The 144,179-nt window shown below is 46.5% G+C and overlaps 2 long non-coding RNA genes and 4 pseudogenes across 2 annotated transcripts; 3 read left to right on the top strand and 3 right to left on the bottom strand.

Moving 5' to 3' along the window:
- Nucleotides 1-41,755: 41,755 nt before the first annotated feature.
- Nucleotides 41,756-53,178, bottom strand: LOC139273384 (uncharacterized). The gene is made up of 4 exons (XR_011595095.1): nt 52,912-53,178; nt 49,784-49,903; nt 49,571-49,659; nt 41,756-42,404 (listed from the first exon to the last, which is right to left on the bottom strand). It is a non-coding gene; the product is annotated as an uncharacterized lncRNA (long non-coding RNA).
- A 5,695-nt stretch (nt 53,179-58,873) lies between these two features.
- Nucleotides 58,874-61,527, top strand: LOC139274016 (histone H2A type 1-H-like; annotated as a pseudogene).
- A 3,462-nt stretch (nt 61,528-64,989) lies between these two features.
- On the bottom strand, nt 64,990-66,930 carry LOC139274017 (histone H2B type 1-B-like; annotated as a pseudogene).
- A 150-nt stretch (nt 66,931-67,080) lies between these two features.
- On the bottom strand, nt 67,081-97,360 carry LOC139272792 (uncharacterized). Its single transcript, XR_011594966.1, has 3 exons — nt 96,665-97,360; nt 89,606-89,734; nt 67,081-67,551 (listed from the first exon to the last, which is right to left on the bottom strand). It is a non-coding gene; the product is annotated as an uncharacterized lncRNA (long non-coding RNA).
- LOC139272791 (zinc finger protein 239-like) lies at nt 87,676-88,183 on the top strand (annotated as a pseudogene).
- Nucleotides 97,361-97,750: 390 nt separating the features above from the next.
- Nucleotides 97,751-112,913, top strand: LOC139272790 (zinc finger protein 79-like; annotated as a pseudogene).
- Nucleotides 112,914-144,179: the final 31,266 nt, after the last annotated feature.

The raw sequence follows: 144,179 nt of genomic DNA on the forward strand, positions 1-144,179 counted from the left end.
CTGGTTGTCAGACAGGAAGCAAAGAGTAGGAGTAAACGGGTACTTTTCAGAATGGCAGGCAGTGACTAGTGGGGTGCCGCAAGGTTCTGTGCTGGGGCCCCAGCTGTTTACATTGTACATTAATGATTTAGACGAGGGGATTAAATGCAGTATCTCCAAATTTGCGGATGATACTAAGTTGGGTGGCAGTGTGAGCTGCGAGGAGGATGCTATTAGGCTGCAGAGTGACTTGGATAGGTTAGGTGAGTGGGCAAATGCATGGCAGATGAAGTATAATGTGGATAAATGTGAGGTTATCCACTTTGGTGGTAAAAACAGAGAGACAGACTATTATCTGAATGGTGACAGATTAGGAAAAGGGAAGGTGCAACGAGACCTGGGTGTCATGGTACATCAGTCATTGAAGGTTGGCATGCAGGTACAGCAGGCGGTTAAGAAAGCAAATGGCATGTTGGCCTTCATAGCGAGGGGATTTGAATACAGGGGCAGGGAGTTGTTGCTACAGTTGTACAGGGCCTTGGTGAGGCCACACCTGGAGTATTGTGTACAGTTTTGGTCTCCTAACTTGAGGAAGGACATTCTTGCTATTGAGGGAGTGCAGCGAAGGTTCACTAGACTGATTCCCGGGATGGCGGGACTGACCTATCAAGAAAGATTGGATCAATTGGGCTTGTATTCACTGGAGTTCAGAAGAATGAGAGGGGACCTCATAGAAACGTTTAAAATTCTGACGGGTTTAGACAGGTTAGATGCAGAAAGAATGTTCCCAATGTTGGGGAAGTCCAGAACCAGGGGTCACAGTCTGAGGATAAGGGGTAAGCCATTTAGGACCGAGATGAGGAGAAACTTCTTCACGCAGAGAGTGGTGAACCTGTGGAATTCTCTACCACAGAAAGTAGTTGAGGCCAATTCACTAAATATATTCAAAAGGGAGTTAGATGAAGTCCTTACTACTCGGGGGATCAAGGGTTATGGCGAGAAAGCAGGAAGGGGGTACTGAAGTTTCATGTTCAGCCATGAACTCATTGAATGGCGGTGCAGGCTAGAAGGGCTGAATGGCCTGCTCCTGCACCTATTTTCTATGTTTCTATGTTTCTATAGCGTGTCTCTCCCAGTAGGATTCAGACTCTGTAACAAGTGTCCCCGTGTATAGTGTATGTCTCCCAGTGAAGTGTCAGACTCCTTAACAGTTGTCCCTGAGTACAGTGTGTATCTCCCAATGAGGGGTCAGACTCTGTAAGAAGTGTCCCTGGGTGCACTGTATGTCTCCCACTGAGGAGTCAGACTGTGTAACATGTGTCCCGGAGTGTCTCCCACTGAGGAGTTAGACTGTGTAACAAGTGTCCCTGTGTATCGCGTGTCTCTCCCAGTGAGGAGTCAGACTCTGTAACAAGTGTCCCTGTGTATAGTGTGTCTCTCCCAGTGAGGAGTTAGACTCTGTAATAAGTGTCCCTGTGTACAGTGTATGTCTCCCAGTGAGGAGTCAGACTCTGTAACAAGTGTCCCTGAGTACAGTGTATGTCTCCCACTGAGGTGTCAGACTATGTAACAAGTGTCCCTGTGCACAGTGTCACTCCCTGTGAGGAGTCAGACTGTGTAACAAGTGTCCCTGTGTATAGCGTGTCTCTCCCAGTGAGGATTCAGACTCTCTAACTAGTGTCCCTGTGTACAGTGTATGTCTCCCAGTGAGGATTCAGATTCTGCAAGAACTGTCCCTGTGTACAGTGTGTCTCTCCCAGTGAGGAGTCAGACTCTGTAAGAAGAGCCCTGTGTAAAATGTATGTCTCTCCCACTGAGGAGTCAGACTCCGCAACAAGTGTTCATGAGTACAGTGTGTGTCTCCCAGTGAGGTGTCAGACTCTGTAACAGGAGTCCCTGAGTACAGTGTGTATCTCCCACTGAGGAGTCAGAGTGTGTAACAAGCGTCCCTGTGTACAGTGTATGTCTCCCACTGAGGAGTCAGACTGTGTAACAATGTCCCTGTGCAGAGAATGTCTCTGCCAGTGAGGGGTCAGACTATGTAACAAGTGTCCCTGTGGACAGTGTGTCTCTTCCAGTGAGGGTTCAGACTATGTAACAAGTGTCCCTGTGTACAGTGTGTCTCTCTCAGTGAGGTGTCAGACTCTGTAAAAAGTGTCCCTGTGTACAGTGTATGTCTCCCAGTGAGGTGCCCGACTCTGTAACAGGTGTCCCTGAGTACACTGTGTATCTCCCAGTGAGGAGTCAGTCTCTGTTCACAAGTTTCCCTGTGTACCGTGTATGTCTCCCACTGAGGAGTCAGACTGTGTAACAAGTGTCCCTGTGTATAGCGTGTCTCTCCCAGTCAGGATTCAGACAATGTAACAAGTGTCCCTGTGTACAGTGTATGTCTCCCAGTGAGGATTCAGATTCTGTAAGAACTGTCCCTGTGTACAGTGTGTCTCTCCCAGTGAGGAGTCAGACTCTGTAACAAGTGTCCCTGTGCATAGTGTGTCTCTCCCAGTGAGGATTCAGACTATGTAACAAGTGTCCCTGTGTACAGTGTGTCTCTCTCAATGAGGTGTCAAACTCTGTAACAAGTGTCCCTGTGCACAGTGTATGTCTCCCAGTGAAGTGTCAGACACCGTAACAGTTGTCCCTGAGTACAGTGTGTATCTCCCAATGAGGAGTCAGACTCTGTAAGAAATGTCCCTGTGTACAGTGTGTCTCTCCCAGTGAGTAGTCAGACTCTGTAACAAGTGTCCCTGTGTACAGTGCATGTCTCTCCCAATGAGGAGTCAGACTCTGTAACAAGTGTCTCTGGGTGCAGAGTATGTCTTCCACTGAGGAGTCAGACTGTGTAACAAGTTTCCCTGTGTATCGCGTGTTTCTCCCAGTGAGGAGTCAGACTCTGTAACAATGTCCCTGAGTACAGTGTATGTCTCCCGCTGAGGTGTCAGACTATGTAACAAGTGTTCCTGTGCACAGTGTCACTCCCACTGAGGAGTTAGACTGTGTAACAAGTGTCCCTGTGTATCGCGTGTCTCTCCCAGTGAGGAGTCAGACTCTGTAACAATGTCCCTGAGTACAGTGTATGTCTCCCACTGAGGTGTCAGACTATGTAACAAGTGTTCCTGTGCACAGTGTCACTCCCTGTGAGGAGTCAGACTGTGTAACAAGTGTCCCTGTGTATAGCGTGTCTCTCCCAGTGAGGATTCAGACTCTCTAACTAGTGTCCCTGTGTACAGTGTATGTCTCCCAGTGAGGATTCAGATTCTGCAAGAACTGTCCCTGTGTACAGTGTGTCTCTCCCAGTGAGGAGTCAGACTCTGTAAGAAGAGCCCCTGTGTAAAATGTATGTCTCTCCCACTGAGGAGTCAGACTCCGCAACAAGTGTTCATGAGTACAGTGTGTGTCTCCCAGTGAGGTGACAGACTCTGTAACAGGAGTCCCTGAGTACAGTGTGTATCTCCCACTGAGGAGTCAGAGTGTGTAACAAGCGTCCCTGTGTACAGTGCATGTCTCTCCCAGTGAGGAGTCAGACTCTGTAACAAGTGTCTCTGGGTGCAGAGTATGTCTTCCACTGAGAGTCAGACTGTGTAACAAGTGTCCCTGTGTACAGTGGCACTCCCAGTGAGGAGTCAGACTCTGTACCAAGTGTCCCTTTGTATAACGTGTCTCTTCCAGTGAGGATTCAGACTCTGCAACAACTGTCCCTATGTACAGTGTATGTCTCCCAGTGAAGATTCAGATTCTATAAGAACTGTCCCTGTGTACAATGTGTCTCTCCCAGTGAGGATGCAGACTATGTAACAAGTGTCCCTGTGTACAGTGCATGTCTCCCAGTGAAGTGTCAGACTCCGTAACAGTTGTCCCTGAGTACAGTGTGTATCTCCCAATGAGGAGTCAGACTCTGTAAGAAGTGTCTCTGGGTGCAGAGTATATCTTCCACCGAGGAGTCAGACTGTGTAACAAGTGTCCCTGTGTACAGTGGCACTCCCACTGAGGAGTCAGACTGTGTAACAAGTGTCCCTGTGTACAGTGTGTGTCTCCCACTGAGGATTCAGACTGTGTAACAAGTGTCCCTGTGTAGAGCGTGTCTTTCCCAGTGAGGGGTCAGACTCTGTAACAAGTGTCCCTGTGGACAGTGTGTCTCTCCCAGTGAGGATTCAGACTATGTAACAAGTGTCCCTCTGTACAGTGTGTCTCTCTCAGTGAGGTGTCAGACTCTGTAACAAGTGTCCCTGTGTACAGTGTATGTCTCCCAGTGAGGATTCAGATTCTGTAAGAACTGTCCCTGTGTACAGTGTGTCTCTGCCAGTGAGGAGTCAGACTCTGTAACAATTTTCCCTGTGCATAGTGTGTCTCTCCCAGTGAGGAGTCAGACTGTGTAACAAGTGTCCCTGTGTATAGCGTGTCTCCCCCAGTGAGGATGCAGACTATGTAACAAGTGTCCCTGTGTACAGTGCATGTCTCCCAGTGAAGTGTCAGACTCCGTAACAGTTGTCCCTGAGTACAGTGTGTATCTCCCAATGAGGAGACAGACTCTGTAAGAAGTGTCCCTGGGTGCAGTGTATGTCTCCCACTGAGGAGTCAGACTGTGTAACAAGTGTCCCTGTGTACAGTGTGTGTCTCCCACTGAGGAGTCAGACTGTGTAACAAGTGTCCCTGTGTCTCACGTGTCTTTCGCAGTGAGGATTCAGACTCTGTAACAAGTGTCCCTGTGCACAGTGTGTGTCTCCCACTGAGGAGTCAGACTGTGTAACAGGTGTCCCTGAGAACAGTGTGTATCTCCCAGTGAGGAGTCAGACTCTGTCACAAGTGTCCCTCGGAACAGTGTATATCTCCCAGTGAGGATTCAGACTCTGTAACAAGTGTCCCTGAGTACAGTGTGTATCTCCCAGTGAGGAGTCAGACTCTGTCACAAGTGTCCCTCGGTACAGTGTATGTCTCCCAGTGAGGAGTCAGAATCTGTAATAAGTGTCCCTGTGTACAGTGCCTCAACCAGTGAGGAGTCAGCCTGTGTAACAAATGTCCCTGTGTACAGTGTCTCTCCCAGTTAGGAGTCAGACTCGGTAACAAGTGTCCCTGTGTATAGCGTGTCTCTCCCATAGAGGAGTGAGACTGTGTAACAAGTGTCCCTGTGTACAGTGTCTCTCCCAGTGAGGAGTCAGACTCTCTAACAAGTGTCACTGTGTATAGCGTGTCTCTGCCAGTGAGGATTCGGACTCCGTAACAAGTGTCCCTGTGTACAGTGTATGTCTCCCAGTGAGGATTCAGATTCTGTAAGAACTGTCACTGTGTGCAGTGTGTCTCTCCCAGTGAGGAGTCAGACTCTGTAACAAGTGTCCCTGTGTATAACGTGTCTCTCCCAGTGAGGGGTCAGACTCTGTAACAAGTGTCCCTGTGGACAGTGTGTGTCTCCCAGTGAGAAGCCAGACTCTGTAACAAGTGTCCCTGTGTACCGTGTCTCTCCCAGTGAGGAGTCAGACTGTATAACAAGTGTCCCTGTGTATAGCGTGTCTCTCCCAGTGAGGATTCAGACTCTGTAACAAGTGTCCCCGTGTACAGTGTATGTCTCCCAGTGAAGTGTCAGACTCCGTAATAGTTGTCCCTGAGTACAGTGTGTATCTCCCAATGAGGAGTCAGATTCTGTAAGAAGTGTCCCTGTGGACAGTGTGTCTCTCCCAGTGAGGATTCAGACTATGTAACAAGTGTCCCTCTGTACAGTGTGTCTCTCTCAGTGAGGTGTCAGACTCTGTAACAAGTGTCCCTGTGTACAGTGTATGTCACCCAGTGAGGATTCAGATTCTGTAAGAACTGTCCCTGTGTACAGTGTGTCTCTGCCAGTGAGGAGTCAGACTCTGTAACAAGTGTCCCTGTGTATAGCGTGTCCCCCCTAGTGAGGATGCAGACTATGTAACAAGTGTCCCTGTGTACAGTGCATGTCTCCCAGTGAAGTGTCAGACTCCGTAACAGTTGTCCCTGAGTACAGTGTGTATCTCCCAATGAGAAGTCAGACTCTGTAAGAAGTGTCCCTGGGTGCTGTGTATGTCTCCCACTGAGGAGTCAGACTGTGTAACAAGTGTCCCTGTGTCTCACGTGTCTCTCGCAGTGAGGATTCAGACTCTGTAACAAGTGTCCCTGTGTACAGTGTATGTCTCCCAGTGAGGATTCAGATTCTGCAAGAACTGTCCCTGTGTACAGTGTGTCTCTCTCAGTGAGGGGTCAGACTCTGTAAGAAGTGTCCCTGTGGACAGTGTGTCTCTCCCAGTGAGGATTCAGACTATGTAACAAGTGTCCCTGTGTACAGTGTGTCTCTCTCAGTGAGGTGTCAGACTCTGTAACAAGTGTCCCTGTGTACAGTGTATGTCTCCCAGTGAGGATTCAGATTCTGTAAGAACTGTCCCTGTGTACAGTGTGTCTCTCCCAGTGAGGAGTCAGACTCTGTAACAAGTGTCCCTGTGCATAGTGTGTCTCTCCCAGTGAGGAGTCAGACTGTGTAACAAGTGTCCCTGTGTATAGCGTGTCTCCCCCAGTGAGGATGCAGACTATGTAACAAGTGTCCCTGTGTACAGTGCATGTCTCCCAGTGAAGTGTCAGACTCCGTAACAGTTGTCCCTGAGTACAGTGTGTATCTCCCAATGAGGAGTCAGACTCTGTAAGAAGTGTCCCTGGGTGCAGTGTATGTCTCCCACTGAGGAGTCAGACTGTGTAACAAGTGTCCCTGTGTACAGTGTGTGTCTCCCACTGAGGAGTCAGACTGTGTAACAAGTGTCCCTGTGTCTCACGTGTCTCTCGCAGTGAGGATTCAGACTCTGTAACAAGTGTCCCTGTGTACAGTGTATGTCTCCCAGTGAGGATTCAGATTCTGCAAGAACTGTCCCTGTGTACAGTGTGTCTCTCCCAGTGAGGAGTCAGACTCTGTAAGAAGAGGCCCTGTGTAAAGTGTATGTCTCTCCCACTGAGGAGTCAGACACTGCAACAAGTGTCCATGTGTACAGTGTATGTCTCCCAGTGAGGTGTCAGACTCTTTAACAGGTGTCCCTGAGTACAGTGTGTATCTCCCAGTGAGGAGTCAGACTCTGTCACAAGTGTCCCTGGGTACAGTGTATATCTACCACTGAGGTGTCAGACTGTGTAACAAGTCTCCCTGTGTACAGTGTGTGTCTCCCACTGTGGAGTCACACTGTGTAACAAGTGTCCCTGTGTACAGTGTATGTCTCCCAGTGAGGATTCAGATTCTGTTACAAATGTCCCTGTGTACCGTGTGTCTCTCCCAGTGAGGAATCAGACTCTGTTACAAGTGTCCCTGTGCAGAGTGCATGTCTCTCCCACTGAGGAGTCAGACTCTGTAACAGGTGTCCCTGTGTACAGTGTATGTCTCCCAGTGAGGTGTCAGAATCTGTAACAGGTGTCCCTGAGTGTTGTGTGCATCTCCCAGTGAGGAGTCAGACTCTGTCACAAGTGTCCCTTTGTATAACTTGTCTCTCCCAGTGAGGATTCAGACTCTGCAACAAGTGTCCCTGTGTACAGTGTCTGTCTCCCAGTGAGGATTCAGATTCTATAAGAACTGTCCCTGTGTACAGTGTGTCTCTCCCAGTGAGGAGGCAGACAGTGTAACAAGTGTCCCTGTGTACAGTGCATGTCACCCAGTGAGGTGTCAGACTCCGTAACAGGTGTCCCTGAGTACAGTGTGTATCTCCCAATGAGGAGTCAGACTCTGTAAGAAGTGTCTCTGGGTGCCGTGTGTGTCTCCAACTGAGAAGTCGGACTGTGTAACAGGTGTCCCTGAGAACAGTGTGTATCTCCCAGTGAGGAGTCAGGCTCTGTCACAAGTGTCCCTCGGTACAGTGTATATCTCCCAGTGAGGATTCAGACTCTGTAACAAGTGCCCCTAGGTACAGTGTGTATCTCCCAGTGAGGAGTCAGACTCTGTCACAAGTGTCCCTCGGTACAGTGTATGTCTCCCAGTGAGGAGTCAGAATCTGTAACAAGTGTCCCTGTGTACATTGTCTCAACCAGTGAGGAGTCAGACTGTGTAACAAATGTCCCTGTGTACAGTGTCTCTCCCAGTTAGGAGTCAGACTCGGTAACAAGTGTCCCTGTGTATAGCGTGTCTCTCCCATAGAGGAGTGAGACTGTGTAACAAGTGTCCCTGTGTACAGTGTCTCTCCCAGTGAGGAGTCAGAGTCTCCAACAAGTGTCACTGTGTATAGCGTTTCTCTGCCAGTGAGGATTCGGACTCTGTAACAAGTGTCCCTGTGTACAGTGTATGTCTCCCAGTGAGGATTCAGATTCTGTAAGAACTGTCACTGTGTGCAGTGTGTCTCTCCCAGTGTGGAGTCAGACTCTGTAACAAGTGTCCCTGTGTATAGCGTGTCTCTCCCAGTGAGGAGTCAGACTCTGTAACAAGTGTCCCTGTGTATAGTGTGTCTCTCCCAGTGAGGAGTTAGACTCTGTAATAAGTGTCCCTGTGTACAGTGTATGTCTCCCAGTGAGGAGTCAGAATCTGTAACAAGTGTCCCTGTGGACAGTGTGTGTCTCCCAGTGAGAAGCCAGACTCTGTAACAAGTGTCCCTGTGTACCGTGTCTCTCCCAGTGAGGAGTCAGACTGTGTAACAAGTGTCCCTGTGTATAGCGTGTCTCTCCCAGTGAGGATTCAGACTCTGTAACAAGTGTCCCCGTGTACAGTGTATGTCTCCCAGTGAAGTGTCAGACTCCTTAACAGTTGTCCCTGAGTACAGTGTGTATCTCCCAATGAGGAGTCAGACTCTGTAAGAAGTGTCCCTGGGTGCACTGTATGTCTCCCACTGAGGAGTCAGACTGTGTAACAAGTGTCCCGGAGTGTCTCCCACTGAGGTGTCAGACTATGTAACAAGTGTCCCTGTGCACAGTGTCACTCCCTGTGAGGAGTCAGACTGTGTAACAAGTGTCCCTGTGTATAGCGTGTCTCTCCCAGTGAGGATTCAGACTCTCTAACTAGTGTCCCTGTGTACAGTGTATTTCTCCCAGTGAGGATTCAGATTCTGCAAGAACTGTCCCTGTGTACAGTGTGTCTCTCCCAGTGAGGAGTCAGACTCTGTAAGAAGAGGCCCTGTGTAAAATGTATGTCTCTCCCACTGAGGAGTCAGACTCCGCAACAAGTGTTCATGAGTACAGTGTGTGTCTCCCAGTGAGGTGTCAGACTCTGTAACAGGAGTCCCTGAGTACAGTGTGTATCTCCCACTGAGGAGTCAGAGTGTGTAACAAGCGTCCCTGTGTACAGTGTATGTCTCCCACTGAGGAGTCAGACTGTGTAACAATGTCCCTGTGCAGAGAATGTCTCTGCCAGTGAGGGGTCAGACTCTGTAACAAGTGTCCCTGTGGACAGTGTGTCTCTCCCAGTGAGGGTTCAGACTATGTAACAAGTGTCCCTGTGTACAGTGTGTCTCTCTCAGTGAGGTGTCAGACTCTGTAAAAAGTGTCCCTGTGTACAGTGTATGTCTCCCAGTGAGGTGCCCGACTCTGTAACAGGTGTCCCTGAGTACACTGTGTATCTCCCAGTGAGGAGTCAGACTCTGTTCACAAGTTTCCCTGTGTACCGTGTATGTCTCCCACTGAGGAGTCAGACTGTGTAACAAGTGTCCCTGTGTATAGCGTGTCTCTCCCAGTCAGGATTCAGACTATGTAACAAGTGTCCCTGTGTACAGTGTATGTCTCCCAGTGAGGATTCAGATTCTGTAAGAACTGTCCCTGTGTACAGTGTGTCTCTCCCAGTGAGGAGTCAGAATCTGTAACAAGTGTCCCTGTGCATCGTGTGTCTCTCCCAGTGAGGATTCAGACTATGTAACAAGTGTCCCTGTGTACAGTGCATGTCTCCCAGTGAAGTGTCAGACTCCGTAACAGTTGTCCCTGAGTACAGTGTGTATCTCCCAATGAGGAGTCAGACTCTGTAAGAAGTATCCCTGGATGCAGTGTATGTCTCCCACTGAGGAGTCAGACTGTGTAACAAGTGTCCCTGTGTTTAGTGTGTCTCTCCCAGTGAGGGGTCAGACTCTGTAACAAGTGTCCCTGAGTACAGTGTATGTCTCCCACTGAGGTGTCAGGCTGTGTAACAAGTGTCCCTGTGTACAGTGTATGTCTCCCAGTGAGGATTCAGATTCTGTAAGAACTGTCCCTGTGTACAGTGTGTCTCTCCCAGTGAGGATTCAGACTCTGTAACAAGTGTCCCTGAGTACAGTGTGTATCTCCCAGTGAGGAGTCAGACTCTGTCACAAGTGTCCCTCGGTACAGTGTATGTCTCCCAGTGAGGAGTCAGAATCTGTAATAAGTGTCCCTGTGTACAGTGCCTCAACCAGTGAGGAGTCAGCCTGTGTAACAAATGTCCCTGTGTACAGTGTCTCTCCCAGTTAGGAGTCAGACTCGGTAACAAGTGTCCCTGTGTATAGCGTGTCTCTCCCATAGAGGAGTGAGACTGTGTAACAAGTGTCCCTGTGTACAGTGTCTCTCCCAGTGAGGAGTCAGACTCTCTAACAAGTGTCACTGTGTATAGCGTGTCTCTGCCAGTGAGGATTCGGACTCCGTAACAAGTGTCCCTGTGTACAGTGTATGTCTCCCAGTGAGGATTCAGATTCTGTAAGAACTGTCACTGTGTGCAGTGTGTCTCTCCCAGTGAGGAGTCAGACTCTGTAACAAGTGTCCCTGTGTATAACGTGTCTCTCCCAGTGAGGGGTCAGACTCTGTAACAAGTGTCCCTGTGGACAGTGTGTGTCTCCCAGTGAGAAGCCAGACTCTGTAACAAGTGTCCCTGTGTACCGTGTCTCTCCCAGTGAGGAGTCAGACTGTATAACAAGTGTCCCTGTGTATAGCGTGTCTCTCCCAGTGAGGATTCAGACTCTGTAACAAGTGTCCCCGTGTACAGTGTATGTCTCCCAGTGAAGTGTCAGACTCCGTAATAGTTGTCCCTGAGTACAGTGTGTATCTCCCAATGAGGAGTCAGATTCTGTAAGAAGTGTCCCTGTGGACAGTGTGTCTCTCCCAGTGAGGATTCAGACTATGTAACAAGTGTCCCTCTGTACAGTGTGTCTCTCTCAGTGAGGTGTCAGACTCTGTAACAAGTGTCCCTGTGTACAGTGTATGTCACCCAGTGAGGATTCAGATTCTGTAAGAACTGTCCCTGTGTACAGTGTGTCTCTGCCAGTGAGGAGTCAGACTCTGTAACAAGTGTCCCTGTGTATAGCGTGTCCCCCCTAGTGAGGATGCAGACTATGTAACAAGTGTCCCTGTGTACAGTGCATGTCTCCCAGTGAAGTGTCAGACTCCGTAACAGTTGTCCCTGAGTACAGTGTGTATCTCCCAATGAGAAGTCAGACTCTGTAAGAAGTGTCCCTGGGTGCTGTGTATGTCTCCCACTGAGGAGTCAGACTGTGTAACAAGTGTCCCTGTGTCTCACGTGTCTCTCGCAGTGAGGATTCAGACTCTGTAACAAGTGTCCCTGTGTACAGTGTATGTCTCCCAGTGAGGATTCAGATTCTGCAAGAACTGTCCCTGTGTACAGTGTGTCTCTCTCAGTGAGGGGTCAGACTCTGTAAGAAGTGTCCCTGTGGACAGTGTGTCTCTCCCAGTGAGGATTCAGACTATGTAACAAGTGTCCCTGTGTACAGTGTGTCTCTCTCAGTGAGGTGTCAGACTCTGTAACAAGTGTCCCTGTGTACAGTGTATGTCTCCCAGTGAGGATTCAGATTCTGTAAGAACTGTCCCTGTGTACAGTGTGTCTCTCCCAGTGAGGAGTCAGACTCTGTAACAAGTGTCCCTGTGCATAGTGTGTCTCTCCCAGTGAGGAGTCAGACTGTGTAACAAGTGTCCCTGTGTATAGCGTGTCTCCCCCAGTGAGGATGCAGACTATGTAACAAGTGTCCCTGTGTACAGTGCATGTCTCCCAGTGAAGTGTCAGACTCCGTAACAGTTGTCCCTGAGTACAGTGTGTATCTCCCAATGAGGAGTCAGACTCTGTAAGAAGTGTCCCTGGGTGCAGTGTATGTCTCCCACTGAGGAGTCAGACTGTGTAACAAGTGTCCCTGTGTACAGTGTGTGTCTCCCACTGAGGAGTCAGACTGTGTAACAAGTGTCCCTGTGTCTCACGTGTCTCTCGCAGTGAGGATTCAGACTCTGTAACAAGTGTCCCTGTGTACAGTGTATGTCTCCCAGTGAGGATTCAGATTCTGCAAGAACTGTCCCTGTGTACAGTGTGTCTCTCCCAGTGAGGAGTCAGACTCTGTAAGAAGAGGCCCTGTGTAAAGTGTATGTCTCTCCCACTGAGGAGTCAGACACTGCAACAAGTGTCCATGTGTACAGTGTATGTCTCCCAGTGAGGTGTCAGACTCTTTAACAGGTGTCCCTGAGTACAGTGTGTATCTCCCAGTGAGGAGTCAGACTCTGTCACAAGTGTCCCTGGGTACAGTGTATATCTACCACTGAGGTGTCAGACTGTGTAACAAGTCTCCCTGTGTACAGTGTGTGTCTCCCACTGTGGAGTCACACTGTGTAACAAGTGTCCCTGTGTACAGTGTATGTCTCCCAGTGAGGATTCAGATTCTGTTACAAATGTCCCTGTGTACCGTGTGTCTCTCCCAGTGAGGAATCAGACTCTGTTACAAGTGTCCCTGTGCAGAGTGCATGTCTCTCCCACTGAGGAGTCAGACTCTGTAACAGGTGTCCCTGTGTACAGTGTATGTCTCCCAGTGAGGTGTCAGAATCTGTAACAGGTGTCCCTGAGTGTTGTGTGCATCTCCCAGTGAGGAGTCAGACTCTGTCACAAGTGTCCCTTTGTATAACTTGTCTCTCCCAGTGAGGATTCAGACTCTGCAACAAGTGTCCCTGTGTACAGTGTCTGTCTCCCAGTGAGGATTCAGATTCTATAAGAACTGTCCCTGTGTACAGTGTGTCTCTCCCAGTGAGGAGGCAGACAGTGTAACAAGTGTCCCTGTGTACAGTGCATGTCACCCAGTGAGGTGTCAGACTCCGTAACAGGTGTCCCTGAGTACAGTGTGTATCTCCCAATGAGGAGTCAGACTCTGTAAGAAGTGTCTCTGGGTGCCGTGTGTGTCTCCAACTGAGAAGTCGGACTGTGTAACAGGTGTCCCTGAGAACAGTGTGTATCTCCCAGTGAGGAGTCAGGCTCTGTCACAAGTGTCCCTCGGTACAGTGTATATCTCCCAGTGAGGATTCAGACTCTGTAACAAGTGCCCCTAGGTACAGTGTGTATCTCCCAGTGAGGAGTCAGACTCTGTCACAAGTGTCCCTCGGTACAGTGTATGTCTCCCAGTGAGGAGTCAGAATCTGTAACAAGTGTCCCTGTGTACATTGTCTCAACCAGTGAGGAGTCAGACTGTGTAACAAATGTCCCTGTGTACAGTGTCTCTCCCAGTTAGGAGTCAGACTCGGTAACAAGTGTCCCTGTGTATAGCGTGTCTCTCCCATAGAGGAGTGAGACTGTGTAACAAGTGTCCCTGTGTACAGTGTCTCTCCCAGTGAGGAGTCAGAGTCTCCAACAAGTGTCACTGTGTATAGCGTTTCTCTGCCAGTGAGGATTCGGACTCTGTAACAAGTGTCCCTGTGTACAGTGTATGTCTCCCAGTGAGGATTCAGATTCTGTAAGAACTGTCACTGTGTGCAGTGTGTCTCTCCCAGTGTGGAGTCAGACTCTGTAACAAGTGTCCCTGTGTATAGCGTGTCTCTCCCAGTGAGGAGTCAGACTCTGTAACAAGTGTCCCTGTGTATAGTGTGTCTCTCCCAGTGAGGAGTTAGACTCTGTAATAAGTGTCCCTGTGTACAGTGTATGTCTCCCAGTGAGGAGTCAGAATCTGTAACAAGTGTCCCTGTGGACAGTGTGTGTCTCCCAGTGAGAAGCCAGACTCTGTAACAAGTGTCCCTGTGTACCGTGTCTCTCCCAGTGAGGAGTCAGACTGTGTAACAAGTGTCCCTGTGTATAGCGTGTCTCTCCCAGTGAGGATTCAGACTCTGTAACAAGTGTCCCCGTGTACAGTGTATGTCTCCCAGTGAAGTGTCAGACTCCTTAACAGTTGTCCCTGAGTACAGTGTGTATCTCCCAATGAGGAGTCAGACTCTGTAAGAAGTGTCCCTGGGTGCACTGTATGTCTCCCACTGAGGAGTCAGACTGTGTAACAAGTGTCCCGGAGTGTCTCCCACTGAGGTGTCAGACTATGTAACAAGTGTCCCTGTGCACAGTGTCACTCCCTGTGAGGAGTCAGACTGTGTAACAAGTGTCCCTGTGTATAGCGTGTCTCTCCCAGTGAGGATTCAGACTCTCTAACTAGTGTCCCTGTGTACAGTGTATTTCTCCCAGTGAGGATTCAGATTCTGCAAGAACTGTCCCTGTGTACAGTGTGTCTCTCCCAGTGAGGAGTCAGACTCTGTAAGAAGAGGCCCTGTGTAAAATGTATGTCTCTCCCACTGAGGAGTCAGACTCCGCAACAAGTGTTCATGAGTACAGTGTGTGTCTCCCAGTGAGGTGTCAGACTCTGTAACAGGAGTCCCTGAGTACAGTGTGTATCTCCCACTGAGGAGTCAGAGTGTGTAACAAGCGTCCCTGTGTACAGTGTATGTCTCCCACTGAGGAGTCAGACTGTGTAACAATGTCCCTGTGCAGAGAATGTCTCTGCCAGTGAGGGGTCAGACTCTGTAACAAGTGTCCCTGTGGACAGTGTGTCTCTCCCAGTGAGGGTTCAGACTATGTAACAAGTGTCCCTGTGTACAGTGTGTCTCTCTCAGTGAGGTGTCAGACTCTGTAAAAAGTGTCCCTGTGTACAGTGTATGTCTCCCAGTGAGGTGCCCGACTCTGTAACAGGTGTCCCTGAGTACACTGTGTATCTCCCAGTGAGGAGTCAGACTCTGTTCACAAGTTTCCCTGTGTACCGTGTATGTCTCCCACTGAGGAGTCAGACTGTGTAACAAGTGTCCCTGTGTATAGCGTGTCTCTCCCAGTCAGGATTCAGACTATGTAACAAGTGTCCCTGTGTACAGTGTATGTCTCCCAGTGAGGATTCAGATTCTGTAAGAACTGTCCCTGTGTACAGTGTGTCTCTCCCAGTGAGGAGTCAGAATCTGTAACAAGTGTCCCTGTGCATCGTGTGTCTCTCCCAGTGAGGATTCAGACTATGTAACAAGTGTCCCTGTGTACAGTGCATGTCTCCCAGTGAAGTGTCAGACTCCGTAACAGTTGTCCCTGAGTACAGTGTGTATCTCCCAATGAGGAGTCAGACTCTGTAAGAAGTATCCCTGGATGCAGTGTATGTCTCCCACTGAGGAGTCAGACTGTGTAACAAGTGTCCCTGTGTTTAGTGTGTCTCTCCCAGTGAGGGGTCAGACTCTGTAACAAGTGTCCCTGAGTACAGTGTATGTCTCCCACTGAGGTGTCAGGCTGTGTAACAAGTGTCCCTGTGTACAGTGTATGTCTCCCAGTGAGGATTCAGATTCTGTAAGAACTGTCCCTGTGTACAGTGTGTCTCTCCCAGTGAGGAGTCAGACACTGTAACAAGTGTCCCTGTGCATAGTGTGTCTCTCCCAGTGAGGAGTCAGGCTGTGTAACAAGTGTCCCTGTGTATTGCGTGTCTCAACCAGTGAGGATTCAGACTATGTAACAAGTGTCCCTGTGTGCAGTGCATGTCTCCCAGTGAAGTGTCAGACACTGTAACAGTTGTCCCTGAGTACAGTGTGTATCTCCCAATGAGGAGTCAGACTCTGTAAGAAGTGTCCCTGGGTGCAGTGTATGTCTCCCACTGAGATGTCAGACTGTGTAACAAGTGTCCCTGTGTACAGTGTGTATCTCCCGGTGAGAAGTCATACTCTGTAACAAGTGTCCCTGTGCACAGTGTCACTCCCTGTGAGGAGTCAGACTCTGTAACAGTTGTCCCTGAGTAAAGTGTGTCTCTCCCAGTGAGGATTCAGACTCTGCAACAAGTGTCCCTGTGTACATTGTATGTCTCCCAGTGAGGATTCAGATTCTGTAAGAACTGTCCCTGTGTACAGTGTATGTCTCTCCCACTGAGGAGTCAGACACTGTAACAAGTGTCCCTGTGTTCAGTCTATGTCTCCCAGTGAGGAGTCAGAATCTGTCACAAGTGTCCCTGTGTATAGTGTATCTCTCACAGTGAGGAGTCAGACTGTGTGACAAGTGTCCCTGTGTACAGTGTATGTCTCCCAGTGAGGAGTCAGATTCTGTAACAAGTGTCTCTGGGTGCAGTGTATGTCTCCCACTGAGGACTCAGACTGCGTAACACGTGTCCCTGTGTACATTGTATGTCTCCCAGTGAGGAGTCAGACTGTGTAACAAATGTCCCTGTTGACAGTGTGTGTCTCCCACTGAGGAGTCAGACTCTGTAACAAGTGTCCCTGTGTACAGTGTATGTCTCGCAGTGAGGGGTCAGACTCTGTAACAAGTGTTCCTGTGTACTGTGTCTCTACCAGTGAGGAATCAGACTCCGTAACAAGTGTCCCTGTGTATAGCATGTCTCTCCCAGTGAGGAGTCAGGCTGTGTAACAAATGTCCCTGTGTATAGCGTGTCTCTCGCAGTGAGGAGTCAGACTGTGTAACAAGTGTCCCTGTGTATAGTGTGTCTCTCCCAGTGAGGAATCAGACTCTGTAACAAGTGTCCCTGTGTATAGCGTGTCTCTCCCAGTGAGGAGTCAGACTGTGTAACAAGTGCCCTTGTGTACTGTGACTCTCAGTGAGGAATCAGACTCTATAAAAAGTGTCCCTGTGTATAGTGTGTCTCTCCCAGTGAGGAGTCAGACTCTGTAACAAGTGTCCCTACATCTCTCCGGGATCTGTCTACTCCTCTGACCTGTTGCGCATCCTACATTTTCATCGCTCCACTGTTTTGCCCATTTCTTCAGCAGCCAAGTTCCTAAACTCTGGAATTCCCTTCCTAAACCTCTTCCTAGATCTCCCTCCTCTCCTCCTTCTTCAAAAGCTTCTTAAAACCTACTTTTCATTGAGCTTTTGATCATCCGTCTTACCATCGCTTTATGTGGCTCAGTCTCAATTATTTCTGATAAATGCCTTGTGACATTTCATTACAGTAAAGCAGCTATATAAATGCAATTTATTGTTGTTGTGCCAGTGTTGTGTTAATAAAACCCCACCGCTTACTTCAGCTCACACCTGATCTCCTCGTTATTTTCATCAAAACTGGCTTCATTGTTTTAATATATTAAATAAAGTTTCATCAAAAGTACAGCCCACCATCTCCAAAAGGCACTGCAGACACGACCTGTCGTTCTATTTACTCAAGAGGGTGGATATATAATTTACACAAGACGCTGAGACTGAGTGCGAGCAAAAGAGCGCAGCTGGGACTCCAAAAATGCCGCCCTACAGGCAACGGAAATGCCCACAGGCACAGGCATGAATCTGTCGCAAAATGGTCAAGGTAACCCTGCAGCAAAATGTCCCCCATGTACCTGCAACAATCATAGAATCATACAGCCCGTTCGGTCCATCCTGCCTGTGCCGGCGTTGTGAAAGAGCGATCCAATTATTCTCTCTCTCTCCCTGTAGCCCTGCAAACTGTTTCTTTACAAGTGTCCAAGTACAATCTGCTTTCAGCCCCGCTTTCAAGCAGCGTTTTACAGATCATAACTGCTCTCTGCATAAAGAAACTCCTCATCTCTGCTCTGGTTCTTTTGCAAATAAATTTAAAATTGTCATTTGTTTACGCACCTTTCTTGTCACTGGAAATAGAGTAAATCGGGAGAAACTATCCAAACCCATCAAATGACTTCCATGCACCGCAAGATTGTTGCCTCGACCCGAAACACAAACATTTTTGCAAATGGCCATCCACGGGTTTCTGAATTTAATTCCCTCTCAGCACCTGTTCATCATCCACTGAGTTAACCTGTGTTTGTAACATTGCCAGCTGGGATTGGTGTATATTTTTGAAACATAAGGGAGTCGAGGGTTCTGGGGAGCGGAGTCTATGATCAGATCAACCATGATCTTGTTGAATTGCAAAGCAAACTCAAGGGGCCAAATGACCTATTTCTGCTATTATTTCTTATGTGCTTGTGTTTTGTTCCAATGTAACCCCAGGCTTTAACCTCTTTAAAATACAAGGGCCGCAGATGAACACGAACTTGTTAACCCAAAACAATAAACCAGGACCCAGAGTCGAAATTAAACGCGAGGTAATAGACAGAACTCGAGCGGGACCCATTGGATACAACTTCTGGAGGGAGCCTCGTCAGTCCCTTCTGGAGAAGGTCTCGGTCAGTCCCTTCTAGAGGGGGTCTCGGTTAGTCCCTTCTAGAGGGGGTCTTGGTCAGTCCCCTCTGGAGGGGGTCTCGGTCAGTCCCCTCTGGAGGGGGCCTTATCAAACATGGCTATCAAAATGGACACAGCCATGCCTCACCCCGATCAAACTGAATATGTGTGTGTAAATATCTGCGTGTGTGTGCAAATTGGAGTGTTTGTGAGTTTATGTGCCTGTGTGTCATTGATGTGGAATATGACAAAGACACTCAACAAAGTTCTGTTGTGGAGAAAATAATTGATCAAGGGAGACACGGTCTACACCAGTTCCTTAACTGGGTGCATTCCCAACCGTTCTCGTTAGAACACATTCAGAGCTGCTTCTTTATACAGAATTTTTGCAAAGCCATCATTTACGGTCTTTCTACCATGTGACATTTTTTTTCGCTTTGTTACAGATTGTTTAATTTTAACTTTGTTAATTGTTCCAATATCCCACTTGGGTATGAACAGATGCATCCTGCATCCTGCCACAAACAGGAACTTATTTCTTAAACCGAAGACCCAAGATCTGAATAACAGGAACTCATTCCATTGTTGTACAATTGCACCTGATAATTTTGCTACATCATCTTATTTTTTGATATTGACAGTACAAATCCGATTATATTCTGATGACCAGTTACACATTTAGTTTTAGGAACCCTGCATGGCTGTTCGCCTGATTTCACAGGCGCCTTTTTTCCCTTTTTCTCAAGGTCCATTCCCTGAATACATCATTGGTTATCCAATCTGGGACTTCCCCATTTTGTAGCCGTTCTAAGTTATGTTCTACTGTAAATATCATCCATGTTCCATACCTGCTGCATACCGCAGCGTTTCATCTGCTTTCGCTATTGTACTTTTCGTTCATGTTTATTAAGTTAATTGTCTTCGTCTGATCCCTTAGTGTGTGTGCGCCACTTGTAACAATTCTCATTCAGCCCCATCTCCTATTTGGGCCTGCATCTTCTCATTATCATTTCCCCTTTCCAGCAATCCTCTTACGGTACGGTGTCAACCCATTTTTATATATTCTGGAGATCTGTAGTATTTACCATGGCTGCGCCCATCATTGCTAATATCCCCTTTTTTCATCCAAAGTTCCCTTTTATTGTGATAAACCTCAGGGTCTTAGACTTGGATACATCTAAGGCCTGCAGTGCTGGATGTGTGATTATATGAATCCAAAGTGTACGTGTAGGCACACATGCACAAACGCACATTATGAGAGGGCACCCTGGAGTTCTCCTCTTACACAGGAACATAATTCCCCTTCCTGTATGATTGTCACAACTTGTACTGCCCCCTCTGGGGCACGTAATGGGTTACTAGTTTCTTCCTTGTCCTTGTAGAATCATAAGGGTGGTGGTAATCACGTTTATATACAGTCTGTTGATAAAACACATCTTGAATATTTCAGGTTTTTAGTTAGATTCTTGCCATTTCTAATCCTACCGGATTGTTTGCACTGTTTCTCTGGGCAAGTGACCTTTCCCAGTTCCATTTTATTATATCAGGTACCCCTAGTATTGCAAATATTAATCCAAGTCCCCAGAAAAATCCATCTATCAATGCATCCCTCCACTCGTTATATTCTTTGAGCTGGGGCCAATGTTTCCATCGGACCCCACTTTTCATATTTACACATGGACACGTGCCTCCGTTAATCAGTACCTCATAGGGTCCGTTTCATCAAAGGGTGAATGCAGGTTTTTCTGGTAATACCCTAACCATTATCCTTGCCCCCACCTCGGGTACTGCCGCCAGGAGTTTGGTTCCTTTATCCTCGGCTTCCTCTTCCTGCTTATCTCGCACTTCCTTTCAACTGCCTATTCAGTTCCATCACATACTTCCTAATTCCATCACATAAACGTCCAAATTTTACTCCTCCCTCATGGAGTTTCATTGCTCGTTCAGTCATTTGTTGGTAAGGAGTGAGTCCTGTTGTACGGTTCAGTATAGCATGCAGTCTCATCAATATGGTGGTAGGAGTTCCGGCCATGCCTGTCCAATTCCCTGGATTGCTTTACTCAGGGAGGTTTTAAGTGTTCTATTCATTCTTTCGACCATTCGCGAACTCTGGGGATGGTAGCGGATGTGGAATTTCTGCTTAATGTTCAGCATTTTACAAGTTTCTTTCAATACCTTTCCAGTGAAATGAGTCCCTTGGTCCGAATCTATCTGAATGGGAATCCATCTAAGAATTACCTCTTCCGCTAATATACAGGCTACTGTGGTTGAGGTGCAATTGCTGGTGACGAATGCTTCCACCCACCTTGTAAACTGGTCAATAATCACCAAGCAGTACTTCCTTCCTGTTGTAGGCATTAGACACCCTAGGGCAACGGCACCTGTAGGATAAGGTTAGAACTACACCTGTAGTATAAGGTTAGAACTATATATGTAACTTGTTCCATAAAATGGCTACCAGTGAAGCCTCAATGGATTTCTGTTAGCTGAAATACTTGTTGTTTCCCACACACCGGACTAACAGCAAACTATGCAGGTGTCTCTAATCAGCCAGGCCTCAGGACTAAATGCTCTGATAGAAGTAAGGACAATATGACTCTGTAACAGGATTAAGATAAGGAGGCTACCCAAAGACAGCACCCAAAGACAGTAAGATAAGGGGGGGCCTGGGCCATGTTACAAGATACATGAGTCATTCCTAGCAACACATCTCTTAGCAACACATGAGCCAGTTTATGTTTAGAAACTAACTCTATCTATAGGTCGAATTGAATTTATAATCTATATGATTTGATAGTATCCAGCCGAAATGATGCTGATGTAACTGTAGTAAACTGTTGTAAAACATATAAAAATCCATGAAACCCTTTGTTCAGTGGAGAGTGGAATGCCTGGAGTTAACCAGAGGCGCTTTCCCCACCGGTGTAATAAAGGCCGCATTGGCATTGGAACCGACTCCGAGTGTTGAGTGATTCTTCTGATAAAACACTAACACTTCCCTTGGAGTTTATTAGGGGCCCAGTAAAATCAATCTGTATGTTTTCCCATGGTCCCCGTGGGCGGGGTTGGTTTGCCAGCCTTATTTTTATCGCTTTTCCCTGAGTATATTGGGCGCACGTTACACAGTGCTAACAATGCTTGGCAACGTCGCGCCCAATTCCCGCCCACCACCAATCCTGTGAGATATTGGCTATCACGGCGTTACGCCCGGCATGGTTAATGACACGGTGCAACTCCATGAACATTTGCCAAATGCAGGAGCGGGCCAACACCTTTCCGTCCTTTCTACACACAGAGTCTATACCAGGTGATCCTCCCTTTCTCTCCTATTCTGTTCTTTCTTCCTCGTTCGTACCTGCGTGCAGTTTAACTATGTTTATGTCCTCCTCTGTGGTAATGCTACAGCCCCACCATTTTTCTATCTGCGGATGTGGTCGCTTCTCGACCAGCATTGTCCGCAGCCTCATTTCCACGTTGTACTTCGTCCACTATTCATTGATGGGCCTTTACCTTTATCATTGCTGCTTTAGCTGGTTTGCTGGCTGCTTCGAATAGTAATTATATACGTAGATCGTGTTTAAACTGTACATTAATGATTTAGATGAGGGGATTAAATGTAGTATCTCCAAATTTGCGGATGACACTAAGTTGGGTGGCAGTGTGAGCTGCGAGGAAGATGCTGTGAGGCTGCAGAGTGACTTGGATAGGTTAGATGAGTGGGCAAATGCATGGCAGATGAAGTATAATGTGGATAAATGTGAGGTTATCCACTTTGGTGGTAAAAACAGAGAGACAGAATATTATCTGAATGGTGACAGATTAGGAAAAGGGGAGGTGCAAAGAGACCTGGGTGTCATGGTACATCAGTCATTGAAGGTTGGCATGCAGGTGCAGCAGGCGGTTAAGAAAGCAAATGGCATGTTGGCCTTCATAGCAAGGGGATTTGAGTACAGGGGCAGGGAGGTGTTGCTACAGTTGTACAGGGCATTGGTGAGGCCACACCTGGAGTATTGTATACAGTTTTGGTCTCATAACCTGAGGAAGGGCATTCTTGCTATTGAGGGAGTGCAGCGAAGGTTCACCAGACTAATTCCCGGGATGGCGGGACTGACCTATCAGAAAGACTGGATCAACTGGGCTTGTATTCACTGGAGTTCAGAAGAATGAGAGGGGACCTCATAGAAACATTTAAAATTCTGACGGGGTTAGACAGGTTAGATGCAGGAAGAATGTTCCCAATGTTGGGGAAGTCCAGAACCAGAGGTCACAGTCTAAGGATAAGGGGTAAGCCATTTAGGACCGAGATGCGGAGGAACTTCTTCACCCAGAGAGTGGTGAACCTGTGGAATTCTCTACCACAGAAAGTTGTTGAGGCCAATTCACTAAATATATTCAAAAAGGAGTTAGATGAGGTCCTTACTACTAGGGGGATCAAGGGGTATGGCGAGAAAGCAGGAATGGGGTACTGAAGTTGAATGTTTAGCCATGAACTCATTGAATGGTGGTGCAGGCTAGAAGGGCCGAATGGCCTACTCCTGCACCTATTTTCTATGTTTCTATGTTAATGGCTCGCCACCAGAGGTAACAAACCCTCTCCTTTCTCATGCTACCATGTAGTCATGTACTACCCCACAGGCATACCTACTATCTGTATATATATTCACAGACTTTCCCTCTGCCAGTAATAAGGCTTCCGTTAGTGTGGTTAATTCTGCTACTTGGGCCTAAAGGCCTCCATCCAGCGCTCCCTGCCTCACTACCTCAAGATGCTGATTTAATACCTCCCACCCTGTACGTGGGTAGCTGTCGACATACCGCCAGGATCCGTCCACATAAAACGTGACATCTGGGTGTTCGAGTGCTACCTCACTTACATTCCCTGGGGAATCTTCACATTCTAATGCCTTACACTCGTGGGGCTCCCCCCTAGTGAGTATTCCTTCTGCCGGGTTTTCCCCGGTGACTCTGACTATCTTTACTGATTCATCGAGGGGCAGTAAAATGGCTTCCCACTTCACTTGTCGGACAGTGGAGGCCGCCCGGAGCTTTCCAGTATTCAAAATTTTGCCTGTCATCATGATAGGTGCGCTGACCTTGACTTCCCATGTGGTGCAATCTAGTGCAGCCACACATCTGAACAAGCCCGCGGCTGCTGGTGATTGTTGGATTGAATAGTAAGCTATGAGTCTCATTCTGTCCCCGTGCATTTCTGTCTCTCATCAGAGAAAATGGCATTTTTAGATTATTTCCAAACTTACTATTTTTATTTTCCTAACTGTTTAGAATTATTTCTTTTAAAAAGGTTTCCAAATGCAATATTTTCCAATACAACCAAAATGTTTATCAATGAAAATATCTCAAAATACCAATTCAAATACTGTACTGCCAATCTTTTTACTTATATCTCTTTTACTGAGCTAGAAGCTTTCGCGTCATTTAAAATAAGATTCTGCACAAAGGAAACGAGGGCGGAGCTTCCCCTAGCCTCGAGAAACCCTCGCAGAATTTTTTTGAAAAGACCTTACACTCTCCCTTCTCCTTTCTTTATCTCACTCATAGACTAAATTTATTACCTTTTAACCCAATGTAACCAATGATTACATGTTTTTTTAAACAAGTAATTGGGCGCCTCAGCTTGCAATAAACACATTGAAAAGACAATACTTTGTTTACAATTCTAATTGATTGAAAGTGAGACCACACATTTTTAATTGAAGTTTTATCTTTTGTTAAACACACCCATCCTTTGTGCATTTTCGAGATCCGTAACTTATCAAAATAAATTCACATCTGTGTTTCTAACTTAAAGTGAAATTCAATTCGAGGTACACAATTCAACTTCTTCACATTTCTTAAACTTCCCTCATCTAGGACAACACTACAAAGAGCTAAACACTTTCAGCTCTCTGCCTGAAAAAGTGGGTGGAGTTAGAACAAACACACAGATGCACCAGTTTTCTTTTAAAAGACCGGCTTCCAGACAAATGGAAAATTCATTAACTCCCACCTCAAATATTCTACAATCAGGAAAACTTCCACGCAACCCACTTTCATTCAACAAAGCTTATCTTTCTCTTCTTCGGCACAAAAGCTGAAGCTTCTGTGTCGGTGTTATATTCTTCTTCGATCTACCTACTCTATCTCCTACTCTATCTCCTATTCTTAATTTGCTCAATTCCTCTAATTGAGACCTGGCCATGGCCTTATATTGCAAACATTGACTGACCACCATCAAACCTGCTTTGGCCTTCATTTTATTTGCCTTTCTCCCACGATAATGTTTGTTTTGCGGGGTCTTCTTTGGGATTCCATCCGTCACTTAATATAGTAACTATCAATTTTTTATGGTCGTCGGCAAAATACCTACTCAGCAAACCTCCCAGCCCCTAATCTAGCATATCTTTGCATGTCATCTATGTTTGGTACGTCTACCCCTGCATCGGTTCATTGTCACCTTTAACCTGGTTTCCTCGAACCTAGGGTCTGCAATTACAAACCTACGGAGCTGATCCGACTTTGATAATTACTATTGTGACCTCTTAACTACCCTCATTCTTTTACACCATTACAGACCTTTCTCACAACTTCGGACACCCCAGGCGACTGACAAGTTTCGCGCCAGATTACATCGGATTTATGAGAGGTATTTAAAATATACTTACCCGTGATGGTCTGCAAACAGCTGTCTGTCTTTTGACCGGGTGCATCCTGCCCACTACACCATTTGATGTGGAGTATGACAAATACACTCAACACAGGTCTGTTGTGAAGAAAATAATAATTGTTTAATCACTTGATCAAGGGAGACACGGTGTACATCAGTTCCTTAACTGGGTGCCTTCCAAACTATTCTCGTTTGAACACATTCGGAGCTGCTTCTTTATACAGAATTTTTGCAAAGTCATCATTTACATTATCGTTGGTCAACCTTTCTACCGCATGACAATATTTTTTGCTTTGTTACAGATTGTTTCATTTTAAACTATGTTAATTGTTCCAATATCCCACTTGGGTATGAACAGATGCATCCTGTATCCTGCCACTAACAGGAACTTATTTCTTAGGCCTAAAACCTTAGTTCTGAACAACAGGAAATCATATCATTGTTCTACAGTTGCACCTGATAATTATGCTACATCATCTTAATTTTTTTGGCTGGCTAGCCTAATATGTGTTTAACTCTTTAATCGCCCCTTCAGTCATTTTACAGCAGACACCTCAAATCGCTGGAGAAACACCACCAGCGTTGTCTCCGCAATATCCTGCAAATCCCCTGGGAGCACAGATACACCAACGTTAGTGTCCTCGAACAAGCAAACATCCCCAGCATCGAAGCACTGACCACACTTGACCAGCTCCGTTGGGCGGGCCACATTGTTCGCATGCCTGACACAAGACTCCAAAAAGCAAGCGCTCTACTCGGAACCTACACAGCAAGCGAGCCCCAGGTGTGCAGAGGAAACGTTATAATGACACCCTAAAACCCTCCTTGATAAAATGCAGCATCCCCACCGACACCTGGGAGTCCCTGGCCAAAGACCACCATAATTGGAGGAAGAGCATCCTGGAGGGCACTGAGCACCTCGAGTCTCATCGTCGAGAGCATGCAGAAAACAAGCACAGGCAGCGGAAGGAGTATGCGGCAAAACCAGACTTCTCACCCGCCTTTCCTTCAACGATTGTCTGTCCCACCTATGACAGAGACTATAATTTCCATATTGGACTATTCAGTCACCTAAGAACTCACTTTGAGAGGAAGCAAGTCTTCCTCAATTTCGAGGGACTGCCTATGATCATGATGATGTAAATTTTAGTTCAATGTTGGTGGGAGGGAGTGTAAGTGAGAGAGAGAGAGAGAGAGAGAGAGTCAGTGAGAGAGACAGACAGTGAGAGAGTGGGAGACAGTGAGCAAGAGAGATAGTGAGAGAGATAGTGAGAGAGAGAGATATAGTGAGAGACAGTGAAAGAGAGACAGTGAGAAAGTCATGAAATCAAAAGTCAAGATGCAGAATAGAAAGCCTGTTTCTGTAGGCCACAAAGTGAAATGATAAGGTACTGAAATATGTCTATTTGGTTTTGAACTTCCAACATGGCAGTCATCCCTCTGCAGGCTATCCTGTGTGTGTGTGTGTGTGTGTGTGTGTGTGTGTGTGAGAGAGAGAGTGAGAGAGTGAAAAAGCTGAAGTTTGTGTGAGAAGTGGTCAGGTGTCTTATCACCTGCTGTTGTATTAAACCCGATTGATTTCATTCTGGTCTCGTCCACATGTAATGCTGCTGTGTATCACTTTATTTCACATCAAGATAGGGAGTCAGTGAGATACTGAAAAATGTACTTTGTGGATGACTTTGTCCACCCCATCCAAATCCAGACAAGACAAACAGCCAGTGAGAGAGAGAGAGATGAAATCATAGGGCAAGATGCAGAATGGAAAGCCTCTTTCTGTAGGCCGCAAACTGTAATGATAAGGTACTGAAACATGATTGTTTTTGATTTAAATTTTTGTTTTTCCTTCAGGTACTTATCGAACTCCCTTTGGAAAGCCACAATGGAATCTTCGTACACCACACTTTCATGTAGTACATTCCAGATCAAACCCACTCGCAGCATAAAATAGCTTTCTCATTTCACCTTTGGTTCTTCTGCCAATCACCTTAACTCTGTGCCCTCTGGTTCTCGTCCCTTCTGCCAATGGGAACAGTTTCTAGCTACTTTGTTGTGACCCCTCATTATTTTGAACATCTGCAAGGAATCTCCTCTCAATTTTCTCTACTCTTTGGAGAATAAGCCCAGCTTCTCCAGTCTATCCATGTAACTGACATCCCTCATCCCTGGAACCATTCTTATAAATCTTTTCTGCACTAAGGCCTTCACATCCTTCCAAGAGTGTGCTCCCATGAGTTGGATACAATATTCCAGTTGAAACCGAACCAGTGTTTTTTAAAGGTTCATCATAACTTTCTTGCTTTGTACTCTATGCCTCGAATTATGAAGCCCAAGGTTCCATCTACTTTTTTAACCACATTCTCAATCTATCCTGCCACCTTCAACAATATGAGCAATTATACCCCAGGTCTCTATGTGCATGCACTCCTTTAGAACTGTACACTTTAGTTCATATTGCCTCTTCTTGTTCTTCCGACTAAAATGCATCACTTTGCAATGTTCAGCATCAAATTTCATTTGCCACGTGTCTGCCCATTCTAACAGCCTGTCTATGTCCTCTTGAAATATTTAACTATACTCCTCACTGTTCATTATACCTCCAAGTTTTGTGTCATCTAAACGTGTTTTTATTGTCACTCTGCACACAGCGGGTGAAGATCTGAACCAAACCAGAGCAGAGGGAGGGGGAAAACTGGGGATGGAGCAAAGAAATGATGGAGGTGGTGCGATGGATTTGGATTTCAGCACAGGGAGGAGATGGGGGGAATGTGTGGGTCGGAGATTTCCCACTTTGGGGAAAACAAGAGAGGAAGGAATGTTCCATAGAAACTAGAATTATCTGCCCTCAATTTCTATCCTGATTGTGGAAAAAGCTTTAATCAGTGACACAGCCTGACAAAACATCGCACCATTCACAGCAGGGAGAACCCGTACACATGTTGTGTGTGTGGACCAGGCTTCACATGATCGTCTAACCTGGAGAGATACAAGGACACGCACACCATGGAGAAATCATGGGAATGTGGAGGCTGTGGGAAGGGATTCAAATACCCATCTCAACTGGAAATTCATCGACGCAGGCCGTTCACCTGCTGAGTGTGGGAAGGGATTCACTCATACGACCTGCTGCAACACCAGCAAGTTCACTAATTCACCCGAGCTTCTAGCTCACCAGTAAGTTAATGCCAGGGAGAGACCTTTTACCTGTTCTGTGTGTGGAACGGGATGCACTCGTAAATCCCAGCTCACTGCACATCAGCTTGTTAACGCCAATAAGACTCTGTTTAAATGTTCTGACTGTGAGAAGAGCCTTTAAAAGGAGAAATGATCTGATGGAACATCAGCGAGTTCACACCGGGGAGAGGCCACTCACCTGCTCCGAGTGTGGGAATGGATTCACTCGGTCAGAGAGTTGTTGATGCCAGTTCATTGGATCTATTCAACAGGGAGTTAGAGAGAAAGCAGGAAAGGGGTACTGAGGTGACTGATCAGCCATTATCTTATTGAATGGTGGTGCCGGCTCGAAGGGCCAAATGACCTACTCCTGCACCTATTTTTTATGTTTCTATGTTTCATCCAACCTGCTGACACACCAGCGAGTTCACAAGTGACTGCAGGGGTTGGATTCTGCTGTTATTGTTGCTGTTAATCACATCCTGGACTGGACCATGTTCACTCTGACAGTTGGGCTTTGTTGCTGCTGATGTGAATAACCCCTATAACTGGTCTGGCTGGAAACATAGAGTGGTTACGGCACAGAAGGAGACCTTTCGGCCCATCGAGCTTGTGCCAGCTCTCTGCAAGAGCACGTCAGTTAGTCCCACTTCCCCGCCCTTTCCCCATAGCACTGCAAATGTTTTCCTTCGGATACTTATCTAATTCTTTTTGAACGCCCGATTGAATCTGCCTCCACCACCATTTCAGGCAGTGCATTCCAGATCCTAACCACTCGCTATGTAAAAACAATTTTCCTCATGTCGTCTTTGGTTCCTTAGCCAATCACCTTGAATCTGTGTCCTCTGGTTCTTGACCCTTCCACCAATGGGAACAGTTTCTCTCTATCTACTCTGACTTGAACCCTCATGATTTTGAACACCTCTATCACATCTCACATCCTTCTCTGCACTAAGGAGAACAACCCCAGCTTCTCCATTCTATCCACGTAACTGAAGTCCCTCATCTCTGGAAACATTCTTGTAAATCGTTCCTGCACTCTCTGTCAAACAACTGTCAAATAAGTCAGCTTTGTTTCCCACATACAGTAAGTCGATTGCTTGATGTCACCAAGAGGAGAATAATTGATGTCCTGTTACCGACTGTTCCATTTTTAAGCCTTTTCTCCATTGTTAAAGGAAGACTTGTATTTATATAGTGCCTTTCACGTTCTCGGGACGTCCCAAAGCCCTTTACAACCAATGAAGCACCTTTTACTCGCAGTTGCTGCTGTAATAGATGAAATGCCGCAAATCATGTGCACACAGCAAGCTCCGACACACGTGATGATGACCAGATAATCTGTTCGAGTGATGTTGGTTAAGGGGTAAATGTTCGCCAGAGCACCGGGGAGAACTCCCTCCTTCTTCGAATAGCGTCAGGGGATTTTTACTCCCACTTTGCAGGTCAGCTGGGGCCTCGGTTCAACGTCTCACGTGAAAGACGGCACCTGACAGTGCAGCGCTCCCTCTGTACTGCATTGGAATGTCGGCCTAGATTTTATGCTCAAAGGACGTGGACTTGAACCCACAACCGACTGACTCAAAGACCAGATTGCTACCACTGTGCCACGACCAACACCTCATTACTCCAGATTATTTCAGTTCGCTTACCATTGGTTACAAGTCCGAGCTCCCTGTACCTTCCAGAGCTCCTCTCCTAGCCTTGGGATCCAGGGAAGGTATTAGTTACACACCCGTGTACCTGCTCTGGGAGTGTTTGATGGGACAGTGTAAAGGGAGCTTTATTCTGTATCTAACCCGTGCTGTACCTGCCCTGGGAGTGTTTGATGGGACAGTGTCGAGGGAGCTTTACTCTGTATCTAACCCAGTGCTGTACTTGCCCTGCGAGTGTTTGATGGGACAGTGTAGAGGGAGCTTTACTCTGTATCTAACCCCGTGCTGTACCTGCCCTGGGAGTGTTTGATGGGACAGTGTAGAGGGAGCTTTACTCTGTATCTAACCCAGTGCTGTACCTGCCCTGGGAGTGTTTGATGGGACAATGTAGCGGGAGCTTTACTCTGTATCTAACCCCGTGCTGTACCTGCCCTGGGAGTGTTTGATGGGACAATGTAGAGGGAGCTTTACTCTGTATCTAACCAGTACTGTACCTGCCCTGGGAATGTTTGATGTGACAGTGTAGAGGGAGCTTTACTCTGTATCTAACCCAGTGCTGTACCTGTTCTGAGTATTTGATGATACAGTGTAAAAGAGCTTTACTCTGTATCTAACCTAACCCATGCTGTACCTGTCCTGGGAGTGTTTGATGGGACAGTGTTGAGGGAACTTTACTCTGTATCTAACCCAGTGCTGTACCTGCCCTGGGAGTGTTTGATGGGACAATGTAGCGGGAGCTTTAATCTGTATCTAAACTGTGCCGTGCCCGCCCTGGGAATGTTTAATGGGACAGTGTAGAGGAAGCATTACTTTGTAACTAACCCGTGCTTTACCTGCCCTGGGGGGTTTTGATGGAACAGTGTAGCGGGAGCTTTACTCTATATCTAAACTGCTGCACCTGCCCTGGGAGCGGTTGAGTGGACCGTGTAGAGGGAGCTTAACTCTGTATTTAACTCGTGCTGTACCCGACTGGAGACTGTTTGATGGGACAGTGTAGGGGGAGCTTTACTCTGTGTCTAACTCATGCTGTACCTGTCCTGGGGGTGTTTGAGTGGACAGTGTAGAGGTAGCTTTGCTCTGCGTCTAACCCGAGCTGTTCCTGTCCTGAGAATGTTTGATGGGCCAGCGTAGAGGGATCTTTACTCTGTATCTAATCTGTGCTCTACCTGCCATGGGAGTGATTGATGGGAAAGTGTTGAGGGAGCTTTCCTCTGTATATAATCCATGTTGTAGCTTTCCTGGGTGTGTTTGATGGGGCAGTGTAGAGGATCTTTACTCTGTATCTAACCCGAGGTGAACCGGCTGTAGGAGAGATTGATGGGACAGTGTTGAGGGAGCTTTACTCTGTATCTAACCAGTGCCGTACCTGCCTGGGAATGTTTGATGGGACAGTGTACATAAGAGCATAAGAAATAGGAACAGGAGTAGGCCATACATCCCCTCGAGCCTGCTCCGTCATTCAACAAGATCATGGCTGATCTGATCATGGACTCAGGTCCACTACCCTTATCCCCTTATCGTTCAAGAAACTGTCTATTTCTGTTTTAAATTTATTCAATTTCACAATTTCCACAGCAGCAAATTCCATAGATTTACTATGATCTGGGAGAAAAAATTCCTCCTCATCTCAGCTTTAAATGGGCGGCCCCTTATTCTAAGATTATGCCTTCTAGTTCTAGTCTCCCCCATTAGTGGAAACATCCTCTCTGTATCCACTTTGTCAAGCCGCCTCATAATCTTATATGTTTCGAGAAGATCACCTCTCATTCTTCTGAACTCCAATGAGTAGAAGCCCAACCTACACAACCTTTCCTCATAAGTCAATCCTCTCATCCCCGGAATCAACCTAGTGAACCTTTTCTTAACTGCCTCCAAAGCAAGTATATCCTTTCGTAAATATGGAAACTAAAACTGCACGCAGTATTCCAGGTGTGGCCTCACCAATACCTTATATAGCTGTAGCAAGACTTCCCTGCTATTGCACTCCATCCCCTTTGCAATAAAGGCCAAGATACCATTGGCCTTCCTGATCACTTGCTGTAACTTTTGTGTTTCATGCACAAGTAACCCCAGGTCCTGCTGTACTGAGTCACTTTGCAATCTTTTTCCAATTAAAAAATAAATCTTGCTCTTTGATTTTTTTCTGCCAAAGTGGATGACCTCACACTTTCCAACATTATACTCCATCTGCCAAATTTTTGCCCACTCCCTTAGCCTGTCTATGTCCTTTTGCAGATTTTTTGTGTTCTCACACATTGCTTTTCCTCCTATCCTTTTATCATCAGTAAACTTGGATACGTTACACTCAGTCCCTTCTTCCAAGTCACTAATATCGATTGTAAACAGTTGGTCTATAATTTCTTGCTTTTTGTCTGCCTCCTTTTTTTAAATAGGGGCGTTACATTTGCAGTTTTCCAATCTGCTGGGACCTCCCTAGAATCCAGGGAATTTTGGTAAATTACAACCAATGCATCCACAATCCCTGACGCTACTTCTCTTAAGAGCCTAGGATGCAAGCCATCAGGTCCAGGGGATTTATCTGCCTTTGGTCCCATTATCTTAGTGAGTACCACCTCCTTAGTGATTGTGATTGTGTTAAGTTCCTCCCCCACCCCCATAGCCCCTTGACTACCCACTGTTGGAATATTGTTAGTGTCCTCTACCGTAAAGACTGATACAAAATATTTGTTCAGAGTTTCTGCCATCTCCATGTTCCCCATTACTAACTCCCCGGTCTCGTCCTCTGAGGGACCAACATTTACTTTAGCCACTCTTTTCCTTTTTATATACCTACAGAAATTCTTGCTATATGTTTATATATTTTGTGCTAGTTTATTTTCATAGTCTATCTTCCCTTTCTTAATCATTTTTTTAATCATTCTTTGCTGGCTTTTAAAAGCTTCTCAGTCTTCTGTCCTCCCAGTAGTTTTGGCCACTTTGTAAGCCCTTGTTTTTAATTGGATACCATCCTTTATTTCTTTAGTTAAGCCACGGATGACTATCTTTTCTCTTACACCCTTTCTTCCTCACTGGAATGTATTTGTCTTGAGATTTGTGAAATAGCTCCTTAGAGGGAACTTGACTCTGTATCTAATCCGTGCTGTACCTGCCCTTGGAATGTTTCATGGGACAGTGTAGAGGGAACTTGACTCTCTATCTAACACATGCTGTATCTGCCATGGGAATGTTTGATAGGACAGTGTAGAGGAGCTTAACTCTGTATCGAACACGTGCTCAACCATACTGGAGAGTTTTTCATGGGACAGTGTAGGGGGAACTTTACTCTGCATCTAACCCGTGCTGTACCTGCCCTGGGAGTGTTTGATGGGGACAGTGTAGGGGGAGCTTTACTCTGTAACTGCGCTGGGAGTCATTGATGGGAACCTACCCGTGTCCATTCTCATTCTTGTTGAAGATGTTGGATCTTCTCCCCTGTTTAGACCTTCAGCCATGGTGTTTTCAGGCGTTCTCAGATTCTGATGCTCTGTAATAAATATATTAATAGGAGGGTTAGATGGAAATATTAAAATGGGAAGGAGGACATTGTCTTGTTAAACATGATATCAAGTCCCTCCTCCCCCATCAGTACAACAGCGGTTAGCTCTGGGACCGAGCATTTCCCGGGTATTACGATCAACTCTCCACATCAGATGTGACACAGACCAGTGAAATCCAATGAGTTCCGCTGATCTCCACAACCCAGTTCCAGACGGGCTCCCGTCGGCCGAGACTGCGCGCTGGGAGCGCCATTTGGCGAGATTTAATCACAGTGCAGGCCCAAACCAGCCTTATTCCTGAGGTAGTGAATATTCAGCAGGGAAATGTGGAATAGGTAATTATTGATGAATTAAATGATCCTTCTCTCGGTTTTACACAGTCTGATGGTATTGTATTATTTTTATTCGCAGATTTTGTTTAATATTTTTGATTTGCTGAGTTGTGATATTAAATTATGGCATTTTATGAATATTATATTTATCCACATACACAATATATAGCTGCATGTGGCAGGCAATATAGCAGGCAAATCGCCTGGGAAGACAGGTGCACCAACATCACTGTCCTCGCCCAGGCTAACATCCCCAGCATTGAAGCGCTGACCACACTCGATCTGCTTCGCTGGGCAGGTCACACAGTTTGCATGCCAGACCACAAGGATCCCTAAGCAATTGCTCTATGCGGAGCTCCTACATGGCAAACGAGCCAAAGGTGGGCAGCGGAAACGTTACAAGGACAACCCCAAAGCCTCCCTGGTAAAGTGCGACATCACCACTGACACCTGGGAGTCCCTGGCCGAAGACTTCTCAAGGTGGAGAAAGTGCATCCGGGAGGGCGTTGAGCTCTTCGAATCTCAATGCCGTGATCGTGAAGAGGTCAGGCACAGACAGCGGAAGGAGCGTGCAGCAAATCAGTCCCAGCCCCCCTTCCCCCGATGAATGTCTGTCCCATCTGTGAGAAGGTCTGTGGCTCTCGCATTGGACTGTTCAGCCACAAAAGGATTCACTTTAGGAGTGGAAGCAAGTCTTCCTCGATTCTGAGGGACTGCCAATGATGATGATGATAATGATATAGCTGGAAGTAATTCCTCTGGTCTCTATGGGCCGAGACATTGTCCGTGTGTTCATGGAGATGTGACCTGTTTGCTGCTTCTATTTGAATATATTGACCATATCTCTCATGGTGTCAGCACCTGACTAATGAGCACTGTAGGAGGTGAGGACATTTCCCACTGTTCCACTGATATCAACAGTAGAATGAATTGTGTACCTTCAGTCAAGGGCACATAACATTTATTTGTTTCATTAACATTAGATGTCTTACAATCTCAAAACACCATAAATAAATAATTGGTAGATTTAGCTGCTGTTTTACAATCACAATTCTCCACACATTCACCTACGTTAACTGTCAGTCCTTTCCTTTCCCCACTGTGGAAATGCAAGCGATTCAATCTTGGATCAGTACTTTCTCCAAACAGTAGTTGAAGTTATTCTTCGGCATTAATTTGTAAGGAGTTAGGAAACAGCAGCAGGGTTTTGGATGAGTGCAAGTTTACAGAGGGTGCAAGAAGGGAAACTGGCCAGGAGAATGTTGGAATAGTCAAGTCTAGAGATAACAAAGGCAGAGATAAGGGTTTCAGCAACAGATGGTTCCCCTGTTGTTGTTCCTCAGTCTGCAACCCCTGTTGACGTCCAGCTGTAGACCTTTCTCTATCGCTCCATAATTTATCTAATTATGTGAGACAGAAAATAAGATAAATATTGATGAAGTGATGTAGATTCGGACCCTCTCTGAAATGTCTCTTCAGTCTCCCAGGACCAGTGTGCCAATGGGACTCTCTCTCTGATCTTTTACCCCAGACCAGTGTATATCTGAATCAATGGGACACTCTCTGACCTTTCTTCTCAATCCATCCCCAGGACCATTGTGTACCTTTCGACCCTGTCGATCTATGGAAGCACTGTGAATCGGAAGAGCTCTCTCTATTTGGTGCTCTCACAATTCTGGATTGGTCCACCTGTTGTTGTTCCTCAGTCTACAATCCCTGTTTACTTCATTCACCAGGATATCGAATTATGACAGGGCAGAAAATGAGAACAACACTGTGAAGTAGAATGTGACGTTAACTTACCCTGTAGTTATTGGTAGAAACAAAACATTGAAATAAAAATAATTCCATAGTCCGCAGTTGGAGACTCCTCATATACCGACCGCACATGTTCCAGGAGCAGCTCACATATTGGGGACTTTCTCCGCTATCTGTAATCACTGCCCATTCCATTATATTCTTGGCTGAAGCCCATCCAGGACACACCCGCCCAGTTTCCACCTGCCTTTCTTTCCCTCGTGTTTTGCTTTCTCTCAGTGACACCTCTCAGGCAGAGAGAGAGCTGACAAACAATATATTCAGCTCAGACAACTCAGCAACTTTCCTGGAGCGTTGGCCAGCTTTAATGACACTGATTAACAACTGGGTTCTACCTCCCACTGTCTGGGGCTCTCTCTGTGTCCGGAGAGACAACAATGAAGATCCAACTCGCTCTCAATTCCTGTCTGAGTTTCCGCCACATCTGGAGAGGGACCGCCCAACTTCTGTGAGCTCAGAGCCCCGCCCACCGTGTGTGAGCTCAGAGCCCCGCCCACCGTGTGTGAGGTCACGGCCCCGCCCACACAGCCCCTGAGCCCAGCAGCGGGAATGCTGCAATGTGAGAGAATAAAGAGAGAAGGTGCTGGGAACAGTCAGCCTGAGAGCTCAGGCAGTGTGTGTGGGGGGAGAGAGAGAGAATGGACCTGAGGGAAGATCATTGTCATTGGCCTGACATTCAGGGGCACGGAGCTTTACCTGCTGCTGGGGGAAGTGCAGCTGAAAGATTGACTGACAATATACAGCACTGTTTCCTGACACAACATGCAGTAACTGGGGAAAACCAGAGATTGGATCTGGCGTTTAGTAGTGAGCCTGACCTCGGATCAGGCCTCCGTGTGGGGAACATCTGGGCAACACCGATCACATTATACCGTCCCAATTGGCCAGGAGAACCAAAGGGACTGAAACCCTGCCACTCGGACCGCATTTCAGGGCAAACTTCTCCAAAATGGCACAGGACTTGTAACAGGTTAATTGGCCAACCCTGCTTGGTGCTGATGTAACCGGCGTTGAATATAAATGGAAAGTTTTTAAGAATACGATTAAAAATGTGGTAAACAAACATAGCCAAAATCAAAAGAAGGAAACGTGGTAAGAAAAAGCCAAGATGGCCGACTGGCTCGGTACAAAGATGTAAACAGAAATGTTTCCATAACTTACGAAATTTAACACTCAAATAAATAGGTTGAATACAAAGAACAACTAAAGAAAACGAAGGCTAATATTCGATCAGCAAAAAGGCTCTCGGAAAAAAGGATTGTAGATGACTGGCAGTCATGAGAAAAGCATTTTCAGCTAAGTGTAGAGTCAGAGAACTATCAAAGACTGTATTGGGCCACTGAAGGGTGTTCAAAGACAGGTTACAAAGGACTCACTGAGTATGGCGGAAATATTAACGCTAACATATTAGAAGTTAATAATATTAGTTTTATCAGTAACATTAACATAGATAAGCACGTTGTTTTAGAAAAAATTGAGAACTTATAAATAGAAAAAGCAGCCGAGCCGAATGATATCCACCCGGGTGTCCTCCAGGAGATGGGACATGTGCTGTGTGAGCCCCTCCAGGAGATGGGACATGTGCTGTGCGAGGGTCCTCCGGGATATGGGACATGTGCTGTGTGAGGTTCCTCCGGGAGATGGGACATGTGCTGTGCGAGCCCCTCCGGGAGATGGGACAAGTGCTGTGCTAGCCCCTCCGGGAGATTGGACATGTGCTGTGCAAGTCCCTGGCCTGTATGTTGAACAGCTCATTGCAATCTGGAATGGTTCCTAGAGATAGGAAGGAGGCGAAAGTTAAATAAGGTGACAAGGCAGACCCAGGTAATGAGAGGCCCGTCAGTTTAATATCAGTAATAGGTAAGATGCTTGAAAGAATCATAAGGGATGCAATATATGAATACTTGGATTGGGAGGGACATATTAGGGACACCCAACATGGCTTCATTAAAAAAAAGTTCATGTCTCACAACTCTAATTGTATTTTTTGAAGAAGTTATGAAGTTAGTTGATGAGGGAAGCCCAGCAGACATTATCTACTTAGATTGCCAAAAACCTTTTGACAAGTTACCGCACAAGAGGCTTATCTATAAGATCAGAGCCTATGGTATTAATGGAAATATATTGAGTTGGATACAGAACTGGCTGGCAGGATGCAGGTAGAGCAGTTATGGATGGATTTGGATCTGTTTGGTTTCTGGTCACCAGTGGTGTCCCGCAGGGATCAGTGTTGGGATCGTTGCTTTTCACTATTTTTATTAATGATCTGGATTTTGAGGTTGGGGGCACAATTTGGAAATTATAGCAAGATCTGTGCAAGTGCTAGAACTGTAGATGAGGCTCGTCTGATTCAGGCAGATCTTAAAGTGTTGGAAGACTGGACTCATGACTGGAAAATTACGTATAACTTAGATAAGTTCAGTGTTATGCATGTGGGCAGGGCAAATGCTCAACATTCGTACACCCTCCAGGGAAAGGCATTAAAGTTGGTAGAGATAAAAAGAGATTTAGGCTTCCTAGTGTATACACCGTTAAAGGTACACGAGCAATGCCATGCAACGATAGCTAGAGCAAGTAAGGTGTTGAAGTTTATCCATAGGACAATTGAATATAGGATGAGGCGTACTGTTTTGTCCGAGTAGAAGACCTTAGTCAGGCCGCACTTGGAATACTGTGTCCAGTTTTGGTCTCCTCACATGGTGGGTGATATTGAGGCTCTGGAAAGGGTGCAGAAGAGGGCCACTAGACTAATTCCAAGTCTAAAGCATCTTAGTTATCAAGATAGGTTAAAAGAGTTGTGACTCTTTACCTTAGAGAAGCGTAGACTTAGGGGGATATGATTGATGTTTATAAGATAATGAAGGGAATAGACAGTGTTCCAGCTGACCGTTTATTTCAATTAAATAGGTTAGGCAGGAGCAGGGGGCACAAATTTAAGTTGCACAAGGCTCAATCTAGGTTAGACATCAGGAGGTGGTTCTTTTCCCAGAGAACAGTATACTTCTGGAACAAGCTGCCCTCTCATGTGGTGGATGCAGACTCACTGAATTCCTTCAAGCAAAAGCTGGATTTGTTTCTGGCTGCGGCGAAGATTAACACTTACAGAAGGTAGGTACTGCAGGGAATTTAATGACCAGGGTGATCTCCTGGACTAGTTTAGATTGCTTAGATGACGCAGAGAGGAATTTCCCAGATTTTATTTACCCAAATTGGCGTCAGTTGTTTTTTTAAATCTATTTTTTTGCCTCTCCCAGGAGATCACATGGATTCGGGTGGAGTGGAGTGTATACGCTGTGATATATCGCAATTGTGTGGGACAGGCTTGATGGACCAGATGGTCTTTACCTGTCCATCTTTTTTCATATGTAATAAAACACTTCCTCTACACTGTCCCATCGAACACTACCAGGGCAGGTACAGCACTGATTAGATTCAAAGTAAAGCTCCCTCTACACTATCTCATCAAACAATCCCACGGCAGGTACAGCATGGCTTAAATACAGAATAAATCTCAGGCCCCGAATTCGAGCCCACATGCCTCGTGGTGATAGGCCCGGGTGAGCTGGATCACTGGCCACCATCTTGCACAAGGCGGGATCAGGGCACATGTGCAGCCATCTTGATTCAGGTACAGAGAGTGGGCGGGGCTTCAGGGTCTCTGTTCCCAACTGCATCCCAGTGCCCGGGAGATGGAGCATCTTGGGCAATGGGTTTTTCATCATCTTAGAATCAGAGTGTGGTTACAGCACGGAAGGAGGCCATTTTGCCCGTCGAGCCCATGCCGGCTATCTGCAAGAGCTTCTGCCAATCCCACTCTATCTGCTCTGTCCAGGCCCCTCATGACTTTGAACACCTCTGTCAAATCTCCTCTCAATCTTCTCTGTTCTGAGGAGAACAACCCCAGATTTTCAAGACTATCCACGTAACTTAAGTCCCTCATCCCTGGAATCATTCTCGTCAATCTTTTCTGCACCCTCTCGAAGGCCTTCAATACTCCACAATACTCCAATTGAGACCGAACTAGTATCTTACGCGGGTTCATCATAATATCCACATTTCTGTACTCGATACCTCTAATCATGAAGCCCAGGATCCCGTAAGCCTTTGTAACTGCTTTCTCAACCTGCGCTGCCACTGTCAGCGATTGATGCACATATACTCCTGGGTCTCTCTGTTCACTCACCCCTTTAAAATTGTGCCATTTAGTTCATATTGCCTCTCCTCTTTCTTCTTACCAAAATGTCTCACCTTTGAACTTTCCCACATTAAATTTCATCTGCCACATGTCCGCTCATTCCACTAGCCTGTCTATGTCTTTCTAACATCTATCACTATCCTCCTCACTGTTCACTATACTTCCAAGTTTTGTGTCATCTGCAAATTTGGAAATTGTGCCCTGTACACCCAAGTCCAAGTCATTAATATAGGTCAAGAAAAGCAGTGGCCCCAATACCGACCCCTGGGGAACACCACTTCCTCCAGTCTGAAAAACAACCGTTCACCACTACTCTGTGTCACTTAGCCACTTTCATATCCATGCTGCCACTGTCCCAGTTATTCTGTGGGCTTCGATTTTGCTGGTATTGGTAACACGCCCGGGATGACTAAACACAAAACCCAGTCTGTTAATCACTTTCAGCTACCGGATTTAGCATGTACCCCACAGCATCTCTTCTACCTTCAATATGTGAATAAAGCATCATGCATGCAAATCTGGTTTAAGTTTATCCACTCAGCAAATCGATTTTAAGAAAAGCCTCTAGGCCGATGAGACAGTGTTAAGGTGCCAGTGTGCTGCTGGTTTGCTCGGCATTTGGCCTGTAATGGACACCGTATTTTGGTCTTCGTATTTAAGGAAGGACATAATTGCATTGGAGGCTGTTCAGAGAAGGTTCACTACGTTGATTCCGGAGATGAGGGGGTTGACTTATGAAGATAAGTTGAGTACATTGGGCTTTACACATTGGAGCTCAGAAGAATGAGAGGTGATCTTATCGAAACATATAAGATAATGAGGGGGCTCGACAAGGTGGATGCAGAAAGGATATTTCAACTCAGGGGAAACTAAAACTAAACATAGTCTTAGAATAAGGGGCCACCCATTTGAAACTGAGATGAGGAATTTCTTCTCTCAGAGGGTTGTAAATCTATGGAATCCTGTGCCCCAGAGAGCTGTGGAGGCTAGGTCTTTGAATATAATTAAGGCAGAGATCGACAGATTTTTGAGTGATAAGGGAGTAAAGGGTCATGGGGATCGGGCAGGGAAGTGGAACTGAGTCCATGATCAGAGCAGCGATTATCTTATTAAATGGCAGAGCAGGATCAAGGGTCCAAATGTTCTACTCCTGCTCCTATTTCTTATGTTCCAACTGAACATTTCTCCCAGTGTAACCTTTGCTGTATTAAAATATGTGTCTTTTAATAAGCCTCAGGTCCTTGCTCATGTCTGCTGCAATTGTATAGAAAGGGTATGTGTAAAGAGATGGTCTTTGTATGGAAATGTGAAACAAGGAAACACTATCCGTGTGTGACAGTGACACAGCCTTGTGGACACAGGCAGAACAATACACCGACATCCTTGTGTTCATGGTTTGAGCAGGGTCAGTTCACCAATGCTCAAGCTAAGAGCTGGCATGATCGGGAGCAGCGGCAGTAAATAAAATCTAAATGTAAATTCCAATATAGTTTATCTTCATTTATTCCTATTTTAATAGCTTTTGCTGAATGTGGCCCATGCCAAGTGCCAGGATATTGAAGCAGGCCCACCATAGAAAATGAGGTTCACACCCTGGAGTTAGGCAATGTTAACTAGATTCCCCCCATCCACCAACCTAACAACTTCTTCACTAACTCAAGCTAGTTTGTAAGACGTGACCTTGTTTTGCGGAAGCCGTGTTCAGTACCTGTAATGGCCCCTTCCCTTTCCCCATGATCGAAAACAGTATCTCTCAGGATCCCTTCAAGCATTTTCCCTGTGATCGAGGTCACATTAATGGGCCTTTAGTTCCCTGCCTAGATTTGTCCCCAATTTGGAAAATGGGAACTACGTGGGCTGACTTCCAATCTCAGGGAACAATCCATGACCATTGAGCTGTTGGAGATATGGGCAAGGGGCTGACAGAGCACCCGTCCCATCTCGTTAATCACCCATGGGTGGGTATCATCTGGACCTTCACGTATCAGGATTAACCCGCACAGCGACTTTGCTGTTGGTGAAGAGAGATGAGAAAGACCAAAGTGCTGTTTGCCCCTCTCAGTGTGGCCCTGAAGGACTGTGTCCAGGCTGAAGTTCTGTTCCCCCATACGATCCTCCCCCCAGATTGTCCTTTCTCGGCTCCAGCCAGGTGATGCTAAACACGCAGGTGGCAAAGACAAAAATCCACAGCAATATGTTGAAAGCAACACTAATTTATGTGCCTATATCCCAAATATTAAACTCCAATTCTGTTACAGGAGTTATTAACATCAGCGTTACAGGAGTTATAAACCCCAACTGTTAGAATGAACACGATTCGGTCCGGGATCTGATTAACAGCAGCAATAACACCAGAATCCAACCCCTGCAGTCACTTGTGAACTCGCTGGTGTGCCAGCAGGTTGGATGACTGAGTGAATCCCTTCCCACACGCAGAGCAGGTGAACGACTTCTCCGCAGTGTGAACTCGCTGGTGTGTCCGCAGGTTGGATGACCGAGTGAATCCCTTCCCATAGGCGGAGCGGGTGAATGGCCTCTCCCCAGTGTGAAATCGTCGATGTGTTTACAGCTGGGACGGTTGGTTGAATCGTTTCCCACAGTCCCCACATTTAAATGGTTTCTCCCCAGTGTGACTGTGCTTGTGTCTCTCCAGGTTGGATGATTGGCTGAAGCCTTGTCCACACTCGGAGCACATGTACTGTTTCTCCCTGCTGTGAACGGTGCCTTCTGCTTCCATGGTCAAAAGCTGATGATATTCCAGTCCGGATGTATCGAGTGACTCTGTCAGATCTTGAGGTGATGTTTGGTTTGAGACTCCAGTCTACAAATCCTCCCCTTTTAACACCCTGTAAAGTGAATTTCAAACAGGAAAAAGTGAGGGGTGAGAGAGAAATCAAAGGCAAAAATCAAAAAGGGTTACATTACCACAAAAAACAAGCCTGAAGGCTCTGTGTCTCAATGCGAGGAGCATTCGTAATAAGGTGGATGAATTAACTGCGCAGATAGATATATGTTAAAGGTAATTGGGATTACAGAGACATGGCTCCAGGGTGACCAAGGCTGGGAACTCAACTTCCAGGGGTATTCAATATTCAGAAAGGATAGACTGAAAAGGAGGTGGGGTAGGGTTGCTGGTTAAAGAGGAGATTAACGCAATAGTAAGGAAGGACATTAGCTTGAATGTTGTGGAAGCTGCATGGGTAGAGCTTCGGAACACCAAAGGGCAGAAAACGCGAGTGGGAGTTGTGTACAGACCACCAAACAGTAGTAGTGAGGCTGGGGATGGCATCAAACAGTAAATTAGGGATGCGTGCAATAAAGATACAGCAGTTATCATGGGTGACTTTAATCTACATATAGATTGGGCTAACCAAACTGGTAGCAATACGGCGGAGGAGGATTTCCTGGCGTGTATAAGGGATGGTTTTCTGGACCAATATGTCGAGGAACCAACTAGAGAGCTAGCCATCCTAGACTGGGTGTTGTGTAATGAGAGAGGATTAATTAGCAATCTTGTTGTGCGAGGCCCCATGGGGAATAGTGACCATAATATGGTAGAATTCTTCATTAAGGTGGAGAGTGACAGTTAATTCAGAGACTAGGGTCCTGAACTTAAAGAAAGGTAACTTCGATGGTATGAGATTTGAATTGGCTAGTATAGACTGGCGAATTATACTTAAAGGGTTGACGGTGGATAGGCAATGGCAGATATTTAAAGATCACATGGATGAACTTCAACAATTGTACATCCCTGTCTGGGGTAAAAATAAAATGGGGAAAGTGGCTCAACCGTGGCTAACAAGGGAAATTAGGAATAGTGTTAAATCCAAGGAAGAGGCATATAAATTGGCCAGAAAAAGCAGTAAACCTGAAGACTGGTAGAGATTTAGAATTCAGCAGAGGAGGACAAAGGGTTTAATTAGGAGGGGGAAATTAGCGTATGAGAGTAAGCTTGCAGGGAATATAAAAACTAACTGCAAAAGCTTCTATAAATATGTGAACAGAAAAAGATTAGTGAAGACAAATATAAGTCCCTTGCAGTCAGAATCAGGTGAATTTATAATGGGGAACAAAGAAATGGCAGACCAATTGAACAAATAGTTTGGTTCTGCCTTCACTAAGGAAGACACAAATAACTTTCTGGAAATACTAGGGGACCGAGGGTCCAGCGAGAAGGAGGAACTGAAGGAAATCCTTATTCGTCAGGAAATTATGTTAGGGAAATTGATGGGATTGAAGGCCGATCAATCCCCGGGGCCTGATAGTCTGCATCCCAGAGTACTTAAGGAAGTGGCCCTAGAAATAGTGGATGCATTGGTGATCATTTTGCAACAGTCTATCGACCTTGGATCAGTTCCTATGGACTGGAGGGTAGCTAGTGTAAAAAGGGAGGGAGAGAGAAAACAGGTAATTATAGATTGGTTAGCCTGACATCAGTAGTGGGGAAAATTTTGGAATCAATTATTAAGGATGAAATAGCAGTGCATTTGGAAAGCAGTGACAGGATCAGTCCAAGTCGGCATAGATTTATGAAATGGAAATCATGCTTGACAAATCTTCTGGAATTTTTTGAGGATGTAACTAGTAGAGTGGACAAGGGAGAACCAGTGGACGTGGTGTATTTGGACTTTCAAAAGGCTTTTGACAAGGTCCCACACAAGAGATTGGTGTGCAAAATTAAAGCACATGGTATTGGGGGTAATGTACTGACGTGGATAAAGAACTGGTTGGCAGACAGGAAGCAGAGAATCGGGATAAATGTGTCCTTTTCAGAATGACAGGCAGTGACTAGTGGAGTGCTGCAGGGCTCAGTGCTGGGACCCCAGCTCTTTACAATATACATTAATGATTTAGATGAAGGAATTGAGTCTAATATCTCCAAGTTTGCAGATTACACTAAACTGGGTGGCAGTGTGAGCTGTGAGGAGGACGCTAAGAGGCTGCAGGGTGACTTGGACAGGTTAGGTGAGTGGACAAATTCATGGCAGATGCAGTATAATGTGGATAACTGTAAGGTTATCCACTTTGGGGGCAAAAACATGAAGGCAGAATATTATCTGAATGGCAGCAGATTAGGAAAAGGGGAGGTGCAACGAGCCCTGGGTGTCATGGTTAATCAGTCATTGAAAGTTGGCATGCAGGTACAGCAGGCAGTGAAGAATGCAAATGGTATGTTGGTATTTCGAGCTAGGGGATTTGAATATAGGAGCAGGGAGGTCTTACTGCAGTTGTACAGGGCCTTGGTGAGGCCTCACCTGGAATATTGTATTCAGTTTCGGTCTCCTAATCTGAGGTAGGACGTTCTTGCTATTGAGGGAGTACAGAGAAGGTTTACCAGACTGATTCCCGGGATGGCTGGACTGACATATGAGGAGAGACTGGATCAACTGGGCCTTTATACACTGGAGTTTAGAAGGATGAGAGGATCTCATAGAAATATATAAGATTCTGACGGGACTGGACAGGTTAGAAGCAGGAAGAATGTTCCCGATGTTGGGGAAGTCCAGAACCAGGGGACACAGTTTTAGGATAACGGGTAGGCCATTTAGGATTGAGATGAGGAGAAACTTCTTCACTCAGAGCGTTGTTAACCTGTGGAATTCCCTACCGCAGAGAGTTGTTGATGTCAGTTCATCGGAAAGATTCAAGAGGGAGTTAGATATGACCCTTACGGCTAAAGGGATCAAGGGGTTTTTAGAGAAAGCAGGAAAGGGGTACTGAGGGAATGATCAGCCATGATCTTATACTCCTGCATCTATATTCTAGGTTTCTATATTTGACTTATGAGAAAAGGTTAAGCAGGTTGGGCCTCTACTCATTGTAATTCAGAAGAATGAGAGGTGATTTATCAAAACGTATATTATTATAAGGGGGCTTGACAAGGTGGATGCAAAGATGATGTTTCCAATGATGGGGGAGACTAGAACTAGGGGGAATAATCTTTGAATAAGGGGCCGCCCACTTAAAACTGAGATGAGGAGGAATTTCTTCTCTAACAAGGTTTGTAAATCTGTGGAATTCGCTTCGTCAGAGAGCTGTGGAAGCTGGGACATTGAATAAATTTAAGACACAGATAGGCAGTTTCTTAACTGATAAGGGAATAAGGGGCTATGGGGAGCCTGCAGGGAAGTGGACCAGAGTCCATGATCGGATCCACCATGATCGTATTAAATGGTGAAGATGTCTCCGCAAGATCCTGCAAATCCCCGGGGAAGACAGGCATAACAACATCAGTGTCCTCGTCCAGGCTAACATCTCCAACATTGAAGCACTGACCACACTCGATCAGCTTCACTGGGTAGGCCACATAGTTCGCATGCCAGACACGAGACTCCCCAAGCAAATGCTCTACATGGAGCTCCTTCACGGCAAACGAGCCAAAGGTTGGCAGCGGAAACAGTACAACGACCCCTCAAAGCCTCTCTGGTATAGTGCGACATCGCCACTGAGACCTGGGAGTGCCTGGCCGAAGACCGCCCTAGGTGGAGAAAATGCATCCCGGAGGGCGTTGAGCTCTTTGAATCTCAACGGCGAGAGAACATGCGGCAAACCAGTCCCATCCACCCCTTCCCTCGACTAATGTCTGTCCCACCTGTGATAGAGGCTGTGGCTCTCGTATTGGACTATTCAACAACCAAAGAACTCACTTCAGGAGTGGAAGCAAGTCTTCCTCGATTCCGAGAGACTGCGCATGACAAAATGGTGAACCAGGCTCGAGGGGCCGTATGGCCTACTCCTGCTCCTATTTTTTATGTTCTTGCATTGTGGTTGTCTGGTATGGGAGTGTGGATTTGATTCTGTATCTGTCCATCTCTTTTATGTGAATGAGGGTTTTACACTATGTCAGTTTCTGATACGAGAGCGTGGGTTTTATCCTGTACCTGTCAATTTCTGGTAATTGCCTATGGGTTTCATTCTGTCTCTTTCCATTCCTGCTGTGTGTCTTGTGCTGTATCTGTCCATTTCTTATGTGAATGTGAGCTCTACTCCATACCCATCATTCTCCAGTATAGAAACATTTAAATTTACAGCGCAGAAGGAGCCCATTTCGGCCCATCGTGTCCACACCGGCCAATAAAGAGATGCATGGCCCTTGATCAGCAGCCCAAAAGGTTACATATAAACCTATGAACAATGACGGAAAGGCAAAGAGCACCCAACCCAACCAGTCCGCCTCACAGAACTGCGACACCCCTTATACTGAAACATTCTACACTCCACACCAAGCGAAACCGTGTGATCTCCTGGGACAGGCAAAAACCAGATTAAAACCCAGGCCAATTTAGGGAGAAAAAAATCTAGGAAAATTCCTCTCCGACCAATAAGGGAATTAAGGGTTACGGGGAGCGGGCGGGTAAGTGGAGCTGAGTCCACGGCCAGATCAGCCATGATCTTATTGAATGGCGGAGCAGGCTCGAGGGGCTAGATGGCCCACTCCTGTTCCTAATTCTTATGTTCTTATGACCCATCCAGGTAATCGAAACAAGTCCAGGAGATCACCCTGGCCGTATCCGATTCCCTGCAGTACTTACCATTATATCTGCGCCATCCAACAAAAGGTCATCCAGTCTAATTCCAATGACCAGCTCCAGGTCTGTAACCATGCAGGTTATGGCACTTTAAGTGCCCATCCATCCATCTATTAAAAGTGGTGAGGGTTTCTGCATCCACCACTCTTTCAGGCAGCGAGTTCCAGATCCCCACAACGCTCTGCGTAAAGAAGCTCCCCTCCACCCCCCTTAAATCCCCTCTAAACCTTCCACTAACCACTTTAAAGCTATGCCCCCTCATAATACCTTCATAATAGACCCCTCCACCAATGGAAACAGGCCCTTACTATCCACTATATCCAGGCCCCTCAATATTTTGTACACCTCAATGAGGTCTTCTTTCAACCTGATCTGTTCCAATGAGAACAAATCCAGCCTATCCAATCTGTCCTCATAACTAAGATTCTCCATTTCAGGCAGCATCCGAGTAAATCTCCTCTGCACCCTCTCTTGTGCAATCATGTCATTCCTATAATGTGGCAACCAGAACTGCATGCAGTACTCCAGTTGTGGCCTAACCAAAGTATTATACAATTTAAATATAAACTCCCTGCTCTTATATTCTAACCTCGGCCAATAAAGGCAAGTATTCCGTATGCCTTCTTAACCACCTTATCCACCTGGCCTGCTACTTTCAGGGATCTGTGGACAAGCACTCCAAGGTCCCTTTGTTTATCTACACTATTAAGCGGCCTAACGCTTAATGCGTATACCCTTTCCTTATTTGCCCTCCCAAAGTGCATCACCTCACACTTCTCTGAATTAAATTCCATTTGCAACTGCTCTGCCCACCTGACCAGTAGATTGATATCCTCCTGCAGCACATGACTTTCCTCTTCATTATCAACCACACAGCCAATTTTAGTGTCATCTACAAACTTCTTAAATCATACTCCCTATATTCAAATCTAAATCATTGCACAAAAAGCAAGGGACCCAGTACTGAGCCTTGCGGAAACCCCATCCTTCCAGTCACAAAAACATCCATCAATCATTACCCTTTGCTTCCTACCTCCAACCCAATTTTGGATCCAACTTACCACTTGGCCCTGGATCCCATGGGCTTTAACCTTCATGATCAGTCTACCATGTGGGACCTTATCAAAAGCTTTGCTAAAGTCCATATATACTACATCGTATGTATGTTAGTATTGTTTTGTCAATTTTTGTTATGGAGGTGAGTGTTTACCCTGTATCTGTCGGTCTCTGGTAAATGAGTCTGAGTTTCACTCTGTATCTATCTGTCTCTGGTATGTGAGTGTGGGCCTTTCTCTGTATCTCCATTTGTGTTATGGGAGCCTGGGTTTTATTTTGTACCTGTCAAGTTCTGATGTGTGATTGTGGGTCTTACTCTATACCTGCCAGTTCCTGCTTAATTGAGAGTGGGCTTTCCATTGTACCTGTCAGTTTCTGGTATGGAAGAGGGGTCTTTACCCTGTACCTGTCAATTACTGGTAAGTGAGTATCTGTCAATTTATGTTATGCGAATATGGATTTTAATATTTCAGCCTCTGATATGTGAGTGTGGGTTTTATACTGTATCTCTCAGTCTCTGATATGCAAGTGTGTGTATTTTTCTGTACCTGTCAGGTATTGGTATGTGTGTGGGGGTTTAATCTGTGCTTCTCAGTTTCTGGTATGTTAGTCTGGGTTTAAACTGTAACTATTTGTTCCTGCTATGTGATTGTATGTTTTAGACAGTATCTGTCAGTTCCTGCTATGCAAGTGTGGAATTTACTCTCTATCTGCCAGTCTCTGCTATGTGAATGTGAGAATCAATTTTACTTTTTACCTGTATTTCTCGGATATGTGAGTGAAGATTTTGCCTTCTCCCTGTCATTTTTCTGATGTGTGCGTGTGGGTTTTACCCTGCCCCTATCAGTTTCTGCGATGCAAGTAACAATTTTACTTACTGCCTTTCAGTTTTCCGATATGGGATTTACACTTTACCTGTCACTCTCTGGTATGCAACTGCGAATTTTATTCTGTTACTTTCACTTTCATATATGTGGGTGTGTGTTGTACACTGTATGTGTCAGTCTATGGTACGGGAATGTGGGTTTTGTTCTGCACCTGTCATCTTCTGGTATGTTCGGGGGGTTAAATACTGAATCTGTCAGATTCTGAAACCTGAATATGGCTTTTTCTCTGTACCCATCAGCTTCTGATATGCACGTGTGATTTATACTATCTGTTTGACATTTTTTCTGATAGATGATTGTGTGTTTTATTCTCTACCTGCCAGTTTCTGGCAAGTGAGTGTGGGTGTTTAATGTACCTGTCAGTGTGATCTGTTTCAATGGTGAAACAGCATCTGATTCTACTGCTCCATGTGGCTGTAAGATTCACAATATAACTCTGCCACTTCGGATCACTGTGGGACTGACAGCTCCTGCTGCCTGTGACAATAGGATTGAGGCCAGTTCTGTGTCTCTGCGCTCTGTGAGTGATAATATACTTACTGTGTGTGAGAAGGAGCTGCCTACACTGTTCCTTGTGTTCCAAGTGGAGGAAAGATCACATTTGTTCTGGCTGGTTGAAGAATTTTGCTCTGAAAATAATAATACGAGAACAATATTAGTTATAAGATATGGATGCGGGGGAGAATATGATTTATCTGAGGGAGCGTGTATCTCTCGATCACCAGCAATATGGTTCTGGAGAACTCAACTCACCGCAACAATATAATCCGTCTTTAAAATATCTTCTCCCACACTCCTCTCCAGGTGCCTGCAATAGATGCACTTTGTGAAACTCCCCACATCCTCACTGTCAGGCTCTGTTTCCACTGCTCACTGTCCAAGAACAACAGACACGGTGAGATTGGAACTGAATCAGGAACATTCACTGCTGATTTGTGGAAAGAAAGCAGCAATGATTTGAAATAGTGAGGTGATTTACTTTCTCTGTTACCTTACACTGTCCACACACAGCCCAAGAATGGTCTCTCCCTTCCCCCACTCACACCATAGAAACATAGAAAATAGGTGCAGGAGTAGGCCATTCGGCCCTTCTAGCCTGCACCGCCATTCAATGAGTTCATGGCTGAACATTCAACTTCAGTTCCGCAACTCGTTCCTGCTCCACTCTGCCTCTTACACACAGCCCCTGACAGAACTAAACCAGGAACGTTCACGGCTGGTTGGGATAAAGAAAGCAGCAATGATTCTAAATAGCAGATTCTGCCCATTCTGTCTCCCTTATTCTGGACACATGCTGTCCACACGCAGCCCGAGTATAGCCTCTCCCTTTCCCCACTCACACCATGCACTGACACTGGTTCTTGGTCCACTCTGCCTCCTACACACAGCCCCTGACTCCCCCTGAACTTCCCCCGGACTCAATGCCCATGTGCGGACACGCTCCCAAAGCGCTGCGCTGCTGTAAGGAGGCTGCTGCTCGCTGCCTTACCCCAGGGCTGCGGTGTCTCCATTCTTGGCTGTTTAAACCATCTTCTTCCGTTCACTAAGTGAATAGCGATCACAGGCAGGGCTGGGGGAGGGGCGGGCACATGTGCTCTTCTGCTCACTGGGAATCGACACAGGGGGCAGGGCCGAACCGCGCATGCGCAGCTCTCTGCATTAATTCAGGCTGTAAAAATCAAAGTGCATTTTCCCAGTTTACTTTTATCAGAATCTGAGCAATGGAACTGGGCCTGGGGGGGAAAAGACAGAGAATGATTAAAGCTGAGAGCCTTGTCCCTTGGAGATGCTCAATTTGGGATCATTCCGTGCAGGGATTTCTCTCCATGAGCTCGTCTTCACAAAGCAATCCTGCAGAAACATCGGAGGGACGAAGGAGTGGGATTGTTTGCTGGGACCGTGCAGGAGTTAATATCTGACAGAAACAGTCCGAGTTTAGTTTAATTACAGTAAAACACTCGGTCACTGAGAGTAATACCAAAGTGGATAATCAAGCGGATAAAGGGAGGGAGGAAGGAACTTAATACAATCACTATCACTAATGAAGTAGTACTCGGTGAAATAATGGGATGAAAGGTAGGCAAGTCCCCTGGACCTGAGGGTCTTAAGAAAAGTAGCTGTAGAGATAGTGGATGCATTGGTTGTAACCTACCAAAATTCACTGGATTCTGGGGTGGTCCCAGCAGATTGGAAAAAAGCAAATGTAATGCCTCTATTTAAAAAAGGAGGCAGACAAAAAGCAGGAAACTATAGACTAGTTAGCCTAACATCTGCCGTTGGGAAAATGCTGGAGTCCAATATTAAGGAAGTAGCAGCGGGACATTTAGCAAAGCATGATTCAATCAAGCAGAGTCAGCATGGCTTTATGAAAGGGAAATCATGTTTGACAAATTTGCTAGAGTTCTTTGAGGATGTAATGAGCAGGGTGGATAAAGGGGAACCAGTGGATGTGGTGTATTTGGATTTCCAGAAGGCATTTGATAAGGTGCCACATGAGAGGTTACTGCACAAGATAAAAAGCTCATGGGGTTGAGGGCAGTATATTAGCAAAGATAGAGGATTGGTTAACTAACAGAAAACAGAAAGTCGGGACAAATGGGTCTTTTTCCGATTGGCAAATGGTGACTCGTGGGGTGCCACAGGGATCGGTGCTGGGTCCTCAACTATTACAACCTATATTAATGACTTGGATGAAAGGACTGAGTTTAATGTAGCCAAGTTTGCTGATGATATAAAGATGGGTGGGAAAGCAAATTCAGGACACAAAAAATCTGCAAAGGGATATAGACAGGCTAAATGAGTGGGCAAAAATTTGTCAGATGTAGTATAATGTGGGAAAATGTGAGGTTATCCACTCTGGTAGAAATAATAGAAAAGCAAATTATAATTTAAATAGAGAAAAATTGCAAAGTGCTGCAGTACAGAGAGACCGGAAGGTGTTTGTGCATAAAACACAAAAAGTTAGTATGCAGGTACAGCAAGTGATAAGGAAAGCAAATGGAATGTTGGCCTTTATTGCAACGGAGATGGAGTATAAAAACAGAGAAGTCCTGCTACAGTTGTACAGGGTATTGGTGAGGCCACACCTGGAATACTGTGTGCAGTTTTGTTCTGCGTATTTAAGAAAGGATATACTTGCATTGGAGCTATTCAAAGGTTGATTCCAGTGATGAGGGGGTTGTCTGATGAGGATAGGTGGAGTAGGTTGGGCCGATATACATTGGAATTCAGAACAATGAGCTGTAAATTTATTGAAACATATGATAACAAGGAGGCGCGACAAGGTGGATCCAGAGAGGATATTTCCACTCATCGGGTAAACTAAAACTTGGGTGCATAGTCTCAGAATAAGGGGTCGGCCATTTAAAACTGAGATGAAGAGAAATTTCTTCTCAGAGGGTTGTAAATCTGTGGAATTCTCTGCCCCAGAGAGCTGTGGAGACTGGGTCATTGAATATATTTAAGGCGGAGCTAGATAGATTTTTGAGTGATAAGAGAGTAAAGGGTTATGGGGAGCGGGCAGGGAGGTGGAGCAGAGTCCATGATCAGATCAGCCATGATCTTATTGAATGGCGGAGCAGGCTCCAGGGGCCAAATGACCTACTCCTGCTCCTATTTCTGATGTTATTATGTTCTCATGAGATAATAACCCTGGGACTGTACATGGGGATTCTAACACTGGGTTTGAACAGCTCTGGGGTTTTCCTGTTACAATTGTCTGGGACGTAAACCGGAAGCTTAGCACTGAGCAGCGCCTTTAGGAGAGATAGTGAGAAATCCGAGGTGTCGAGAGCAATAATAACCATGTTGTTACTTTACCAAGATGGTTACGCATGCGCTTCGCTGCTCACTGAATCAAGATGGTGGAGCACTGAACTTACCTTCCTACACCAAGATGTCCGCCGTTATCCTGGGCCTGTGACCGGGAGAAAGTCTCGAGGCTGCAGTTGCCCATATTCCGGTTATTATTCCGGGATTCCGTCGGGCACCAGTTGTTTATGAAGCCTCCCCGGCTACCCGCTGGTCCATTACCCCACTTCGGTACGTATTCACCCTGTCTGCTCCGCCATTACACGCACCGCGCAAGACCCAAACACAGCCTAGTCCTACGCCTGCGCACTGGGTCCCTGTAATCTGGGCTCGGCATAGTCTCCCCCGCGGGGAATGCTGGGTAAATGCGAAAGGTCACGTCATTGAATGGAAGAGGATTTACTGGGATTGTATTGGGCACTGAACCATGTTCATTCTGGCAGTTCGACTTTGTTTCTGCTGCTCTTCATAACTCCAATACCTGAGCTGCAGATTGATGTTCTGTATAAATATTGAATAAATCAGCTTGTTTCAAACACCATGTAGAATATTTGATTTCTCCATAATAAGAGAAGACTAATTAATGTTCCCTTCCCTTCCATTGTGGGTATTTTCTTACTCTAGATTATTTCACTTCTCACACAGTAAATCCCAAGCGTGTTTCATTTGAGTATACAGCTTTTGGGTGTCATAGACTGAACCGGCGTGTCTCACTTTACAATCATTTGATGTTCCTTTCAACCGACCCTTGAAAGAACTATCCTGCTTAAGACTGGAAATCTGTTATTTTCTGTATTGTTTAACGATTTTTGAATGCGGTTATTAGAACTCCACACATACTGCATGTGATCGCCTTTGAAATGTTCTGATCTTTGTAATTGTCTTTGCTAATTTTGATGGGTTAGTTGATTACAAATACTTGTTATTAACATACCTTGCAGTATTTTTTGCGTCAAAATAATTGTTTAAATACTTCCTTTATCAGGTCTTTAGCTTCTCCACTGATCTGTTTCCTCTCGTGGGGGGATCTAGAACGAGGTAGCATAGTCTGTACATAAGGGGTCGCCCATTTAAAACGGAAATGAGGAAGAATTTCTTCTCTCAGAGGGTCGTGAATCCTTCCAATTCTCTACCCCAGAGACCAATGGAGGCTTGGTCATTGAATATGTTTAAGTTGCAGAAAGACTAATTTTTGAAAGCTAGGGGAGTCAAGGATACTGGGGAGAGGGCAGGGAAGTGGAATTGAGGCCAAGATCAAATCAGCCATGATCTTATTGAATGCTGGAGTGGGCTCAAGGGGCCAGATAGCCCACTTCTGCTCCTATTTCCTATTTCTTATGTTCTTAGCCTTGGTTAGGGGTTGGGTTTAGATGTAGGTTTAGGGTTTAGTGGTTGTGGTTTGTGGTTATTTGTTAGGATTAGAATTAGTCGTTGAATAGTCAAGAGGACATTTGGCTTAGGATAGAGTGATTAACTTAGAAAGCACTATTGGCAATATAAGTGTCACTGGACGTGCCCTTTTCTATTTCATGTTTTTAACATCACACAGACGAGTCACAAAACAGACTCACTGTGTTCATTCAAGGAACTTTCTTTCCTGCGCAAGCCTCATTTCCTCCCTTCTTTACATTTCTCACAGAAAAATAAATTAGTGACAATAGATTTGGGGATTTTGGGACAAGAACAGATGGATACAATTGTTGCAATGATTACATCTAATCATCAGCCTGTCTGAAAAGAGCTTCTGACAATAACCTGTCATCGTGCCCGACCAGTTTCCATCTGATTTCACCATCATATCTTCATTCATTACCCACCCTTCGCCCTAACTAGAGCTGCTTTCACCAGCATAACTATTCCCCATACTGAGGCTCTCTAATTCCCGAGCACAGCATAAACACCGGCATGGACTGGTTCATCCAAGTGGTTCATTTCTGTGCCGTATATCCTATGTAATTTTGTAGTTTCAGTGTAAGTGGTCCCTGGATTTAATACCTCGGTGTTACTGCTCCCTGGATTTGTTGTCACGGTATTTGTAATCCCTCAATTTGGTGTCAGGATGTAATTCATCCTGGATTTGATGCCTCAATGTAAGTCGTCCCTGGATTTGGTGTCACAATGTGTGTGGACCCTGGATTTGGTGTCAACAGCGCCTCGTCACTGAGACTGAGTGCAAACCCACAGCCCAGCAATGCATTCAGCACAGAATGATCCCATACAAATCTATTCCCAATTAATACTGTCCACATTAATTCACCAGAAACAGGCCAGTGCCTGCAATGAACTGCAGCCACGCATCTAACTTCAGTGAAACACACAATACAAAACATTTTAAAGGAAAAATAAACCCCATCATAGTTCAACAGAGGCAATTAATGGGCGGTAAATCTCACTCACTCATACACCTCCTTCACCCCTACTCTCCATCTCCCCCTCCCCAACTACTCTTTCACTGCTCCTCTCCAACCCCTCAATCCAACTCCTCTATCACCCCATTTCTCTCACACCCTGACCTCAACTCCTCCTTCAACCCCACTCTCCAAAACCCCCTCACAAAACTCTTTTACCCCTACAATTTAATTTTTAACATCATTAACAAGCCATCCACACTGGAGGTAAATCTGAGGAGCTTCTGTGTGACGATGAGGTGATCACTGGACAATAAAGTGCAGAGACTGGTGGCTGGCTGCTCATTATCCTCGGTGAGATTTAATCCCCTTTCCCACTGAATACTGCGGACAGGCATGGTCACCTTGGTAATGGAATGGTTAGTGTGACATCACTTTCTAACCAAGAGCACACAAGACAATAGGTTATCAATAAATGATAAAAGTATGAAACACTCTGCAATTACATTGTAAACAAAATGGAAATAAAATGCTGGAAAATAACTGGGGAAGATAATAACTTATTTCTGTGGAATTCACTAGCAAACATTAGGAATTATGTGTTTTGTTCACACACATACACACACCCATATATAGCAAAGACTTTGTGTGTGGACTATTTAGTTGTTGTGCTTAACCTGATGCGATAATTTTTTAGGTCTTTAGGACCCTGCGGGAGCCCATCCGGTGGTGCGTGCTGGGTCAGGATATAAAGAGACCGCGCGCTGTTCCACCTCCCACTGCCTGGGGGAATGGGGCAGATATTTAAAGGGACAGGGATTCACTTTTCTCTACCTATTTATAGTTAAAGGGACAGTCCAGTATATCTTGGGGTGTCCGAGGACTTCACGAACAGAGCTCCCATTAACAGTCACTTCTTCTGTACTGTGCAGTGATTGTAAAGCTGTCTATTTCAGTGACTTGCACCTTTCTAAACTGTCTCCCTCTTTGATAATCCATTTGACTTGAATTTGGAAATACTTCACAATTGGGCTATGTGATGAAGGTTTTGTTTAAAGGTGGAGTAAAATGTGTTTTAAAATATTATTTGTAACCCTCCCCCAACCCCCCAAGTGTTAGAACACTCTGCAATACTGACTGGGAAGTTCCCAAGTTCGATCCTTGATCTGGGCTGTTAGTTGATCTCAGCCAAGGCAGCAGTTCAGGGGTTCTAATTGTCCTCAGTACCACTGGGCTAAATATGATTAAAAATTACTCAGTGCCCCTGCTCTTGATACCGATCCAATGACATCAACTGGGAAATAACCTCAACTGGGAAGTGTGTGGATCTCATTTCAGGGCAGGATGGGACTCGGCTCTGATGCCTACCACAGTGGAAATTTATATCCTATACTTAAAGTAACAACTTTTGTAACCTCCATTTGCAGGGTATTAGAAGGGGAGGATCTGCAGCTGCGAAACTCAAACCAAACATCACGTCAAGATTTGAGAGATTCACCGGATTCATCAGGATCACCTCATCATCAGCCTTTGGAAAAACACCAATCACAGCGGGGAGAAACGGGACACATGTTCTGTGTGTGGATGCACCTTCAACCAATCATATAGCCTGTGAGACTCATGTGCCCAGCTGACTCAACACTGTAAATGCGAGGACAGTGGGAATGGATGCAGATGCGCATCGGGTGAAAACACATCAGGGAGAGGCCGTTTACCAGCTGAGTGTGGAAAGAGATTCAGTCTCTCACCTCACCGACTGACATTCAAGGACTTAGGTAACAGATTTCCTCCTGTGAGTATAGAGCTGTGTTATTGAGCAGTGATGTTTTCACTTGTTCGTCTTGTTGACTGTAAACCTTTGCCAATTATTGGACGTGATCGGTTTACTTGAACATTTTTTTAATACATTTACTGAGAGGATTGACATTTAAATGGAAATTAGCTTTGCAAGCGCGATGCTCTATTCACACATCGAAGGTGACAAAGATGCAGTGGGCACACGCTAAGTCCTGTAGCTGAAAGGGATTAACAGACTGGGTTTTGTGTTTAGTGATCCTGGGCGTGTTAGCTATCCCTACCCTGGACAACAAGGCAAAGTGAGGCACTCTGGAAGGTATGGAGACCTGGGATTTGTCCGCGAGTAACAAAAGGCATGAGAACTGAAACACTCTCGAGTTAGAAAGGAGAAAAGGTCCAAAATGTAACAGGACATCAATTAGTCTCCTCTTGTAATGGAGATAACACATATCGACAAATTGTATTATTTGAAATATCAAAATACTAAACTCCAGCCCAGTTTTCAGGGTTATTAACATCAGCAGAAATAAATCCCAACTGAGAGAATGAACATGATTCAGTCAGGATGAGATTAACAGCAGTAATAACAGTAGAACCCAACTTCTGCAGTCACTTGTGAACTCGCAATTCAGATAACTGAGTGAATCCCTTCCCAAAGTTCCCCAGTGTGAACTCACTGGAGTTTCAGCAGATCGGATGACTGAGCGAAACCCTGCCCACACATGGAGCAGGTGAACGGCCTCTCTCTGGTGTGACTGCGCCGATGATTTTCTCGATCAAACGAGTAACTGAATCCCTTCCCACAGTCCATACATTCCCACAGCTTCTCCATGGTGCGGGTCTCCTTGTGCCTCTCCAGGCTGGACGATCAGTTGAAGTTTTGTCCACACACAGAACACATGCAGTTTCTCCCTGCTGTGAATGGTGCAATGTTTATCAGGCTGTGTAACTGATTGAAGTTCTTTCCACAGGCGTGCACTGGAACACTCTCATTCAAATGTGTGTGTGTCTCGGTGCTTTTCCAGTCACACTGATGTTTGAAATATTTTCCCACAGACAGAATAGACAAACATTGCTCCTTCCACATTCAAAGGCCGATGATGTTCATCATTTCCAGCTTACATGGTTGGGTTCAGTTCTGCATCGTCTGTGTGCAGAGTGAGGATAAAATCAATCAGCTGCTGATTTTCTCTGCTGGTCACTGGGCCTTTTGTGCTGGCCCAACAGGGTGAGCCTGGGCTGGCCCAATAGCGTGAGTCTGTGCTGGCCCAATAGGGAGAGCCTGTGCTAGCCAATAGGGTGGGCCCGGGCTGGCCCAATAGGGTGAGCCCGTGCTGGCCCAATAAGCTGAGCCTGGGCTGGCCCAATTGGGTGAGCCTGGGCTGGCCCAATAGGGTGCGCCTGGGCTGGCCCAATAGGGTGAGCCTGGGCTGGCCCAATAGGGTGAGCCTGGGATGGCCCAATATAGTGAGCCCGGACTGGTCAACTCGGGTGAGCCTGGGATGGCCCAATACGATGAGCCTGGTTTGTCCCAGCATCACCAGACAACAATCAACGCAACAAGGCTCCCTTTCAGGGGCCACTGACCTGGGCACAAACATGTGACCTATCAAACTGACAGACAGACTGAAGTCTCGCCCACTCTTTGTCCCTGCACAAAGGGCCAGGCATGTGCCGTGAGACCTGCCCTGACCAAGATGGCAGCCGCTGAGCCCACTTCCCCAGGCAAGGAAACAGTTACCGCCAAGAAAGGCACAAAGAAAATGGTCACCAAAGCATCACCGAAGGGTGGCAAGAAGCGCAGAAAGTCGAGGAAGGAGAGTTACTCCATCTTCATCTAAAAAGTGATTAAGCAGGTTCACCCGACAACGGCATCTCCTCCAAGGCCATGGGCATCATGAACTCGGCTGTGAATGATATTTTGGAGCGCATCGCGGGTGAGGCTTCCCACCTGGCCCATTACAACAAGTGCCGCACCATCAGCTCCCGGGAGATCCAGACCGCCGTGCGCCTGCTGCTGCCCGGGGAGCTGGCCAAGCACACCATGTCAGAAGAGACAAAGCCGTTGACCAATTACACCAGCTCCAAGTAAAACTATGCGCTGTCCTGAGAGATCAAACCCAAACACAACGGCTCTTTTAAGAGCCACCCACAACCTCTCTGAAAGAGCTGCACAAACCCACTATCCTTTAAGAAATGGGGGTAGGAGTCGGCCATTTGGCTTCATGAGCCTGCTCCGCCATTCAATAAGATCATGGCTGATCTGCTCATGGACACAGCTCCACTTCCCTGCCCACTCGCCATAAACCCTTATTACCTTATCGTTTAACTGTAATTATTTCCTTAACAAGTGTGTGAGCACCTTTGCAGTTCCAGCTGTAGATTTAGTTTTGAATTCTCAGATAAGCATTTTTACTGTCCACTTTGACCTCAGTGTCACTGTTTAATTTCCCGCCCTAAACAGCAAAACAGTCCCTGGTCGCTCTTTCCCTCTGCTCCCAGACCCGTTCATTTACAGCACTTTCCGATGAATTAGAAACCTTTTTAGGGGTGAGACTCAGACTTTAGCCACCTCGTTCTCCCTTGCACACTTTTCAATTTAAAAGAAAATTCTACTTAGTGGTCAAACAGTTATTAACCCTGGAGTCCGAGTGTAACAATCCAGAATGGAAGTTGTTCCAGAGACCAGAACGGGGACAGTTTGAACACTCTGTCCCTCTTCTCGTTTCACAGAAGGACTCCCAGTTCTGGGCTCACTCCTGCCTGTGCAGGGGATCGATCGATAATGTATGAATCCCCAGTTTTACAAAGATTGAGCTGGAATGTGTCCCATTACAGAATCAGTGGGGATTGATTCCCGTCCATTACAGACAGTTTAAAACTGAACCGGAATTTACTCCTGATTGTAACAGTCTGGAATTTGCAAGTGAAATATCGATTAAGATAAAAGAAAACAAAATGTGTTTGGAAATATTTGGCTAATGTTGAAATTACTAACATAATCCGTAATTTTAACAATTACTGGCGGGATTTTTGAATTTCTAAATCGTTAGAGGATTGACTATTCAGAACATTAATTTCTGCCTTGGTTTCATTGGTGGGGTAAACAGGCTGCGATTGGACATTGGAAAAGACCAATGAAATATGCCACAGGGCGAGCAATCACAAGTTCGCTCCCTGCATTTCTCCAGAAGGTATAAGAAGGGCAGATGTGGGAGCAGTTTCTCATTCTTTCTCTGAATGTATGGATTGTGGAAATGTCTGGAAGAGGAAAGACGTAGCTTGGTTGGCGGTGAGAAGGGCCCTACCCGTCAGATCCTTCATGCACAGCCGGGGTTTTAGAGACACGGCACTCTGCCCCCGAGTTGGCTGTGGTGTGGACGAGACTGTCATCCATCCCCTTTGGAACTGCCCCTTTGCAAGGCAGGTCTGGAAGGAGATGCAGTGGTTGCTGTCGCGGTTCATCCCAAGCAGTCCCGTAATACAGGACTCTGTGCTCTACGGACTGTTCCCAGGGACACACGCCGAGACAGACATCATCTGCTGCTGGAGGGCCATCAACTCGGTGAAAGACGCACTTTGGTCTTGCCGAAATTTGCTGGTCTTCCAGAGCAAAGAGATGTCCACATCTGCGTGTTACAGACTGGTGCAATCCAAGATCCAGGAGTACGTGCTGAGGGACGCACTAAAAATTGATGCAGTCGCCGCAAAGGCACAGTGGGGAAGAGCCACAGTTTAAAGCCCTTCCACCACGGTAAACCCAGGGGCTGGAATCAGTATAAAACTCCCCTCGGGCTGTACTTGTAAACTTTTGTATACATAGAGCACCATGATCTGAAAACACCTATGCAGTGCCATGTATAATGCAAGTTCAGCAACTGTTTTGTAATGTATGTTGTAAAGAAATGCAACTGTACCCTCACCCGCTCCGTGTACTGTATAGTGCCACATGTAACGTAATTTGATGACTGTATTACAATGTATCCTGGATTGTACTGAATTGTACCCTGAAATGTAAAGCAAGCAAATGTATTGAACGGAACTGCATCAGCATCCAAATGTATTGTATGGAATTGCTGACCGCATCCAAATGTACTGAACTGCCTTCCAATGTATCGTGCAATGTTTTATATGAACAAATTATATATTTTGAAATTTTAAAAAAAGGAAGAGGAAAAAGCGACGGTAAAGCTCGGGCCAAGGCCAAGTCTCGCTCCTCCCGGGCCGGACTGCAGTTCCCTGTGGGCCGTGTTCACACGCTCCTGCGAAAGGGGAACTACGCGTGTGGGTGCCGGAGCCCCGGTCTACATGGCTGCTGTGCTCGAGTATCTGACCGCTGAAATCCTAGAGCTGGCCGGCAACGCGGCCCGCGACAACAAGAAGACCCGCATCATCCCCAGACACCTGCAGCTGGCCATCCGCAACGACCAGGAGCTCAACAAGCTGCTGGGAAAGGTGACCTTCGCTCAGGGCGGGGCGCTGCCCAATATCCAGGCTGTGCTGCTGCCCAAGAAAACCACCAGTGCGTCCAAGAGCAAGTAAAGCGGAGAGGATTTAATCTAATAAGCCAAAAGCTCTTTGCAGAGCCACCCACAGTATCTGAAAGGGGTCCTTAATGTTCGATGGTTCTCATTTGTCCGTGGATCTATGGATCATAATTATCCCAGATCTAGTTTAACATATTGAATTTCGGCAATGAAGCTGGGCGTTTCCTGATCTCGGTTATAAACCGGTCACTCTCTGTCGAACATGTAGCAATCTAGATCACCAAACACTGCCACAGGTTTGCTGTCAGCGGATATTCCCATCAATGGTTCAATATAGACCTACTTCAGAGAAATGCAAAACAGACGGAACCTGAACGTGAGACCGGCCTTCAATGAACACGTTGTGTGAGCCGAATATAAACGGATGTTAAGAACCGAGTATAAAGGGAATGAGTGGTTGATGGGCCCAACGTTTCTGACTGAGAATTAATTTGTTGGTTCAAGTCCGTTTTAATTCCATGGGGGACTCACATGAATGATTTTCGTCAACATTCATTTCATTGTCAAAAACAAGTGCAGTACAAATAATTGTCAGACAGGCATCTGTGAAGCCCCGCCCCCCGCACTTATTTGACAGACATGCGACAAACCTCCACCCCTGTGAAGCCCCGCCCCCTGCCGGAATCATTGCATGGACGTGGTGCCGGGAAGCACTTCGACACCTCCTCCTGGGGCCGCTCGGTCCTGAGACAAAGCTCACATAAGTCCTTACTGACCTGACAGGGATATTAAAATGACATTGGTTGCGATGGCCAGAAATCGAACCCGGGTCAATTGCTTGGAAGGCAGCTATGCTCACCACTATACCACCATCGCCTACACAACATACGTTGTATTTACGACTAACTAGGTCTTGTGGCTCTTAAGTGGGACAAATACTATGTTCAGTAATCAGAACCTAAGCACGATGCTGGGACACTTTCCCTTCAATTAAAAATGGATACTGTGAATAGTTAACTTGCTTAGGATGAGCCCACACCCCATTTATTAGTTTAAAGCCCTTTTAGCTTAAAAAATAATCAACAGATATGAGGAATATTTTTTGTAAATTTTTAAAGTTGCACTGTCTTTTGATTAATTTGAGCGACATAATCCTGCTGGAAGGCACTAAGTTTGGTTCAAAATTACCATCGTGTGACCATTATATTAAAACCAGCCTGGTTGCAATGGCAGGTATCGAGCCTGGGAGAAGTGTTTGCAAGATAGCTCTGTTCACCACTATACCACCATCGTGCTCTGCATAAACTGTGAGCTTCTCTATGTACAGAGCACTGGTCATGGGTCATTGGAGCATTACTGGACCTTTACTCCTGCTCCTATTTCTCATGTTCTTTTGTCAATGTGGATTTTATTTTGTACCTGTCATTTCTCTGTTGTGTGCATATAATTTTGCTAATATGTGAATGTGGATTTAATCTATATTTCCAGCTTCTGTTATGTGATTGTGGGTTTTACTCTTACCCTATCAGCCCTGGGTCGGTAAGTGTGGATTTTACTCAGTGCCTGTCAGTTTCTGGTATGTGAGTATGTGATTGATTCTGTACCTGTTGGCTTCCGTTGTGTGAGTTCAGGTTTTATTCTGCACATGTCAGTGTCGGATATGACAGTGTGGGTTTTATTCTGCAACTGTCAGTTTCTGGAATGTGAGATTGGGACTCCTGTCACTTTCTAAAATGTGAAGATATGTGAGCGATGGTGTATAGTGAGTGGTGAGCTGCCTTCCAAGCAGTTGGCCCGGCTTCGATTCCCCGCCACCGCAATCGAGCTAAGTTTACCGCCTCGCGGGCCAGAAATGATTTATGGTACCTTGCAGCAGGATCTTATAACAGCAAACCTGTTGCACTGTTCGTCGACAGTGACCAGTTTATAACCGAGAATGTCTGAGGATCATTTCTGATCAGGAAACTAACAGCTTAATTGCAGAGATTCAATGTTAATTGTGATCCATAGAACAGTAACCAACCCTTTCACAGAAACTGTGGGTGGCTCTGAAAAGAGCCTTTGGGTTATTAGATTAAATCCTGTCCGCTTCACTTGCTCTTGGACGCATTGGTGGTTTTCTTGGGCAGCAGCACAGCCTGGATATTGGGTAGCGCCCCGATCTGAGCGATGGTCACCTTTCCCAGCAGCTTGTTGAGCTCCTGGTCGTTGCAGATGGCCAGCTGCAGGTGTCTGGGGATGATGCGAGTCTTCTTGTTGTCGTGGGCCGCGTTGCCACCCAGCTCCAGGATTTCAGCGGTCAGATACTCGAGCACAGCAGCCATGTCGACCGGGGCTCCAGCACCCACACGCTCAGCGTAGTTCCCCTTCCGCAGGAGCGTGTGAACACGGCCCACAGGGAACTGAAGTCCGGCCCAGAAGGAGGAGACTTGGTCTTGGCCCGAGATTTACCGCCACTTTTTCCTCTTCTAGACATTTTCACAATCTATGGGTTCAGAGAAAGAATGAGAAACTCCTCCCACATCTGCCTTTCTGTGTGTGTGTGTCTGGAGAATGCAGGGAGCGAAGTTGTAATTGGTCGCTCTGTGGTGCATTTCCTTGGTGTTTTCCGATAACCAATCACAGTCTGTTTAGCCCACCAATGAAAGTAAGGCCGAAATTACTGTCTCCAACAGTCAGAATAATGACTTTTTAATTCAAAACCCACGCCAATAATTTTAAAACTAGCGGATTATGTTCATAAATTCACCGTTAGTCAAAGATTTGCCAACACGTTTTAATTTATTTTGTCTTATTCCACATATCCCTTGCAAGTTCCAGGCTGTTACAGTCAAGATTAAATTCGGGTGCTATTTCAAACTGTCTGCAATGGGCGGGAATCAATCGCCACTGATGCTGTAACGGGATACATTCCAACTCAATCTTTGTAAAAGTTGGGTTCCATAGATTATCGATCGATCCCCCACAAAGGCGGCAGTGAGACCAGAACTGGGAGTCCTTCTGTGAAAAGAGAAGAGGGACAGAGTGTTCAAACTGTCCCGGTTCTGGTCTCTGCAAGAACTCCCATTCTCGGTTGTTACACTGCGGGGACTGTCGGGTTAATAAACGGACTGACCCGCAACAGGAATTGAAAAATAAACTTGAAAAGAGCTTGCGAGAGAGAATGTGTGATTGAAACCTGAGTCTCAGCCCCTAAACAAGCTCTTAATTCGGCAGGCGGTGTAAATGAACCGGTCTGAGAGCAAAGGGAAACAGCGAGCAGGGACCGTGTTTGTAGTTTGTGGGCGGGAAATTCCAGCGACACTGAGGTTGAACCGGACAGTGAAGCTGCTTATCGGAGAATTCAAAACTAAATCTACAGCTGGAAGTGCAAAGGTTCGCACACACTTGTTCAGGAAATAATTAGTGATTTGTGTCTAAAGGGTGATGCGTTTGTTCAGCTCTTTCAGAGAGGTTGTGGCTGGCTCTTAAAAGAGCCGCTGTGTTTGGGTTTGTTCTCTCAGGACAGCGTGCAGTTTCACTTGAAGCTGGTGAACTTGGTCACCACCTTTGTCCCTTCCGACACGGCGTGCTTGGCCAGCTCCCCGGGCAGCAGCAGGCGCACGGCGGTCTGGATCTCCCGGGAGCTGATGGTGCGGCGCTTGTTGTAATGGTCCAGGCGGGAAGCCTCACCCGCGATGCGCTCCAAAATATCGTTCACAGCCGAGTTCATGATGCCCATGGCCTTGGCGGAGATGCCGGTGTCGGGGTGAACCTGCTGCATCACTTTGTAGATGTAGATGGAGTAACTCTCCTTCCTCCGCTTCTTGCCGCTCTTCAGTGGGGTTTCGTGATGACTTTCTTGGCGCTTTTCGCGGGGGAGAGAGCTCACCGGCCGCCATCTTGGTCAAGGTGGGTCTTGCAGCGCATGCGCGGTCTTTTGGACAGGAACAAAAAATGGGCGGGGCTTCAGAGTCTCTGTCAGTTTGATTGGACAGGTGTTTGTGCCCAGCTCAGTGGCCCCTGAAAGGGAGCCTTGTTGTGCTGCTTGTTGTCTGGTGACCCTGGGCAGCACAGGCTCAATCTATTTGGCCAGCCCAAACTCACCCCATTGGGCCAGCCCAGGCTCACCCTATTGGGCTAGCCCAGGCTCACCCTATTGAACCAGCCCGGGCCTCACCCTATTGAGCCAGCCCGGGCCTCACCCTATTGGGCCAGCCCGGGCCTCATCCTCTTGAGCCAGCCCAGACTCACCCTATTGGGCCAGCCCAAGCTTACCTTATCAGGCCAGCATGGGCTCACCCTATTGGGCCATTCCAGGCTCACTCTATTTGGCCAGCTCCGGCTCACCCTATTGGGCCAGCAGATGCTCACTCCATTCGGCCAACTGAGGCTCACCCTATTGGGCTAACTGAGGCTTACCCTATTGGGCAAGCACAGGCTCACCCTATTGCGCCAGCCCGGACTCACCCTATTGCACCAGCCCGGGCTCACCCGATTGGGCCAGCACAGCCTCACTCTATTGGGCTGCACAAAAGGCCCAGTGACCAGCAGAGAAAATCAGCAGCTCATTGATTTTATTCTCACTTTGCCCACAGCGGGTGCAGAACTGAACCCAACCATGTAAGCTGGAAATGATGAACATCATTGGCCTTTGAATGTGGAAGGAGAAATGTTTGTTCTGTATGTGGGAAATTATTTCGAACATCATTGTGACTGGAAAAATACTGAGACACACACACATCCGAGTGAGAGTAAACCAGAGCACTGACTGTGGAAAGAACTTCAACCAGTTACACAGCCTGAAAAAACATTGCACCATTCACAGCGGGGAGAAACTACACGTGTTCTATGTGTGGACGAAACTTCAATTGATCGTCCAACCTGGATATAACGACACCTGCACCATGGAGAAACCGTAGGAATATGGAGACTGTGGGAAGGTATTCAGTTCCCCATCTGATCGAGAAAATCATTGTCGCAGTCACACCAGAGAGGGGCCATTCACCTGCTCCATGTGTGGGCATGGTTTCACTCAGTCATCCGATCTGCTGAAACTCCAGCAAGTTCACACTGGAGATCTGTGGGAAAGGATTCACTCAGGAATTATGAGTTCACAAGTGACCGCAGGGGTTGGGTTCAACTATTATTACTGCTGTTAATCGCATCCTAACTGAATCGTGTTCATACTGTCAGTTGGGATTTGTTTCTGCTGATGTTAATAACCCAGAAAATTGGGCTGGAGTTTAATATTTTGATATTTCAAATAACACAGTGTTGATATTTGATGTCTCCATGATAAGCGGGGACAAATTGATATCCTGTCACTGACTGTTCCAAGTTGTGCCTTTCCTCCTTTCTAACTCTAGATTGTTTCAGTTCTCATACCTTTGGTTACTCTCAGGGACAAGTCCCAGTTCCCCAGACCTTCCCGAGTGCCTCTCTTTGCCTTGGTGTCCAGGGTAGGGATAGCTAACATGCCCGGGATCACTAAACACAAAACCCAGTCTGTTAATCACTTTCAGCTACAGGACTTAGCGTGTGCCCACAGCATCTCTCTCACCTTCGATGTGTGAATAGAGTATCACGCCTGCAAAGCGGCTTTCAATTTAAATTTGAATGCACTCAGTAAATGTATTGTTTTAAGATATGTACAAGTAAACAGATCACACCAAACAATTGGCAAAGGTTTACAGTCAACAAGATGAACAAGTAAAAACATCACAGCCCAATAACACAGTTTTATATTCACAGGAGAAAGTCGGTTATCTAAGTCCTCGAATGTCAGTCGGTGAGGTGAGAGACTGAATCTCTTTCCACACTCAGCTGGTAAATGGTCTCTCCCTGATGTGTTTCCACCCGATGCGCATCTGCATCTATTCACACTGTCCCCACATTTACAGTGTTGAGTCAGCTGGGCACACGGGTCTCACAGTCTGAACGATTGGTTGAAGGTGCATCCACACACAGAACATGTGTCCAGTTTCTCCCCGCTGTGATTGGTGTTTTTCCAAAGGTTGATGAATCCGGTGAATCTCTCAAATCTTGACGTGATGTTTGGTTTGAGTTTCCCAGCTGCAGATCCTCCCCTTCTAATACCCTGCAAATGGAGATTACAAAAGTTGTTACTTTAAGTATAGGATATCAATTTCCACTGTGGTAGGCATCAGAGCCGAGTCCAATCCTACCCTCAACTAACATCCACACACTTCCCAGTTGATGTCATTGGATCGGTATCAAGAACAGGGGCACTGGCTAATTTTTACTCATATTTAGCCCAGTGGTACTGAGGACAATTATAACCCTGAACTGTTGCCATGGCTGAGATCAACTAATAGCCCAGATCAAGGACCGAACTTGGGACCTTCCCAGTCAGTATTGCAGAGTGTTCTAAAATTTGAGGGTTGGGGGAGGGTTAGAAAGAATATTTTGAAACAAATTGTACTCCACCTTTAAATAAAACCTTCGGCACACTGCACAATTCTGAAGTCTTTCCAAATTAGACAGGCAAGCAAGGATCATCAAAAACAGTGAGACATTTTAGAAAGGCTCAAATTACTGAAATAGACAGCTTTACAATCATTGCACAGTACAGAAGGGAGCGATTGTTAATGGGAGCTCGTTTCGTGAAGTCCTCCGACACTCCGAGATAAACTGGACTATCATTTAAGTATAAGTAGGCAGAAAAAAGTTAGTCCCTGTCCCTTTAAATATCTGCCCCATTCCCCTTGCAAGCACCGCTGGATAGGCTCCCGACGGGTCCTAAAGACCTAAGAATATATAGTGCATCATGTAAAGCAGAACAACTGAAAAGTGTGCACACAAACTATTTGCTATCTATCAATCAATCTATATATATGTGTGTGTATACTAAACACATGATTCTTAATGCTTGCTAGTCAATTCCGCAGAGATAAGTTATTATCTTCACCAGTTATTTTCCAGCATTTTATTTCCTTTTATTTACAATGTAATTACAGAGTGTTTAATACCTTTACCATTTATTGATAACCCATTGTCTTGTGTGCTCTTGTTTAGAGAGTGATGTCACACTGACCATTCCGTTACCAAGGTGACCATGTCTGTCTGCAGTATTCAGTGGGAAAGGGGATTAAATCTCACCGAGGATAATGAGCAGCCGCCCACCAGTCTCTGCACTTTATTGTCCAGTGATCACCTCATCGTCACACAGAAGCTCCCGATATTTACCTCCAGTGTGGATAACTTGTGTAAGTGATATTACAAATAAAATTGTCGGGCTAAAAGAGGAGTTGGGTGAGGGGGGTTTGGAGAGAAGGGTGAAAGAGGAGTTAGGGTGATGAGTTGGAGAGTAGGGGTGAAGAAAGTGTTGGGGCGAGGGGTTTGGAGAGTAGGGGTGAAGGAGATGTTGGGGTGAGGGGTTTGGAGAGTAGGGGTGAAGGAGATGTTGGGGTGAGGGGTTTGGAGAGTAGGGGTGAAGGAGATGTTGGGGTGAGGGGTTTGAAGAGTAGGGGTGAAGGAGATGTTGGGGTGAGGGGTTTGGAGAGTAGGAGTGAAAGAGGAATTGAGGTGAGAGTTTGAGAGAAACCGGATGATAGAGGAGTTGGGTGAGAGGTTCGAGAGTAGGGGTCAAAGATTAATTGGGGAGGGTGTGTTGGAGAACAGGGGTGAAGAAGGTGTATGAGTGAGGGGATTTACTGCCCATTAATCGCCTCTGTTGAACTATGATGGGGTTTATTTTTCCTTTAAAATGTTTTGTATCATGTGTTTCACTGATGTTAGAAGTGGGGCTGCAGTTCCTTCCAGGCACTGACTGTTTGTGGTGAATTAATATGGGTAGTGTTAATTGGGAATAGATTTGTGTGGCATCATTCTGTGCTGAATGCGTTGCTGGGTTGCGGGTTTTCCCTCAGTCCCAGGTATGAGGTACTGTAGACACCAAATCCAGGATCCACTTACACTGTGACATCAAATCCAGGGACCCCTTACACTGAGGCATCAAATCCAGGGACACATACTGTAACACCAAATCCAGGGACCGCTTACACTGAGGCAACAAATTCAGGGACACATACTGTAACACCAAATCCAGGGACCGCTTACAATGAGGCAACAAATCCAAGGACACATACTGTAACACCAAATCCAGGGACCAGTTACAATGAGACATCAAATCCAGGATTAATTACATCCTCACACCAATTGAGGGATTACTAATACCGTGACAACAAATCCAGGGAGCAGTAACACCGAGGCATTAAATCTAGGGACCACTTACACAGAGACTACAAAATTACATAGGATATAAGGCACAGAAATGGGCCATTCGGATGAACCAATCCATGCCGGTGTTTATGCTGTGCTCGGGAATTAGAGAGCCTCAGTATGGGGAATGGTCATGCCAGTGAAAGCATCTCTAGTTAGGGCGAAGAGTGGGTAATGAATGAAGATATGATGGTGAAATCAGATGGTGACTGGTGGGGCCTGGTGACAGATTATTGTCAGAAGCTCTTTTCAGGCAGGCTGATGATTAGTTGTAATCATTGCAACAGTTGTATCCATCTGTTCTTGTCCCAAAATCGCCAAATCGAATGTCACTAATTTATTTCTCTGTGAGAAATGTAGAGGTGTGAAAGAAGGGAGGAAATTAGGTTTGTGCAGTAAAGAAGGTTCCTTGAATGAACACTTTGTGAGCTGTTTTGTGACTCGTCTTTGAGAGGTTAAAAACATGAAATAGACAAGGACACGTCCAGTGACACTTATATTGCCAATAGTGCTTTCTAAGTTAATCACTATATCCGAACCCAAATATGCAATTGACTACTCCAACCACTAATCCCAATCCTAAAAAATAACCACAAACCACAACCACTAAACTCTAAACCTACATCTAAACCCAGCCCTTACCAAGGCTAGGAACATAAGAAATAGGAGCAGAAGTAGGCCATCTGGTCCCTTGAGCCTGCTCCGCCATTCAATAATATCATGGATGACCTGATCTTGGCTGATATGATCTTGGCCTCAATTCCACTTCCCTGCTCTCCCCATAACCCTGGACTCCCCTATCTTTCAAAAATCAGTCTATCTCCAACTTAAATATATTCAATGATCCAGCCTCCGCTGCTCTCTGGGGTAGAGAATTTTAAAAATCACGACCCTCAGAGGAAATTCCTCTTCATTTCCATTTTAAATGGACGAACCCTTATTCTCAGACTATGCCACCTAGTTCTAGATTCCCCCACAAGAGGAAACAGAGATGAGTGGAGAAGCTAAAGACCTGATGAAGGAAATATTTGAATAATTATTTTGATGCAAGAAATACTGCAAGGCATGTTAGTAATAAGTAATTATAATCAGCTAACCCATCAAAATTCGAAAAGACAATTACAAAGATCAGAACAGTGCGGAGTTCTACTAACTACATTCAAAAATCTTTAAACAATACTGAAAATTAACAGATTTCCAGTCTTAAGCAAGGTAGTTCCTTTCAAGTGTTGGTTAAAAGGTTCGTCAAATGAGTGTAAAGTGAGACACTCTGGTTCAGTCGATGACACCCACAAGCCGTATACTGAAACGGAAAAAGCTTTAGATTTGATGTGGGAAAAGATGAACTGCATGAGAAGTGAAATAATCTAGACTAAGAAAAGGCCTAAAATGGAAGGGGAGGGAACATTAATTAGTCTCCTTTTATTATGGAGAAATCAAATATTTGACACAGGGTGCTTGAAACAAGCTGCTTTATTGAATAATAATAGAGAACATTAATCTCCAGCTGAGGTATAGGGGTTATGTACAGCAGCAGAAACAAAGTCTAACTGCCAGAATGAACATGGTTCAGTGCCCAATGCAATCAGTCATCATCATAGGCAGTCCCTCAAAGCGAGGATGACTTGCTTCCACGCCAAAAAGTTCACAGCTGTTTCAATGAAGGACCTAATATTCCAGATCCCGAACTACATCTTGGAGGGTGGAAAATGCCTGTGCTTCGATTTTTGTAATGTGTGGTGGCCGTTGCACACCAGCCATCACACAGGCTTGACAGAGCTAGGTCTTAGTCCCGTGGCAAGGGTTAACCAAGACGATTGGAGACCAGCTCTGTTGCACAGAACGAGCGCGCACACATATAGCAGGGTGGGCTGGCCCGTGCTGCCCCTGGGCCTTCGTCTCTCCTGGGCCCTGGTCATTTCCTTCTACAAACTCTTGCTCCTTCGCCTCTCCTGCTGTGCTTGCCCGCACTGCAAACAGCGACCTGACTTCGCAGCCGTCGCCCTCCTGCAGTGGTACGCCGCCGCACGCTGCTCCCTCTGATGGCCCCGGCCTGCTGATGGTCTTGCAGGCCGCGACCACGCGGATTTCCCGGCCGGGCAGCCTCACTCTGCTCCCTCTAATGCAGCCTTTCAATCACAATAAATTCTCCTCAATTCACTAACGTGACCTTTCAATGGCGGTGTATTTACCCAGCATTCCCCGAGACGGATAATGTGCCGATGCCAGATTACAGGGGCCCAGTGCGCAGGCGCGGGACCGGGCTGTGTTTGGGCGTGTAATGGCGGAGCGCACATGGTGAACATCTGCTGCGCAAAAGAGGCCGTTTTCAGCGGGGCCGAGGGGAGTAACGGACCAGCGGGGAGCCGGGGAGGCTTCATAAACAACTGGTGCCCGCCGGAAGCCCGGAATATCGGCGACTGCAGTTTCCGGGCTTTTTCCCTGTCACAGGCCCAGGGTAACGGCGGCCATCTTTGTACAGGAAGGCAAGTTCAGCGCTCCGCCATTTTGATTCAGTGAGCAGCAAAACGCATGCGCGGCCATTTTGGTGGAGGAGCAACGTGAGGTGCGGTCAGTGTCTGTTTCCAACCGGTCCTCCTGAGTAAAGCAACAACTTGTTTATTTTATTCTCACTCAACACCTCGGATTTCTCACTATCTCTCCTAAAGGCGCTGCTCAGTGCTAAGCTTACGGTTTACCTCCCAGACAATTGTAACAGAGAAGCCCCAGAGCTGTTCACTCCCACGGTTAGAAACCATGGGAACAGTCCCAGGGTTATTATCTCATAACAACATAAGAAATATAACATAATATAACATAAGAAAGACATTTGGCCCTGGAGCCCGCTCCGCCATTCAATAAGATCATGGCTGATCTGACCATGGACTCAGCTCCACTTCCCTGCACACTCCTCTTTATTCCCTTATCTCTCAACAATCTGTCTACCTCTGCCTTAAATATATTCAATGCCCTAGCCTCCACAACTCTGGGGCAGAGAATTCCACAGATTCAAAACCCTCTGAGTGAAGAAATTTCTCTTCATCTCAGTTTTAAATGGGTTGCCCCTTATTAGACTATGCCCCCTAGTTTTAGTTTACCCATGAGTGGAAATATCCTCCCTGCATCCACCTTGTTGATTCCTCTTGTTATTTTATGTGTTTCGATAAGATCACCTCTCATTCTTCTGAACTCCAATGTGTATAGGCCCAACCTACTCAACCTATCCTCATAATACAACCCCTCATCTCTCGAATCAACCTCTGAACAGCCCCAATGCAAATATACCCTTCCTTAAATACGGAGACCAAAACTACACGCAATACTCCAGGTGTGACCTCACCAATACCCTGCACAGTTGTAGCAGCACTTCTTTGTTTTTATACTCTATTCCCCCCCCCCCCCCACTTGCAATAAAGGCCAACATTCCATTTGCCTTCCTGATTCCTTGCTGTACCTGCATACTAACTCTGTGTTTTATGCACAAGGTGTCACTGTACTGCGGCACTTTGCAATTTTTCTCCATTTATATTATAATTTGCTTTTCTATTATTTCTGCCAAAGTGGATAACCTCACATTTTTCCACATTATACTACATCTGCCAAATTTTTGCTCACTCACTGAACCTGTCTATATCCGTTTGCAGATTTTTTGCGTCCTCACAATTTGCTTTCCTACCCATCTTTGTATCATCAGAAAACTTGGCTACATTAAACTTGGTCCTTTCATTCAAGTCATTAATAATAGATTGTAAATAGTTGAGGACCCAGCGCCGATCCCTGTGGCACCAATCGGAAAGTGACACATTTATCCTGACTCTGTTTTCTGTGAGTTAACCAATCCTCTATCCATGCTAATATATTACCCCCAGCATCGTGAAATTTTATCTTGTGCAGTAACCTCTTATGTGGCACCTTATCGAATGCCTTCAGGAAATCCAAATACACTACATCCAGTGGTTCCCCCTTATCCACCCTGCTCGTTACATCCTCAAAGAACTCCAGCAAATTTGTCAAACATGATTTCCCTTTCATAAAACCATGCTGAATCTGCTTGATTGAATTATGCTTTTCCAAATGTTGCGCTACTGCTTCTTTAATAATGGACTCCAGCATTTTCCCAACGACAGATGTTAGGCTAACTGGTCTATAGTTTCCTGCTTTTTGTCTGCCTCCTTTTTTAAATAGAGCTTTTACATTTGCGGTTTTCCAATCTGCTAGGACCACCTCAGAAGCCAGAGAATTTTGTTAGATTACAACCAATACATCCACTATCTCTGCAGTCACTTCTCTTAAGAATCTAGGATATAAGCCATCAGGTCCAGGTGACTTGTCGGCCTTTAGTCCCATTATTTTACTGAGTACTGCTTCATTAGTGATAGTGAATGCATCACGTTCCTCTCTCCCTATAGCCCCTTGACTAGGATTCCCAGCTTTAATCATTCTCTGTCCTGTCCGCCCAGGCACAGTTCCTTTGCTCAGATTCTGATAAAAGTAAATTGGGAAAAGAGCACTTTGATTTTTACAGGCTGTATTAGTGCAGAGAGCTGCACATGCGCAATTCAGCCCCGCCCCCTGTGTCGATTTGCAGTGAGCAGAAGAGCACATGTGCCCTCCCCTCCCCCAGCCCTGCCTGTGATCGCCATTCACTCAGTAAGTGGAAGAAGATAGTTTAAAACAGCCGGGAATGGAGACCCTGCGGCCCCGGGGTAAGGCAGCGAGCAGTGTGGATATCTGAACGGAATATATGGAATTAAGGACAGTAAGGTAAACGGGATATATGAAAATGTATAAGCCATGGAAGAATAGCTGGGAGAATGTCAGATTGCAAATAGTGCAACATCAGCATAGCTAACAGTCTTTCTCAAGGTTTCAAGTCACTAATCCTGCCAATAATATATAATTGTAACATGAAATACATCTGCAGAATTGCAAGGTCTCAGTTAATAGTCACACCATTAGATTGAAACATTTAGAGGCAATGCTTGAGCTTTCAAGAAGAACATCTCATATAGATTGACTAATGAGTGGCTGAGTTAGACTGTCAATCCATTTGTATTTTGTTATCTGATTTCAAAACTGTATAACTGTTAACGCTTTACGATGTAACTTCACCTATCCGTAGGAAGTGTGTACGCTCTATCCAGAGAGTATATCTTCTGTCTGATAGGTCTTACTGGCCGGTAATAAAGACTGCTTTGTTCAAAGCACAAGAGGTATTCGACTCAGTAATTTTACTGAACCAGATTGAGGTAAAAGAATCCAGGAATTTACATTTGGTGTCAGAAGTGGGATCTCAACGGACGACTGCCGAAAACTTGCGAATTAAGAGCCAGACTAGCCTTGGATGAGACGAGGGGAAAGTGGCCACTGGAGTGAGTATGCTTTCAATACTGCTCCAGTTTCCCCCGGTTTCAAAAGTCTGAGGAAAGTTTAGCCACTCGCTGGTTCTCAGGTAGTGTCTGAACGAGATCCAGGACAATCTGGTGAATACCTTTCAAACTTAGAATAGGGATAGAGATAGGGAAATTGCGCGATGACGCAAACCAAGCGGCGACTTGGAAAGATAGGTTATAGTTAGAGCTAGATAGGGATAGATGATCAATCATGGATCCAAAAATTAATAGGAAAGAAAAGAGACTCTTGTGAATGTCTGTTTAAATGAGAAATGCTTCTGTGATTTTTACTGTAAAAAAAAAGCCGGGGAGTTGTGGTTTGTTTTATCTCAAACAGAATGAAAGTTTGTTTTAACCCTTCGTAGTGTTGTCCTGTATGTGGGAAGTTTAAGAGTGTGAACCTTACTAAATTACGTACATTCGGATGATAAGTTACGGAGCCAGGAAATGCACAAAGGATAGGTTTGTTGAAAAAAAAAAGAAAAAAATTACATGGTCCCGGTGGTTAAAAAAAAAGAAAAACTTGTTGAAAGAAAACATTCAGAGAAGGCACAGCAAAACAACTGAGATGGATTCAAAAGGATTAAAAAAAAAAATTATATTAAATAACACGACCTTGAGGCTGGAACAATTGAGAGAACGAAAAGCAGTCCACAGCCTACGTGCCAGACTTCTCTCTAGTCATGAAAAAAAAGTAACGTACTAAATAGGTGCTGAAAGAAAAAAATGTTCGAGATTTTAAATTATGAAAAAATTCCACTGCAGTAAAAAAAAAATCACTCCTGTCCAGTTGACAGAAAAACTCCATTAAATTAGGGATTTCATTGACTGATTGGATTTAAACTGCGCAGTAACGCGAAAGGATAGGGAAATTTGGAGACTAAAAGAAATTAATTAAGGCTCATAAGACTTTAGAAAATTAAAAACTTAGGCTCACAGGGAATAAAATGGGGATTTAAATAGAGGATAGGTGTTCAACTCAGGTACGACTTCGACCTTGTATATCACTTGGCCCGTCTAGGCTCTGATTGAATTTAAAAAAAAAAACCCCGCAGCAACTCGGAAGGTAGGGCCGACGCGAACGCGCAGCGGCGCAGACGCACAAACAACACGAGACGCGCAGCGGCGCGAGCGTGCGGCCGAGAGGAGAAGGGCCGAAGCGAACGCGCAGGGAAGCGAATGCGCAGTGACGCCGACGCGTCGTGACGCAGAGGCGCAGCAACGCGAATCGCGAAAGTCAGTGCTAATGTCAGTAAGTCTTTGTAAGTCTTAAGTGTTTAGAGTTTTAAGTATTGAAATCGCGCGGCGACGCGGGTAAGTGTTAGAAGTCCTTGTTTATCTTTTAAAGTTTTAAGTATCTTAACTCGCGCGGCGACGCGAGCCACGGGTCGACGCGGATTGTGTGGCGACGTGAACTGCGAGGCAACGCGGATTGCGGGGCGACGTGGGAATTTTAAGAATCGCGCGGCGACGTGAACCGCGCGGCGACACGGGTAAGTGTTAGCATTAGTAAAGTTTGTTTATTTGGAGTTAGTTAAAGTCAGTGTTAGTTTCTGTAAAGTCTGTGTCTATTTTTAAGTTTGTTTAAATTGCACGACGACACGAACGCGTAACGACACGGTAAAAAGAGGGGCAGCGTGAAAATGGGTAATCAGTTAGATAAAACCACGGATGTGGATAGTCCGCTCCAAAAGTTATGTGAGGAATTCCCTGAAAGAGCTGAAGACTTTAGAAAATTATCAGGAGCCCTGAACAAATTATTAGGGGATGACCAGTGGCCTCTTGGTGGCACTAGAAGCTTAGAGGTAGTAAAAAAAAAAGCACCGGGATTGTTAAAAAAAAATTAATTAAAAGATGCATCACTTCTGTCAAGTTGGCAAACAAATGCTATTAAATTAGGACTTGCATTGACAGAGGGAACACATGTTAAAACTGTAGACGTCTTTAAAAAAAAAAAGAGAATGCGCACGAGAAACTTACTAAGAGATCCTCTGGGACCTCTGAGAAAGGTATTGATCAACTACGAGTTAAAATGGCTGGCATTGTGTTAACCGAGGCTGATGATGAAATTGATGAGTGGCCATTGACTCAGCGCCCAACGGCGCCTCCCGCACCCCCTGGCCTCTTGCTCCAGTCCTCTTCCCAACACCCTCCACCTAACACTCCGGTAACAAGAGGAGTTAAAAATAACCCCATACCACCAAACCCAAACTGACTCCTCATCCTCTGATAGCGATTCGGATCCCCAGTTTACAAGCAATATAGCCGAAAGGACCAGATCTCACACTTGAAAGGGCAGAACTATCTCGACATCACAAACAGTCCCGTAAATCTTCTAGTCAACCTACCAGTCCAAGTTGTGAAAGACATAGCAAACACCCCCGCCGATCGAGACGCAGAACTGTCAAGCAGTCAGACAGCTCCGAAACATCCTCCGACCTAGAAATGATTTCCAAGATCCCAAAGTCCCAACACCAATTCCCTGTCAGACCAATGCCAAACCCTGATGCACAACAAGCTGCAGACCACCTCTCTATAGATGTCTGTGATCTTCAAACAACTATTTGATTGCTCACGCTATCCGGACAGATGGAGAGGACAGTTAGATATTATTGGCAAGAAAAGAAAGGGGAGGGGGGAGGTGTGCCCCCAACCCGGGTCAAGACTGAATACGTGACTAGAAAGGAAGAGCCATCTCGGGAGGAAGGATCAATAGAACCGTAGTGTTGCATACAGGATTGGATGGATAAGCAAGGATACGGTTATACTAAACAACCAAACGGCCCGAGCCCTGCTAATAAACCTCCCTATTGTCCCCGACATGGTATGGGAAGAGGCCGGGACTGGGTAAGAGGAATTGTGGGCAGGAAGGACATTGGAATAAAAATTGCCCCTACCATCAGCATGGAAAAGGAAGAGGAGGGGGGGGGCAAGGGGGGAGAGGAGGATTTTACACTAACTTCTCCCAGAACAACCCCTTTGGTCACTTGTCCCCCAATTGACTACACAGCTTGATTGTGCAGGGATCCTCCCCGGACGACGAACCCATAGATACGGGAGCCTTCATGTCTTCTGTACAATCAAAGCTTAAACTCCCTGCCTCTACTGAAACACAGGAACTTTCAGGATTCCTGGGACAAATCTCGACATTCCCAGTGTCAGAACCGGTTAAAATGGGTTACCAGGAAGAATCGGTGGAACATCGAGTTGTTATCACAACCAATCTGGACTGTAACTTGATGGCTAGAGACCTCATTTGCAAATTCCAGTTGCATTTGGAGTGTGGAGATGATGGGATTATTGTAAAACAGGAAACCCTTAAGCGGCAGTATTATACCACTAGAACCCCTCAGTGGTGGTCTCTGGACCTGCCGCTGGCACCCTATCACGTGACCCTAGCATACGATCCCAGTGGAAAGAATCAGGACCTGCAGAACTTTTATCAGGATCACGAAGGGGAAGTGAAGGGAATTCTATTAAGGGCTGGAGTGACTGGACTGGAAAGAGAGGCAGATTTTGTGGAAGTGGATAAGAATCTGTGGAAACAGCCCCTAACAATGGCACCGTATATTGCTCGTGAAGTATTAGCCCCTCACCATGCTAAAGATTTGGGAGTTATGGTACGCAAGGCCATAGATGAGGCTGACCCTACCAGCCGGGATGTGCAAATCGTAAAACATGGCCGAACAGTCGAATACTGGCTCGGACATACCTGACTATGTGGATCCTCATGTGTGGGCAGAGGACCCCTCCCAAGTGGGTTATACTCCCATTGATCCGATTGAGATCCCAGTGCAGGGCAATGTGGACTGGCCCTCTATCCGACAGAACCCACCGAAATCACAGGCAATCCTAAACTGACCTTTCGGCACTGTACTGCAATTAATCCGGCCTGTTTTCTTACTGAGCCACCCCAAGATGAGGAAGAACCCAGTCATGATTGCTTATCTTTAATTTAAGAGGCCACATCAGTTAGGGAAGATTTAGTTGATGTACCAATGGAAGATCCAGACTGTATTCTTACTGAGCCAACCCAAGATGAGGAAGAACCCAGTCATGATTGTTTATGTATGTTGTCGGAAGTACTTCTATTAATCCAGAAGATACACGAATCTCAGGATACGCCATAGTAAACCAGGAGAATCAGGTCTTGGAATCTGCCGCTTTGAAACCGCCTATTCTGCTCAACAAGCTGAACTATTCGCACTCACCCGAGCCTGTATCTTGGCCAAAGATCTCAAAGTCAATATCTATACCGACTCTAGGTATGCCTTTGGGGTGGCCCATAATTTCGGACAATTATGGAAAAATAGGGGATTCCTAACCTCACAGGGGAATGAGATATCTCATAAACAGTTAATATCTGATTTGTTGCAAGCCCTCATGTTCCCCAAACGCATTGCCATTGTCAAATGTACCGCCCATACTACCGGAAATTCTCTGGTTGATATGGGGAATCGTTGTCCTGACCAAGAGGCCAAACAGGCCTCTCGTGACCAACAGATGGTAGTGCCCAAAATTATGAGTCAGACTAAAAATTCTGCGAAGGATAAGTTAGCCTCGGAAAAACCAATGCCAACCATCCAAGATGTTATAAAAGCACAGGAGGACGCTCCTGAAAAAGATAAACTGTTGTGGAAATATTATGCATGTACTTATGACAATGTTTCTAAACTCTGGACCACTCCCACGGAACAGACTTGCATGTCTGACGAGTTGGCCTCATGGGTTATAGAATGTCTGCATTTTGCTACTCATTGTGGAGCAAGGGCAACAAGTGATACGCTTTTGGCTACTTGGTGGCACCCTAGACTCCAGGCGCTCACCCAGAACATCAGTAGTCGTTGCCTGGTTGGCCAGCAACATAATCCAGGGAAGGGAGTCCCCTGTGATTGGGGTAAAACGCCCCTACCCGAAGGTCCCTTTGAGACATTTCAGTTGGACTACATTGAGTTGCAAAAAGTTCAGTGTTACAGATATGTGTTAGTAATAGTAGATGTGTTGAGCAGATGGATTGAAGCCTACCCTAACCTGGACAATAAGACTCAGACTGTTGTTAAGGTGTTAATGAGGGAAATTGTTCCTAGATACGAGATCTCAGTTAGACTGATGACCACCTATGTTCTTTCTCTGACTCAGGCTCTGCGACTAGTTCACTACCAGGTTCAAGATGCTCACCTCGACCTCCCAGTTTTACCTGGGAAGTATGGATTCGTACGGGATTAGAGCCACAATGGGAGGGGCCTTTTCAGGTGTCACTCACTACCCCCACTGCAGCCAAGGTTGAGGGGAAAAGTGCCTGGGTTCACCTGCACCACTGCAAGCTCATCACCATTTAAACAAATTTTGCTGGTTAGTCTAATTCCTGTTTCTGTTCCAGATCTCCTCTTCCCCATAGCTGAACAAGGCAGTTGAAGGAGGATCAGTTTGAACTTTTACCCGTAAGACAGCCAAATACACTGACAGAGACCTGAAGAAGGGAAACGGGAAAACAGAACTCTTTTTATCAGCTAAATAATTGGACTATTTATAAGATGAGACTGTGTCTGTATGCCACTGTCTGCATAATAGTGTTGATATGTGACAGTTTTGGCGCACGGGAAGGAAGACAAAGGCGAGAGCTCCATGTAAACACCTTTTTGTATATATCTTACGTTTATGCGGAAAAAGGGCACTTCACTAGATGCTGGGTGTGTTCACATATCCCTATACATTCCAAAGGGGGAATTCCTTTGCGCACCGTTCCACTGACCCTAACTGAGACTGTTAGATGGATTCAAAGAAACGATATTGGAACAGGTAGCTAACCGCACTGCTGAGGCTCTGGAGGGCATCACAGCTGAAATGGTAGCGATAAGGACCGTAGCATTACAAAACTGAATGGCCCTCGATTACCTGTTAGCTGAGAAAGGGGGAACGTGTGCCCTGATAGTGCAACATTCAGATCCTTACATTCCTGATAGTTCAGAAAACATAACCCACCTTGCCGATCACATAAGGAGGGAGGTGAAGAAGTTATCCACACCAGCAAAAAAACTAGGCAGGTTTGATTGGTTTCTGGGTGGATCTTGGAGATCCTATCTAATACATGGGGCAATTGTTCTCATCGTAATAATAATTACCTGCTGTTTGATTGTTGGTTGCCTTAACCTCTGCTGTAAAGTAATGATGACAAGGTTAGCAGACCCTCTTGTGGTCAAGGCTTCCCGGGTTATGATCCAACAAACTAGAGAACTACTCAACAATAATATGATTCTGGAAAGGGAGTGCGAACGGATGAATGCAATACTCATAGAATGATCCTAAATGTTATCATAGAATGATAAAAGGGGGATGTGGATATCTGAACGGAATATATGGAATTAAGGACAGTAAGATAAACGGGATATATGAAAATGTATAAGCCATGGAAGAATAGCTGGGAGAATGTCAGATTGCAAATAGTGCAACATCAGCATAGCTAACAGTCTTTCTCAAGGTTTCAAGTCACTAATCCTGCCAATAATATATAATTGTAACATGAAATACATCTGCAGAATTGCAAGGTCTCAGTTAATAGTCACACCATTAGATTGAAACATTTAGAGGCAATGCTTGAGCTTTCAAGAAGAACATCTCATATAGATTGACTAATGAGTGGCTGAGTTAGAATGTCAATCCATTTGTATTTTGTTATCTGATTTCAAAACTGTATAACTGTTAACGCTTTACGATGTAACTTCACCTATCTGTAGGGAATGTGTACACTCTATCCAGAGAGTATATCTTCTGTCTGATAGGTCTTACTGGCCGGTAATAAAGACTGCTTTGTTCAAAGCACAAGAGGTATTCGACTCAGTAATTTTACTGAACCAGATTGAGGTAAAAGAATCCAGGAATTTACAGCAGCAGCCTCCTTACAGCAGCGCAGCGCTTTGGGAGCGTGTCCGCAGATGGGCTCAGAGATCAGCATTGAGTCCAAGGGGGAGATCAGGGTGAGTCGGGGCTGTGTGTAAGAGGCAGAGTGGAGCAAGAACCAGTCTCAGTGAGTGGGGGAAGGGAGAGGCCATTCTCGGGCTATGTTTCGACAGTGTAAGGTAACAGAAAGTAAATCACCTCGCTCTTTCAAATCATTGCTTCTTTCTTTCCCCAAATCAGCAGTGAATGTTCCTGATTCAGTTCCAATCTCACCGTGTCTGTTGTTCTTGGACAGTGAGCAGTGGAAACACAGCCTGACAGTGAGGATGTGGGGAGTTTCACAAATTGCATCTATTGCAGACATCAGGAGAGGAGTGTGGGAGAAGCTATTTTAAAGTCGGGTTATATTGTTTCGGTGTGTTGAGTTCTCCAGAACAATGTTGCTGGTGATCGAGAGATATATTGTCGCTCCCTCAGATACATCATATTCTCCCCCACATCCATATCTTAGAACTAATATTGTTCTCGTATTATTATTCTCAGAGCAAAATTCTTCAACCAGCCAGAACAAATGTGAGCTTTCCTCCTCCACCCGGAACACAAGGAACAGTGCAGGCAGCTCCTTCTCACACACAGTAAGTACATTATCACTCACAGAGCAGAGAGACACAGAACTGGCCTCAATCCTACTGTCACAGGCAGCAGAAGCTGTCAGTCCCACAGTGATCCGAAGTGGCAGAGATCCATTATGAATCTTACAGCCACATGGAGCAGTCGAATCAGATGCTCTTAAACCGTTGAAACAGATCACACTGACACGTACATTAAACACCCACACGCACTTGCCAGGAACTAGCAGGTACAGATTATACTCCACACTTACTTGCCAGACACTGACAGGTACAGATTATAACCCACTCTCATTTGCCAGAAACTGACAGGTACAGATTAGACCGCACACTCACAGATCAGAAACTGACAGGTACTGTGTAAAACATAAAACCACGTAGACAAATAGATACAAATTAAAGGCAGACTAACATACCAGAAACCTAGACACACATACCAAAACCTGTCCGGTACAGAATAATACACACACTCGCATATCAGAGACTGAGAGATACAGTATAAAACCCACACTCACACATCAGAGGCTGACATATTACAATCCATATTCCCATAACATAAATTGACATTCCTGGAGTGCATAAGGGATGGTTTTCTAGACCAATATGTCGAGGAACCAACTAGGGGGGAGGCCATCTTAGACTGGGTGTTGTGTAATGAGAGAGGATTAATTAGCAATATCATTGTGTGAGGCCCCTTGGGGAAGAGTGACCATAATATGGTGGAATTCTGCATTAGGATGGAGAATGAAACAGTTAATTCAGAGACCATGGTCCAGAACTTAAAGAAGGCTAACTTTGAAGGTATGAGGCGTGAATTGGCTAGGATAGATTGGCGAATGATACTTAAGGGGTTGACTGTGGATGGGCAATGGCAGACATTTAGAGACCGCATGGATGAACTACAACAATTGTACATTCCTGTCTGGCGTCAAATTAAAGAGGAAAGGTGGCTCAACCATGGCTATCTAGGGAAATCAGGGATAGTATTAAAGCCAAGGAAGTGGCATACAAATTGGCCAGAAATAGCAGCGAACCCGGGGACTGGGAGAAATTTAGAACTCAGCAGAGGAGGACAAAGGGTTTGATTAGGGCAGGGAAACTGCAGTACGAGAAGAAGCTTGCAGGGAACATTAATGCGGATTGCAAAAGTTTCTATAGGTATGTAAAGAGAAAAAGGTTAGTAAAGACAAACGTAGGTCCCCTGCAGTCAGAATCAGGGGAAGTCATAACGGGGAACAAAGAAATGGCAGACCAATTGAACAAGTACTTTGGTTCGGTATTCATTAAGGAGGACACAAACAACCTTCCGGATATAAAAGGGGTCAGAGGGTCTAGTAAGGAGGAGGAACTGAGGGAAATCTTTATGAGTCAGGAAATTGTGTTGGGGAAATTGATGGGATTGAAGGCCGATAAATCTCCAGGGCCTGATGGACTGCATCCCAGAGTACTTAAGGAGGTGGCCTTGGAAATAGCGGATGCATTGACAGTCATTTTCCAACATTCCATTGACTCTGGATCAGTTCCTATCGAGTGGAGAGTAGCCAATGTAACCCCACTTTTTAAAAAAAGGAGGGAGAGAGAAAACAGGGAATTATAGATCGGTCAGCCTGACCTCAGTAGTGGGTAAAATGATGGAATCAATTATTAAGGATGTCATAGCAGCGCATTTGGAAAATGGTGACATGATAGGTCCAAGTCAGCATGGATTTGTGAAAGGGAAATCATGCTTGACAAATCTTCTGGAATTTTTTGAGGATGTTTCCAGTAAAGTGGACAAAGGAGAACCAGTTGATGTGGTATATTTGGACTTTCAGAAGGCTTTCGACATGGTTCCACACAAGAGATTAATGTGCAAAGTTAAAGCACATGGGATTGGGGGTCGTGTGCTGACGTGGATTGAGAACTGGTTGTCAGACAGGAAGCAAAGAGTAGGAGTAAATGGGTACGTTTCAGAATGGCAGGCAGTGACTTAGTGGGGTACCGCAAGGTTCTGTGCTGGGGCCCCAGCTGTTTACATTGTACATTAATGATTTAGACGAGGGGATTAAATGTAGTATCTCCAAATTTGCGGATGACACTAAGTTGGGTGGCAGTGTGAGCTGCGAGGAGGATGCTATTAGGCTGCAGAGTGACTTGGATAGATTAGGTGAGTGGGCAAATGCATGGCAGATGAAGTATAATGTGGATAAATGTGAGGTTATCCACTTTGGTGGTAAAAACAGAGAGACAGACTATTATCTGAATGGTGACAGATTAGGAAAAGGGGAGGTGCAACGAGACCTGGGTGTCATGGTACATCAGTCATTGAAGGTTGGCATGCAGGTACAGCAGGCGGTTAAGAAAGCAAATGGCATGTTAGCCTTCATAGCGAGGGGATTTGAGTACAGGGGCAGGGAGGTGTTGCTACAGTTGTACAGGGCCTTGGTGAGGCCACACCTGGAGTATTGTGTTCAGTTTTGGTCTCCTAACTTGAGGAAGGACATTCTTGCTATTGAGGGAGTGCAGCTAAGATTCACCAGACTGATTCCCGGGATGGTGGGACTGACCTATCAAGAAAGACTGGATCAACTGGGCTTGTATTCACTGGAGTTCAGAAGAATGAGAGGGGACCTCATAGAAACGTTTAAAATTCTGACGGGTTTAGACAGGTTAGATGCAGGAAGAATGTTCCCAATGTTGGGGAAGTCCAGAACCAGGGGTCACAGTCTAAGGATAAGGGGTAAGCCATTTAGGACCGAGATGAGGAGGAACTTCTTCACCCAGAGAGTGTTGAACCTGTGGAATTCTCTACCACAGAAAGTAGTTGAGGCCAATTCACTAAATATATTCAAAAGGGAGTTAGATGAAGTCCTTACTACTCGGGGGATCAAGGGGTATGGCGAGAAAGCAGGAAGGGGCTACTGAAGTTGCATATTCAGCCATGAACTCATTGAATGGCGGTGCAGGCTAGAAGGGCTGAATGGCCTACTCCTGCACCTATTTTCTATGTTTCTATACAGTGAAGTGCCAATACTCACTTACCAGTTATTGACAGGTACAGGGTAAAGACCTCTCTTCCATACCAGAAACTGACAGATATAGAGTAAGGCTCACAATCACATATCAGAACTTGACAGGTACAGAATAAAACCCAGGCTCCCATAACAGAAATGGAGAGACAGAGAAAGGCCCACACTCACATACCAGAGACCGATAGATACAGAGTGAAACTCAGACTCATTTACCAGAGACCGACAGATACAGGGTAAACACTCACCTCCATAACAAAAATTGACAGTTAGAAACTAAAACGAATACTCTATCAGGAATTGGTGGTACACAGTAAAACAATACTAACATACTGGAGAATGACGGGTATGGAGTAGAGCTCACATTCACATAACAGAAATGGAAAGGTACAGCACAAAACACACATTCATACATCAGGAATGGAAAGATACAGAATGAAATCCACAGGCAATTACCAGAAAGTGACAGGTACAGGATAAAACCCACACTCTATCAGAAACTGACATACAGAGTAAAACCCTCATTCACATACCAGAGATGGACAGATACAGAGTCAAAACCACACTTCCATACCAGACACCCACAATATTCATTCTATATTTACCTGTCAATGGTTCAGAGAGTGAAAGTGTCAGTATCTATCCTATAATCATCGGTCAGTCCCACACTGACACTGCACCGGTGATTGAAAGTGGCAGTGTACATCCTACACTCACCTGTCAATCAGAATCTGTCACATCGTGTCAGAGAATGACAGAGGTAGTATCTATCCAACACTCACCTCTCACATAGTATCAGTGAATGACAGAAGCAGTGTCTATCCAACACTCAACTGGCAATCCAACTCTGCCTCATTGTACCTGAGATTGAGAGATGCAATATCTATCCTATGTTCACAAATATATCCCATACTGATAGCAATATTAGAGAATGAAAGGTTGAGTGTCTGTCCTATACACACCTGTCAATCTCACACTGACACACAGGACCAGAGAGTGAGTGGCAGTGTCTGTCCTATACACACCTGTCAATCACATACTGGCACACAGTACCAGAGAGTGAGTGGCAGTGTCTGTCCTGTACACATCTGTCAATCACACACTGACAGACAGTACGAGAGAGTGAGTGGCAGTGTCTGTCCTATACACACTGTCAATCACACACTGACACACAGTTCCAGAGAGTGAGTGACAGTGTCTGTCCTATACACACCTGTCAATCACACACTGACACACAGTACCAGAAAGTGACAGATAAAGTGTATGGTCTATCCTAAATCAAGCAATTTAAAACTGTCCCATTGTACCAATGAGTGACAGAAACAATATCTATCCCTTTTCACCGGACTAGTGAGTGTAGAACTGAACACAGCCAGACTCAGCACCTTCAGGGGAGGGGAACCAGTGAGTGTAGAACTGAACCCAGCCAGTGTCAGCACCTTCAGGGGAGGGGAACCAGTGAGTGTAGAACTGAACCCAGCCAGAGTTGGTGATGATAATTCGGAGTGTAGGACAAGCTGCCTTCAGACGTGCGATGTGTTTGAATTTCAGGACAGGGACAGGGAAGAGTGTATAGGGCAGGGATTTACTGCTTTGGAAGAACAAGAGAGGAAAGAATGTTCCATACAATCTACAATTGTCTGTTCTGAATTTCTGTCCTGTACTTGCAGTAATGATTTTGTAAACTCCTTTTCCAGGGTATCAGGAGGGGAGGATTTGCAGACAGGGAACTCAAACCAAACATCACATCAAGATCTGACGGAATCACTCGATTCCTCAGGACCTGAATATCATTGGCCTTTGAACGTGGAAGGAGAAATGTTTGTCTGTTCTGTCTGTGGGAATAGATTTCAAACATCAGTGTGACTGGCAAAGCACCGAGACACACACACCCGAGAGAGAGTGTGCCAATTTACTGTCTGTGGAAAGAGCTTCAACCAGCCTGAAAAAACATCACACCATTGACAGTGGGGAGAAACTGTACACGTGTTGTGTGTGTGGACCAGGCTTCAACTGATCGTCCAACCTGGAGAGAAACAAGGACACCCAAACCATGGAGAAACCATGGAAATGTGGGGACTGTGGGAGGGGATTCAATTTCCCATTTGAGCTGGAAGTTCATCGACACAGTCATACTGGGGAAGAGACCGTTCACCTACTCCAACTGTGGGAAGGGATTCACTCAGTCATATCACCTTCAGGAACATCAGCGAGTGCACACCGGGGAGAGGCCTTTCATCTGCTCCATGTGTGGAAAGGGATTCACTGTGTCATCCAACCTGCTGACACACCAGCGAGTTCACACTGGGGAGAGGCCTTTCATCTGCTCCCAGTGTGGGAAGGGATTCACTGTGTCATCCACCCTGCTGGAACACCAGCGAGTTCACACCGGGGAGAGGCCATTCACCTGCTCCGACTGTGGAAAGGGATTCACTCGGTCATCTAACCTGCTGACACACCAGTGAGTTCACACTGGGGAGAGGCCATTCACCTGCTCCGACTGTGGAAAGGGATTCACTGAGTTATCCAACCTACTGAGACACCAACGAGTTCACAAGTGACTGCGGGGTTTGGATTCTGCTGTTGTCCCAGACTGAATCGTGTCCATTCTGACAGTTGGGCTTTCTTTCTGTTGATATTGACTACCCCTATAACTGGGCTGAAGTTTAATATTTGGGATATTTCACCAATTAATCAAACGGGAAGAGGGTCAGCTAAAAATAAAATGCTGATTGTGTTTGCATCCATACTTCACCCTTTAAAAAACATAAGAAATAGGAGCAGGAGTAGGCCGTTGGTCACTCGAGACTGCTCTTCCATTTAATATGATCATGGCTGAGCTGATCTTGGGCACAGCTCCACTTCCCGGCCCACTCCCCATAAACCTTCACTTCATTATCGCTCAAAAATCTGGATATCTGGGGTCGAGGATTCCAAAAATTTATGACCCTCTGAGAAAAGAAATTTCTCCTCATCTCTGTTCTAAATCGGCGACCCCTTATTCTTAAACTATGCCACCTAGTTCTAGATTTTCCAATGAGAGGAAACATCCTCTCTGCAACTCCCTTGTTGAACCCCCTCAGTATCTGATACGTTTCGATAAGATCACCTCTGATTCTTCTAAACTCCAATGAGTATAGAAGATAGAAACATAGAAAAAAGGTGCAGGAGTAGGCCATTCGGCCATTCGGCCCTTCGAGCCTTTCAATAAGATCATGGCTGATCATTCCCTCAGTACCCCTTTCTTACTTTCGCTCTATACCCCTTGATCTTCTTAACCGTAAGGGCCATATCCAACTCCCTCTTGAATATATCCAATGAACTGGCATCAACAACCCTCTGCGGCAGGGCATTCCACAGGTCAACAACTCTCTGAGTGAAGAAGTTTCTCCTCATCTCAGTCCTAAATGGCCTACCCCTTATCCTATGTCCCCTGGTTCTGGACTTCCCCAACATCGGGAACATTCTTCCCGCATCTAACCTGTCCAGTCCTGTCAGGATCTTATATGTTTCTCTGAGATCCCCTTTCATCCTTCTAAAAGCCAGTGAATAAAGGCCCAGTTGATCCAGTCTCTCCTCATATGACAGTCCAGCCATCCCTGGAATTAGTCTGGTGAACCTTCTCTGCACTCCCTCAATAGCAAGAACGTCCTTCCTCAGACTAGGAGACCAAAACTGAACACAATATTCCAGGTGAGGCCTCACCAAGGCCCTGTACAACTGCAGTAAGACCTCCCTGCTCCTATATTCAAATCCCCTAGCTATGAAGGCCAACACACCATTTGCCTTCTTTACCGCCTGCTGTACCTGCGTGCCCACTTTCAGTGACTGATGAACCATGACATCCAGGTCTTGTTGCACCTCCCCTTTTTCTAATCTGCCGCCATTCAGATAATATTCTGCCTTTGTGTTTTTGCCCCCAAAATGGATAACCTCACATTTATCCACATTATACTGCATCTGCCATGTATTTGCCCACTCACCTAATCTGTCCAAGTCACCCTGCAGCCTCTTCGCGTCCTCCTCACAGCTCACACCACCACCCAGTTTAGTGTCATCCGCAAATTTGGAGATATTTGATAGAGAATTCAAACAGGTTGCATTTAGACAGGCTGTGAAAATTCACAGACAACAAGTCAGAGATGCTATGTGAGTGGTAGCATGTTGCATTAAGCCATCAATCAACTTGACATTTTCGGACTTTGGGTAGTGAGCCAATAAGGTCAAAGAAGGAGAGTTCTTTTCTGTAAATTGATCCAGGTATAAAATACAGCCATTTTGACCATGTGTCTCAGTAAGAACAAAGACCTGGCTTGAAGCCAAGAAGTTTGTTGCTCTCTGCCAAGATTAAAAAATTTAAACTACCATCGGAGTTCGTATTTCATTGGAAATTAAGAGATCTAACAATATTACACTCTATTCCTTCATCCAAATCGTTAATGTATATTGTAAAGAGCAGGGGTCCCAGCACTGAGCCCTGGGGCACCCCACTAGTAACTGCCTGCCATTCTGAAAAGGACCAGTTTATCCCGACTCTCTGCTTCCTGTCTGCCAACCAGTTCTCTATCCAATACCATGCGTTTTGATTTTGTACACTAATCTCTTGTGCGGGACCTTGTCAAAAGCCTTTTGAAAGTCCAAATACACCACATCCATTGGTTCTCCCTTGTACATGCTACTAGTTACATCCTCAAAAAATTCCAGAAGATTCGTCAAGCATGATTTCCCTTTCATAAATCCATGCTGACTCGGTCCGATCCTGTCACTGCTTTCCAAATGGGCTGCTATTTCATCCTTAATGATTGATTCCAACATTTTCCCCAGGACTGATGTCAGGCTAACTGGTCTATAATTACCCGCTTTCTCTCCCTCCTTTTTTAAAAAGTGCCGTTACATTAGCTACCCTCCAGTCCATAGGAACTGATCCAGAGTCGATAGATTGTTGGAAAATGATCACCAATGCATCCACTATTTCTAGGGCCACTTCCTTAAGTACTCTGGGATGCAGACTATCAGGACCCGGGGATTTATCGGCCTTTAATCCCATCAATTTCCTTGAAAAAATTTCCCGCCTTATCAGGATATCTTTCAGTTCCTCATTCTCACTAGACCCACTGTCCCCTAGTACATTCGGAAGGTTACTTGTAGCTTCCTTTGTGAAGACAGAACCGAAGTATTGGTTCAATTGGTCTGCCAATTCTTTGTTCCCCATTATAAATTCACCTGAATCCGACTGCAAGGCACCTACATTTGTCTTTACTAATCTTTTTCTCTTCACATATTTATAGAAGCTTTTACCGTCAGTTTTTATGTTCCCTGCAAGCTTCCTCTCGTACTCGATTTTCCCCTTCTTAATTAAACCTTTAGCCCTCCTCTGTTGAATTCTAAATTTCTCCCAGTCCTCAGGTTTGTTGCTTTTTCTAGCCAATTTATATGCCTGTTCCTTGGTTTTAACACTATCCTTAATTTCCCTTGTTAGCCATGGTTGAGCAACCTTCCCAGTTTTATTTTTACTCCAGACAGGGATGAACAATTGCTGAAGTTCATCCAGGTGATCTTTAAATGTTTGCCATTGCTTATCCACCGTCAACCCTTTAAGTATCCTCTGCCAGTCCATTCTAGCCAATTCACACCTCATACCGTTGAAGCTACCCCTCCTCAAGTTCAGAACCCTAGTTTCCGAATTAACTTTGTCACTCTCCATCTTAATAAGGAATTCCACCATATTATGGTCACTCTTCCCCAAAGGGCCTCGTACAACAAGATTGCTAATTAGTCCCTTCTCATTACATATCACCCAGTCTAGGATGGCCAGCTCCCTGGTTGGTTCCTCGACATATTGGTCTAGAAAACCATCCCTGATACACTCCAGGAAATCCTCCTCCACCGCAGTGCTACCAGTTAGATTAGCCCAATCTATATGTAGATTAAAGTCGCTCATGATTACTGCTGTACCTTTATTGCATACATCCCTTATTTCTTGTTTGATGCTGTCCCCAACCTCACTACTATTATTTGGTGGTCTATACACAACGTCCACTAGCGTTTTCTGCCCTTTGGAATTCCGCAGCTCCACCCATACCGATTCCACATCATCCAGGCTAATGTTCTTCCTTACAATTGCATTGATTTCCTCTTTAACCAGCAACGCCACCCCGCCTCCTTTTCCTTTCTGTCTATCCCTCCTAAATGCTGAATACCCTTGGATGTTGAGTTCCAGCCTTGGTCACACTGGAGCCATGTCTCTGTGATGCCAATCACGTCGTATCCGTTAACTGCTATCTGTGCAGTTACTTCATCCACCTTATTCCGAATACTCCTCGCATTGAGGCACCGAACCTTTAGGCTTGTCTTTTTAACACACTTTGCCCCTTTGGAATCTTGCTGTAATGTGGCCCTTTTTGCTTTTTGCCTTGGGTTTTTCTGCCTTCCACGTTTATTATTCTCCTTTCTATCTTTTGCTTTTGCCCCCCTTTTATTTCCCTGTCTCCCTGCGTAGATTTCCATCCCCCTGCCATACTAGTTTAACTCCTCCCCAACAGCACGAGCAAACACGCTCCCGAGGACATTGGTTCCGATCCTGCCCAGGTGCAGACTGTCCGGTTTGTACTGGTCCCACCTCTCCCAGAACAAGTTCCAGTGTCCCAGGAATTTGAATCCCTCCCTTCTGCACCATTTCTCCACCACAGGCCCAAGCTGCTCAACCTTTCTTCATCAGTCAATCCCTTCACCTCAGGAATCAAACCAGTGAAGTTTCTCTGAACTGTCTCCAATGCAAGTATATCCCTCCTTAAATAAGGAGATCAAACTGTACGCAGTATGCCAGGTATGGTCTCACCAATACACTGTACAGTTGTAGCAGGACTTCTCTAATTTTATACTCCATCCCCCTTGCAATAAAAGCCATCATTTAATTTGCCTTCCTGATTACTTGCTGTACCTGCATACTAACTTTTTGTGTTTTACGTCCTCTACAGCCTTTACGGTAGAGGACACTAACAATATCCCAACAATGAATAGTCAAGGAGCTATACGGGGGTGGGGGGGGAGGAACTTAACACAATCACAATGGAGGTGGCATTCAGTAAGATACTGGGACTAAAGGCAGATAAATCCCCTGGACCTGATGGCACCCTAGGGTCTTAAGAGAAGTAGCGGCAGGGAGAGTGGATGCATTGGTTGTAATTTACCAAAATTCCTTGGATTCTGGGGAGGTTCCAGCAGTTTGGAAAACCACAATTGAAACACCCCTATTTAAAAAAGAAGGGAGACAGAAAGTAGACGAGTTAGCCTAACTTCTGTCATTGGGAAAAAAGCTGGAATCCATTATTAAAGAAGCAGTAGCAGGACATTTGGAAAAGCAGAATTCGGTCAGGCAGAGTCAGCGTGAATTTATGAAGGGGAAGTCATGTTTGGCAAATTTGCTGGAATTCTTTGAGGATGTAATAAGCAGGGTGGATAAAGGGGAACTAGTGGATGTAATGTATTTGGACTTCCAGAAGGCATTTGACAAGGTGCCACATAAAAGGTTACTGCACAAGATAAAAGTTCACAGGGTTGGGGGTAATATATTAGCATAGACAATTGGCTAACCAACAAAAAACAGAGAGTCGGGGATAAATGGTTCATTGTCTGGTGCAGCAGGGATCACTGCTGGAACCCCAACTATTTACAATCTATATTAACGACTTAGAGGAAGGGACGGAGTGTAATGTAGCCAAGTTTGCTGATGATACAAAGATGCGAGGAAAAGCAATGTGTGAGGAGGACACACAAAACTTGCAAAATGACATACACAGGCTAAGTGAGTGGGCAAAAAATTGGCAGTTGGAGTATAATGTTGGAAAGTGTGAGGTCATGCATTTTGGCAGAAAAAAAATCAAAGAGCAAGTTATTTAAATGGAGAAAGATTGCAAAGTGCTGCAGTACAGTGGGACCTGGGGGTATTTGTGCATGAAACACAAAAGGTTAGTATGCAGGTACAGCAAGTAATCAGGAAGGCCAATGGAATCTTGGCCTTTATTGCAAAGGTGATGGAGTATAAAAGCAGGGAAGCCTTGCTACAGTTATGCAGGGTATTGATGAGGCCACACCTGGAATACTGCGTGCAGTTTTGGTTTCCATATTTACGAAAGGATATACTTGCTTTGTAGGCAGCTCAGAGAAGGTTCACTCGGTTGATTCCAGAGATGAGGGGGTGTACTTATGAGGAAAGGTTGATGAGGTTGGGCCTATACACATTGGAATTCAGAAGAAAGAGAGGTGATCGTATCGAAACGTATAAGATTATGAGGGGGCTTGACAAGGTGGATGCAGAGAGGATGTTTCCACTGATAGGGGAGACTAGAAATAGGGGGCATAAACTTAGAATAAGGGGCCGCCCATTTAAAACTGAGAAGAGAAGAAATTTCTTCTCTCATAGGATTGTAAATCTGTGGAATTCGCTGCCTTAGAGAGCTGTGGCTCATTGCATAAATTTAAAACAGAGATAGACAGCTTCTTAAACGATAAGGGTTATGGGGAGCGGCCAGGAAATTGGACCGGAGTCCATGATCGGATCAGCCATGATCATATAAAAAAAGTCGAAGAAGGCTCGAGGGGCCGTATGGCCTACTCTTGTTCCTATTTCTTATGTTCTTCTGACAGAGAGACCCCCTGGACTCCCTGTACTGCAGCATTTTGTAATATCGCTCCATTTAAATAATAATGTGTATTTTTCTTTTTCTTGCCAAAGTGGATAACCTCACACTTTCCCACATTATACACCATCTGCAACATTTTTGCCCACTCTCTTAGCCTGTCAATATCCTTCTGCAGATTCGTTGTGTCCTCCTCACAACTTGCTTTCCCACCCATCTTTGTATCATTAGGAAACTTAGCTACATTACACTTGGTCCCAATAGTTGAGGTTCCTAGCACCGATCCCTGTGGCACCGCACTAGTTACTGTTTGACAACCGGAGAATGAACCATTTATCCTGACTCTCTGTCTTCTGTTAGTTAGCCTTCCCTCTATCCATAAGAACATCAGAAATAGGAGCAGGATTGGGCCATTTGGCCCATCGAGCCTGCTCCTCCATTTAATACAATCATGGCAGATCTGATCATGGTTTCAGTTCCACTTCCCTGCCCGCTTCCCATAAGCCTTTATTCCCTTATCACTCAAAAATCTGTCGCTCGCCGCCTTAAATATATTCAATGACCCAGCCTCCACAGCTCGGTGAGGCAGAGAATTCCATCGATTTATAACCCTCTGAGAGAAGAAATTCCTCCTCATCACAGTTTTAAATGGGCGGCCCCTTATTCTAAGACTATGTCCCCTCGTTTTAGTTTCCCCTATGAGTGGTAATATCCTTTCTGCATGCACCTTGTTGAACCCCCTCATTATCTTATGTTTCATAAGAACATAAGAAATAGAAACAGGAGTAGGCCATACAGCCCCTCGAGCCTGCTCTGCCATTCAATAAGATCATGGCTGATCTGATCATGGACTCAGCTCCACTTCCCCGCCCGCTCCCCATAATCCCTTATCGCTCAAGAAACTGTCCATTTCTGTCTGAAATTTATTCAATGTCCCAGCTTTCACAGCTCTCCGAGGCAGCAAATTCCACAGATTTACAACCCTCTCAGAGAAGAAATTCCTCCTCACCTGTTTTAAATGAGCGGCCCCTTATTCTAAGATCATCCCTCTAGTTCTGGTCTCCCCCATCAGTGGAAACATCCTCTCTGCATCCACCTTGTCAAGCCCCCTCGTAATCTTGTACGTTTCCCTTCTCTTTCTTCTGAACTCCAATGAGTAGAGGCCCAACCTACTCAACCTTTCCTCATGTCAACCCCCTCATTCCCAGAATCAACCTAGTGAACCTTCTCTGAACTGCCTCCAAAGCATGTAGATCTTTTCGTAAATATGGAAACCAAAACTGCACGCAGTATTCCAGGTGTGGCCTCACCAATACCTTGTATAGCTGTAGCAAGACTTCTCTGCTTTATCAACCTTGCAATAAAGACGAACATTCCATTTGCCTTCCTGATCACTTGCTGTACCTACCTGCAAACTAACTTTTTGTGTTTCATGCACAAGGACCCCCAGGTCCCGCTGTACTGCAGATCTTTGCAATTTTTCTCCGTTTAAATTATAATTTGCTTTTCTATTTTTTCTGCCAAAGTGGATAACCTCACATATTCACACATTATACTCAATCTTCAAAATTTTTTCCCACTCACTTAGTCTATTTATATCCCTTTGTAGATTGTTTGTGTCCTCCTCACAATTTGCTTTCCCACCCATCTTTGTATCATCAAGAAACATGGTGACATTACACTTGATCCTCTCGTCCAAGTCATCAATATAGATTGTAAATAATTGAAGCCCCAGCACCGAACCCTGCGGCACCCCACTCGTCACGGATTGCCAACCAGAAAATGACCCATTTATCCCGACTGTCTGTTTTCTGTTAGTTAGCCAATCCTCTATCCATGCTAATATATCACCCCCAGCTCTGTGAACTTTTATCTTGTGCAGTAACCTGTCAGATGGCACCTTGTCAAATGCCTTCTGGAAATCCAAATACACCACATCCACTGGTTCCCTCTTGTCCACCCTGCTCATTACATCCTCAAAGAAATCCAGCAAATTTATGAAATGAGAGTTCCCGTTCATAAAACCATGCTGACTCTGCTTGATTGTATTATGCTTTTCCAAATGTCCTGCTACTGCTTGCTTAATAACGGACTCCAGCATTTTCCTAATGACAGATGTTAGGCTAAGTGGTCTATAGTTTCCTGCTTTTTGTCTGCCTCCTTTTTTTAAGGACAAAGCAGCCCACTTGATTAGCCCTGCATCCACCACCTTAAACATTCACTCCCTCCACCACCGGCGCACCGTGGCTGCAGTGTGTACCATCGACAAGATGCACTGCAGCAACTCACCAAGGCTTCTTTGGCAGCACATCCCAGACCCGCGACCTCTACCATCGAGAAGGCCAAGGGCAGCAAGCGCATGGAAACACCATCACCTGCAAGTTCCCCCCCCAAGTTACTCACCATCCTCACTTGGAAATATATCGGCTGTTCCTTCATAGTCGCTGGGTCACAATCCTGGAACACTCTCCCTAACAGCACTGTGGGAGCACCTTCAGCACACAGACTGCAGCGGTTCAAGAAGGCGGCTCACTCTCACCTTCTCGGGGGCAGTTAGGGATGGGCAATAAATGCTGGCCTCGAGAGCGCCGCCCACATCTGAAGAACAAATGAAGAAAGGAATCAAATTAATCAGAATGCACCAGATTAAAGTGACAATTCAGCACTTTCTGGGGAGGTGATTGGCCCAGACACATTGGGACTGAATAGTATTTAGAAAGATCCAGATAAAGGGGCAGGGGGATACACAGAGACACAAATATAGCCACACGCGTACACACAGACACACATATAAGCACAGACATATAATCACACACACACAGGTACAGACATCTCCCAAACACACACACAGCCCGTACACAGACATGTATCACACACACACAGTCCGTACAGACATGTATCACACACACAGCCTGTACACAGACATATCACACACACAGCGTGTACACAGACATATATCACACACACAGCATGTACACAGACATATATCACACACACAGCCCGTACAGACATATATCACACACACAGCGTGTACACAGACATGTATCACACACACAGCCTGTACACAGACATATATCACACACACAGCCCGTACACAGACATATATCACACACACAGCCCGTACACAGACATATATCACACACACAGCGTGTACACAGACATGTATCACACACACAGCCTGTACACAGACATATATCACACACACAGCCCGTACACAGACATATATCACACACACAGCCCGCTCCTGATGCCAGCTTACTTGACGTCACACAGTCCGCGTTGCCACAAAGCTCGCGTTGCTGGGTTACGGACGCCACACGCGCTGGGGCGGTTGAAGGGCGCGCCAGGATTCAAATCAGGAGCCACGTGACTGGGAGCGGCGCGCCTCCAGCTGTGGGAGAGGGCGGGGGGCTTTTGGAGCTGTGCCGGGCGTGGGTTGGTGGGAACAGCTGTCAATCAGCTGATTTCACCCAATAGCAGCGACGGATCGCGTCAATTCGCTGAGCGAGCATGTCTCGGATCCCCGGATGTTGATGGTTGGTGAAGGAACTGCAAAAATGGCGGCAAGTGATCGGGGGTTGAGGGAGAGTGTCGCGGGGGGAGAGGGGGCTGAGGGGGGAGATTATATGTCTACCCCCCCCACTCCCTCTCAGACAGTGTGTAACCCGGGGGTGGGCCCAGTGAGATCAGACAGTGTGTAACCCGGGGGCCCAGTGAGATCAGACAGTGTGTAACCCGGGGGGTGGGCCCAGTGAGATCAGACAGTGTGTAACCCGGGGGGTGGGCCCAGTGAGATCAGACAGTATGTAACCCGGGGGCCCAGTGAGATCAGACAGTGTGTAACCCGGGGGGTGGGCCCAGTGAGATCAGACAGTGTGTAACCCGGGGGCCCAGTGAGATCAGACATTGTGTAACCCGGGGGCCCAGTGAGATCAGACAGTGTGTAACCCGGGGGGTGGGCCCAGTGAGATCAGACAGTGTGTAACCCGGGGGCCCAGTGAGATCAGACAGCGTGTAACCCGGGGGGTGGGCCCAGTGAGATCAGACAGTGTGTAACCCGGGGGCCCAGTGAGATCAGACAGTGTGTAACCCGGGGGCCCAGTGAGATCAGACAGCGTGTAACCCGGGGGGTGGGCCCAGTGAGATCAGACAGTGTGTAACCCGGGGGCCCAGTGAGATCAGACAGTGTGTAACCCGGGGGCCCAGTGAGATCAGACAGTGTGTAACCCGGGGGGTGGGCCCAGTGAGATCAGGCAGTGTGTAACCCGGGGGCCCAGTGAGATCAGCCAGTGTGTAACCCGGGGGGTGGGTCCAGTGAGATCAGACAGTGTGTAACCCAGGGGTGGGCCCAGTGAGATCAGACAGTGTGTAACCCAGAGGTGGGCCCAGTGAGATCAGACAGTGTGTAACCCGGGGGTGGGCCCAGTGAGATCAGACAGTGTGTAACCCGGGGGTCCAGTGAGATCAGACAGTGTGTAACCCGGGGAGAATTCTGGTGTTTTTCTCTAAGCCCAGAAGGGCGGGATAGAGATCTGAGGAAAAGGATAAAATCAAACAAATACTGGACATGTACTTTGCTGAAATGTTGGGAAAACACTTGACACGACATTCCACTTCACGATATTAATATTCTTCTCATTTTCTGCCCTGTCATAATTAGTTGTCCCGGTGAATGGCGGAGTGATTGAGAAAGTTCCACAGCTGGAAGGAAACAGGGATTGTGGACTGAGGAACAACAGCAGGTGAACCAGCACAGGATTGTGAGAGCACCAACCAGTGAGCCCCTTCCGATTGAAAGTGCTTCAATAGATCGACTGGGGAGGAAGGTAAGAGAAAGTGCCATTTACTCAGATACACACCGGTCCTGTAGACAGTACACACAGGTTACACAGTAAGACAGGAAATGAGACTGGGAGAGTCTGACCACCGAGCACAATTATCCAGCATGAGGCCGTGTAATGGGATGTGAAGTGAGATCAGTTTCTGTCTCTAAACACAGTCACAGTGAATCTTGTGTGTGTTTTAGAGTAAAGGGCTTTGATCTAAGAGGTGACTCCAGTTTGAGGCAGAGCCCAGCAGATGGACCGGTCTCTGCACATTAGGTGCGGCTGCACTCACACCGACACCATCAGATCTCAATGTTCAAATATTTCCCATCTGGTGAGAAAGCCAATGGAAAGATTGAAGCGGAAGCACAGAGACAATTCACTGATCACGATGCACAGACCCATCTGAAAGACCAGCACGGCATATCACCCATAGAATCAATTATTCATTCATCAACATTTAGAATTATAAGAAAATATATTGATAACTACTTATATTGATAACTACTAATATTGAAGCATTGATCACTTGAGATATGTAGTATTCTAATATACTGAAACACAGATATGGAGAGTTGCAATTTATTGATTGGCGTCGTGCTTGACTCCGAGATGAACTTCCGAGCCTATATTCCCGCAATCACCGAGTACACTTACTTCCCCCTCCATAATATCGCCGGTCTCTACCCCTTCCTCAGCTCATCTGCTCAAACCCTCATCCACGCCTCTGATCCGCCTCACACCTCATACTCTCCGTAAACTTAAACTTAGGGGGCATAGTTTTAAGGTGGTTGGTAGAAGGATTTGAGAGGGGGCTTCTTTACGCAGAGGGTTGTGGGGATCCGGAACTCACTGCCTGGAAAAGTGATGGATACAGAAACCCTCACCACTTTTAAGAGATGGTTGGATAGGCACTTAAAGTGCCGTAACCTGCAGGGTTACGGACCTAGAGCTGGTAATTGGGATGAGAGGAGATCACCTCTTGTTGCCCGGCACAGGTATAATGGTAAGTGCTGCAGGGAATCAAATACGGCCAGGGTGACCTGGACCAATTTCGATCGCCTGGATGAGTAGGAAAGAAATGTTCCCAGTTTTTTTCCCCTAAATTGGCCTGGGCTTTTACCTAGTTTCTGCCTCTCCCAGGATATCACATGGCTCTGGTTGGGGTGAAGTGTAGAATGTTTTGGTACAAGGGGTGTCGCAGTTGTGTGAGGCGGACTGGTTGGGCTGGGTGCTATTTACCTTTCCGCCATTGTTTATTGTTCATAGGTTTATATGTAACCTTCAGGGCTGCTGATCGAGGGCCGTGCGGCTCTTTGTCGGCCGACTTGGACACGATGGTCCGTAATGGCCTCCTTCTGTGCTGTAATTTTCTATGTTTCTAAAACATAGAAACATAGAAAATAGGTGCAGGAGTAGGCCATTCAGCCCTTTGAGCCTGCACCGCCATTCAATGAGTTCATGGCTGAACACTCCTGCCCGTATCCTTACTCAAGAACATAAGTAGCAGCAGCAGGAGTAGGCCATACGGCCCCTCCCATCTGCTCCGCCATTCAGTAAGATCTCTAGTCGATAGAGAATTTCAAAGATTCACAACTTTGAATGATGAAATAGCTCCTCCTCATAGTCTTAAATGACCGATCTGTTATCCTAATACTAGGACCCCTAACTCGAGACTATCCAGCCCTTGTCAATTCCTCTAAGAATTGTATATGTTTCAATGATATCACCTTCCGTTCTTCTAAACGCCAGAGAATATAGGCCTATTCTACTCCATCTGTCCTCAGCCCTCTCATCCCAACTTGTACCAATTTCCGTTCACCCATCACCCCTGAGCTCGCTGAACTACATTGGCTCCTGCTCCATCAATGCTTCGCTTTCAAAATTCTCATCCTTGTTTTGAAATCAGTCCAGGATCTTGCCCCTCCCTATTGCTGTAATCTCCTCCAGCCCTACAACCCTCAGAGATCTTTGCATTCCTTCAATTCTGGCCTCTTGAGCAGCCCCAATTTTCATCCCTCCAATATTGGTGGCTGTGCCTTCAGCTGCCGATGCTATAAACTCTGGAATTCCCTCCCTAAACCTCTCCACCTTTAAAATGCTCCTTAATACCTACCCTTTTGAACAAGCTTTTCGTCACCTGTGCTAATATTTCCTTATGTGACTGGGTGTCAAATTTTGTTTGATAACGGTCCTGTGAAGTGCCTTGGGACATTTTACTATGTTTAGGGCGCAATATAAATGCAGTTTGTTGTTGATAACTGAAGATATTTCAAATTGTAATATAACAAAACTACAGGCATGGGGAATTGCACTAGATTAATAACTGCAGAGGAAGAGGATTGTTATGTATTGCTAATAGCGTGAATTCTTTTAACATGAGGTGGCCCTTGCACATTCGCTACCACACAGGCTTAAAAAAAATAAGAACATAAGAATTAGGAACAGGAGTAAGCCATCTAGCCCCTCGAGCCTGCTCTGCCATTCAGTAAGATCATGGCTGATCTGGCCGTGGACTCAGCTCCACTTACCCGCCCGCTCCCCGTAACCCTTAATTCCCTTATTGGTTAAAAATCTATCTATCTGTGACTTGAATACATTCAATGAGCTAGCCTCAACTGCTTCCTTGGGCAGAGAATTCCACAGATTCACAAACCTCTGGGAGAAGAAATTCCTTCTCAACTTGGTTTTAAATTGGCCCCCCTGTATTTTGAGGCTGTGCCCTCTAGTTCTAGTCTCCCCGACCAGTGGAAACAACCTCTCTGCCTATATCTTGTCTATCCCCTTCATTATTTTAAATGTTTCCATAAGATCACCCCTCATCCTTCTGAACTCCAACGAGTAAAGACCCAGTCTGCTCAATCTATCATCATAAGGTAACCCTCTCATCTCCGGAATCAGCCCAGTGAATTGTCTCTGTACCCCCTCCAAAACCAGTATATCCTTCCTTAAGAAAGGTGACCAAAACTGCACGCAGTACTCCAGGTGCGGCCTTACCAATACCTTATACAGTTGCAGCAGGACCTCCCTGCTTTTGTGCTCCATCCCTCTCGCAATGAAGGCCAACATTACATTCGCCTTCCTGATTACCTGCTGCACCTGCAAACTAACTTTTTGGGATTCATGCACAAGGACCCCCAGGTCCCTCTGCACCTCAGCATGTTGTAATTTCTCCCCATTCAAATAATATTCCCTTTTACTGTTTTTTTCCCCAAGGTGGATAACCTCACACTTTCCGACATTGTATTCCATCTGCCAAACCTTAGCCTATTTGCTTAACCTATCTAAATCTCTTTGCAGCCTCTCTGTGTCCTCTACACAACCCGCTTTCCCACTAATCTTTGTGTCATCTGCAAATTTTGTTATACTACACTCTGTCCCCTCTTCCAGGTCATCGATGTATATTGTAAACAGTTGAGGTCCCAGCACTGATCCCTGTGGCACACCACTAACCACCGATTTCCAACCCGAAAAGGACCCATCTATCCCGACTCTCTGCTTTCTGTTAACCAGCCAATTCTCTATCCATGCTAATACATTTCCTCTGACTCCGTGTACCTCTATCTTCTGCAGTAACCTTTTGTGTGGCACCTTATCGAATGCCTTTTGGAAATCTAAATACACCACATCCATCGGTATACCTCTATCCACCATGCTAGTTATATCCTCAAAGAATTCTAGTAAATTAGTTAAACATGATTTCCCCTTCATGAATCAATGCTGCGTCTGCTTGATTGCACTATTCCTATCTAGATGTCCCGCTATTTCTTCCTTAATGATAGTTTCAAGCATTTTCCCCACTACAGATGTTAAACTAACCGGCCTATAGTTATCTGCCTTTTGTATGCCCCCTTTTTTAAACAGAGGCATTACATTAGCTGCTTTCCAATCCGCTGGTACCTCCCCAGAGTCCAGAGAATTTTGGTAGATTATAACGAATGCATCTGCTATAACTTCCGCCATCTCTTTTAATACCCTGGGATGCATTTCATCAGGACCAGGGGACTTGTCTACCTTGAGTCCCATTAGCCTATCCAGCACTACCCCCCTAGTGATAGTGATTGTCTCAAAGTCCTCCCTTCCCACATTCCTGTGACCAGCAATTTTTGGCATGGTTTTTGTGTCTTCCACTGTGAAGACCGAAGCAAAATAATTGGGCTTGGCAGAGCAAGATCTTGCTCCATTGGCAAGGGGAACCCAAGATGACTGGAGACCAGGCTGTGCTGCATGTTTCCTCTGGCACTGATTCTCACTGGAATAGGTTCAGGGGGATGGGAACCTATGCAGGGAGACAGAGGGAAACAAAATGGAGACAGAAGCAAAAGATAGAAAGGAGAAAAATAAAAGTGGAGGGAAGAGAAACCCAAGGCAAGAAAACAAAAAGTGCCACTTTACAGCAAAATTCTAAAGGGGCAAAGTGTGTTAAAAAGACAAGCCTGAAGGCTCTGTGCCTCAATGCAAGGAGTATTCGGAATAAGGTGGACGAATTAACTGCGCAGATAGCAGTTAACGGATACGACATGATTGGCATCACGGAGACATGGCTCCAGGGTGATCAAGGCTGGGAACTCAACATCCAGGGGTATTCAACATTTAGGAAGGATAGACAGAAAGGAAAAGGAGGTGAGGTGGCATTGCTGGTTAAAGAGGAAATTAATGCAATTGTAAGGAAGGACATTAGCTTGGATGATGTGGAATCGGTATGGGTGGAGCTACGGAATACCAAAGGGCAGAAAACGCTAGTGGGAGTTGTGTACAGGCCAACAAATAGTAGTAGTGAGGTTGGGGACAGCATCAAACAAGAAATAAGGGATGTGTGCCATAAAGGTACAGCAGTTATCATGGGCGACTTTAATTAACATATAGATTGGGCTAACCAAACTGGTAGCAATGTAGTGGAGGAGGATTTCCTGGAGTGTATTAGGGATGGTTTTCTTGACCAATATGTCGAGGAACCAACTAGGGAGCTGGCCATCCTAGACTGGGTGATGTGTAATGAGAAGGGTCTAATTAGCAATCTTGTTGTGTGAGGCCCCTTGAGGTAGAGTGACCATAATATGGTAGAATTCTTTATTAAGATGGAGAGTGACACAGTTAATTCAGAAACTACGGCCTGAACTTAAGGGAAGGTAACTTTGCCGGTATGAGGTGCGAATTGGCTAGATTAGATTGCAAATGATACTTCAAGGGTTGACAGTGGATAGGCAATGGCAAACCTTCAAAGATCATATGGACGAACTTCAGCAATTCTACATCCCTGTCTGGAGTAAAAATAAAACGGGAAGGTGGCTCAACCGTGGCTAACAAGGGAAATTAAGGATAGTGTTAAATCCAAGGAAGAGGCATAAAAATTAGCCAGAAAAAGCAGCAAACCAGAAGACTGGGAGAAATTTAGAATTCAGCAGAGGAGGACAAAGGATTTAATTAAGAAGGGGAAAATAGAGTACGAGAGGAAGCTTGCAGGAAACATAAAAACTGACTGAAAAAGCTTATATAGATATGTGAACAGAAAAAGATTAGTGAAGACAAACGGAGGTCCCTTGCAGTCGAATTTGGGTGAACTTATAATGGGAAACAAAGAAATGGCAGACCAATTGAACAAGTACTTTGGTTCTGTCTTCACAAAGGAAGACACAAATAACCTTCCGGGGACCGAGGGTCGAGTGAGAAGGAGGAACTGAAGGATATCCTTATTAGGTGGGAAATTGTGTTTGGGAAATTGATGGGATTGAAGGCTGATAAATCCCCAGGGCCTGATAGTCTACATCCCAGAGTACTTAAGGAAGTGGCCCGAGAAATAGTGGATGCATTGGTGATAGTTTTCCAGCAGTCTATCGACTCTGGATCAGTTCCGATGGACTGAAGGGTTGCTAATGTAACTCCACCTTTTAAAAAAGGAGGGAGAGAGAGAGAAAACGGGTAATTATAGACCGGTTAGCCTGACATCAGCAGTGGGGAAAATGTTGGAATCAATCATTAAGGATGAAATAGCAGCGCATTTGGAAAGCAGTGATAGGATTGGTCCAAGTCAGCACGGATTCATGAAAGGGAAATCATGCTTGACAAATCTGGATTTTTTGAGGATGTAACTAGTAGAGTGGACAAGGGAGAACCAGTGGATGTGGTGTATTTGGACTTTCAAAAGGCTTTTGACAAGATCCCACACAAGAGATTGGTGTGCAAAATCAAAGCACATGGTATTGGGGGTAATGTACTGACGTGGATAGAGAACTGGCTGGCAGACAGGAAGCAGAGAGTCAGAATGGCAGGCAGTGACTAGTAGAGTGCCGCAGGGCTCGGTGCTGGGACCCCAGCTGTTTTCAATATATATTAATGATTTAGATGATGGAATTGAGTGTAATATCTCCAAGTTTGCAGATGACACTAAACTGGGTGGCGGTGTGAGCTGTGAGGAGGATGCGAAGAGGCTGCAGAGTGACTTGGACAGATAGATAGATTTTTAACCAATAAGGGAATTAAGGGTTATGGGGAGCGGGCGGGTAAGTGGAGTCCACGGCCAGATCAGCCATGATCTTTTTGAATGGCGGAGCAGGCTCGAGGGGCTAGATGGCCTACTCCTGTTCCTAATTCTTATGTTCTTATGTTAGGTACTGCATTGGTTAGAGGCAGAGTTCATCTCCCTGTACGATGTCCCATCAAACATTGCAGAACAGGTACAGCACGGGGTTAGATGCAGAGTAAAGCTCCCTCTATACTGTCCCATCAAATCTTATTGAATGGGGAGCGGGCTCGGGGGTCCGGGTGGCCCACTCCTGGTCCTATTTCTCATGGTCTTATGTACACAGCATGCCCCGCGGAGAGAATGTGCCGCACCCAGACTACAGGAGCTCAATGCGCAGGCGCGGGCCCTGGCTGTGTTTGGAGCATGCGCGGTGCATGGAATGGCGGAGACGACATGTTTGGACAGGCTCCACAGAAGTGTCCTTTTCAGTGGGACCGAGCGGAGTAATAGACCAGCGGGGAGCCGGGGAGGCTTCATAAACAACTGGTGCCCGCCGCAAGCCTGGAATAATAACTGGAATATCGGCAGTTGCAGCTTCGGGGCTTTCTCCCGATCACAGGCCCAGCCTAACGGCAGCCATCTTGGTGCATGAAGGCAGGTTCAGTGCTCCGCCATCTTGATTCAGTGAGTAGCACAGTGCATGCGTGTCCATCTTGGTACTAGAACTGTACCCAGCCAGAGTCAGTACCTTCAGGGGAGGGGAACCAGTGAGTGTAGAACTGAACCCAGCCAGAGTCAGTACCTTCAGGGGAGGGGAACCAGTGAGTATGGAACTGAACTCAAACAGATTCAGCATCTTCAGCGGGGGAGAGGGGAACCATTGAGTCGAACTGAATCCAGCTAGAATTTGCACTTAAGGGAAAGAGAGGGAGGGGAACATAAGAAATAGGAGCAGGAATCGGCCATACGGCCCCTCGAGCATGCTCCGCCATTTAATACGATCATGGCTGATCCGATCATGGACTCGGGTCCACTTCCCTGCCTAATCCCCATTACCACTTAATCCCTTATCAGTTAAGAAACTGTCTAGCTCGGTCTTAAATTTAATCAATGACCCAGCTTCCAAAGCTCTCTGAGGCAGCGAATTCCACAGATTTACAACCCTCTGAGAAGAGAAATTCCTCCTCATCTCAGTTTTAATTGGACGGCTCCTTATTCTAAGTTCATGCTCCCTAGTTCTAGTCTCCGCCACCAGTGGAACATTCTCTCTGCAACGGCCTTCTCAAGCCCCCTCCTAATATTATACGTTTCGATAAGATTACCTCTCATTCTTCTGCATTGCAATGAGTAGAGGCCCAACCTCCTCACCCTTTCCTCATAAGTCAACCCCTCATCTCCGCAATGTACCTAGTGAACCTTCTCTGAACTGCCTCCAAAGCAAGTATATCCTTTCGTAAATATGGAAACCAAAATCTTTACGCAGTATTCCAGGTGTGGCCTCACTAATACCCTGTATAACTGTAGCAAGACTTCCCTGCATTTATACTCAATCCCCTTTGCAATAAAGGCTACGATTCTATTGGCGTTCCTGATCAATTGCTGTACCTGCATGCTAACCTTTTGTGTTTCATGCATAAGAACCCCCAGCTCCCACTGTACTGCAGCACTTTGCAATTTTTGTCCATTCAAATAATAACTTGCTCTTTGATTTATTTCTGCCAAAGTGCAAGACCTCACACTTTCCAATATTAGACTCCATCTGCCAAATGTGTGCCCACTCACTTAGCCTGTCTGTGAGCTTTGCAGGTTTTTTGTGTCATCCTCACACATTGATTTTCCTCCCATCTTTGCATCGTCGGCAAACTTGGCTACGTTACACTCAGTCCTTTCTTCCAAGTCGTTAATATAGATTGTAAATAGTTGGGGTCCCAGTACTGATCCCTGCAGCACCCCACTAGGTACTGATTGCCAACCCGAGAATGAACCATTGATCCTGACTTTCTGTTTTCTGTTCGTTAGGCAATCCTCTATCCATGCTAATATATTACCCCCCATCCCGGTGATATTTTATCTTGTGTGGTAACCTTTGATGTGGCACATTGTCAATGCCTTCTGGAAGTCCAAATACATCACATCCACTGGTTCCCTTTTATCCACCCTGTTCGTTACATCCTCAAAGAGTTCCAGCAAATTTGTCAAACATGACTTTCCCTTCATAAATCGATGGTGACCCTGCCTGACCAAATTATGCTTTTCCAAATGTCCTGCTACTACTTCTTTAATAATGGACTCAAACATCTTCCCAACCACAGATGTTAGGCTAACTGGTCTATAGTTTCCTGCTTTTTGTCTGCCTCCTTTTTTAAATAGAGGCATTATATTTGCAGTTGTCCAACCTGCTGGGACCTCCCCAGAATCCATGGAATTTTGGTAAATTACAGCCAATGCTAATTCCCCGGTCTCGTCCTCCTCGATTTCATAGGGTGCATAAGGGACGGGTTCCTTGAGCAGTATGTAACTGAACCAAACAGCGGGCAGGCTATTTTGGATCTGGTCCTGTGTAATGAGACAGGATTAATAAACAATCTTCCAGTAAAGGATCCCCTTGGAATGAAAGCCATAGCATGGTTGAATTTCCAATTCAGGTGCAGGGTGAGAAAGTTGGAATTCAACCAGTGTACTCAGCTTAAATAAAGGAGACTTCAAAGGAATGAGGCTGAGTTGGCTGAAGTGGACTGGGAAAATAGATTGAAGTGTCGGATGGTTGATGAACAGTGGTGTACATTTAAGGAGATATTTCACAACTCTCAAGAAAAATATATTCCAGTGAGGAGGAAAGGTCGTAAGAGAAAAGATAGCTCTCCGTGGCTAACAGAGAAATAAAGGACCGTATCCAATTAAAAACAAGGACATACAATGTGGGCAAAACCAGTAGGAGGACAGAAGTTTGGGAAGCATTGAAAAGCTGACAAAGAATGAATTAAAAAATGATTAAGGGAAGATAGACTATGAAAGTAAACTAGCACAAAATATAAAAACAGATAGCAAGAGGTATATATAGGTATATAAAAAGGAAAAGATTGGCTAGAGCAAATGTTAGTCCCTCAGAGGACGAGACCGGGGAATTAGTAATGGGGAACATGGAGATGACAGAAACTCTGAACAAATATTTTGTATCAGTCTTTACGGTAGAGGACACTAATAATATTCCAACAGTGGATAGTCAAGGGGCTACATGGGGGGAAGGAACTCAACACAATCACAATCACTGAGGAGGTGGTACTCAGTAAGATAGTGGGACTAAAGGTGGATAAATCCCCTGGAACTGATGGCTTGCATCCCAGGGTCTTAATAAAAGTGGATGCATTGGTTGTAATTCATCAAAATTCCCTGGATTCTGGAGAGGTTCCAGCAGATTGGAAAACTGCCAATGTAACGCCCCTATTTAAAAAAAGGAGGCAGACAAAAAGCAGTAAACTATAGACCAGTTAGCCTAACATCTGTGGTTGTGAAAATGTTGGGGTCCATTGTTAAAGAAGTAGTGGCAGGAAATTTGGAAAAGAAAAATTCGGTCAGGCAGAATCAGCATGGATTTATGAAGGGGAAGTCATGTTTGACAAATTTGCTGGAATTCTTTGAGAATGTAACGAACAAGACGGATAAAGGGGAACCAGTGGATGTGATGTATTTGGACTTCCAGAAGGCATTTGACAATGTACCACATAAAAGGTTACTGCACAAGATAAAAGTTCCGGTGTTGGGGGAATTGCAAAGTGCTGCAGTACAGCGGGACCTGGGGGTACTTTTGTATGAAACACAAAAGGTTACTATGCAGGTACAGCAAGTGATCAGGAAAGCCAATGGAATCTTGGCCTTCATTGCAAAGGGGATGGAGTATAAAAGCAGGGAAGTCTTGCCACAGTTGTACAGGGTATTGGTGAGGCCACACCTGGAATACTGCGTGCAGTTTTGGTTTCCATATTTACAAAAGGATATACTTGCTTTGGAGGCAGTTCAGAGAAGGTTCACAAGGTTGATTCCAGAGATGAGGAAAGGTTGAGTAGGTTGGGCCTCTACTCATTGGAATTCAGAAGAATGAAAAGTATAAGATTATAAGGGGGCTTGACAAGGTGCATGCAGAGAGGATCCACTGAAAGGGAAGACTAGAACTAGGGGGCATAATATTAGAATAAAGGGCCACCCATTTAAAACTGAGATGAGGAGAATTTTTTTCTCTGAGGGTTGTTGATCTGTGGAATTCACTGCCTCAGAGAGCTGTGGAAGCTGGGACATTGAAAGAATTTAAGACAGAAATAGACAGTTTATTAAATGATACGGGAATAAGGGGTTATGGAGAGCGGGCAGGGAAGTGGACCTGAGTCCACGATCGAATCAGCCATGATTGTAATCAATGGTGGAGCAGGCTCGAGGGGCCGTATGGCCTACTCCTGCTCCTATTTCTTATGTTCCTACGTACTAGCATACCCCCCGCCCCCTCCCCACGGCAAGGATATTGGTTCCGGCGCTGTTGAGGTGCAAGCCGTCTGGCCTGTACAGGTCCCACCTTCCCCCAGAAGCGGTAGCAATGCCTCAGGAAACTAAAGCCCTCCTGCATACACCATCTCTCCAGTTACGCATTTATCTGCTTGAGCCTCCTATTTCTGTACGCACTAGCTCGTGGCACTGGGAGTAATCCGGAGATTACTACCTTTGAGGTCCTGCTGCTAGCTCCCTAAACTCTGCGTGCAGGAACTCATCCCTCTTTCTACCTATGTCATTGCTCCCGATATGGACCACGACCTCTGGCTGTTCACCCTCTTCCCCCCAGAATGCCCTGCAGCCGCTCGGTGACATCCTGGACCTGGTACCTGGGAAGCAACATACCATCCTGGAGTCACGTCTGCGGCCGCAGAAACACCAGTCTGTTCCCCTGACTATTGTATCCCCTACCACTATAGCTCTTCCATTCTTCTTCCTCCCCCCTGTGCAGCTGAGCCACCCATGGTGCCGTGGACTTGGCTCTGACTGCACTCCCCAGAGCCACCATTGCCCTCACTGGTACTCAGAACAGAGTACCGGTTGGAGAGCGAGATGGACTCGGGACTCCTGCACTACCTGCCTGGTCCTCCTCTTCTGTCCGGTGGTCACCCACTCTCTCTCTGCCTGCACACTCTAAAGCTGCGGGGTGAGCACCTCTAGAAACGTGCTATCCACAAGCTCTCAGTCTCACGGACACACCGCAGTGATTCCAGACGCTGCTCAAGCTCCAAAACACACAGCTCGACTTGGTGCAGCTGAAGACATCTCCTGCACATGTGGTCATCCCGACTGCACGAAGCATCCAGGATTTCCCACATGCCACAGGATGCGCAATACATGGGACTGAGCTATCCTGCCATCCCTCTAGTTACACTCGGAGCTATCATGTAGAACTAAACTCTAAACCTTAGAAAAACACACCCAACAACGACTCAGCAATCAGCTGATTTAACTCACCTTTATTTAAAGACTAAGTACTAACTTAACAGAGAGAGAAAAACCTTCAGGGGAGGAGAGGGAGGGGAAGCAGTGAGTGTAGAACTGACTCCAGCCAGAGTCAGCACCTTCAGGGGAGGGGAACCAGTGAGTGTAGAACTGAACCCAGCCAGAATTGGTGGTGAAAACCGGGAGTGGAGGAGAAACAGTCTAGAAATGTGCGATGGGTTTGGATTTCAGCACAGCAGGAGAGACAATGTGTGGGACAGGGATTTACAACTTTGGAAGAACAAGAGAGGAAAGAATGTTCCATGGAAACTAGATGTGTCTATCCTGAATTTCTGTCTTGTACTGACAGTGATGAGTTTTATTATCTCCTTTTACAGCATATTAGAAGGGGAGATTTTCAGACAGGACACACAAACCAAACAACACGTCAAGATCTGACGGAGTCAATCCATTCATCAGGATGTGAATATCATCGGTCTTTGAAAGTGGAAGGAGAAATGTTTGCCTGTTCTGTCTGTGGGAAAAGATTTCAAACATCAGTGTGACTGGAAAAGAACCGAGACACACACACACCCGAGTGAGTGTGTTCCAGTGCACTGACTGCGGAAAGAGCTTTAACCAGTTACACAGCCTGAATAAACATCGCACCATTCACAGTGGGGAGAAACTGTAAATGTGTTCTGTGTGTGGGCGAGGCTTCAACTGATCGTCCAACCATGGAGAGTCACAAGGATACCCGCACCACAGAGAAACCGTGGAAATGTGACTGTGGGAAGGGATTCAGATCACCGTCTGAGCTGGAAATTCATCGACGCAGTCACACTGGGGAGAGGCCGTTCACCTGCTCTGAGTGTGGGAAGGGATTCACTCATTCATCCACCCTGCTGAGACACCAGCAAGTTCACACTGGGGAGAGGTCGTTCACCTGCTCTGAGTGTGGGAAGGGATTCACTACATCATCCCACCTGCTGACACACCAGCAAGTTCACACTGGGGAGAGGCCGTTCCCCTGCTCTGAGTGTGGGTAAGTATACACTCATTCATCCAACCTGCTGAAACACCAGCAAATTCACACTGGGGAGAGGCCGTTCACCTGCTCTGAGTGTGGGAAGGGATTCAGTCAGTCAGCCAACCTGCTGATGCACCAGCGAGTTCACACTGGGGAGAAGCTGTTCATCTGCTCTTACTGTGGGAAGGGATTCACTCAGTCATCCACCCTGCTGAAACACCTGCGAGTTCACACTGGGGAGAAGCCATTCACCTGCTCTCAGTGTGGGAAGGGATTCACTCAGTCATCCACCCTGCTGACACACCAGCGAGTTCACACTGGGGAGAGGCCATTCACCTGCTCTGAGTGTGGGAAGGTATTCACTCTGTCATCCACCCTGCTGAGACACCAGCCAGTTCACACTGGGGAGAGGCCATTCACCTGCTCTGAGTGTGGGAAGGGATTCACTCGATCATCCACCCTGCTGAAACACCAGCGAGTTCACACTGGGGAGAGGCCATTCACCTGCTCTGAGTGTGGAAAGGGATTCACTCGGTCATCCAACCTGCTGAGACACCAGCGAGTTCACAAGTGACTGCAGGGGTTGGAATGTGCTGTTATTGCTGCTGTTAATCACATCCCGACTGAACCATGTTCATTCTGACAGTTGGGGTTTGTTTCTGCTGATGTTAATAACCCTATAACTGGGTTGGACTTTAATATTCTGGATATATTGCTGATTGTGTTCTTGGGGCTGCAGTGTCCATTTATGAAACGCTGTGTGTTATCTTTCCCCTTAATTCAGCAACTCACAACAGAAATTCAATTTGGAATAAAATTATGAACTTTTACATTAATTCTAAATTGATCTTTGGTACAAAATCTACAATAGTGTGTGAAAGTTTCTACTGAATAAAATCTCCAATTAGAAAGAGCTTGCTGACAATTCTTACTGACTTGCACATTACACACAGTGGCCCCTCCATTATCCACCAGAAAGAAGGGGAATGGGAATTGGCGGGAAATCAGTGTCCCCAAATGTTGCCCCTCCCGTCTGGTGTAGCAATACCCTCGGCATGGGAATGGAGACAACTCCAGACCAAAACTGTACGCAGTACTCCAGGTGTGGTCTTACCAACGACCTGTACAGTTGTAGCAGGACTTCCCTACTTTTATACTCCATCCCCCTTGCAATAAAGGCCAGCATTCCATTTGCCTTCCTGGTTACTTGCTGTAACTGCATGCTAACTGTTTGAGTTTCATGTACAAGAACCCCCAGCTCCTTCTGTACTACAGCATTTTGTAATTGTCACATATAAATAATTTACTTTTTTATTTTTCCTGCCAAAGGGGATAACCTGACATTTTACCACATTATGGTCCATCTGCCAGATTTCTGCCATCTCATTGAGCCTATCTATATCCCTTTGTAGATTATTTGCGTCCTCCTTACAACTTGCTTTCCCACCCATCTTTGTATCATCAGCAAATTTGGCCACGTTACACTCGGTCCCTTCATCCAAGTCATTAATATAAATTGTAAATAGTTGAGGCCCCAGCTCTGATCCCTGCGGCACCCCACTAGTTACTGATTGCCAACCAGAGAATGACCCATTTATCCCGACTCTGTTCTCTGTTTGTCAGCCAATCCTCTTTCAATGCTGATATATTACCTCCAACCCTGTGAACTTTTACCTTGTGCAGTAACCTTTAATGTGGCACCTTGTCAAATGCCTTCTGGAAGTCCAAATGCACCTGATCCACTGGTTCCCCTTTATCCACACTGTTCGTTACATCCTCAAAGAATTACAGCAAATTTGTCAAACATGTCTTTCCCTTTATGCTGACTCTGCTTGACCGAATTTTGCTTTTCCAAATGCCCTGCTACTGCTTTAATAATGGACTCCAACATTTTCCCAACCACAGATGTTAGGTTAACTAGTTTCCCACTTTTTGTCTGCCTCCTTTTTTAAATAGGGGTGTTACATTTGCAGTTTTCCAATCTGCTGGGACCTCCCCAGAATCCAGGGAATTTTGGTAAATTACAACCAGTCAACTATCCCTGCCGCAACTTCTCAAGACCCTAGGATGCAAGCCACTCCGCTGCTCTTACCTCATAACCCTGAAGATCTTTCCAACTCAAATATTTATCTCTTTTGAAAGTAACATGTGAATCTGCTTCCACCAGCCTTACAGGCAGTGCGTTCCAGGCCATAACATCTGGCTGCTTAATTTTTTCCCCTCTTGTAGCATCGGGTTCATTTGCCACTCACCTTAAATCGGTGTCCCCTGGTTACCGAGCCTTCTGACACTGAAAATTGTTTCTCCTTATTAAGAGAGTTGGTGCGCTGGAGGAGGTTACAGAGGTAGTGAGGGGTGAGGCCTCGGTGGGATTTGGACAAGAGGAGTGTTTTAAAGGTTGAAGCCACCAGCTGTCTCTCCCAGTACAGAATGTGACTCACTGCTAACAGGAAAGATTTTTGTTTAACTACTGAAGTTGCATAATGAGAGTAAATCAATCTTCATTCCTTTAACCATCAGCAACATGGAAAGAGGGAAATGAATGATCTTTAAACACTTGGTTATCGACCCCGACACTGTAAATTGTTTCTCATAAAAGAAACATAGAAATTTACAGCACGGAAGGAGGCCATTTAGGCCCATCGTGTCTGCGCAGGCCGACAGAGAGCTATCCAGCCTAATCCCACTTTCCAGCTCTTAGTCCGTAGCCTTGTAGATTACAGTACTTCAAGTACACATCCGAGTACTTTTTAAATGTGGTGAGGGTTTCTGCCTCTCCCAACCTTTCAGGCAGTGAGTTCCAGAACCCCACCAGCCTCTGGTTGAAGACATTTCTCCTCAAATCCCCTTTTAAACCCCCTACCAATTACTTTAAATCTATGCCCCCTGGTTGGTGACCCCTCTGCAAACGGAAATAGGTCCTTCCTATGCACTCTATCTCAGCCCCTCATAATTTTATACACCTCAATAAGGTCTCCCCTCAGCCTCCTCTGTTCCAAAGAAAACAAACCCAAACTATTTTTGTTGGGCTAGAGGCAGTTACAGAGAGAGGCAGGGGTGATACTTTGGAGGGATTTCAACAAGTGGAGGAGTATTTTAAAGGCTGATGCCACCAGCCATTTCCTCCAGCACAGAATGTGACTCACGACCAATACGAAGGATGTTACTGTAACTACTGCGAAAGTATAATGAGGGGAAATCAATCTCTGTCCCTTTAACTAACAGTGACATGGTAAGAGGGAAATGAATGACCTTTTCAACATCTATTCCACTTGGCACTAAAGTGTCTGGAATTCATAATAGGAACTTCAGGGAAACAAAATACTGACAAATATTAAACTGTTTTGTTGACAAAAGAAACCTGAATTTAACTGTTAAAAGATAAATTCTTTAAGAGGGGTTCACACTGATTCACCTGACAGGCCGACTCAGGATCCAAACCTCAAGCACCGCAATTGGTTACAGAACACGCTGCTGCCTTGGCCCACCTATCATGTATGTAACCCCAGGCAACCTGTATAATACCGCCACCAGAGGGCTTACCTATTGGAGTCCCAAGGGATCCCAGCATCCCTTGGGAGCACTGTATATAAGCAGGCCTCCCACGCTGTACCAGCATTCTAGAGTCTGAATAAAGGAGCTAAGGTCACACTTACTCATTGTCTACAGTACCCAGTTGCATTACTTTATTATAAGCATAACAATTGGTGATGAGATAACGAACAACCACGCGGAAATGCAGAGAACTGTTGGTATCCTGGAGAAATTCTCAGAAGGGCATGATTGGGAGGCCTTCATGGAGCGACTCGACCAATACTTCGTAGCCAATGAGCTGGAAGGGGATGAGAAAGCTGCTAAACGAAGTGTGATCCTCCTCACCGTCTGCGGGGCAACAACCTATGGCCTCATGAAGAATCTTCTTGCTCCTGTGAAGCCAACAACCAAATCTTATGAAGAACTGTGTACACTGGTCTGGGAGCACCAAAATCCGAAGGAAAGTTTTCTGATGTCAAGGTATCGATTCTACATGTTTCAGCAGCCTGAAGGCCAGGAAGTGGTGAGCTACTTCGCTGAATTAAGGCACCTTGCAGGACATTGTGAATTCGATGGATTCCTTGAGCAAATGCTAAAAGACTTTTGTGTGCTTGGCATTGGCCATGAGGTTATCCTTCGCAAACTATTGACTGTTGAAACACGAACCTGAGCAAAGCCATAATGATAGCCCAGGCATTTATGTCCACCAGCGATAACACCCAACAAATTTCGCAGCATAAAGAGGTTTCGGCAAGTACTGTACACAAAGTAACATCGTTTTCAGGCAGGAAATGCATATGGCAGAAAGTACACGCCTGCAGCTGTGCGACCTCAGATGACCCAGAGTTTGCCATCAAACGTTAATGCGAGGCAGTTAATACCTTGTTGGCGCTGCGGAGGTGATCATCGAGCCCATCAATGCCGCTTCAAACACTATATGTGCAAAGGCTGTGGAACAATGGGACACCTCCGGCGAATGTGCAATCCCTGCAAACCACCACGTTGCAGAGGAGGATGGATCCACAGCGGATCAGGCTGAACTAGAGAATCGAACCGAGGAGGCAGAAGTGTACGGGGTACACACCTTCACCATGAAATGTCCACCGATCATGCTAAAATTCGAACTGGACAGAATTCCAGTATCCATGGAACTGGACACGGGTGTGAGTCAGTCTATCATGAGGAAAAACACCTTCGAGAAGCTGTGGTGCAACAAGGCACACAGGCCCAAGCGTAGCCCCATTCATACCAAGCTAAGAACTTACACTAAAGAGCTGATCCCTGTAATTGGCAGCGCAGTATTAAAAGTCTCCTATGATGGAACAGTTGACGAACTCCCAGTATGGATTGTACCAGGAGATATCCCCACACTGTTCGGCAGAAGCTGGCTGGGAAAAATCCATCCGAGGGCTCTCATCCGTCGACAATGCCTCATGTGCCCAGATTCTGAGGAAGTTCCTGTCATTGTTTGAGCCAGGCAGCAGAATTTTCTCAGGGGCGAAGGTGCAGATCCACTTGGTTCCTGGTACACGACCCATCCACCACAAGGCATGGGCAGTGCCATATATGAGGCGAGAGAAAGTGGAAATTGAGCTGGACAAGCTGCAATGAGAAGGCATCATCGCGCCAGTGGAGGTCAACGAGTGGGCCAGTCCTATTGTTCCAGTTCTCAAAGGCGATGGCACGGTCAGAATTTGTGGGAATTATAAAGTAATGATTAAACATTTTTCGCTACAGGACCAGTACCCCCTACATAAGGCAGACGACCTATTTGCGGCCCTAGCTGGAGGCAAGACATTCACCAAGTTGGACCTGATTTCGGCCTACATGACGCAGGAGCTGGCGGAATCTTCGAAAGGGCTCACCTGCATCAACACACACAAAGGTCTGTTCATCTACAATAGATGCCCATTTGGGATTCGATCGGCCGCGACAATTTTTCAAAGGAACATGGAGAGTCTGCTAAAGTCGGTTCTGCGCACTGTGGTTTTGCAGGACGACATACTGGTCAAAGGCGGGACACCGTCGAACACTTGAAGAACCTGGAAGTGTTTCTAAGTTGGCTAGATCGCATGGGACTCAGGTTGAAACACTCGAAGTGTGTTTACCTGGTGCCAGAGGTGAAGTTCATACGGAGAAGAATCGCGGCAGGCGGCATCAGAGCCACCAATGTCAAGAACGAGGCCATCAAGAACATGGCGAGACCAAAGAATGTGATGGAGCTGCAGACGTTCCTGCGACTCCTCAACTATTTTAATAATTTCCTACCTGGGTTAAGCACCTTGCTAGAACCCCTACACGTGCTGCTACGCAAGGGAGATGACTGGGTATGGGGGAAATCACAAGGAGCTGCTTTTGAGAAAGCCAGAAATCTGTTATATTCCAACAAACTGCTTGTTCTGTATAACCCATGTAAACCCGGTGTGAGCTGTGAGGAGGACGCAAAGAGGCTGCAGGGTGACTTGGAAAGGTGAGTGGGCAAATGCATGGGAGATGCAGTATAATGTGGATAAATGTGAGGTTATCCATTTTGGGGGCAAAAATACGAAGGCAGAATATTATCTGAATGGCAGCAGATTAGGAAAAGGGGAGGTGCAATGAGACCTGGGTGTCATGGTTCATCAGTCATTGAAAGTTGGCATGCAGGTTCAGCAGGCGGTGAAGAAGGCAAATGGTATGTTGGCCTTCATAGCTAGGGGATTTGAGTATAGAAGCAGGGAGGTCTTATTGCAGTTGTACAGGGCCTTGTTGAGATCTCACCTGGAATATTATGTTCGGTTTTGGTCTTCTAATCTGAGGAAAGACGTTCTTGCTATTGAGGGAGTGCAGCGAAGGTTCACCAGACTGATTCCAGGGATGGCTGGATGACAGAAGAGGAGAGACAGGATCAACTGGGCCTTTATACACTGGAGTTTAAAAAGATGAGAGGCGACCTCTTGAAACGTATAAGATTCTGACAGGACTGTACAGGTTAGATGCGGGAAGAATGTTCCCGATGTTGGGGAAGTCCAGAACCAGGGGACACAGTGTCAGGATAAGGGGTAGGCCATTTAGGACTGAGATGAGGAGAAACTTCTTCACTCAGAGAGTTGTTAACCTGTGGAATTTCCTGCCGCAGAGAGTTGTTAATGCAGTACATTGGATATATTTAAGATGGAGTTAGCTATGGCCCTTACAGCTAAAGTGGTCAAAGGGTATGGAGATAAAGCAGGAAAGGAGTACTGAGGGAATGATCAGCCATGATCTTATTGAATGGTGGTGCAGGCTCCAATGGCCGAATGTCTTATTCCTGCACCTATTTTCTATGTTTCTATGTTTCTAACCCATGTAAACGTTTAGTGCTATGTTGTGATGTGTCTTCGTATCGGGTCAGGTGTGTGCAACAAGCAAATGAATCGGGAACATTGCAACTGGTCACCTATGCATCCAGGAGTTTGTCCAAGGCCAAAACGGCCTACAGCATGATTGAAAAAGAAGCTCTGGCATTTGTTTACGGGTGAAGAAAATGCACCAGTATGTGTTTGGTCTCAAGTTTGAGTTAGAAACCGACCATATTCCTATTCTCAGAGAGCAAAGGGATTAATACCAATGCCTCTGCCCGCATCCAAAGATGGGCGCTTCTGCTGTCTGCATATAATTATGTAATCCGCCACAGACCAGGCACAGAGAACTGCGCTGATGCTCTCAGTCGGTTACCATTGCCCACCACCGGAGTGGAAATGGCACAGCCTGCAGACTTGCTCTTGGTGATGGATACATTTGAAAACGAAAAGTCACCCGTTATGGCCCGCCAGATCAGGAGCTGGACCAGCCAGGATCCTTTACTGTCCCTTGTAAAAAACTGTGTCCTCCATGGGAGCTGGTCCAGAGTCCCAGCGGAGATGCATGAAGAGATCAAGCCATTCCAGCTGCGCAAAGAAGAATTGTCCATACAGGTGGATTGTCTTTTGTGGGGAAATCGCGTTGTTTTGCCGAAGAAAGGCAGGGAAACGTTCATACATGACCTACACAGTATCCACCCAGGCATAGTAATGATAAAAGCTATAGCCAGATCCCATGGTGTGGTGGCCCAGCATCGACTCAGATTTGGAGTCATGCATGCGCCAATGCAACACTTGCTCTCAACTGGGTAATGCACCCAGGGAGGCACCGCTAAGTTTGTGGTCATGGCCCTCCAAACCGTGGTCTAGGATCCACGTTGACTTTGCGGGCCCATTTCTAGGCAAAATGTTTTTGGTTGTTGTGGATGCTTATTCGAAATGGATTGAGTGTGTAATAATGTCTGTAAGCACATCCACTGCCACCATCGAAAGCCGACGAGCCATGTTTGCCATGCATGGTCTGCCTGATGTCCTTGTCAGCGACAATGGGCCGTGCTTCACCAGTGTTGTATTCAAGGAATTCATGACCCACAATGGGATCAAGCATGTCACATCTGCGCCGTTCAAGCCCGCATCCAATGGCCAGGCAGAATGGGCAGTCCAAATCATCAAGCAAAGCTTGAAATGTGTGTCGGAAGGCTCCCTGCAGACCTGCCTGTCCCAAGTCCTGCTCAGCTACTGCACCAGACCCCACTCGCTCACTGGGGTTCCCCCAGCCGAACTGTTCATGAGAAGGGCGCTCAAAACAAGGCTATCTCTTGTTCACCCTGATCTCCATGATCACGTCGAGGGCAGGCAGCATCAACAAAGCATGTACCATGATCGCGCAAACTTTTCACGCGATACTGAAGTCAATATCCCTGTATTTGTACTCAACTATGGACATGGTCCCAAATGGCTCGCTGGCACGGTCATAGCCAAAGAGGGGAATAGGGTGTTTCAGGTCAAACTTGCTTATGGACTAACTTGCAGAAAGCATTTGAACCAAACCAAACGGCGATTGACAAACAGCCACGAGCAACCCGAAGAGGACACCACCAACTTCGACCCACCAAAACATACAAGTAGTAACCAACATCACGGTCGACCACGAAGCTGAATTCACCATTACCAGCAGCCTGGCAAGGCCAGCTGCCTAGCAGCCCAGTAAAGAACCAACAAACTCACCCACACCTGCATTTGTACTGAGGCGATTGACAAGGGAGTGAAATGCCCCAGATCGACTCACCCTGTAAATAGCGTACTATTGACATTGGGAGGGAGTGATGTTATGTATGCAACGCTCGGTAACCTGTCTCATACACTGCCACCAGAAGGTATACCTGTTGGAGTCCCAAGGGATCCCAGCATCCCTTGGGAGCACAGTAAATAAGCAGGCCTCCCATACTGTACTGGCACTCTGGAGTTTGAATAAAGGAGCTAAGGTCACACTTAGTCATGTCTACAGTACTCAGTTACATTACTTTATTATGAGCATAAGAGTAGTGGCTGGAGGAGGTTACAGAGATAGGGAGGGATGTAGGGCTTGAGGAGGTTACTGAGATACGGAGGGGTGTAGGAGCTGGTGGCGGTTACTGAGATAGGGAGGGGTGTAGGGGTTGGAGGAGGTTACAGAGATAGGTAGTGGTGCAGGGCTGGAGGGGGTTACAGAGATAGGGAGTGGTGTAGGGGCTGGAGGGGTTACAGAGGTAGGTAGTGGTGTAGGGCTGGAGGGGTTACAGAGATAGGGAGGGGTGTAGGGACTGGAGGAGGTTACAGAGATAGGGAGGGTCTAGGGGCTGGAGGACATTACAAGATAGGGAGGGGTGTAGGAGCTGGAGGAGGTTACAGAGATAGGGAGGGTGTAGGGGCTAGAGGACATTACAGAGATAGGGAGGGGTGAAGGGGCTGGAGGAGCTTACAGAGCTACGAAGGGGTGTAGGGGCTGGAGGAGGTTACAGAGCTAGGGAGGGGCGAGGGTCATGGAGGGATTTATCGGTGCAGCAGAGCAGGTCTCCAATGGTCCTGGTTAACCCTTGCCACTGGACCAAGACCTCGCTCTGTCAAGCCCTTGTGGTGGCTGGTGTACAATCCACACACAGGCATCTTCCACCCTTCAGGATGTAGTTCGGGATCCGGAATATTAGGTCCTTCATTGAAACACCTGTCACCCTCGATACGAGGGTCTGCCTAAGATCATTCTGTGATACAAAGACATTCTGTGACTTATTTCTCCTTTTCCTCCCTTTCTCCGTTTCCCACATTACAACAGTGACCACCCTCCAAAAGTATTTCATTGGCTGTGAAGCACTTTGTGACGTCCGGTGGTAGTGATAGGCGCTATATATGCAAGTGTTTCTTTCTTCCTTCCTAACTTCATCCTTTCCTATCTTCAATCGTCCTGCCCCTGCATTTCTTTCCCCCTTTTCCCCTCCTCTCCCACCCCCTGACTTTCCACAATCCAGTTCCCGCTTTAATGGGGTCGGGACTGAATTATAGTTGCACAACCATAATTTGCGCGGATGGGCGGCTCCGTTTTAAGGGCGATTCCAGGGAGCGGCCATACGGTCAGAAGCGCGATGACGCAATGGCGCTGGGGCGGCGACGGAAGGGGAGCTGCAGCCGGCCTGTGATTGGTTGGTGACAGCTGTCCATCACCCAGCCGAGTAGGCAGGTTCCCTCACAGCCGGGCGGCTCTGCCATTAGCTGAAGCAGCTGCCCATCAAGCAGAGGGCCGGCTGCCATTGGCTGAGGCGATGGATTCAGTGTAAAGCGCCCCCTGCAGGGCCAGGAAAGGTACTACTGGGTCCCATCAAACACAACAACAACTTATATTTACATAGCACCTTTACCGTACACTCCCAGGGCAGGTCCAGCACGGGTTAGATACAAGAAGAAAGAAAGACGTGCATTTATATAGCATATTTCACGGCCACTGGACGTCTCAATCACTTTACGGCCAACGACCTACTTTTGGGGTGTGCACACTGTTGTATTGTGGGAAACACAGCAGCCAATTTGTGCACAGCAAGATCCCACACACAGCGATGTAATAATGACCAGATCATCTGTTTTTGTTATGTTGATCGAGGGATAAATATTTGCCCCAGAACACCGGCGAGAACTCCCCTGTTCTTCTTCCAAATAGTGCCCTGGGAACTTTTACATCCACGTGAGAGGGCAAACGGGACCTCGGTTTAACGTCTGATCTGAAAGATGGCATCTCCGACAGTGTGGCACTCCCTCAGTACTGCTCTCCGACAGTGCGGCACTCCCTCAATACTGCCCCTCCGACAGTGTGGCATTCACTCAGTACTGCCCCTCCGACAGTGCTGCACTCCCTCACTACTGCCCCTCCGACAGTGCGGCACTCCCTCACTACTGCCCCTCCGACAGTGCGGCGCTCCCTCAGTACTGCCCCTCCGACAGTGCGGCGCTCCTTCACTACTGCTCCTCTGACAGTGCAGCACTCCCTCACTACTGCCTAACTGACACTGTGGCGCTCACTCAGTACTGCCCCTCTGACAGTGCTGCACTCCCTCAGTATTCTTCCTCCGACAGTGCAGCACTCCCTCAGTACTGCCCCTCCAACAGGACAGCACTCCCTCAGTACAGCCCCTCTGACAGTGCTGCACTCCCTCAGTACTGCCCCTCCGACTGTGCAGCAGTCCCTCAGTACTAACCCTCCGACAGTGTGGCGCTCCCTCAGTACTGCCCCTCCAACAGTGCAGCATTCCCTCAGTACTGCCCCTCTGACAGTGCGGTGCTCCCTCAGTATTCTCCCTCCGACAGTGCAGCACTCCCTCAGTACATCCCCTCTGACAGTGCGGCACTCCCTCAGTACTGACCCTCCGACAGTGCGGTTCTCCCTCAGTACTGACCCTCCGACAGTGCGGCGCTCCCTCAGCACTGCCCTCCGACAGTGCGGCACTCCCTTAGTACTGACCCTCTGACAGTGCAGCATTCCCTCAGGACTGCCCCGCCGACAGTGCGGTGCTCCCTCAGTACTGCCCCTCTGAAAGTGTGTTACTCCCTCAGTACTGACGCTCCGACAGTGCGGCGCTCCCTCAGCACTGCAATGGTGTGTCAGCCTGTATTTACATGCTCAAGTCCCTGGAGTGGGACTGGAACACACTACCTTCTGACTCAGAAGCACGAGTGCTACCCACTGAGGCATGGCTGACAGGGCAGGTGCAGCACGAGTTAGTTGTTGTATTACACCCAGAACTTGGATGAATGCTGCATCCTGGTGGTGAGTTATTGTATTACACCCAGAACGTGGATGAATGCTACCTCCTGGTGGTGAGTTATTGTATTACACCCAGAACTTGAATGAACGCTGCCTCCTGGTGGTAAATTATTGTATTACACTAGGCTCTTTGGTGGAGCTATCCAATTAGCCCCACTACACCCACCCCCTGCTCTTTCACCATTGCCCTGCAATTATTTCCTTTTCAAGTATCTCCCAATTGTCTTTTGAAACTTGCTGTTGAATCTGCTTCCACCACCCTTTCAGGCAGCCCATTCCCAATCTCAACAAATTGCTGCGTATTTTCCCCTCATCTCACCTCTGGCAACTTTGTCACCTGGAAACATAGAAACATAGAAACATAGAAAATAGGTGCAGGAGTCGGCCATTCGGCCCTTCTAGCCTGCACCGCCATTCAATGAGTTCATGGCTGAACATGCAACTTCAGTACCCCATTCCTGCTTTCTCACCATACCCCTTGATCCCCCTAGTAGTAAGGACTACATCTAACTCCTTTTTGAATATATTTAGTGAATTGGCTTCAACAACTTTCTGTGGCAGAGAAGTCCACAGGTTCCCCACTCTCTGGGTGAAGAAGTTTCTCCTCATCTTGGTCCTAAATGGCTTACCCCTTATCCTTAGACTGTGACCCCTGGTTCTGGACTTCCCCAACATTGGGAACATTCTTCCTGCATCTAACCTGTCTAAACCCGTCAGAATTTTAAACGTTTCTATGAGGTCCCCTCTCATTCTTCTGAACTCCAGTGAATACAAGCCCAGTTGATCCAGTCTTTCTTGATAGGTCAGTCCCACCATCCCGGGAATCAGTCTGGTGAATCTTCGCTGCACTCCCTCAATAGCCTCACTCCATGTCCTGGGAGTAAGTCAGTAATTCAACACCAGGAGGCAGCCTTGCTCCATGATGTGCATGTAATTCAGTAACTCACCACCAGGAGGCAGCCTCGCTCCATGTCCTGGGTGTAATTCAGTAACTCACCACTAGGAGACAGCCTCGCTCCATGTCCTGGATGCAATTCAGTAACTCACCACCAGGAGGCAGCCTCGCTCTATGTCCTGGGTGTAATTCAGCAACTCACCACCAGAAGGCAGCCTCGCTCCATGTCCTGGGAGTAAGTCAGTAATTCACCACCAGGAGGCAGCCTCGCTCCATGACGTGCATGTAAATCAGTAGCTCACCACCAGGAGGCAGCCTCGCTCCATGTCCTGGGTGTTATTCAGTAACTCACCAGCAGGAGGCAGCCTCGCTCCATGTCCCGGGTGTCATTCAGTAACTCACCACCAGGAGGCAGCCTCGGTCCATGTCCAGGGTGTAATTCAGTAACTCACCACCAGGAGGTAGCCTCGCTCCATGTCCTGGGTGCAATTCAGTAACTCACCACCAGGAGGCAGCCTCGCTCCATGTCCTGGGTGTAAGTCAGTAATTCACCATCAGGAGGCAACCTCGCAACATGCCCTGTGTGTAATTCAGTAACTCACCACCAGGAGGCAGCCTCGCTCCATGTCCTGGACGCAATTCAGTAACTCACCACCAGGAGGCAGCCTCGCTCCATGTCCCGGGTGTAATTCAGTAACTCACCATCAGTAGGCAGCCTCACTCCATGTCCCAGGTGTAATTCAGTAACTCACCACCAGGAGGCAGTCTCGCTCCATGCCCTGGATGTAATTCAGTAACTCACCACCAGGAGGCAGCCTCGCTCCATATCCTGGGTGTAATTCAGTAATTCACCACCAGGTGGCAGCCTCGCTCCATGTCCCGGATGTAATTCAATTACTCACCACCAGGAGGCAACCTCGCTCCATGTCCTGGGTGTAATTCAGTAACTCACCACCAGGAGGCAGCCTCGCTCCATGTCCTGGACGCAATTCAGTAACTCACCACCAGGAGGCAGCCTCGCTCCATGTCACGGGTGTAATTAATCAATGTCTCGATTTCAAAATTCTCCTCCGTGTTTAGAAATTCCTCCATGGCCCCAGCCCTGCCTATCTCTGTAACCTCCAGCCCCACAACCCCGCCGACAATTCTGGCCTCTTGAACATCCCTGTTTATAATATTGTTTGATAATCGCCCCGTGTGAAATGGCTTGGGACATACGATTTGGCTAAAGGTGCTATATCAATGCAATGGTTGCTGAGGTTGAATGGCCTGATTCTGTGCTCTATCTTTCTCAGAGAAATCAGGACAGGTGACCAAAAGTTCGGTCAAAGAGGTCCATTCTAAGGAGCATCTTGAAGGAGGAGACAGATAGAGAGGCGGAGAGGTTCAGGGAGGGAGCTCCAGAGCTTGGGACCCAGGCAACAGAAGGCACGGCCATTGATGGTGGAGCGATTATAATCAGGGCTGCTCAGGAGGGCAGAATTAGAGGAGCGCAAATATCTCGGGATGTTCTGAGACTGGAAAAGATTAGAGATAGGGAGGGGTGTAGGGGCTGGAGGAGGCTACAGAGATAGGGAGGGGTGTAGGGGCTGGAGGAGGTTACAGAGATAGGGAGGGGTTGGAGGCTGGAGGAGATTACAGAGATAGGGAGGGGTGTAGGGGCTGGAGGAGGTTACAGACATAGGGAGGGGTGTGGGGGCTGGAGGAGATTAAAGAGATAGGGAGGGTTGTCGGGGCTGGAGGAGGTTACACAGATAGGGAGGGTTGTCGGGACTGGAGGAGGTTACAGAGATAGGGAGAGGTGTGAGGGCTGGAGGAGATTACAGGGATAGGGAGAGGTGTAGGGGCTGGACGTTACAGAGATAGGGAGGGGTGTAAGGGCTGAAGGGTGTTACAGAGATAGGGAGAGGTGTGGGGGCTGGAGGAGATTACAGGGATAGGGAGGGGTGTTGGGGCTGGACGTTACAGAGATAGGGAGGGGCATAGGGGCTGGAGGAGGTTACAGAGATAGGGATGGGTGTAAGGGCTGGAGGAGATTACAGAGATAGGGAGGGGCGAAGCCATGGAGGAATTTGTAAACAAGAATGATAATATTGAAATCGAGGCTTTGCTTAACCTGGGAGCTAATTTAGGTCAATGAACACAGGGGGTGATGGTTGAGCAGGACTTGGTGTGAGTTAGGACATGGGGCAGTGAGCACAGGGGGTGATGGGTGAGTGGGACTTGGTGTGAGTTAGGACACGGGGCAGTGACCACAGCGGGTGATGGGTGAGTGGGACTTGGTGCGAGTTAGGACACGGGGCAGTGAGCACAGGGGGTGATGGGTGAGCGGGAGTTGGTGTGAGTTAGGACATGGGCCAGTGAGCACAGGGGGTGATGGGTGAGCGGGACTCGGTGCGAGTTAGAAGACAGGGCAACCGAGTTTTGAATCACCTCTAATTTACACAAGGGTATAACTCATTCCCTAACAGCACTGTGGGAGCATCTTCACCACACGGACTGCAGCGGCTCAAGATGGCGGCTCACCACCACCTTCTCAAGGAGCGATTATGGATGGGCAATAAATGCCGGCCTCGCCAGCGACGCCCACATACCAGGAACGAATGCAAAAGAGGAAATAGCAGAGGCCTAGACCATCATTTTCCAGTCCTCTTTGGATCTGGGCATGGTGCCGGAGGATTGGAGGACTGCTAATGTAGTACCCTTGTTTAAGAAGGGAGAAAGGGATAGGCCAAGCAATTACAGGTCTGTCAGCCTAACCCACATTTCGAAAGGCAAGGATTAATTAGGGACAGTCAGCAAGGATTTGTTAAGGGAAGGTCGTGTCTGACTAACCTGATTGAATTTTTTGAGGAGGTAACCGAGACGGTCGATGAGGGTAGTATGTACAATGTAGTATACATGGACTTCAGCAAGGCTTTTGATAAGGTTTCACATGGTAGACTGGTCATGAAGGTTAAAGCCCATGGGATCCAGGGCAAAGTGGCAAGTTGGTTCCAAAATTGGCTTGGAGTAGGAAGCAAATGGTAATGATTGATGGATGTTTTTGTGACTGGAAGGATGTTTCCAGTGTGATTCTACAGGGCTCAGTACTGGGTCCTTTACTTTTTGTGGTATATATCAACGATTTAGATTTGAATATAGGGAGTATGATTAAGAAGTTTGTAGATGACACTAAAATTGGCTGTGTGGTTGATAATGAAGAGAAAAGTAATGGGCTGCAGGAGGATATCAATCTACTGGTCAGGTGGGCAGAGCAGTGGCAAATGGAATTTAATTCAGAGACGTGTGAGGTGATGCACTTTGGGAGGGCTAATAAGGAAAGGGTATACACATTAAGCGATATGCCACTTAATAGTGTATATGAACAAAGGGACCTTGGAGTGCTTGTCCACAGATCCCTGAAAGTAGCAGGCCAGGTGGATAAGGTGGTTAAGAAGGCATATGAAAAGCTTGCCTTTATTGGCGGAGGCATAGAATTTAAGAGCAGGGAGGTTATGCTTAAATTGTATGCTATTTTGGTTCGGCCACAGCTCGAGTATTGCGTGCAGTTCTGGTCGACATATTATAGAAGGACGTCATTGCACTAGAGAGAGTGCAGAGGAGATTTACGAGGATGCTGCCTGGAATGGAGAAGCTTAGTTATGTCGACAGATTGGATAGGCTGGGTTTGTTCTCATTGGAAAAGAGGCGGTTGAGAAGAGACCTCATTGAGGTGTACAAAATATTGAGGGGCCTGGACAGAGTGGATAGTGAGGTTCTATTTCTTTTGGTGGAGTGGTCTATTGCGAGGGGGCATAGTTTTAAGGTTTAGAGGAGATTTGAGGGTGGGGTTCTTTACGCACAGGGTTGTGGGGATCTGGAACTCGCTGCCTGGAAGAATGGTGGATGCAGAAACACTCACCACTTTTAAGAGATGGATGGATGGGCACTTAAAGTGCCGTAACCTACAGGGTTACAGACCAAGAGCTGGTAACTGGGATTACACTGGATGACATTTTGGTGGACGGAGCAGATATAATGGTGAGTGCTGCAGGGAATAGAATATGACCAGGGTGATCTCCTGGATTATTTTCGATCACCTGGATGGATCGGAGAGGAATTTTCCCAGATTTTTTCTCTCTAAATTGGCCTGGGTTTTTATCTGGGTTTTGCTTCTCCCAGGAGAGCACATGGGTCTGGTTGGGGTGGCATGTAGAATGTTTCAGTATAAGGGGTGTTGCATTTGTGATGAGGCAGACTGGTTGGGCTGGGTGCTCTTTGCCTTTCCGTCATTGTTCATAGGTTTATATGTAACCATTAGGGCTGCTGACCAAGGGCCATGTGGCTCTTTGTCAGCTTGCGTGAACATAATGGGCGGAAATGGCCTCCTTCTGCGATGTAGATTTCTATGTTTCTATGTTTCTAAATACATGGGGACGCAACACCTTCTGCACAAAATAAAGTTCACGGGATTGGGGGAAATATTTTAGCATGGAAGGAGGTTTGGCTAACTAACAGAGAACAGAGAGTCGGGATAAATGGTTCGTTCTCTGTTTAGCAATCAGTAACTAGTGGGGTGCCGCAGGGATCATTGCTGGGACCCCAACTATTTACAATCTATATTAACGACTTGGAAGAAGGGACCGAGTGTAAAGTAGCCAAGTTTGCTGATGATACAAAGATGGGAGGAAAAGCAATGTGTGAGGAGGACACAAGAAATCTGCAAAAGGACATAGACAGGCTAAGTGAGTGGGCGAAGATCTGGCAGATGGAGTATAATGCTGGAAAGTATGAGGTTATGCATTTTGGCAGAAGAAAATCAAAGAGCAAATTATTATTTAAATGGAGGAAGATTGCAAAGTGCTTCAGTACAGCAGGACCTGGGCGTACTTGTGCAGGAAACACAAAAGGATAGTATGCAGGTACAGCAAGTGATCAGGAAGGCCAATGGCACCTTGGCCGTTATTGCAAAGTGGATGGAGTATAAAAGTAGGGAAGTCTTGCTACAGTTCTATAGGGTATTGGTGAGGCCACACCCGGAATACTGCGTGCAGTTTTGGTTTCCATACTTACGAAAGGATATATTTGCTTTGGAGGCAGTTCAGAGAAGGCTCACTAGGTTGATTCCGGAGATGAGGGGGTTACATAGAAACATAGAAAATAGGTGCAGGAGTAGGCCATTCAGCCGTTCGAGCCTGCACCACCATTCAACGAGTTCATGGCTGAACATGTAACTTCAGTACCCCATTCCTGCTTTCTCGCCATACCCCTTGAATCCCCTAGTAGTAAGGACTATATCTAACTCCCTTTTGAATATATTTAGTGAATTGGCCTCAACAACTTTCTGTGGTAGAGAATTCCACAGGTTCACCACTCTCTGGGTGAAGAAGTTCCTCCTCATCTCGGTCCTAAATGGCTTACCCCTTATCCTTAGACTGTGACCCCTGGTTCTGGACTTCCCCAACATTGGGAACATTCTTCCTGCATCTAACGTGTCTAAACCCGTCAGAATTTTAAACAGTTATATGAGATCCCCTCTCATTCTTCTGAACTCCAGTGAATGCAAGCCCAGTTGATCCAGTCTTTCTTGATATGTCGGTCCCGCCATCCCGGGAATCAGTCTGGTGAACCTTCGCTGCGCTCCCTCAATAGCAAGAATGTCCTTCCTCAAGTTGGGAGACCAAAACTGTACACAATACTCCAGGTGTGGCCTCACCAAGGCCCTGTACAACTGTAGTAACACCTCGCTGCCCCTGTACTCGAATGCCCTCGCTATGAAGGCCAACATGCCATTTGCTTTCTTAACCGCCTGCTGTACCTGCATGCCAACCTTCAATGATTGATGTACCATGACACCCAGGTCTCGTTGCACCCCCACTTTTCCTAATCTGTCACCATTCAGATAATAGTCTGTCTCTCTGTTTTTACCACCAAAGTGGATAACCTCACATTTATCCACATTATACTTCATCTGCCATGCATTTGCCCACTCACCTAACTATCCAAGTCACTCTGCAGCCTCATAGTATCCTCCTCGCAGCTCACACTGCCACCCAACTTAGTGTCATCCGCAAATTTGGAGATACTACATTTAATCCCCTCGTCCAAATCATTAATGTACAATGTAAACAGCTGGGGCCCCAGCACAGAACCTTGCGGTACCCCACTAGTCACTGCCTGCCATTCTGAAAAGTACCCATTTACTCCTACTCTTTGCTTCCTGTCTGCCAACCAGTTCTCAATCCACATCAGCACACTACCCCCAATCTCATGTGCTTTAACTTTGCACATTAATCTCTTGTGTGGGACCTTGTCGAAAGCCTTCTGAAAGTCCAAATATACCACATCAACTGGTTCTCCCTTGTTCACTCTAATTGAAACATCCTCAAAAAATTCCAGAAGATTTTTGAAGCATGATTTCCCTTTCACAAATTCCTGCTGACTTGGACCTATGATGTCATCTCTTTCCAAATATGCTGCTATGTGTTGACTTATGCGGAAAGGTTGAGTAGGTTGGGCCTCTACTCATTGGAATTCAGAAGGATGAGAGCTGATCTTATCAAAACATATAAGATTATGAGGGGGTTTGACAAGGTGGATGCAGAGAAAATGTTTCCACAGAGGGTTTATTTTCTCAGCGGGTTGTAAATCTGTGGAATTCGCTGCTTCGGAGAGCTGTGGAAGCTGGGACATTGAATAAATTTAAGACAGAAATAGATAGTTTCTTAAACGATAAGGGAATAAGGGGTTATGGCGAGCGAGTGGGGAACTGGAACAGAGTCCATGATCGGATCAGCCAAGATCGGAGGGGGAGAGGGGAGAGGGAGGGGGTGAGAGGGGGTGAGAGGGGGAGGAGGGAGAGGGAGAGGGGTGAGAGGGGGAGGGGGTTGAGAGGGGCAGGGGGTTGAGAGGGAGAGGGGGGAGTGGGGGAGGTCGTATTGGATGGAGGAGCAGGCTCGAGGGACCATATAGCCTACTCCTGCTACTATTTCTTATGTTCTTATGACAGAGAGGCAGAGAGGGAGAGGCAGAGAGGGAGAGGCAGAGAGGGAGAGGGACTGAGAGAGAGTGCAAGATATACTCTCGTGCTCTCCTCCCTCTTTCACCCTCCCCCTCTCCCCTCCCCTTCCCTCTCCCCCTCTCCTTTCCACCTCACTCTCTCTCCCCCCTCTCTCTCTCCCTCCCACACTCTCAGCACCACACCCCCGCTCACCCTCCCTCCTTCTCCTTCTCCCCTCTCTTCCTCTCCCCCTCCCACTCCCCCTCTCACCCTCTCCCCCTCTCACCCCCTCCCTCTCCCTCCTCCCCCTCTCCTCCTCCCCCTCCCTCCTCACCATCTCCCCTTCCCCTTCTCCCTCCACCTCTCTCTCACCTCCCCTCCCTCCCCCTCTCTCTCCCCCTCCTCACCCTCTCCCCCTCCTCTCTCCCCCTCCTCGCGCTCTCTCCTCCTCCCCCTCCCACTCCTCCTCCCCCTCCCTCCTCACCATCTCCCCCTTCCCCTCCTCCCTCCCCCTCTTTCTCACCTCCCCTCCCTCCCCCTCTCTCTCTCCCTTCCCCTCCTCCCTCCCCCTCTCTCTCACCTCCCCTCCCTCCCCCTCTCTCTCCCCCTCCTCACCCTCTCCCCCTCCTCTCTCCCCCTCCTCGCTCTCCCTCCCCCTCTCCCCCTCCCCCTCCCTCTCCTCCTCCCCCTCCCTCCTCACAATCTCCCCCTTCCCCTCCTCCATCCCCCTCTTTCTCACCTCCCCTCCCTCCCCCTCTCTCTCCCCCTCCTCACCCTCTCCCCCCTCTCTCTCCCCCTCCTCACTCTCTCCCCCTCTCACTCCCCCTCCTCGCCCTCTGCCCCTCCTCTCTCCCCCTCCTCGCTCTCCCTTCCCCCTCTCCCTCCACCCCCTCCTCCTCCCCCCCGCCTGCACACGGTTAACCCCCTCCCCTGTCCTCCTCCCCTCCACACTCCGCCTCCACCCCCGTACACGCCCTCTCCCCCTAACACAGTTACCTCTCCCCCCCTGTCCACGGTTATCCCCCTCCCCCATCCTCCTCCACTCCACACTCTCCCTCCACCCCCCCAAACACGGTTACCTCTCCCCCCCCTGTACACGGTTATCCCTCTCCCCTGTCCTCCGCCCCTCCACACTCCCCCTCCAACCCCCGTACATCCCCCCACCCCCAAACACGGTTAACTCTCCCCCCTGTACACGGTTATCCCCCTCCCCCGTCCTCCTCCCCTCCACACTCCCCCTCCACCCCCCGTACACGCCCCCCACCGAACACGGTTACCTCTCCCCCCCTGTACACGGTTATCCCCTACTCCCCGGTGAGGCCTGAGGTGACTCACCAATAGTTCTGGGCCTGTTAGATCAGCGTCAGGGACAGAGGAGGACGATGAAGATGAGGGAGGCCAGCGATTGTATTTCCTGTACTGTGTCTGCACAGAGTCAGTAACCTCTCCCAGCCCCACTCCCCCTCACAGCTGCTCACACCCAGCATTGTATTTCACCCGCACCATTCACAGCTTCAGGACCCCCGCAAGCCCCTCACAGCACATTCCCAGTGTGGTCGCTGTTGTAATGTGGGAAGCGCCGCAGCTAATTCGTGCACAGCAAGCTCACACACACCTAAAGGTGATAAGTATTGGCTCCAGGATGGTGGTCGTGGGTGTTATGTATTTAACCCCTTGCAACCTGCATTACACTAGCAGAGGGCCCACCTGTTGCAGTCCCAAGAGATCCCAGCATCGCTTGGGAGTACGGTGTATAAGCAGGCCACCCATGAGGTACATACACTCTGGAGTCTCATTAAAGGAGCTAAGGTCACACTTGCTCATTGTACACAGTACTCAGTAACATCCTTTATTATGAGCTATCAATTGGCAATGAGGTAACGAACAACCGCGCAAAAATGCAAAGAACTGTTGGCATCCTGGAGAAATTCTCAGAAGGGAACGATTGGGAGGTTTTCGTGGAGAGACTCGACCAATACTTTGTAGCCAATGAGCTGGAAGGGGATGAGAACGCTGCCAAATGAAGGGCGATCCTCCTAACTGTCTGTGGGGCAACAACCTATGGCCTCATGAAGAATCTCCTAGCTCCGGCAAAACCAACAGCTAAATTCTATGAATTATTGTGTACGCTGGTCCAGGAGCAAATACATTCTAAGGAAAGTGTTCTTATGACGAGATATCAGTTCTACACATGTCAACAGTCAGAGTGCCAGGAATTGGCGAGCTATGTCGCCGAACTAAGGCGCCTCGCAGGACATTGTGAATTTGAGGGATTCCTAGAACAAATGCTGAGAGACTTTTTTGTACGGGGCATTGGCCATGAGCTAATCCTTCGCAAATTGTTGACTGTTGAAACTCCGAATCTAAGTAAAGCCATAACGATAGCCCAGGCACTTATGTCTACCAGCGACAACACCAAACAGATTTCGCAGAGTAAAGAAGTTTCGACCAGTACTGTGCACAAAGTAATATCGTTTTCCAGCAGAAATATACATGGCAGAACGTACACACCGGCTGCTGCTGTCTGACCTCAGATGACCCAGAGTCCACCATCAATGGTTAATGCGAGGCAGCTAACACCTTGTTGGCGCTGTGGAGAGATCATCGGCCACATCAGTGGCACTTCAAACACTATGCATGCAACGGTTGCAGAAAAATGGGGCACCTCCAGTGAATGTGCAGGCGAACTGCAAACCCTACAAACCACCACATTGCAGAGGAAGATCGATCCGCTGTGGATCAGGCTGAATTGGAAACTCGTACCATGGAGGCAGAAGTGTACGGGGTGCAAACATTCACCACGAAATATCCACCAATAATGTTGAAAGTTGAACTGAATGGAATTCCAGTATCTATGGAGCTGGACACGGGTGCGAGTCAGTCCATAATGAGCAAAAAGGCCTTCGACAGGCTGTGGGGCAAAAAAGCACACAGGCCCAAGCTCAGCCCCATTCACACCAAACTAATGACTTACACCAAGCAAATAATCCCTGTAATTGGCAGTGCAGAAGTCAATGTCTCCTATGATGGAGCAGAACACGAACTCCCACTGTGGATTGTGCCAGGGGACGGCCCCACAATGTTTGGCAGAAGCTGGCTGGGAAAAATCCGCTGGAACTGGGATGACATCCGACCGCTTTCGTCCGTCAACGACGCTTCATGTGCCCAGGTTTTGAGCTGGGTTCCCATCGTTGTACCAGGCATTGGAAGCTTCTCAGGGGTGAAAGTGCAAATCCATTTGGTTCCTGGTACGTGAACCATCCACCACAAGGCACGGGCGGTACCATATATGATACATGAGAAAGTGGAAATTGAGCTGGAAAGGCTGCAGCGAGAAGGCATCATCGCGCTGGTGGAATTCAACGAGTGGGCTAATCCGATTGTCCCAGTACTTAAAGAGGACGGCACGGTCAGAATTTGTGGGGACTACTAAGTAACGATTAACTGGTTTTCACTACAGGACCAGTAGCCGCTACCCAAGGCATCCAACCTATTTGTGACTCTGGCTGGAGGAAAGACATTCACCAAGCTGGACCTGACCTCGGCCTACATGACACAGGAGCTGGAGAAGTCTTCGAAACGTCTCAACTGCATCAACGCACACAAAAGTCTGTTCATCTATAACAGATGCCCGTTCAGGATTCGGTCGGCCGCGGCAATCTTCCAATGGAACATGGAGAGCCTGCTGAAGTCAGTTCCTCGCACTGTGGTTTTCCAGGACGATATACTGGTTATAGGTCAGGACACCATCGAGCACTTGAAGAATCTGGAAGAGGTTCTTAGTCAGTTGGGGCTCAGGTTGAAAGGCTCGATGTATTTTCCTGGCGCAGGAGGTTGAGTTCCTGGGAAGAAGAATTGCAGCAGATGGCATCAGACCCACCGACGCCAAGACAGAGGCCATCAAGAATGTGCCGAGACTACAGAACGTGATGCAGCTGCGATCGTTCCTGGGACTCCTTAACTATTTCAGTAATTTCCTACCTGGGTTAAGCACCCTGCTAGAACCCCTACTTGTGCTACTGCACAAGGGAGACGACTGGGTATGGGACAATTCACAAGAGGCTGCCTTTACGAAAGCCAGAAATCTGTTGTGTTCAAACAAACTGCTTGTCCTGTATAACCCTTGTAAAAGATTAGTGCTAGCTTGTGATGTGTCGTCATACAGGATCGGGTGTGTGTTACAACAGGCTAACGAAGCGGGGATATTGCAACCGGTCGCTTATGCGTCCAGGAGGTTTTCCAAGGCCGAAAGGGCCTACAGCATGATTGAAAAAGAGGCTCAGGCGTGCATTTACTGGGTAAAGAAAATAGACCAGTACTTATTTGGCCTCAAGTTTGAGCTTGAAACTGACCACAAGCTGCTCATATCACTGTTCTCTGAGAGCAAAGGGATTAACACCAATGCCTCTGCCCGCATCCAAAGATAGGCGCTCATGCTGTCAGCATACAACTAAGTAATCCACCACAGATCGGGCACACAGAACTGCGCTGATGCTCTCAGTCAGCTGTCATTGCCCACCACCGGTGGAAATGACACAGCCAGCCGGACTTGCTCACGGTAATGGATGCATTCGAAAACGAAAAGTCCCCCATTACAACCCGCCGGGTCAGGACCTGGACCAGCCACGATCCTTTACTGTACTTGGTAAAAAAAACTGTGTCCTCCATGGTAGCTGGTCCAGCGTCCAGCGGAGATGCAGGAGGCGATTAAGCCGTTCCACAGGCACAAAGAAAAAATGTCCTTGCAGGCGGACTGTCTGTTGTGGGGCAATCGCGAGGTCTTGCCCAAGAAAGGCAGTCATATGTTCATTTGTGAACTGCACAGCACACACCCAGGCATTGTAATGATGAAAGCCATAGCCAGATCCCATGTGTGGTGGCCCGGCATCGACTCAGATTTAGAGTCATGCATGCACCAGTGCAACACTTGCTCTCAGCTGAGCAATGCACCAGGAGAGGCAGCACTAAGTTTGTGGTCGTGACCCTCCAAACCGTGGTTGAGGATCCACGTGGACTATGCGGGCCCATTTCTAGGCGAAATGTTTTTGGTTGTCATGAACGCTTACTCAAAATGGATTGAATGTGCAATAATGTCTGTAAGCACGTCCACGGCCACTATTGAAAGCCTACGAGCCATGTTTGCCATGCCCAGCTTGCCTGATGCCCTAGTCAGCGACAATGGATCGTGTTTCACCAGTTCTGAATTCAAGGGGTTCATGACCCGCAATGGGATCAAGCACGTCACATCTGCCCCATTGAAGCCCGCATCCAACGGCCAGGCAGAGTGGGTAGTTCAGACCATCAAGCAAAGCCTGAAATGCGTGTCGAAAGGCTCCGTGCAGTTCCGCCTATCCCGAGTGCTGCTCAGCTATCGCACTAGACCCCACTAACTCACCGGCGTTCCCCGAGCCAAACTGCTCATGAAAAGGGTGCTCAAAACAAGGCACTCTCTTGTCCACCCTGATCTCCATGATCACATGGAGGGCTGGCGGCATCAACAAAGTGTGTACCATGACCGCGCAAATTTGTCATGCGATATTGAGATGAATGATCCTGTGTTTGTACTCAATTATGGACAGGGTCCCAGATGGCTCGCTGGCACGGTCATTGTCAAGGAGGGGAATAGGTGTTCCAGGTCAAATTGGCCAATGGACTAACATGCAGAAAACATTTGGACCAAATCAAATTACAGTTCACCAACAGCTATGAACAACCCGAAGAAGACACCACCAACTTTGACCCTCCAACACACACACAAGTGACAACTGACATCATGGTTGACCATGAAGCCGAACTCACCATCCCCAGCAGCCCAGTGAAGAACTAACCACCTCATCCACATCGGCATTTGTACCGAGACAATCGACAAGGGAGTGAAAAGCTCCAGATCATCTCACCTTGTAAATAATTGTACTATTGACTTCACGGGGGTGTGATGTTATGTATTTAACCCCTTGTAACCTGTATTACACTACCACCAGAGGGCCTACCTGTTGGAGTCCCAAGGGATCCCAGCATCCCTTGGGAGCACGGTATATAAGCAGGCCACCCACACGGTACCTGCACTCTGGAGTCTTATTAAAGGAGCTGAGGTCACACTTGCTCATTGTACACAGTATTCAGTTTATTCCGAACATATCAGAGGGAGTGCAACGAAGGTTCACCAAACTGATTCCTGGGATGGGGGGATTACCCTATGAGAGATTGAGTAGACCAGGCCTATATTCTCTAGCGTTTAGAAGAATGAGAGGTGAGAGGCGACGCCCACATCGCATGAAGGAATTTTAAAAAGTGATGAGTGAGGTGTTTAAATTTGATTAAGGACACGAGCCAAATTATTAGAGACACTACCTGTCCTTCAGGACCTCTGCCCAGGAGAGAAGCTGATGGGTTATCTGATCATCTTTGGGTTAAATGTTGTGTTCATTGAGCTAAGCACCTCGTGCCAGCATCAAACACTCTCCAGTCGGGCACAGCTCGGGTTAGATACAGAGTGAACCCATTGGTCGCTCCCCGACACAGATACCGAGGGACAGGGAGTGTCCGGGACACTGACATTTCTCACTCAATAAGGTATAAATTGATCCTGTACCTCTCCCCATTAATCCTGGGCTCCACAAGGGCCGCATCTTGCTTCTGTTTCCATTCCTGTAACAACACTGAGCTCAACCCAGTCCATAATGAGCAGGGCTCAGGGAGGGTGGTTGCTAGGCACTGTAGTGATGTCATAAAGCAGGACCATTCAGCCCAGCGGGTCCTCTCCGAGTCCCTTTAAAAGTGGAGAGCTGGGACGTCCTGTCTCAACACACATCCCCCTGTTCATACTGAGAATCCCTGGGGAAGGCCCAAAGCCCAGAGTGTGAAACACAACCCAGGGGTAAAGAGGAGCGAAGGGGAGGTAAATCAAGGAGTGGGGACTGAGGGCCACCAAGCTTCAGTTTTAGAGCCTGTAGACTTCAGGAGGGGTAGAGTGAGTTCTGTAGTTTCAGGATCCAGGGAGAGAACAAGGAGCAGATGGGGAGACTGGTGTGGGTTCCAGCACAGTGAGGATGTAGGGGGAGGGAGATTGTGTAGGGCCGTGTATTCGGGGTGTAGGAGGGACAAGAGAGGAAAGGTCAGAGGAGCAATTACTGCAGCACAACCAATAGTGAGAGAGAGGAGATGGGGGTCAGAGTGGGCCCTGGACAGGCCGATAAACTGTTTGTTTGCTGTGACCAGCTTTCCTTCTGTCACAAATAGCCTCCTGTCGCCCAGTGACACAAACAGCCCGTTAAACGCATCAATGTCCTTTGGTCTGGTGAGGTCTCCCTTTGTGAAACATCGGCTGTTGTTACTGCTTCTCATTCTGACACCCTCACAGTGAGAAATGAGCTTCAGAACTGCCGACACTGTCCCTTTGAAGATCGATTGCCCATTGAGTTTGATTAAATTGATGTAAAACTAAAAATACTGCTTTGCCCTGTGACAATAACAGATTATCAGAATATTTCCCATAGGTTAAAAAACAATATTACAGAGACTCACTGCCCTGGATAGTTGAACTGGACCCTGTGATATAATAGAAATTTATTTCCTGTCTGACTTAGACATCTTGTAGATCCATCTTTAAAAATATTGTGGGAACTCAGTTCTACGATGTATACCACAAAGTTTGTAACAAGCGCTTAATCAGCTTGGCTTATTGTCGAGACATCAAGGACCTGACACACTGTGTGCGTGGGACACAAACCTGATTTACTGGACATTGATACAGATTAAACTCCAGCCCAGTTATAGGGGTTATTAACATCAGATTTACCAAACTCCAACTGCCCGAATGAACATGGTTCAGTCCTGGATATGATTAACAGCAGAATCCAATCCCTGTACTCACTTGTGAACTTGCTGGTGCCTCAGCAGGTTGGATAAATTAGTGAGTCCCTTTGCACACTCGGGGCAGGTGAACAGCATCTCCCCAGTGTGAATTCACTGGTGTGTCAGCAGAACCTTTGTGCTTTTAAAGCTCTTCTCACTGTCAGAACGTTTCAAAGATCTATTATCAGTGTGAACAAGCTGATGTGTCCGGAGGTTGCATGACGGAGTGAATCTCATCCCACACACGCAGCAGGAGAATGGCCTCTTCCCAGTATGAACTCACTTGTGGGTCAGCAGCTTAGATGAACGAGTGACTCCCTTCCCACATACGGAGCAGGTGAACAACCTTTACCTGATGTGAACTCACTGGTGTTTCAGTAGGTTGGACGAGTGAGCAAATGTCTCTGCACAGTGACAGCACCTAAATGATCGCTCGTCAGTGAACATTTGCTGGTGTTTCAGCAGGTTTCATGATTCTCTGAAAGTCTTCAGACAGCAAGAGCAACTGAACGGCCTCCCCGGTGTGACTGCGTTGATGAGTTTCCAGCTGGGAGGGGTTATTGAATCCCTTCCCACAGTCCCCACATTTCCACAGTTTCTCCATGTTGTGTGTCCTTGTGTCTCTCCATGGTTGGACAATCAGTTGAAGCCTCGTTCACGCACACAACAGAGTACGGTTTCTCCCAGCTGTGAATGGTGCGATGTTTTTTCAGCTTGTGTAACTGGTTAAAGCCCTTTCCACAGTCGGTGCACTGGAATACTCTCACTCGGGTCGGTGCTTTTCCAGTCACACTGATGTTTGAAATCTTTGCCCACACACAGAACAGACAAACCTTTGCCCTTCCACACTCAGAGCCCGATGATATTGGGGCCCTGATGAATGCAGTGACTGTGTCAGACCTGGGTGTGATGTGGACTGGGACTTTGCTCTGTAAATGCTGCTCCCCTTCTCTCACAGCCTGGAACACCAGTTGACAAAAGCCCTCACTGAGTCCCGCATCGAAACTCTCAACAATTCAGTGTGTGAGGGGCGGGGCTTGTGGCCCCCCTGTGAATGTTTAAAAATGTATCGAGACATTGAAGTTGAGAACGTGGGAATTATATATGGACAGTATAAGCTAACAAAGAATTTATGGCAGAATAGTCATGACATCTCAGACTCGAGACTGCAAAATGTTACAACACTAACACATATTGAAACAAAACCCACAGCTTGCAGAAAAACCTCAAGGTCTTATTAAATCATGTTATTAACCTGAAACATTAACAGAAGGTCTTTGTTTAAAATCAGACCATACTTAGGTCGGCTTATGAGTGGACAAAGGGAAAGAGGGATCAAAAGGGATAGGCTGAACTAGGATGTCACTCTAGCCCTATCTTGTTATCTTTTGCCGAAAATGTATAACCGTCGTGCCTTTACAATTGTCCGTATGAAGTGAGTGCGTTCTATCAGAGTTGCATTCCTTCTGTCTGATAAGGTCCCCGATCGGGATTTGCTTTTTAAATAAAAGCTTGCTTTGTTTAAAGCACAAACGGTATTCGTTTCAGTAATTTTGCTGAACCAGATTGAGGGAAAAGAATCCAGGAATCAACATTTGGTGTCAGAAGTGGGATCTCAACGGACGACTGCCGAAAACTTGCGAATTAAGAGCCAGACTAGCCTTGGACGAGACGAGGGGAAAGTGGTCACTGGAGTAAGTATACTTTCAATACTGCTCCAGTTTCCCCCGATTTCAAAAGTCTGAGGAAAGTTTAGCCACTCGCTGGTTCTCAGGTAGTGTCTGAACGAGATCCAGGACAATCTGGTGAATACCTTTCAAACTTAAAATAGGGATAGAGATAGGGAAATTGCGCGGTGATGCAAACCAAGCAGCGACTTGGAAAGATAGGTTAGAATAGGTAAGTCTGCCTAGGTTCGAGGCCCAGAGCCTGCCTGGGTTCGAGGCCCAGTGTCTGTGTGGGTTCGAGGCCCAAGTAAAATCGCACGGCAATGCAGAGAGAGAGAGAGAATCGCGCGAACCGCGTAGGGAAACGCGGAGGTTAGGGAATTATGTAAAATTAAGCTGCGGGACTACGCGGGACTGTGTAAATTTTAAATTGTACTTACGCCAGGTACAGCGTCAATCTCGTATATCACTTGGTCCGCCTAGGCTCTGGGTAAGATAACTGAAATCACCACGGGGCGACGTGGAGACAATCAGGATTAATTAGGACCCTGATCCAATGTGCGGCGACACAGGATGGGTAATTTAGATAAAACTACGAATTCCCTGAAAGGTCATGGATCCAAAAATTAATAGGAAAGAAGAGAGACTCTTGTGAACGTCTGTTTTAAATGAGAAATGCTTATGTGATTTTTACTGTTAAAAAAAAAGCTGGGGTGTTGTGGTTTGTTTTAGCTCCACCCACTTTTTCAAACAGAATGAAAGTTTTTTTAACCCTTCGTAGCGCTGTCCTGTATGTGGGAAGTTTAAGAGTGTGAACCTTATTGAATTACAAAGTTTGAATCGGTATTTTGAGATATTCAGAGAAGGTGCAGAAAATACTGAGATGGATTCAAAAGGATTCAAAAAAAATATTATATTAAATAACACGACCTTGATGCTGGAACAATTGAGATAACGAAAAGCAGTCCACAGCCTACGTGCCAGACTTCCCTCTAGTTATGGAAAAGACAAAAAAGACGTAACGTACTAAATAGGTGCTGAAAGAAAAAAAAATGTTCTGAGATTTTAATTATGAGAAAAATTCCACTGCAGTCTAAAAAAAATCGCTCCTGTCAAGTTGGCAGAAAAACTCCATTAAATTAGGGCTTTCATTGACAGAAGGAGGACATATTAAAAATCGTAGACGTCTTAAAGAAAGAGTGCACGCACGAGAAACGTACTCAGAGTTCCACTGGGCCCTCTGAGAAATGTATCGATAGACTACGTAGTTAAAATGGTTGGCTTTGCATTGACCGAGGCTGATGACGAAATTGAATTTCAGTAAACAAATGTGTGGTCTCGTTTTAAATCAATTAAAAAATATATATTTGGCAAGTACTTGAATAAGAAGTTAAAAAAATATTGGAGTTTAATCAAATGCTGCCTTTCCCGATGAAGATTTTTTTCAGATGGTTACGTGAAGTCACGTAATGACATCAGGTCTTCTTACAAACCTGTAAAGGAGTTAACCCTTTCCATTGACAGCCGTTTCATACTGAACATTATAAATTTGCATTTCTTAATAGAAAAAAGACTCACCTAACAGAGGAATGATGCGATAGTCAGAATAAAAATAAAAACAGAACTACCTTATGTAATAATACTTGCCTGATACAATAAAGAAATAGATACTCAAACAAAACAAATTGAAGAGTTAAAAGGCAAAGATAAATAAGCTGAAAGGGATCCACAAACCCAACTTAACCCTGACCTCCGATTTCACGGAGTGACCTTGACATGCATGGATATAATGCAGAATCAAGGGACCTGTGGGCCCTGGTAAAGCAAACTCTGAGTCCAACTGAGCATGCCCGATTTCTAACTCACCTAGGACGTACTACTCATGATGCATTGATGGTTGCTCACCCTAACGATGTCCAGGATCGCCTAAACGCTATCTTTAATGCTCTCACCACGGCCCTTCAGAAGTCCATCAGTATGGCCGCAGTATTAGAAACTAAACCCAAACGAGAAGAAACTGCCGATGAATTCATTGAAAGATTTATTTAAATATACGGAAGTCAATCAGGAGATAATGCCTTCAGGGCAGGAGAGGATTCTCCACTATTCTGCGCTATCCTACTTCAGTGCCTGCCCTATTCGGTTGCTCACGCTATCCGGACAAATAATTGGGTAGATAACAGTAAAGCCCAGATGAGTTAAATATTATTGGCAGGAAAAGAAAGGAGAGGGGGGAGGTGCGCCCCCAACCCGGGTCAAGAATGAATACGTGACTAGAAAGGAAGAGCCGTCTCGGGTGGAAGGACCAAAACCCGACCCAAGGGGATACCAGATGGAACCGCACTATTGCGCGCAGGGTTGGGTGGATAAACAGTGATACGGTTATATCAAACATCCAAATGGCCCGGGCCCTGCTAATTAAGGACCGCCCTACTGTCCCCGGCCTGGTATGGGAAGAGGTCGGGGCTGGGAAAGACGAACTGGATGCTTTATTTGTGGGCAAGAAGGGCATTGGAATAGAAATTGTCCCTCCCGTCAGCACAAAAAAGGAAGAGGAGGGGAGCAAGGGGGGAGAGCACGGGGATCTTACACTAACTTCTCCCAGAACAACCACTTTGGCCAATCGTCCCCCGATTATTCGTATTGACTACGCAGCTTGATTGTGCAGGGACCCTCCCCGGATGACGAACCAATGATATTGTTAAAAATTCGGAATGAGTGGCAACTCTTCTTGATAGATACGGGAGCCTTCATGTCTTCTGTACAATCAAAGCTTAAACTCCCCGCCTTCACTGAAACACAGGGACTGTCAGGATTCCTGGGACAAGTCTCTACATTCCCGGTGTCAGAACCGGTTAAAATGGGTTACCAGGAAGAATCGGTGGAACATCGATTTGTTATCACTACCAATCTGGACTGTAACTTGATGGCTAGAGACCTCCTCTGCAAATTCCAGTTGCATTTAGAGTGCGGAGATGATGGGATTATTGTAAAACAGGGAACCCTTAAGCGGCAGTATTATACCACTAGAACCCCTCAGTGGTGGTCTCTGGATCTGCCACAGGCACCCTATCACGTGATCCTAGCATACGATC

This window comes from Pristiophorus japonicus, chromosome 9 (genome assembly GCF_044704955.1).
Source record: "Pristiophorus japonicus isolate sPriJap1 chromosome 9, sPriJap1.hap1, whole genome shotgun sequence".
Taxonomy (NCBI): Eukaryota; Metazoa; Chordata; class Chondrichthyes; family Pristiophoridae; genus Pristiophorus; species Pristiophorus japonicus.